This window comes from Zootoca vivipara, chromosome 6 (genome assembly GCF_965207765.1).
Source record: "Zootoca vivipara chromosome 6, rZooViv2.hap1.1, whole genome shotgun sequence".
In the NCBI taxonomy this organism is placed as follows: Eukaryota; Metazoa; Chordata; class Lepidosauria; order Squamata; family Lacertidae; genus Zootoca; species Zootoca vivipara.
Genome location: NC_142589.1, coordinates 86,410,078 through 86,520,882, shown reverse-complemented (window position 1 = coordinate 86,520,882; position 110,805 = coordinate 86,410,078). Strand labels below are relative to the sequence as shown.

General features: G+C 48.6%; 4 protein-coding genes across 4 annotated transcripts; 1 reads left to right on the top strand and 3 right to left on the bottom strand.

Annotated features, from left to right (window-relative positions):
- Positions 1-3,266: 3,266 nt before the first annotated feature.
- Positions 3,267-24,897, bottom strand: USHBP1 (USH1 protein network component harmonin binding protein 1). The gene is made up of 15 exons (XM_035121011.3): positions 24,719-24,897; positions 21,024-21,172; positions 20,532-20,653; positions 19,092-19,210; positions 18,011-18,262; positions 16,439-16,531; positions 15,057-15,205; positions 13,266-13,406; positions 12,278-12,381; positions 10,690-10,798; positions 9,494-9,749; positions 7,275-7,475; positions 5,865-5,992; positions 4,075-4,209; positions 3,267-3,581 (listed from the first exon to the last, which is right to left on the bottom strand). The coding sequence occupies exons 1-15, from the start codon at positions 24,725-24,727 to the stop codon at positions 3,413-3,415; spliced, it is 2,136 nt and encodes a 711-aa protein (XP_034976902.2). The 5' UTR covers positions 24,728-24,897; the 3' UTR covers positions 3,267-3,412.
- A 1,089-nt stretch (positions 24,898-25,986) lies between these two features.
- Positions 25,987-38,694, bottom strand: BABAM1 (BRISC and BRCA1 A complex member 1). The gene is made up of 9 exons (XM_035120958.3): positions 37,836-38,694; positions 35,946-36,277; positions 35,617-35,675; positions 30,384-30,504; positions 29,141-29,219; positions 28,958-28,982; positions 28,472-28,601; positions 27,014-27,100; positions 25,987-26,547 (listed from the first exon to the last, which is right to left on the bottom strand). Exons 2-9 carry the CDS (start codon positions 36,222-36,224, stop codon positions 26,347-26,349), a joined length of 981 nt encoding a protein of 326 aa, XP_034976849.2. The 5' UTR covers positions 36,225-36,277; positions 37,836-38,694; the 3' UTR covers positions 25,987-26,346.
- A 149-nt stretch (positions 38,695-38,843) lies between these two features.
- Positions 38,844-57,853, top strand: ANKLE1 (ankyrin repeat and LEM domain containing 1). The gene is made up of 9 exons (XM_035119368.3): positions 38,844-38,992; positions 40,229-40,381; positions 42,103-42,208; positions 45,570-45,678; positions 47,589-50,396; positions 51,449-51,611; positions 53,245-53,416; positions 54,135-54,264; positions 57,374-57,853. The coding sequence occupies exons 1-9, from the start codon at positions 38,889-38,891 to the stop codon at positions 57,544-57,546; spliced, it is 3,918 nt and encodes a 1,305-aa protein (XP_034975259.3). The 5' UTR covers positions 38,844-38,888; the 3' UTR covers positions 57,547-57,853.
- Positions 57,854-61,137: 3,284 nt separating this feature from the next.
- Positions 61,138-89,340, bottom strand: ABHD8 (abhydrolase domain containing 8). The gene is made up of 5 exons (XM_035119341.3): positions 89,024-89,340; positions 69,060-69,777; positions 67,128-67,298; positions 65,704-65,920; positions 61,138-63,930 (listed from the first exon to the last, which is right to left on the bottom strand). The coding sequence occupies exons 2-5, from the start codon at positions 69,767-69,769 to the stop codon at positions 63,775-63,777; spliced, it is 1,254 nt and encodes a 417-aa protein (XP_034975232.2). The 5' UTR covers positions 69,770-69,777; positions 89,024-89,340; the 3' UTR covers positions 61,138-63,774.
- Between the last annotated feature and the right edge of the window lie 21,465 nt (positions 89,341-110,805).

Here is a 110,805-nt window from a genome sequence, read left to right as displayed (position 1 = left end):
ACTCCCGCCGTCCCCATTATGACTCTCCTGTGAAGCTTATATGGGAATTTTTTCGAGTGTATTTGGCGGAGCTTTGAGGCAGCTTCTGTACATGCCGTAGGGCAGGCACCCCCAAACTTTGGCCCTCCAGATGTTTTGGACTACAATTCCCATCATCCCTGACCACTGGTCCTGTTAGCTAGGGATCATGGGAGTTGTAGGCCAGAACATCTGGAGGGCAGCAGTTTGGGGGTGCCTGCCGTAAAGGGAAGCGAGGGGCAGGTGGGGCTCATCCACCTGGGATGGGAGCCAATCTAGGAGAAGGAAAACTCTGACGCTAAACCTCTGCTGCCTTGCAGGATATTTTCAGGAGAAGGAAAGCCTAAGGCAGGCACAGGCAAACTCGGCCCTCCAGATGTTTTGGGACTACAACTCCCATCATCCCTGACCACTGGTCCTGTTAGCTAGGGATGATGGGAGTTGTAGTCCCGAAACATCTGGAGCAGGCATCCCCAAACTGCGGCCCTCCACATGTTTTGGCCTACAACTCCCAACTGGCCTAAGGAGTAAATCTTACACAAATCCGTAGAGTCCCTAAGGCGGTTGGAGGGTGCCTTGTCTGCCTCCCTCCAGCAACTCCTGCAGCCAAGTTGGTGCCAAACGTCTTGCCCTGCTTTTCTTTGGGCCACATCAGTGAGCCCTAGAGGCAGGTCTTGTCGTCTGGGCAGCCCAGGACCTCCATGCCCACTGGCCAGGCTTGCGCCCAAGGGAGGGCCCTTCGGTGCTGCGAATGCAGCAGTTTGGCTTCACCCCTGAAGACGCACTCCATTGCCTCTAGAGACAGATGCCAACCGGAAAACTTTGTTGGCTTATGCAGTGGTACCTCGGTTCTCAAATGCCTTGGTGCTCAAACGCCTTGGTTTCCAAATGCCAAAAACTCGGAAGTAAGTTTTCGAACGTTTTTCGGAAGCCGAACATCCGATGCGGCTGTCGGCTATTGTTTCCGGGGCACCTGCACCAATCAGAAGCTGCGCCTTGGTTTTCAAACATTTCAGGAGTCAAATGGACTCCCAGAACGGATTAAGTTTGGCGCTTTTGTTTTTGCTGTTTATTTTGCATTTTTGTTTTTGAGGCCGTTTTGGTTCATTCGTTTTTGTGACTGTGTGCAACCCAGTTCAGCTACTGATTGATGGATTGTGTGACTGTGGAAATGGATAAAAGCCCCCCATCCAAACAATGACTATCAATAGTGCAGGTAAGGAAAAAAAAGAATTTTAATTTTTATCATCTACAATACTGCCTTATTTATTTTATAGTACAGTACATTGCTTTAATTTTATGGATCGATGGTCTCGTTAGATAGTAAAATTCATGTTAAATTGCTGTTTTAGGGGTTGTTTTTATAAGCCTGGAACAGATTAATCCTTTTTGCATTACTTTCTATGGGAAAGCACACCTTGGTTTTGGAATGGACTTCTGGAACGGATTCCAAAGGTACCACTGTATCGTCCTGCTTCCATTTGCGTCAGGAAACAAGGGAAGCGTTTGTAGTAAAGTCATACCCTCCAACATTTCACAGATGAAAATAGGGGAATCCTACTCCATAATAATTCAAAAGCATCCATTCTTTGGCGATCAGCCTTCTTTATGGTCCAGCTCTCACTTCCATCCATCACTACTGGGAAAACCATAGCTTTAACTATACTAACCTTTGTCAGCAAGGTGATGTCTCTGCTTTTTAAGATGCTGTCTAGGTTTGTCATTGCTTTTCTCCCAAGAAGCAGGCGTCTTTTAATTTCGTGACTGCTGTCACCATCTGCAGGGATCAAGGAGCCCAAGAAAGTAAAATCTCTCACTGCCTCCATTTCTTCCCCTTCTATTTGCCAGGAGGTGATGGGACCAGTGGCCATGATCTTAGTTTTTTTTTATGTTGAGCTTCAGACCACATTTTGTGCTCTCCTCTTTCACCCTCATTAAAAGGTTCTTTAATTCCTCCTCACTTTCTGCCATCAAGGTTGTGTCATCTGCATATCTGAGGTTGTTGATATTAATTTCTGGCAATCTTAATTCCGGCTTGGGATTCATCTAGTCCAGGCTTTCACATGATGAATTCTGCATGAGAGTCCCATGGGCTGCAAGATCAAACCTATCCATTCTGAAGGAAATCAGCCCCGAGTGCTCACTGGAAGGACAGATCCTGAAGCTGAGGCTCCAATACTTTGGCCACCTCATGAGAAGAGAAGACTTCCTGGAAAAGACCCTGGTGTTGGGAAAGATTGAGGGCACAAGGAGAAGGGGACGACAGAGGACGAGATGGTTGGACAGTGTTCTCGAAGCTACAAACATGAGTTTGACCAAACTGCGGGAGGCAGTAGAAGACAGGAGAGCCTGGCGTGCTATGGTCCATGGGGTCACAAAGAGTAGGACACGACTAAACGACTAAACAACAACAACTCCATAATAATAATAATAATAATAATAATAATAATAATAATAATAATAATGTTATTATTTATACCCTGTCCATCTGGGTTGCCCCAAGCACTCTGGACGGCTTCCAACAGAAATGTAAAAACAAAACAGAACGTTAAACCTTCAAAACTTCCCTATCCAGGGCTGCCTTTAGATGTCTTCTAAAGGTTGTCTAGTGCAGTGGTTCCTAACAGGTGGTCCGGGGACCCCCAGGGGTCCGCGAGCTATGCCAGAGGGGTCCTCAAGATGCTATTAGAATAAAAAATATATTAAATATATTTCGTATGATAACAGATTTTTTGTTTTGGCCGCTTCCTGCATGAGCAGAGTCTAGCACAAAACTAGAATTAGATAGAGGCAGTAGTTCTGCTGTATGCCGTTAGGTGGCGCTTTACAAACACTACTGTTTTGCAAAGAGGCAGCGCGCGCATTCTGCTAATGCTCACCTCCCCAAGATGCTTTGCGCGCGTCGGCTTCATTTGTGCGCTACTGCGCAGGTACCCTGTCTTCTCCATTCCCCTCCCTCCTCCCTGGCGCGAGCTGCCTCTTTGCAAAACAGTAGTGTTTGTAAACAAAGCGTTGTTTTTCGCGGAAGCTACAGTTCACGTAGTTAAAAATGGACCATTGGTTAAAAAGTGGTTCGTTAAAACGACAAAGGCCTACAGATGAAGAGGAAGAACTGTAAAAAAAGTATAAATATAAAATATAAAAAGACTCTTAATTTGGCTCTCACTTTTTAATTTTAGGATTAGGAATTAATGGGGGTCCTTGTCACAATAGCGGCTCGATGAGGGGTCCTTTGAGAAAATTTTGTTGGGAACCCCTGGGCTAGTGACTTATCTCCTTCTCGGGGGGCGCATAACTCCAGACCCTCCAACATTTCTCCAATGAAAACAGGGACATGTTTAGATGCCGTTTCCCCCCCTCCTCTCCTGCCCTTCCTTCCTGGGCAAGGCTTGTGCTAAGTGGAGGCTGGGCTGCCCGCTCTGCCCTCCAACCTGTGGAGGGTTTGCACCAGCGACTGCAACTGCCCAGCCTGCCGTTGACCCATCAGACCGATCTGCGTCTCCAGTTGGTGCAGCTGGGCTTCCTGCTTCTTGCGGCTGTTCTGGTAGGCGAGGACAAGGGCACTGGAGAGGAAGGGGGAAAGGACAAAACAGTGGAGACAGACGGGATGGGGTTTAGCTTAGCATGGTCCGCACTGGCCGGCAGCACCACCTGGGACCTTCTGCAGGCAAAGCAGGTGTCCTGCACCTAAGCTGCGGCCTTTCCCAGGAAAAGAAAGCAAGCCAGTTTCTAGTCCTCTGCATAAGGAGCAAAGGAAGCTGCCTTCTTCTGAGTTGGACCTTTGGGTCTCTATAGCTCAGTTTTGCCAACACTGGCTGGCAGGACGAGCAGGGCGACATCCTTGCCAACGTTTGACCTCCTGCATTCAAAGCAGGTCTTTTCCTTTCAGGCAAAACATGATTCGAGTCCTCAGTGGTTCTGAATAGAGGGCTGGTTACCTTTTGTGAGGATTTCAGAGCAGCCGCTGGCTAGCTTGGACCAGATAAGGGGGTGCCTGGGGTCTCTCGGGGTTCAGAGGCCTTTTGGGGGAGAGGGGACCCCCCACTCCAAACTTACCTGTGTGCTTTGAAAAAGTCCCTCGTGAGCTCCATCTGCTGCGCCTCCTGGGCTCTGCTATCCTGGCTTCTCTCTTCCAGCTCAGCTAGGAGGGAGCTGATCCGATCTTTGAGCTCCTCGATCCTGCCATTTACACTAGAGGAGAACACAGAAGAAGAAGAGTTTGGATTTGATATCCCACTTTATCACTACCCGAAGGAGTCTCAAAGCGGCTAACAATCTTCTTTTCCCCTCCTCCCCCACAACAGACACCCTGTGAGGTGAGTGAGGCTGAGAGACTTCAGAGAAGTGTGACTAGCCCAAAGTCACCCGGCAGCTGCATGTGGAGGAGCGGAGGCGCGAACCCGGTTCCCCAGATTACGAGTCTACCGCTCTTAACCACTACACCACACTGGCTCTCTTGGGAATCTTGTACCTGCTGCTCTCTGCAACCGGAGCAGGCCGACGGGAGACTGATGCCCGTAATAGCAGGAGAATTTGGGGGTGTAAACCCAGTATGCGTGGCTCAGAGTAGACCCATAGATTTCAGTGGGTTGACACTCAGTTGGAGGGGGAGTTATTGGTTTGCTTTGTTCTAATAATAATAATAATAATAATAATAATAATAATAATAATAATTTATTATTTATACCCCGCCCATCTGGCCGGGTTCCCCCAGCCACTCTGGGCGGCTTCCAAAAAAACAGAAATTCTCGTTACGTATTTTCGTTACGTATTTGGTGTTTTTCTCTCTGGTATTGTTACGCTGCAAACTGCCCTGAGATCTACAGATGAAGGGCAGTACGCAAATTTAATTAATATTATTAATAATAATAATACTATTATTATCAATGCTTTAGCTGAGATTCCTGCATTGCAGCAGGTTAGACTCTTGGGGTCCCTTCCAACTCAATGAGTCGATGGTTCTAATAACAACTGGGATAGCTCAGTTAGCAGAGTGTGAGACTCTTAATCTCAGGGTTGTGGGTTCGAGTTCCGCATTGGGGAAATGGTTCTTGCATTGCAGGGGGTTGGACTAGATGACCCTCATGGTCCCTTCCAATTCTACAATTCTATTGATGATTATGATGATGATAGACAGTGAGGCTAGGCAATTTGGGCAGAGGGGCTCCTGCCCCGCCCCCCCCAAATTTCCACCGAGACAGCTGAGGTGCCCTTACAGAGGACTAGGCACCTTTTTGCCTACAATCCATTTATTTTTACAGTATACATTTATCCACACATTATTAATCACAATCCTCCTTGAACACTGTTTCCTCTTGATCTCTCATTCTACTGGTTAGACTCGCTGATTTCCGAGCCTGTCAGATTCGGTCGCCAGTAGTTGCATACAAAAATTTTTTTTTTTAGTGTTTAAGTATTGTTGAGAACACTTATGGTTCTGTTTCTGATTATTTATATTATCAGATGATTATTCTTATGTCTAGACTATTTTATTATTATTTCCTACATATGATTTTGTATATTATTATTTGGTATGTCTGTGTTCTTTTTGAGCATGTCCTGAATGTATTTTAAATTAAATTTAAATTAAGCTTTTTTAAATGTAAATATATATATATTTATAAATATAAATATATATACAAAAATAAATTCTTCTGATTCTTTGGTACATCTGACTCAATGATTCCTACAAGGAATGCTTCTGGTCTTTTGGGGGTCCTTTTAAGCATTTCTTTTCCGCAAAAAGCCTTTACGGGTAGTTGCTTTGCACGTCCATCACATAGGAATAAGGGCTTTGTGGACCCCAAAACCAGAGAAATGCAAACAGTGAGCTGAATCGCACTCACTGCATCAGAGTGTCAAGAAACTTCAACGCCTCCCTCTTCGCTTCCTCGCCGGATTGCTCTACGCCGTCGCCAGCACCCTCAGACGACCGGGGAGCGTCCCTCTTGGAAGTGCAGATGGGGGCAAACTCCTGCACCGCCACAGAGAGGAAACATGAATGAAAAGGAGCGACCACTTGCAGCTTGCCAGTTCCGCAGCCCCCGACCCCCTGCGCCTGGCTTTAGACTGCGGAACTCCCTGCCACTGGAGGCAGAGACGGCCACCGACCGAGATGGCTTTAGAAGAGGGTCAGACCCAATTCAGGGAGAAGAGTCAGACTATATCGGTGACTATACCAGCCAGGATGGCTCTGCTCTGCCTCCGCTGATTGGAGGCAGCAAAGCCTCTGAATACCAGTTGCTGGAAACCACAGAAGGGGAGATGGGCTCTCGCTCTCGGATCTCGCCTGCAAGTTTCCCATAATAGGGGTGCCTGGTTGGTAGCTGTGAGAACAGGATATGGGGCTGTACGATAGCGGCCCCTTTGGCCTGCTCTGGCAACCAGGCTCTTCCTGTGTCCTTATGGAGCCTCCAGCTGCAGAGGCAGTCTACCTAGATTCTTAAGTCCTTAGGGGTATTCAGCCACTGTGAGCACGGGATGCCGGATTAAGGCAGGCACACTTTGGCCTGATCCAGCAGCCAGGCTCTAGAGGTTTCTAGGCAGAGCTTGGAAGGCTGGCCATCCTGGATAGCTTTGGTGGAGATTCCTGCATTGCAGGGGCGTGGACTAGATGACCCCTGGGGTCCCTTCCAAGATTCTACCAGATAATACACCAAGTTCCCTCACTAGGGAAAAATGAGCACAATCTTTTTTTTCTTATTGTTATCATTCACTTCAATACACCAAACAGAAAAAGAAAACAATATCCATCACCACAAAGCAAAAAAAAAAAAGTGATACATCAACTATTAATCTCCAAACCTTGAAATAAAAATGGTATTTTTCTATCAACCAGACTTCCCGTCTACTCCTTACTTCAAATTCTCATTATTTGTTCGCTGCCTTAACATAACAAGTTTTGTTAGAGTTTAATCGTCTTTGATCTATCTTAGATTTTACATCATACTTGAGGCTGCTAGTGAAATTATTCAAACGCTGCAACTGACCTTAAACTACCATCGTTGTTTTTCAAATAGATTTTAAGGACTTCCCATTTTGAAATAAATACCTGTTTTGATTTATTTATTATTTTTTCCTGACATGCTATCTAGTTCCGCATATTCAACCAGTTTTTGAATCCATTCTGATCTTGACGGAACTTTGCCCCTCTTCCTTGCAGCGTATGAAAAGATCTCTCTTACCTGTTTGGGAATCCTTATTTTTGCCAAAGAGGGAAAAATAAGCACAATCTACTGATCCGTTGTGAGCCTTACCTCCGAGGAGTCCTCTCCACTGCTGCTGCTTCCTGTTGACGCAGTTTGCTGCCCGCGAAGCTCATCGCGCTCCCCTTGCAGGATCCGGGCCATCAGCAGGCAGGCAGCTTCCTGAGCCCGGAAAGTGTACATCTGCAACATGAGCCTCTGCTTCTCCTTCTCCGCCAGGTGCAAGCGGGTGTTGAGGTCACCCAAGGCCTCCTGGGATCAGAACTGGGAGGTGTCGTGAACTGGCAGGACGGACGGCGAGGGGTGTGGCCGGACCGGGACCCAATGGGGCAGCAGGGGATGGGGGAAGAGGGGCTCACTAGGTTCTGGAGGGCGGCAAGGGGGTGGGGGTGGGTGCACACAAGCCAGAGCAGCAGGACCCATCACCAGAGGGACCCAAGATTCCCCGAACACGGCAGGCTCTGAAGCTCCTGGAGGCTGAGGCTCGCTAGCTCTGGGAGGAGGGGTGCGATTCCTCAGCTGGAGGAGACTCAGGGCAGGTGAGTGCCATAGAATAACAGAGCTGGGGAATTGGAAGGGAACCCGGGGGCTTGGGACCCTCGTACCTACGGGACCGCCTCTCCTGGTATGCCCCGCGGAGGACCTTAAGGTCCACAAACAACAATATTCTGGAGATCCCGAGCCATAAGGTGGCTAGATTGGCCTCTACTGGGGCCAGGGCCTTTTCAGTATTGGCCCCAACTTGGTGGAACGCTCTTTCACAGGAGACCAGGGCCCTACGGGATTTGTCATCTTTCCGCAGGGCCTGCAAGACAAGAGCTGTTCTGCCTGGCCTTTGGGCTGGACTTAGTCTGGCCCCTGTGTTTTCCTCCCTCATGGCTTGGATTTATGGACTACTGTATATTCCTGCGTATAAGACTACTTTTTGACCCAGGAAAATCTTCTCAAAAGTCGGGGGTCGTCTTATACGCCGGGTCGTATTTCTTATATGGCAAGTATATCCCAAACTCTATATTTTAACTGGAAAAGTTGGGGTCGTCTTATACGCCCAGTCGTCTTATATGCCGGAATATACGGTACTTAAAATCAGGCTGCATTTTAAACTTAAATTTTAACACTGTATTTTAATCAATTGCTTTGCATGTTTTATTGTAATTTTATTGGTGTGAGCCGCCCTGAGCCTGGTTTTGACTGGGGAGGGCGGGGTATAAATAAAAACTTATTATTATTATTATTATTATTATTATTATTATTATTAATATTATTATTATTATTATTTCCCAGTAGTGATGTATGGAAGTGAGAGCTGGACCATAAAGAAGGCTGATCGCCGAAGAATTGATGCTTTTGAATTATGGTGCTGGAGGAGACTCTTGAGAGTCCCATGGACTGCAAGAAGATCAAACCTATCCATTCTTAAGGAAATCAGCCCTGAGTGCTCCCTGGAAGGACAGATCGTGAAGCTGAGGCTCCAATACTTTGGCCACCTCATGAGAAGAGAAGAATCCTTGGAAAAGACCCTGATGTTGGGAAAGATTGAGGGCACTAGGAGAAGGGGACGACAGAGGACAAGATGGTTGGACAGTGTTCTCGAAGCTACGAACATGAGTTTGACCAAACTGCGGGAGGCAGTGCAAGACAGGAGTGCCTGGCGTGCTATGGTCCATGGGGTCACGAAGAGTCGGACACGACTAAACGACTAAACAACAACACAACATTATTATTATCCAGCCCAACCCCCTGCAATGCATCTGTCTCGTCAAGTCCAGACGCTTGAAGTGGCACGCAAAGTACAAAAGCAGGCCTAGGCAAACTCGGCCCCCCCAGATGTTTTGGGACTACAACTCCCATCATCCCTAGCTAACAGGACCAGTGGTGAGGGATGATGGGAATTGTAGTCCCAAAACATCTGGAGGGCCGAGTTTGCCTGTACAAAAGGGAGCAGAGTGGAGGGGCTGTGTCTGCTCAGTTGCCCAACGTTGACGGATCTTGTCCTGAATGCTCCAGGATCTGTATCGCTTTGGACTTTGAACACGTGGCTTGACGCCGGATTGGGGGCTGGACCTACTGACTTGCCACCAGGGAGGCCGGGGGTTCAGGACAGGAGGGGAGAGGTCAGCCCCACCTGCTACAGGGGAAAGGCTGGAAAAATTATCAGGCTCGGGCTGAGAAACGGTGGGTTAATGGGAGAAAAATAATAATCACTAAGGACTGGAAACTTATTGTGGACTACTTTGTGCACAGAAGGGTCAAAAACTCCCATCGCTCACCCTCGCCTCCTGTAACTCCTGCAGCAAACGCGTCTTCTCCATCCTGGGTTGAGCCGCCTCGGAGGGAAGCGTCTCCCGCAAGGCTTTCTGGACCACGGCCACCTTGGTCCCGATCCGGGAGCTGATTCTGGCTGCTGATCCCAATCCGGGAGTTGACTCTGGAAGCTTCAGGGAGGCCTGCTCCTCTCTCAGGCGCTGGATGTGTCCCTGCAACACCTCCCTGTCGCCCTCATCCGAATGGCACAGCTCTGAGAGCCTGAATGGGGAAAGGGGGGGGGGGTTGGAAATCAGGCTCCCATAACCTGGCGCCCTCTAGATGTTTCAAACTATAACTCTCATCAGCTCCAGACAATTACAGATTGAGCCCAGGAATCTCTGTGCCGCAGAAGACAGAATCAGAATTCAAGATGACTTTCACAGATTGCAGAACTGCACGCAAGCTAACAGAATGAATTTCAGCCAGGACCAATGTCAGGTTCTGCACTTAGAATCATAGAATGGTAGAGTTGGATGAGACCCGGAGGGTCATCTAGTCCAACCCCCTACAATGCAGGAATCTCAGCTAAAGCATCTCGGACAGATGACCACCCAACCTCTGCTTAAAGGAAGAAGGAGAATCCACAGCCTTCCAAGGCAAACTCTTCCACTGCCAGGCAGCTCCTACTGTCAGAAAGCTATTCCTGATGTTGAGTCGGAATCTCCTTTCTTGCAACTTGAAGCCATGGGTTCGAGTCTTACTCTCCGGAGCAGGAGAAAACAAGCTTGTTCCTTCAAGGGGTCTTGGTGGAATGCAAGCTTAACATGAGTAAATTGTGTGATGCAGCAGCAGCAAAAAAAACCTAATGCTATTCTAGGCTGCATCCACAGAAGTCGAGTGTGCAGATCAAGGGAAATAATAGTCCCACTCTATTCTGCTTTGGTCAGACCACAGCTGGAACATGATGTCCAGTTCTGGGCGTCACAATTTAAGGATGTTGACAAGCTGGAAGGTGTGCAGAGGAGGGCATCCAAGATGATCAAGGGCCTGGAAATTTATGGGGGAAATTTGTTATCTATTTCCCTTATGTATGGAAAGGAGGGGAACCAAGTTTCATCAAATTTAATAAATGATAATGATTTGCCTCACAGCTCATTCTCTTCCTCACCATCCCACGCAGGTCCTGCGAGGCTACTTATCTGAGCTCCCTTTTCCTCACCTCTGCTCCAAGCAGCTGAGACCAGGCCCCCCGGAGACATCCTCGCCGCAACGTCGCAGAGACCGATAGGCTTCGCCCAACCCTGCTGATTTCACCTCCGACAACCGCCCTGCGGTAGGGAGGGGCGGAAAGAGGGTTAAGCGTTTTACGTTGACAGCTGCCCTCTGAAAATTTGTCAGAGAGCAGGGAAGCAGATGTTTCTGGACACAGGAAGCTGCCTTGGCTTGCACAAGTTTCCAGCCCTCATTGTTCTGCATAGCGGTTTAACCGTCAATCCCTGTTTGCAGGGAGCGCCGGGAACTGTAGCTCTGTGAGGGGAGGGTAAGGGGGGGGTCTCCTAAAAACCCTCTGCACCATTAACTCACTACAGTTCCCAGGATTTGGGGAGGGGGGGAGGCATGACAGCTTACAGTGATATGGTACCGCTTCTGTCAACACATAATGGATGCATGTGCAGGTAAGGTAAGAACATCGAAAACAGGTTGCTATATGCGCAGAAACATACCCGCCAGCATCTCTCTGATGAAAATAGGGATGTCCCATTCCATAATGATAATTTTACTATTTATACCCCACTCATCTGACTGGGTTTTCCCCACCCACTCCGGGCAGCTTCTATTATTATTATTATTATTATTATTATTATTAAATAAAGGTAAAGGGACCCCTGACCATTAGGTCCAGTCGTGACCAACTCTGGGGTTGTGGCGCTCATCTCGCGTTATTGGCCGAGGGAGCTTCAGCTTCCAGGTCATGTGGCCAGCATGACAAAGACGCTTCTGGCGAACCAGAGCAGCACACGGAAACGTCGTTTACCTTCCTGCCTGAGTGGTACCTATTTATCTACTTGCTCTTTGACGTGTTTTCGAACTGCTAGGTTGGCAGGAGCTGGGACCAAGCAACGGGAGCTTACTCCGTTGTGGGGATTCAAACCACTGACCTTCTGATCGGGAAGCCCTAGGCTCTATGGTTTAACCCACAGCACCAGCCGCGTCCTAAAACACTAAAAAAAAATTTAAAACTTCCCTATACAGGATTGCCTTCAGGTGGCTCGGGGGTCGGATAACTCCATACCCTCCAACATTTCTCCAATGAAAACAGGAACATTCTAAGGAAAAGCGGGACATTCCAGGATCAAATCAGAAACTGGGACAGATTCTGTAAATCAGGGATGTCCCTGGAAAATAGGGACCCTTGGAGGGTCTGCAGAAATAGCGATAAGAGGTGCTACCAACAAGAGTGGCCGTTAAAATTGACGAAATATGCCGAATTGGCAAATTTAACCATGAAATTTTGAGGTCCAGAAGATACAGTTTTTAAGAAGGATTGTAACCCTTTTGTAGAATATCTGAAGAGTTTATTGTATACATGTAAAAATGCAAGTAGGATTTGAATGAAAAAAAATATCTGGGAACAAGCCGAAAGGATAGGGCATAACATAATTATAAGATGCGGCAATATTAGAAAATATGGGGAACCATGGAGAGGGGAAGTCAATTGATAAGTGAGTATTAATTGGAAAATAGTATTGTGTATTAAGTTTGTAAACTTTTGAAAGAGGACATCCAAAACTTCCACAGTTACTCACTGACATGGCACAGACCTCCCTCCTCTCCTCCTGCCTCTGTTTCAGGGTGCAGTTTTGTTGCTGTCAAGGATAGCAACACCTCGTAGGCCTCCAAGCAGCGTTCACTAAGAAATCCAGGAAATGCAAAAATGTTAAAGATCCTTGCATTAATTTGCAAAGCACCCAAGCAACTTGGAAAATTCCGACATTTGGTCTTTTCTTGGTTCTACCTTTTCTGTAAACTGCTTTAGGGTTTTTGTGGGTCTTCCTTGACCAGCGAGCAGTACTGTCAGGAGCGCTCCAGCAATAAATTGAAGTTAGCTCTTTATTAGAGGAAACAAGGTCTGCTCAGGAAAGTTTTTCTCGGAAAGCCTTGCCCCATGGATCAGTTGCTGAAAGTCCCCACCTCCCCACAGCCATCTAAGTCCCCTGCTTTCCGGGGGGGTTTCCCAAGCAATCGGAGACTGTGCCTGGGTAAAGCCAACCTCTCCTCCGCCCTTTTCATGTCTCTCCTGGTTCTGGGAGACTAGCGGGGAGGGGAGCTTTTTTGCAGCAGGAGGGGGAGACATCTGTGACTCTTTATCAATCGGACTTCCTCTCTGCCTCCTGACCTTCCTCCTCTTCAACGGCTGCCACCAGCTTGCCATTAAAAGAGGATTGGACAAATTCATGAAGAATAAGGCTTATTAATGGCTTATGGCCACAGCTCCTCCTCCCCTGCTTCAGCTTCTGCCTCCGATTCTGGACTGCTCTCTGCCACCGACTCCCCCCGCCTCTTCAGCTTCTGACACCTCGTCTTCCCAATCTTCTCCCTCTGACCACTCATCATCGACTTGCCACCCCTCCCCGGGCTCTGAGCTTTCTTCCCTTGGGGGTCTCTCACCCGGTGCCTCCCACCATTCCCTTGCCTCTCCAGCCACTCCACAACAGGTGCACAAATTTTTACGCAATAACAATTTCTCAAGCTGTTTTGTAAAGCACATGCTCCGTAGCCGACACCCCTGCTCACCTGTACTGGACAGCCAATCGCAGGGCGGTCTCCTCAGACTCCCGTTGCCCCAGCAGCAAACTAATGCCCTCCATGTCCCCCTTGGTCTCCTGCAGCGTCGCCGAGAGGAGCCGGTTGAGGCCTTGGAGCTTCTCGGTGAATCTGGATGGGGGGGAAGCAGACGCTCGTCGCAATTCCTCCCCGCAGCTCCCGCTAATAGCAAACTCGGGCGTTGAGTGTCGATGGAAATTGAGCCAAATAGGGGCCACTTTGAAAAAGGTGGGGGGAATTTGCATCCTTGGAGGGGTGGATGTCCCAGGGTTTTGCAGAAGTACGAAAAAGCAATCGGAGTCAAAACAAAAGGGGGGCAAGTCCTTCTCGCCCCAAAAGGACTGAGCAGGCTCTGCGGCCAACTCTGTTGAGATTCCTGCATTGCATGGGGATGACTCAGGGTGCTTCAGCCAGTTTGATCTCACCTCTGAGGCCCAGGAGGCTGAACTTTGCTGGTTCACGAGGAAATATGGGGAAAATCAGTTCATTTTACCACATGTGGTAGACATGGTGAAGGACTTTGGCAAGATGATTTATAACAAGATTTTATTTTTTAGAATGATAGAATCCTAGAGTTGGAAGAGACCACAAGGGCCATCCAGTCCAACCCCCTGCCAAGCAGGAAACACCATCAATGCATTCTTGACATATGCCTGTCAAGCCTCTGCTTAAAGACCTCCAAAGAAGGAGACTCCACCACACTCCTTGGCAGCAAATTCCACTGCTGAACAGCTCTTACTGTCAGGAAGTTCTTCCTAATGTTTAGGTGTAATCTTCTTTCTTGTAGTTTGAATCCATTGCTCCGTGTCCGCTTCTCTGGAGCAGCAGAAAACAATCTTTCTCCCTCCTCCATATGACATCCTTTCATATATTGGCTATCATATCACCCATTAACCTTCTCTTCTCCAGGCTAAACATACCCAGCTCCCTAAGTCGTTCCTCATAAGGCATCGTTTCCAGGCCTTTGACCATTTTGGTTGCCCATTTCTGGACACGTTCCAGCTTGTCAGTATCCTTCTTGAACTGTGGTGCCCAGAACTGGATACAGTTCTAATTTTTTAAAAAGGTATTTAAGGTAACTCTCCCCAAAAGACCAGAAGGCCTTTTAGTAGGGACAACAGGTACAGGTGTCCCCAATAAAAACAGGTAGACTGATTTCTTTAATGCAAATATTATGTATGGAAGTGAGAGCTGGACCATAAAGAAGGCTGATCGCCGAAGAATTGATGCTTTTGAATTATGGTGCTGGAGGAGACTCTTGAGAGTCCCATGGACTGCAAGAAGATCACACCTATCCATTCTTAAGGAAATCAGCCCTGAGTGCTCCCTGGAAGGACAGATCGTGAAGCTGAGGCTCCAATACTTTGGCCACCTCATGAGAAGAGAAGAATCCTTGGAAAAGACTCTGATGTTGGGAAAGATGGAGGGCACAAGGAGAAGGGGACGACAGAGGACAAGATGGTTGGACAGTGTTCTCGAAGCTACGAACATGAGTTTGACCAAACTGCGGGAGGAAGTGCAAGACAGGAGTGCCTGGCATGCTCTGGTCCATGGGGTCACGAAGAGTCGGACACGACTAAACGACTAAACAAACAACAACATTATACGCACAAAAATGACGCAAAGGGACGGTAACAAATATTGTGTCAGCTGAAGCTGACCCAAAACGAAGAACTGGCAAATTGGACTCACAATTTTTTAATATATAAATAAAATGATTTAAAAAAAGAAAGCGAGAGAGAATAGTCGGGGCATCCTTACCCATGCAGCTCCTGCCTTTGATCTTCCATGCCTTTCGCGGGGGACTCCTCAGGGGGTGGGCCTTGCACGGGGTGCAGGCAGCAGACAGGGTAGGCACTGGGGGAACCGCGGAAACAGCAGGCAAAGTTTTGGGCTGCCACAAGTGGGTCCTGCAGGGCAAAGCAAGACAGCTTGAGGCAGAGTCCTCTTTGTGATCTATATTCAAAAAGGAATAGTAAACATGTACAGCAGGAAGGGAAGGGAGGCTGTAGAATCTGTTTGCCCTTGACCTCTAAAGTATCATCACACTGCTTTAACCGGTGATGGCTCCCCCCAAAGAGCCCTGGGAACTGTAGTTTGTTCAGGCTGCTGAACGTTCTTACAAGGTAAAGGTAAAGGGACCCCTGACCATTAGGTCCAGTCGTGACCGAATCTGGGGTTGCGGCGCTCATCTCACGTTATTGCCCGAGGGAGCTAGTGTATAGCTTCCGGGTCATGTGGCCAGCATGACTAAGCCGCTTCTGGCGAACCAGAGCAGCGCACGGAAACACTGTTTACCTTCCCGCTGTAGCGGTAACCTATTTATCTACTTGCATTTTGACGTGCTTTCGAACTGCTAGGTTGGCAGGAGCTGGGATCAAGCAACGGGAGCTCACCCCATCGCAGGGAGTCAAACCGCCGGCCTTCTGATCAGCAAGCCCTAGGCTCAGTGGTTTAACCCACAGCGCCACCTGCATCCCTGCTGAACATTCTTAGGAGACCCCTATTGAGCCAAAAGAGCTACAATTCGCAGGTTTCCCCTGGGAAAGAGGGACTGGTAGTTAAACCCCTCTGGGAAGTTCACCCTGCGTGAACTATATTTCCCAGTCCTTTCTTCTGCCCATCCGGAATCTTTTTGGTTATCCACAAGTCCTGGTGTCATGAGAGCAGTGGCGTAAGGCAAAGGTAAAGGACCCCTGGACAGTTAAGTCCAGTCAGAGGCGACTATGAGGGTTGCGGCACTCATCTCGCTTCAGGCCAAGGGAGCCGGCGTTTGTCCGCAGACAGCTTTCCGCATCATGTGGCCAGCATGATTAAACTGCTTCTGGCACAACGGAACACCGTGATGGTAACCAGAGCGCACGGAAATGCCGTTTACCTTCCCGCCGCAGCAGTACCTATTTATATACTCGCACTGGTGTGCTTTCGAACTGCTAGGTTGGCAGGAGCTTGGACAGAGCAACGGGAGCTCACCCTGTCGCAGGGATTTGAACCACCGACCTTCCAATCGGCAAGCTCAGTGGTTTAGACCTCAGCGCCACCCGAGTCCCAGCAGTGGCGCAGAGTCTAGTGAGCAAGGTTCTCTTTTAAGCTGCCCGAGTTGGTGATCATCAGGATATGTTCCTGGATGCCGAGAATCTCACCTGAAATCCCAAGGACTCTTTCTCCCTGACCGGGCTGGTGGCTCCGTAGGGAAGTGCCTCCATCTCGGAGAGGGCGCCCTGGAGATCTTTGACCTGGAGGGAAACGCGAGACAAACACTCACTATGCGCATCGTTGAGTTACCTGAGTCGCCCCAACACCTCGTTTTGCTCTGCGGCATCGCAAGGCATTTGGAGAGGCTAAAGAGACAGGGAGGTGTTTAAATTGATGGTATGCTTTTTGTGAGAACTTTTTAAAAAACAGAACGGGATACAAGGGGTTTTGGGAAAGGATACCATACATAATGAGATGAAGAAAATGGGTCCACTGTATGATCAGTGGAAACAGTTGGTCCTGGCAAGTATTAAAGGTAAAGGTAAAGGGACCCCTGACCATTAGGTCCAGTCCTGACCGACTCTGGAGTTGCGCGCTCATCTCGCATTATTGGCTGAGGGAGCCGGTGTACAGCTTCCAGGTCATGTGGCCAGCATGACAAAGCCGCTTCTGGCAACCCAGAGCAGCACATGGAAACGCCGTTTACCTTCCCGCTGTAGCGGTTCCTATTTATCTACTTGCATTTTGACGTGCTTTCGAACTGCTAGGTTGGCAGGAGCTGGGACCAAGCAACGGGAGTTCACCCCGTCACAGGGATTCGAACCGCCGACCTTCTGATCAGCAAGCCCTAGGCTCAGTGGTGCTCTCAATTCCAACCTGATAATTGCCACCTGCCCAGATTTTAACTTGTCTGAATTAATTTTAAGATGTATTTTAATTAACTGATGTCTGTTTTTATGCATATTGTGTTGTTTTTATGATGTTAGCTGCTCTGAGCCCGGCCTCGGCCAGGGAGGGCAGGATACAAATAAATTATTATTATTATTATTATTATTATTATTATTATTATTTATTCCCCCAAAACCTGGAGCTTTTCTCCGAGGTGTAATAGGGATGGATTTCCCAAAAAACGATGACTAAATTATTTGCCTATGCAGCAACAGCAGCCGGAATCCTCTATGCGCAGAAATGAAAAGGAGGAGGAATCTCAGCCCAGGAAGAGTGGTGCTTAAAATTGACGGACTGAGTGAGAGCAAGAGATCAATGTGATGAACTCTTTATTGAAGGGTGGGCAAGGATAAATATAATTGTAATAGAGAAAAATGTAATAGGCTATATAATGGAGTGGGAAAAGGCTGGGAATGAAAACATAATGGAAGTTGTTGTTGTTGTTGTTGTTGTTGTTGTTGTTTATACCCCACCCATATGGCTGGCTTTCCCCAGCTACTCTGGGCGGCTTACAGCACATATGAAAACATAATGAAACACCAAACATTAAAAACTTCCCTATACGGGGTTGCCTTCAGATGTCTTCTAAAAGTTGTGTAGTTCTTTATCTCCTGGACATCTGAATGGGAGGGGGCTCCACAGATTTTAACAGATTAACTTCAAGGGTGGGAAGTCAAAACGTCAAGGGAAATAGGTGGTGAAGTCAAAATTAACTTGTTAATTAAAAATAAAAACTGAATTCTCAAACGGATGTGGGAATGCGGAGGAACAAACTCAAAGCTGGACTGCACCTTCCTCTGTAGTTTATCCCTCTCTTCCTGGTAAGCGCAGAGGGCAGCTTTTGATCTGCCGAGTTCGCCGTCCCTGCCTTCCAGCTCTTCACGGAGCACGGCATTCCTCTCTTCGTACAACGCGATTTCTCTCTCGTAGATGCTCATCCCATCTGCCAGGAACCCTGCTCCAAAAGCCTGGCATTCCGGGTCTGGCTGGGGCCAGGGATCTTTCTCGCCTCCTTGGAATCTCCTCAGGCTTTCTTCCAGGCCCTGGGAAATTAGAATGCATGGAACTGTAGAGCTAGAAGGGATCCCCAAGGGTCATCCAGTCCAACCCCCTGCAATTCAGGAATCTCAGCTAAAGCATCCCGGACAGATGACCATCCAACCTCTGTTTAAAAACCTCTAAAGAACGAGAATCCACCGCCTCCTTACCATGGTAGAAAAGCTCTTACTGTCAGAAAGTTCTTCCATGTGTTTGGTTGGAATCTCCTTTCTTTGTCACTTGAAGACATGGGTTCGAGTGCTACCCTCCGGAGCAGGAGAAAACTAACTTGCTCCCTCCTCCATTTGGCAGCCCTTGAGATATTTGAAGATGGCTCACATATCTCTTCTGAAGTCTCCTCTTTTCCAGGCTAGACATCCCCAATCCCCTCAACCGTTCCTCATCAGGCTGAGGCAGGAAGAACCAGCTTCACAAATTGCAGCTGGCTTACTAGCAGCTGCACATGTGAAAAGGATCTAGGGGTCTTGGTGGAATGCAAGCTTAACCTGAGTCAACTGTGTGATGCAGCAGCAAAAAAAGCTAATGCTATTCTAGGCTGCATTCACATAAGTCTAGTGTCCAGATCAAGGGAAGTCCTAGTCCCATTCTGTTCTGCCTTGGTCAGACCACACCTGGAACATGATGCCCAGTTCTGGGCACCACAATTTAAGAAGGATGTTGACTTCTAATAACCTTTCAAACCCCTCAGGGACACCAAACAGGTGCTGCCCTTTGCCGATGCCCTCCCGCCCCTTCCCTGAAAGAGAATGTGGACCCCTCAGGCTGGCAAATGGCCCCTGCCCCCAGGAGGAGAAGGAATGTGGCTTTGCCAACCTCCGTGGGCTCCATGCATCCTTCCAGCTTGCCGTTGGCGCTGGGGAGGCGGCTCCGATGGGCAAAGACGGTGTTCTCCAGGGACGTGACGGCCCTGTGGACATCGAGGAAGAGATCGTCTGGAAAAGAGGAAGGAGGAGAGAATGGGTGTTTTGTTTTGTTTTTAAAAAGTATTCTTTTTCCAATTATATTTTACTAATTTTAAACATTTTTAACATATGCAGCCAGAACACCATTTTGTATTTTCTCTTATTTTTATCGAATTCCCACCCTGTTTTCCATGTTGTTGTTGTTTCTTCCTCTTCTCTATCTAATCAAATCGTAACCACAATATTATACTCTAATCGCTTCTGCTGCTCAAAGCTCAAATATGTTTAGCCTGGAGAAGAGAAGGTTAAGGGGTGATATGATAGCCATGTTCAAATATATAAAAGGATGTCATATAGAGGAGGGAGAAAGGTTGTTTTCTGCTGCTCCAGAGAAGCGGACACGGAGCAATGGATTCAAACTACGAGAAAGAAGATTCCACCTAAACATTAGGAAGAACTTCCTGACAGTAAGAGCTGTTCGGCAGTGGAATTTGCTACCAAGGAGTGTGGTGCAGTCTCCTTCTTTGGAGGTCTTTAAGCAGAGGCTTGACAGGCATATGTCAAGAATGCTTTGATGGTGTTTCCTGCTTGGCAGGGGGTTGAACTGGATGGCCCTTGTGGTCTCTTCCAACTCTACGATTCTATGATATCCTGCTCGCGAATTCAGCATGCTATAATATTTCTTTAAGTAGTCCGAAAAAAGGCATCCTTTCTTCCGTAAAGCTCTCATCATTAGATCATCATCATCATCATTATTTTAAGTTATTGCACCTTTAAAATGGAAAGCAGAGAGCAGGCTCCAGCCAAGGAGACCTTCCAAATCTATAGAAAGATGGCAGTTAAGGGAGCATGTCCCCAGAAAGGGTGACCAGGATACATATGATCCAGGAACAGCCTGCAGGTTGCCAGAGTATATTATGTATGGAGAAAAGGTCAGGGCATTCTCAGTGGTGGCTCCTAAGCCCTAGAATGCCAGCCCTGCCAAGGGAGATACCCCTGGCACCAACGCCATCTCCTTTTGGGACCCACATCAAGTTCAGCCCATCCATCCTGGTGAATTGCATGGCAAGAAGAGGAAGCGAAAAAGTTGAAGCATCACTTCCTCCCTCGTGGAATTAAAGGGGTGTGGCCAAGCTGCGTCTAGGAACAGACCTCTCTGGTCTTAACCCCTTCATGCACTAACTAGCACTCGAGCACAGTTACGTTTGACTGCAGTCTCCTACCATCTCTAGGCCAGGGAAAGGCTCCGTGCCCGAGTTCAACTTTTCATTCAAGAACGAAAAGGATAAGAAACCTGCTTTGGTCTTTGGAGGAAAGACCATAGCCCTGCACAGACTCAGCAAAGCCTTACCTCTTTCAGGGTGGGCTGCCGGAGGAGGCAGGGCCGCTGCTGGATTTGGGAACGGCAGAGAGCATCGCGGTAGACTTGCCGTGTACTCAGAGCACAGGTCAGAGCACAGGTCGTCGTCCTCCCTGCAAGGAAGGACGTTTCAGTCCAGATCCAACCCAAAAATAAATCAAATCCCTCTGTTCTTGCTCTTACAATCCCCCTCCTATTCTAGAAATGGTCTGTCATCATTTCATGCACCAGATCGGGGTCCCTTCCAACTCTACAATTCTGTGATTCTAGGCTAGTGGCCATCGCTGCCTCCTGGGGCAGGGAGTTCCACAGATTCCCAACAACTGATATTCAGAAGCATTGCTGCCTCTGAACAGAGCCATTATGGCTAGTAGCCATGGGTAGCCTGGAGCGCAGAATCCTTTTAAGGCAGGGGGCTTTTGTGCCAGATAGAATTATTGCTCCCCCTGTACCCCGATGTGTGTGTGTGGGGGGAGAACTTACCTGGCCTTGCTCCGTTGCAGGCCCTCAATTTGGCCATGGAGGCGGGTGATGGTGACCAACAGCCCTGTGATATGCTCTTCGTAGCGGAGGATTGCTCCTTCGTCGGGTGTGTTGCCCCCAAACCTCTCGCCTGCAGGGTCCTCGTCCCCCTGGCTCCCAGAAGGCAGGGGTGTGAGCAAAACCAGAAAGGACATTGTCAGTACTGTTGTGGGATGGGGCAGCGACAGGCTGCAGTTCAACAGGTGCAGACCACGCATATCCAGAAAGGCCCGTGCATATAATGGGGGAGATCCTTACCTTGCAAGTCTATTATTACAAGAGCTTAAGAAGAGACCTGACAAGGCAGCGCGGTACAGTGGTTAGAATGGCTCTCAAAGGCTGCAGTGTGTGGCAGGAGAGGATGGCAAATTTGGAGGGAAGTTTCAAGGGCAATCAAATAAACATTTAAGCATTTCTGTGTAGTATAGTATAGTACCAAAATAACTTTTTAGGGTTACCAACTAAGGAGGACTGGCTTGTGAAACTGATGGACTAGGCTGAAATGGTGAAATTAACTGTCAAATTAAGAGGATATAAGGACAAAGGACATAATCTTCAAATATCTGTAGGGCTGTCATGTGGAAGAGGGAACAAGTTTCTTTTCTCCTGCTCTGGAGAGTAGGACTCGAACCCATGACTTCAAGCTACAAGGAAGGAGGTTGCGACTAAACATCAGGAAGAACTTTCTGACGCAAGAGCTGTTCGATGGTGGAACAATCTCCCTCAGGTGGTGGTGGACTCTCCTTCCTTGGCAGTTTTTAAGCGAGGTTGGGTGGCCATCTGTTATGGATGCTTTAGCAGAGATTTCTGCATTGCAAGGGGTTGGACTAGATGACCCCCCGGGATCCTTTCCAACCCTACAATTCTATGAAAATGTTTAAGGAAGAAGGGAGACCACTAATGGATTACCTATGAAATTATCACCCATATGGGACGTCGCTGGCGGGATTTGAAATAAAAGATTACTGAAAGATTTATCGGTAGCGGGGTTCAGACAATTAAAAAGATGTGCGTTATAAAACAGCTAATAAAAAGAACAGTAAAAAGCAAACATCAGGAAAGGAATGGGTGGGAAGAAGAAACTTTGTATGTTTAAAAAATGTATATGATGCTAAATGCTTTGAAATATTTTCGGAGAGGAAAAAATATCAAGAATATCAAGGCTTATTTGCGTTGATGAGGAAACGAGACTTTGCCTGTCTGAAATTTAGGCCCTATAAATGAGATTACCTGGGAAAAGCAAGCTCATGTCTCTCACTGAGCTACACATATGTAAGAGGCTCGTTTATAATTATACTTTGGAAAGGATTCCTGTAGCTGCATTGCTTTATACTTTCCTGAATGTCCCACGATGATATAATAATAATAATAATAATAATAATAATAATAATAATAATAATAATAATTTATTAATAATAATAATAATTTATACCCCGCCCATCTTGCCGGGTTCCCCCAGCCACTCTGGGAAGCTTCCAACAAAACACTAAAATACAGAAATCCATCAAACATTAAAAGCTTCCCTAAACAGGGCTGCCTTGAGATGCCTTCTAAAGGTCTGGTAATTGTTGTTCTCTTTGACCTCTGGTGGGAGGGCATTCCACAGGGTGGGTGCCACTACCGAGAAGGCCCTCTGCCTGGTTCCCTGTAACTTGGCTTCTCGTAGCGAGGGAACCGCCAGAAGGCCCTCGGCGCTGGACCTCAGTGTCCGGGCAGAACAATGGGGGTGGAGACGCTCCTTCAGGTATACTGGACCGAGGCCGTTTATAAAGTAGTTATGTTCTGTATTGCAAACCAAGCACTGCTGGGACTTGCTTCTTTTTGCCTTCCAATGTATTTCTTATTAGTAAAAAATTTGGTGTGGTGCAAGCAGATTTATATCCTGAAAAGTTGGCCGAGAGAAAGTTCGAGAAGCACTGATCTAGGATGTGGGAGACCAAGGTTCAAATCCTGCCACTCCACCTTGACTGGGTGGCCAGTCACTGCCTCTTTCAGCCTACCTCGCAGGGTTGTTGGGGGGGGGGGTAAATGGGGAGGGGAAGGAGAACCACAGAGGCCACCTTGAACCCCCTTGGAGGATATAAAAGTGGGATATGAATAGGGATAAATAAATACGCAAGGGGGGTGCAAATGTTATCCTTGATAGCTCAGCTGGTTGTGTGCAGTGCTGAGAATGCCAAGGTTGCAGGTTTGATCCCTGGACAGCTGCATGTTCCTGCATTGCAGGGGGTTGGACTAGATGACCAAACAGGGTCCCTTCCAACTCTACGATCCTACGAGACTTAGGGAAGCTGGTGTCCCCGGATCAAGTCTGTCCACTTTGCCAAATGAATGAAACCACATGGTTTTAACTGGATTTTAAACCCATGTGCAATTCATGGTTACGGTTTTGCATTTTGTCGTGCTGTTACCTTCCTTGGTATGTAGTGCAAACTGATGTTCTGAATAATGCTTTTTATAGGGCAGCGGTGAGTTTGTGATCCAGAACAGGGAGAGGAGCACAATGCAAGCCGGCGTCAGGTCAATTGCAGACCTTAAGTCGGGATCAGCGATCTTTTGTGGTGAGCTAAGGAGCTTTCATGCGCAAGAGAGATTTAGTAGGGACAAGTAAGTCCATTGTTCCTGTGGAAAACAGGAAAGGGAGCCTTGCATCCTGCTGGTCAAGGCATCCTGCCTTGAAACGCTTCCTATTTAAGTGCATTAAAAAGAAGGAAAAGGGGATGGATTGTCGTCAGTTGCCTGAGCAGGTGGGGTCCAGCAAGGCAAGGCCCTCCAACATTTCTCTGATGAAAATAGGGACATCCTATTTAATATTCAATCCTATTCAAAGTGGGTGGTGCTGTGGGTTAAACCAGAGCCTAGGGCTTGCTGATCGGAAGGTTGGCGGTTCGAATCCCCGCGACGAGGTGAGCTCCCATTGCTCGGTCCCAGCTCCTGCCAACCTAGCAGTTCGAAAGCACGTCAAAATGCAAGTAGATAAATAGGTACCGCTCCGGCGGGAAGGTAACCGTGCGCTGCTCTGGTTCGCCAGAAGCGGCTTAGTCATGCTGGCCACAAGACCCGGAAGCTGTACACTGGCTCCCTTGGCCAATACAGCGAGAGGAGCGCCGCAACCCCAGAGGGTCCCTTTACCTTTATTCAATAATAACACCCTGCCCATCTGACTGGGTTTCCCCAGCCATGAAACATTGAAAAACTTCCCTATCCAGGGCTGCCTTCAGATGTCTTCTAAAGGTTGTCTAGTGACTTGTCTCCTTGGCTCAAGGGTTGCATAACTCCAGACCCTCCAACATTTCTCCAATGGAAACAGGGACGTCCTAAGGAAAAGTGGGACATTCCGGGACCAAATCAGAAACCAGGACGGCTTCTGTAAATGCAGGATTGTCCCTGGAAAATAAGGACCCATGGAGGGTCTGACAGACCGTTGCAATGAGCGGACATGGCAAAAAAAACCCAACAACAACACCCCGAGGCCCCTGTTTGTTTTGGCGAGTCTACTCCCAAGTCATTGGGGTTGTTCCTGCATTTTTCCTTGCTTGGACAGGAAGGGAAGCGACCAAGGACGTTCTGGAAAGAGAGTGGCGGTGGCAGGAGGAAAGGGCTGAGAAGACTCAGGACCCCCAGCACCCCAAAAAAACAAAACCTTCTGCACTCACCTTGTCCATTCCAGCTTCTTTTGCCTTCTGGCTAAACTGGAGGGTGCCAAGAGAGAAACAGTCCGCTCTCTTCAGGTCCAGCCAGGATGGCAGGCAGCCGTCCTTTCCTGTTTCAAAACTCCAAACAGCCTGGACATGTTTCCTGTCCTCAGCGAGAGGGAGGAGTTGAGCTGGGAGCAACAGGAGGCAAGCACCTCTTCCTCTGCTTCAGCCTCAAACTGGCAGGTGGCGATTGGAAAAACAACAACAACAACAACCAGGGGTGGCACACAACTCAGTCCTACTCAGAGTAAACGCATGGCAATGAATGGACCTACCTAAGGCTGCTTTCTTGGTTGGCATCGGTATATTTCCCTGTCTCGCTAGATCAGGGGTGAGGAATCTCAGCTTCAAGGGGAAAATGTAACCCTCCAGGCCTCTCGATCTGGAGCCGTGTCACAGGCAGGTTGGAAGCGGGAGGAATTAGCTGGGGGACCCCCGAAGGGAAGAAGGCTCAGAACCAAGGGAGGGGTGGAGGAAGAAGACTGGGAGGAAGGGAGTGTTGGAAGCTGAAAAGGTAATAGGGCTTAATGAGTCTGTGGCAGAGAGCAGTCCAGATTCGGAGGTAGGGGAGGGGGGGGCAAGAGACAGAGATGGGTCAGACGGGTTTCTTCCTCTCCTGCTGTGATCAGCTCCCCTCCCTGCTGATCTCCCAGAACCAGAAGAGGGCTGAAAAGGGCAGAGGAGAGGTTGGCTGCATGCAGGCATGGTCTCCGATTGCTTGGGGGGAAATCCTCCTGTAAATGATCCGCCTCCAGGTTAATAGGAACTTTTAAGCCAGGTGTCAGGGACTGGTTGGACGTACAGGAACGGTGGGAGGAACCAGCTGGGGAACCCTGAAAGGAAGAAGGCTCAGAGCCCAGGGAGGGGGTGGGTGGGATGATGATGATGAGTGGGAAGAAGGAGACAAGGGAGAAGAATGGGAAGAGGAGGTGTCAGAAACGGAAGGGATAACAGGAGTTAAGTGAGCAGGGAGAGTCTGTGGCAGAGGGCAGTCCAGAATCAGAGGCAGATGCTGAAGCAGGAGAGGAGGGAGGCCAGGAGGGAGAGAGGCACAGGTGTCCCCCGTTCCTGAAGCAACAAGCTCTCCTTCCTGCTGGTCTCCCCGGACCAAAAGAGGCATGTATCTCTCTTTATAAAATCTAATAAAATTTATTCAAAAAGAAACGGGGGGGGGGGGAACCCTCTTAAATTCCCAAAACGCAAATAAATCTCAGGAGACGGGCCGCTTTAACCATTGGAAAGGCCTTTTTAATCAGTTGACATTCAACATCCCCTTTTCCCTTCCTCTCTGCCCACTTCACTACAGACCACGAAAAAGGAGGGTAGCCAACTTCTTACACCCCTAAGTCGTTTACCCCAGCCCCCAACAATATCTGGCAACAGCTTTGGTGAGGGGGGGGCGGGGACTGACAGACAGCTTGCATTTACGGAAGAAACACCCAGAGAGTTAAATCGCCAACAACGCTAAGGACACGAGGAATGTTGGCTGCAGAGATACTGGTACATTTGCTGGCCTGGCAGATGCTTTGCAAAGAGAGAGAGTGTCTCTGTGTGTGTCCCCCTCGGGTCCGCATCTCCCCCCCAAGTCACACGACGGCCTCAATCTCCACCGCCTCCTCTTCCTCCAGCATGCTGTAGGAGGCGTGGGTCTGGAAGGGTCTTTGCAGGGGGTGGGCAAGGAGTTTGGCCATGCAGTTGTGCAGCTCTACGGCCGGTCCGGTTAGGGACACTTCGTATTTGTAGTTGGTGCCTTTGCTGTCCAGGTTGCTGAAGAAAGCAAAGGTCTCCTGGAGAGGAGAGAGGAACCGCAAAGGTATAATGATGACAATAATTTTATTATATTGTACCCCGCCCACAAGACTAGGTTGCCCCAGCCACTGGGCGGCTATACATATAACTTAACATAATAGTATTCAGTGTCTGGGCTGAACGATGGAGGTGGAGACGCTCGTTCAGGTCTACAGGGCTGAGGCCATTTAGGGCTTTAAAGCATAAACACTTTGAATGGTGCTCGGAAAAGTACTGGGAGCCAGTGAAGATCCTTTAGGACCAGTGTTATATGTTCTCGGCGGCTGCTCCCAGTCACTAGTCTGGCAGCCACAATCAGCACATCTCTCTCAGCAGTGGAGTAAGTTCTTGCCAGCAATCTGCTCCTGAACTTGGCCAAGCTGGCTGCTGAGGGATGATTGGCAACATCCAGGGGACATCAGTGTGTGTCCCTGCCCACTCCCCTGGCCCAGCAATGCCTTTTACCTTCCAGCTGGTTTCCTCCTCTTTGTCCTCAGAGCCATTGTGGATGTAGAGCACGTCAAAGTAGTAATAAGGGCACTGGAGCATTTTCTGTGCAGAAAAGACAACAGCAGCAGCACGGTCACGAATGGAAGCAGGGTATATAGATTTACTAGTTTACTAGTTTGCATCCATCGGTCTCAAGAGGCAATGGAGTGCACCTCAGAGGGTGAAGCCAAACTGCTGCACTAAGAGTACCAAAGTGGGCGCAAGCCTGGGCAATGTGTCTGGGGGTCCTGGGCTGCCCAGACAACAGGACCCCCCCCCCTTGACCTTGCTGATGGGATCCAAAGGGAAGCAGAGCAATATGTTTGGCACCAGCTCGGCTGCAGGAGTTGCCGGAAGGAGGCATGCAAGGCGCCTTAGGGACTCCACTCTGGATTTGTGAAGGGTTTACTCCTGAGCCTTTTCTTCTCCCGAAGATGTCGCACGAGGCAGCGGAGGTTTAGGGCCAGAGTTTTCCTTCTCCTAGATGGGCTCCCTTCCCAGGTGGATGAGCCCCACCTGCCCCTCGCTTCCCTTTATGGCATGGGCAGAAACTGCCTTCTTGACCATTGGTCTCATGTGCTCCATCCACCAGAGCGGGTCTTCGCATGCAAGAGAAGCCCCTTACTCACTGAGGGTTTGAGACCCATCAGCTCCCCTCACCTGGATCGGTCAGCTAGTCAAAGCCAACTCCTGGGATGTGGCCGTTGTCGCCTGCTGGCAGCTTCTAGGAGCCACAGGTGAGAGCTGAGTGCTGGGGGGGGGGGGACCAAAGGTGGACAAACTGCCCCAGAAGTAGCGGGACTCCTTCTGCTCCAACTCTATGATTCTATGATTCTCTTCCAATTCTATTATTCTGCTCCCCCATACAAGGAATGTTACTACCCATCAAATTGATAGACAGATAGATGCACACAGACATATGGGAGAGATACAGCTCTCCTCTGTCAGCCCACTCTGGGAAAGACATTCAATATGGCAGGAAGTTTTTAAGAGGGGGGATAAAAAAGGGGGGGGATTACCAGCGAAGGCGGAATGGCTTAGGAAACTGATGAGCTATGCTGAAATTGACTGCTAAACTAAGAGGACAACATGTTGAATCGTCTAAGAATGGAGACCATGGATCAAACCATCCTCCGTACATGAAGTCGCAGGCAGGGTTTGAAGTATAAGCAGCGGGTTAGTAAAAGAACCGACGATATTGGGGCTTAGATCATGAAAACGTGCGTGTTTTTAAAACAGCTAACAAAAAGGAGTAATGAAAGCAAACATCAGGAAAGGAGGGGTGGGGAGTCAAGAAGGCGTTATGTATTTGATTAAAAAACAAGCACCTGTATACGATGACAAGCATTTTGGAATATCATTGGAGACTTAATAAAAATTATATATAAAGAGAAAGAAATAAAAGGGTGTGTGTGTGAAAAAAGGAACGGGCACCTTCATCTGTTCCGTGATTGTGACCGGGGGATGGCAAGCCGGGCGGCTATAAACCAGGATGGTCCTGACCACGTACGGCGGTGGGATGCTCTGCACATTCTCCGTCACGGGCAGTTCTGTCTTCTGCTGTCTGCATAGATGGGGGAGAAGGAGGGAAGTTTGGGTCCGGGGACCTGGGCTGATAGCGGGTTTCCTGCAGGCTCTCCAAGCCCAGCGCCCCCCACCCCCCGAGCTAGAGGGAGCAATGGGGAAAGCCCACTTCCCCTGTTCCTAAGGCAACCAGGATCCTTCCTGCTCGACTCAGCATTTAATGGAGGATCATGAGGACTAGCACCTTATTTTTTTAGGGGTGGGTCACAGTGAGGTAGTGCAGAAGGTCACAGGGGTCTAGTCCCCGCTGGCATCTCCAGGGAAAGGGTTTCTTGTCTGAAACATCCCAGGAACAACCCTGTGCCCGTCCCACCGGGATGAAGGAGAGAAACTTACATGAGGCTGAAAAGACCTTCGAGATCTTCAAGGAGGGAGAAAAGTTAAGGTGGACAATTCTCTGCAGTGTGCTGGTATCCAGCCCCTCCCAGTCCAGATCCAAAAATCCCCTGAATCAGGGAACCCCAAGGGTCATCTAGCCCAACCCGCCGCAATCCTGCCGGCACACAGCGAAAAGGATACTGAAGGACTTGCACACCACTGTCTCCAGGTCATACAAACAGCTGCAAACTTCTCTAGGATCAGAGGTGAATCCAGAGAGCTGGTGGGGTGGGGTGGGGGTGGGGGGAGAAAACAACAATGCAGGTGATTATCCGTCTTCATTTCATTTCACTTTTGATTTGTGTTCTGCCTTTCTATGTAACAGCACACAAGGCAGTTTACAAACCTGATCCACTACAAAAAGTCACAATAAAAACATAACTTTAAACTAAACGGCTTATATCAAATAAAGCAATATTCAGCTATCCATTAGAATACACCACTCAACAGTAAAATTAAAAATCAGCGGTTAAGCAGTTTACACTTTACAATTACAATAAAGAATTACTAAACTGTAATCAATAAAAATAATGGCATAATTTATACAATGCATAAAATACCACCAAACGTACACAACCATGTAAAAGGATCAAATTGAGAAACAAGGGCACACAACTTATAAAATTGTTTTGTTTTTTTTAAAGTATCCCTGAACTCCTTGAGCATCGCAAGACAAAGGAAAAGCTACAAAGTAGGAAGGTTATTTACCTCCCTGCAAAAAAAAAAAAGGAGATTGAGAAGCTGGGAAAGGGCATCCAAACTGTTTGAGGGGATGGAGCAGAAAACATGAGATAGCTCAGTCGGTAGAGCATCAGACTCTTAATCTCAGAGTCGTGGGTTCAAGCCCCACGTCAGGCGAAAGATTCCTGCCTTGCAGCGGGTTGCAGTTGATGACCCTCAGGGGTCCCTTCCAGCTCTACAATTATATGATTCTAGTATCTCCTCCAGGGCTAAAGGGCTTGGGCAAAGAAACACAACCGCTGTGTGAAATGTGACGGTGCAGGTCAGAAGCTGTCACAGTTGGGGGGGGGGGCAATAACAACTCCAGAGAAGCGGACACGGAGCAATGGATTCAAACTACAAGAAAGAAGATTCCACCTAAACATTAGGAAGAACTTCCTGACAGTAAGAGCTGTTCGGCAGTGGAATTTGCTGCCAAGGAGTGTGGTGGAGTCTCCTTCTTTGGAGGTCTTTAAGCAGAGCCTTGACAGGCATATGTCAAGAATGCTTTGATGGTGTTTCCTGCTCAGCAGGGGGTTGGACTAGATGGCCCTTGTAGTCTCTTCCAACTCTATGATTCTATGATTCTATGAACCACAATCCCTGAGCAGTCTGCAGTCAGATGGGTGGTCAGAGAAAAGAGACAGAAGAAGCCCAAACGTACCCAGGTGACGTCGTTGTTGACCACCACCAGCGCAAACTCGTGGCTCTTGTCGATTTTGTGCTTGGTCCGGACGAACATCTCTATCATCTTCTGGGAGATGTTCAGAGCGTTGGTTTTGGATCTTACAGAGAGACAGACAGACAGACAGAGAAAGAGAGAGAATATGCCTGTGAGCAAATTTGTGGGGATCAGCACTCTCTCAGAATGGAGCAGAGTGCCGTTGCAGAGCACATCCATGGCACACAGAATGTCCCAGGTTCAATATTCTGGTGTTTTTCTGTTTTAAAAGGACCTCAGTGAGATGGAGCCCAAGGAAAGATCATCTTCTGCTACTGTACCGCCAGATGGAACTAGTGGTTCTGACTCTCTTCAGTTGAAGCAGTCCTATTATTAAAAATTCCCTCCCATCAGATGTCAAGGAAATAAACATCTATCTGACTTTTAGAAGACATCGGAAGGAGTTAACATACAAACTACGGGAGGAGGACAACCGTGACTTCAAGGGAGAATGGGAACTTTTTACAAATCATCTAAAAAGATAATTACTGCATCTAAAAAGATTTGGACTTCTTAGCAGGTTTTGAATAAACACCCACAACTTTATTAGTAAAAGAGATGATAGATAAGGTAAATGATATGTACAAAATTACAACATGCAGAGAACAATATGTATAAACAAACCAGAGAGGGGAGCTGAGGGAAGTCCATGGAGGGTGGGAGGGAATAAAAGGGGGGAGGAATGTGATTGGGTACATTGATTGTTAAATTGTTTTGGTAAATTTGTTTTAATAAAAATATTTAAAAGAAGAAGAAGACGACGACATCGGAAGGCAGCCCTGTTTTTAATGTTTGAGAGGTTTTTTGTGACTTAAAATGTTTGCGAGGAGCTGCCCAGAGTAGCTGAGGCAACCCAGTTAGGTGAGGGGCATATAAATAAATAATTTATTATTATTATTATTATTATTATTATTATTATTATTATTATTATTAATTAGCCAATCCATCAGACTGAGTTCACCCAGCTACTGCGGGCAGCTTCCAGCATATCCAAAAACATAATAAAACAATACACATTAAAAACTTCCCTATACAGGGCTGCATTCAGATGTTTTCTAAAAGTTGTGTAATTCTTTATCTCCCTAGCATCTGATGGGAGGGTGTTTCACAGGGCGGGTGCCACCACCGAGAAGGCCCTCTGCCTGATTCCCTGTAACCTCACTTCTCGCAGTGAGGGAACCCGCAGAAGGCCCTCGGCGCTGGATCTCAGTGTTTGAGCTGAATGACAGAGGTGGAGATGCTCCTTCAGGTATACAGGGCCGAAGGCTGTTTAGGGCTGTCAAGGTCAGAAGGTCAGCACCAACAGTTTGAATTGTGCCCAGAAACACACTAGGAGCCAATGAAGATCCTTTAGGACCAGTGTTATATGGTCCTAGCAGCCACTCCCAGTCACCAGTCTGGCAGTCACATTCTGGATTAGTTGTAATAATAATATTGATAATAATTTATTATTTATACTCCGCCCATCCAGCTGGGTTTCCCCAGCCACTCTGGGCAGCTCCCAACAGATTAAAAACAGAATAAAACATCAAAAAACAGAAACATTGTAGTTTCTGAGTCACCTTCAAGGGTAGCCCCATGTACCTGTAGCGCGCATGGCAGTAGTCCGAGCGGGAGATAACCAGATCATGCACCACTCTGGCGAGACAGGGAGCAGGCAGGCAGGGTCTCAGCCGGCATACCAGATGGAGCTGATAGGCAGCTGCCCTGGATACAGAATTGACCTGCGCCTCCATGGACCGTTGTGAGTCCAAATCAGGGGTCAGCAAAGTTTATCTTGCCTGGGCCAGATCGGTCACACGGAGACCCCTCCACAGGCCGGATTGTGCATGCACCTGCGATTTCCAGTGTCTGCACATGTGCAGATGCGATTTCCCCGCACCGTGCTGCGTCGTTTTAGCGCAGCGCACGAGCGAGCGGCTCGGTTCGGGGGTGGCTCGTGGGCCGGTCAAACAACCTCCACAGGCTGCTTCCGGTCCATGGGCCTTAGGTTGCTGACCCCTGGTCCAAAATGACCCCCAGGCTGCGCACCTGTTCCTTCAGGGGCACAGTTACCCCATTCAGGACGAAGGAGTCCCGCCTACCTGCCTTCTCCCTGTCCCCCACTTCTGTCTTGTCAGGATTCAACCTCAATCCGTTAGCTGCCATCCATCCTCCAACCACCTCCAGACACTCACATTATTATTATTATTATTATTATTATTATTATTATTATTATTATTGGTTACAGGTAGGTAGCCGTGTTGGTCTGGGTCGAAGTAAAATAAAAAAATTCCTTCAGTAGCACCTTAAAGACCAACTAAGTTTTTATTTTGGTATGAGCTTTCGTGTGCATGCACCAGTGGTATCTGAAGAAGTGTGCATGCACACGAAAGCTCATACCAAAATAAAAACTTAGTTGGTCTTTAAGGTGCTACTGAAGGAATTATTATTATTATTATTATAGAAATACTTTCTTGTCAATGTACCACTTGTTTACAGTGAGATTAAATGAGCCCCCCCCCCAATCTCTCAGTCCTTGTTACACTCTGTGTGCTGTCATACGACCATCAACCCCGAACGTCGGCTGCAATGTTGCTGTCTTCCATTCAGAAGCCTCACGGCCCATGGGTAGAGACTGTTCTTTAACCTGTTGGTGCGGCTTATCATGCTTCTATATCTCCTGCCCGAGGGCAGGAGATTAAAAAGGTGCTGGCCAGGGTATGAGTCCTCCCTGAGAATGTTCCTCGCTCTTCTGAGGCAACGGTCTCCCGCGATAACATCTAGCAGACCCACGATATCGTGTGCTGTCTTCACCACCCTCCGTAGGGACTCTCTGTCCATACCACACCATAATGCAGTATGAGAGAACACTTTCTACCGTGGACTGATAGAAGGAAATCATCAGTTGCTGTCCAACCTTGCTCTTTCGCAAGACCCTAAGGAAATGAAGTCTCTGTTGGGCCTTCCTAACCACCTGGGCTGTATTGACCTTCCAAGTTAGGTCCTCACTAAGATGGACTCCCAGGTATTTAAAGGAAGAGACTCTCTCCACACCACACCCCCCAAATATACAATGGGGCTAGCTCCCCTCTCTTCCTCCAAAAGTCCAACACCATGTCCTTTGCTTTGCCAATGTTTAGGTGCAGATTGTTCTCTGAGGACCATGTGGATACCTTTTGAACCTCCCCCCTGAACGCAGATTGGTCACTGCCTGTAATTAAACCCATTATGGTGGTGTCATCAGCAAACTTAATAATTGCAGTAGATGGGTCAGATGAAATGCAATCATATGTACACAACGAATACAGGTATGGACTTAGCACACATCCCTGTGGAGTGCATGTGCTGAGCTTCAGGGAGGTAGATGTAACAGGTCCAATCCTCACTCTTTGTGTCCGATCTCTCAGAAAGTCTTTAATCCAATCACAGATGTTAGCAGAAAGGTCCAGGTCCCTTAACTTTCCGATGAGAATGTTGAAAGCCAAGCTATAATCAATAAACAGCATTCTGACATAATTCCCTGGTCTCTCCAGATGACTCGCTGCAAGGTTGTAGCAATGGCATCATCTGTTGACCTATTTCTCCTATAGGCGAACTGGTGTTTATCAAAGTCCGGTGGAAAACATGTTCTAAGATGGAACAATCTCTCGAAGCAATTCATCACTACAGATGTTAGTGCAATGGGTCTTTAATCATTTAGGCAGTTAATTGCTGTTTTCTTTGGGACTGGGATAACGAGGGCCGCTTTCAAACATGATGGAACACAAGCGGTTTGCAGAGAGATGTTGTTATTATTATTAAGCCACTAGCTGGCCCGGGCACGCATTGCTGTGCCTGACTCAGGGTCCTTGTTTCCCAGGAAAGGGGGAGGATGTGTCCGTTCCCCCCTGGACTTTGTCCCCCCCCCCCGTTGTTGTGTCTCATCCCTGTGATTCCTCCCATCCTGTTGTGATCCATGAGGTATCCCGTCCCCCCTCGCCCCACCCCCCGGGTCATCCCTGTGACTCCCCCCACCCTGGCTCAACCCATAACCTATTCGGTCCCTCCTCCCCCACCCCCCACCCAGGGCTCCACTCGGCCTAGTCTGTAAAGTAGAGCCGAGACCTAGTCTGTAGGCTGTAGAGCCGAGGCCTAGTCTGTAGGCTGTAAAGTAGAGCCGAAGCCTAGTCTGTAGGCCTTGGCTCAACCTAGTATGTAAATGAGAGCTGAGGCCTCCTCCCTGTACAGTCGTACCTCGGGTTACGAACACCTCGGTTTGCGAACAGTGTTTTCGCCGCGCGTGCGTGCGCAGAAGCGTCGCATGCGCGCGCTCTGCGCATGCGCAAAAATCACACTTTGCGCATGCGCAAAATGGCGCTGCGCATCGCGTTCGGGTTACGAACTATTACGAACTAGGTATTACTGTATCTCCATTCCTTGGCCCCCACCCTTGGAAAAGGAACTGTCAGCTTCTGGGTTCTATTTCCCAGCATGCACTTTGGCGTGAGTTGTGTGTTCTGAAACACGGGGTTTTGGGTTTTTTTTACGTGGCCCAGGTGTGACATCTGTGTACAGAAACTGTCTTAGGTTACTCTCTTATTCGCATGTGGCGTTGTGTCCAAATTTCAACGCTATCGGTCAAGCGGTTTCGTTGAACATTAGAGAGGAACGGACATGCCCAGTTTTCATTTATATATATATATAGATGAGGACTGGAATCTTAGTTTTGTCTTAAGTGAAAGGAGAATAGCACCTACTCTGAATGCAGAATGTCCCAGTTTTAATCCCTGATGGCATCTCCAGGTAGCCCTGGCAGAGACCCCCGTCTGAAGCCCTGGAGAGACACTACCGGCCAGTGCTGACAATACTGAACTAGATGGAGCACAGGCCTCACTCCCTATCCATCTCTATTTTCACAGGCAGGTGCTCTTGAGAGGGCCAAATGGTATCACACTCAGATCTGGCATAGGGGCTACAAGCTGCCAACCAGTATATACCAGTCCTCTGCAAATTTGTTGGGGTTTTGTTTTTTAGGGGGTGCAGTGAGGGGAACATGACTGCAGAAAGCCAGGTTTTAGAGGCTCCGCATTTGCCCGTTTCATCAAAACGCCTTGCGCAGTAGACATGTGGGAAACCGCCAAGGCTTATCGCCTTCTTCTGATTTTCTTCTGCAACAGAAAAATGTCAGCCGACCAGAAGGGGAAAGGCCACTCACCCGTTGAACGACTCCAGTTTCGAGTGGGACATTTCCTCCGAGAGGTCAAGGCAGATGATCTGAGAGAGAGAATATCAAGGTCATGTTCCACAGAATTGTAGAGTTGGAAGGGACCCCAAGGGTCATCCAGTCCAACCCCCTGCAATGCAGGAATCTTTCGCCCAACGTGGGGGTTGAACCCATGACCCCCAGATTAACAGTCTCCTGCTCTACCAACTAAGCTATCCCAAACTGTCCAACAAATCTCTAAAAATGCCTCTTCTAGGATGAGTAGATGGGACCAAGGAGGGGCTGGCCCGAAAAAGTCGAGGACAGAATAAGCTACTCACCACTTTTTCCGGGCAGTTGACCCGTGGCGTCCTGACTTGGAACTCGGTGGGTGGGACTGTAGGAGGCCAGCCTTTCCCATTGGTGGCCGTGGCGCTCTGGGGGCTGTCCCCCGTGCTGGCTGCCTCCCCTTCCCCCTCGCTGCGGCTGCCCACGCTCGCCTGGGTGCTCAGGGTGCGGTCTTCGGCGCCCTCGGGGTTCGAGCGGGTCCTGGGGCGCAGCTCGGCCGTCACTTTCTCCTCCTCCTCCTCCGTCGCACTGCTGGGCTCCGACGTATCCATCAGGGCACCACGGTCGAGTGGGGAGTCCAGGTTTGCTGTTCCGGAAGGCCTTCCTGGAAAGGGGAGAAAGCAACACGGTTTTGGGGGGTGACAGATCCATGGTGGGGGCAACAGATCCAGAATGGGGGGAGCCCTGATCAGGAGCATAAGGACATCGAGCCAAAGGGCCTCCTGTCCTCACAGTGGCCAAATACCCCTAAGAAACTAGGAATCCAGATAGACTGCCTCTGGACCTGGAGGTTCATAAAAGCCTGACTGCTGGATCAGTCCAAAGGGGGCTCGTCTAATCCAGCCTCCTGTTCTCACCATGGCCTAATAACAATAACAATATTTCAGGGCAGGTCACAACATAACATTACTATGTAAAAACCACAAAATATATAATAAAAATAAGAACAGAAGAACAGAAACAAACAAATAATTCAACATTCTTGTTTTTATTATGTATTTTGTGTTTTTTATATTTTATATATACCCTGAGACCTGTGGGTATATGGCCGGTATACAGAGGCAATAAATAACAATAAATAGAAATAATAACCATAACAAACAAACAAACAAACAAATCTCCCCTCCCACAATACATTTAAAAGGGCTTCGGATGGCAAGACCTGAGTGCAAAAACTCTCTTGAATTAAGACTCCCAGAAATTGTTACTCAAGCAGTATGTGGCAGCAGTCAATTTAATCTATTTAATGACATGAAAACACCATTTCCCAAATTATCCTTACAATGTATGATTTTTAGACCCTAAATAAGTTCAAGCTTTTCTACAGTGATAACATTTGTGTTGTTCATCCCCATAGATTTTCTTCAGTCAAAATAGTAAGATGTATCCACAATATAAATTCGAGAGAGTTTACATTTTGCTTAGGAATGTAAACAAGGTGATGTTGCTGGGCTGTAACTTTTTGATTCTGTACAAAATGTAAAAAGTAGAAGGAAAAGCAACAGGCAAAAGATTTGTGGTGGATCAGGTAAAGTCCTTCTTGGAGCAATGCAAAATTAACTTACGAAACTTCCTGCTGCAGGACCATTTAAGGCTTTAAAAGCAGATCAGATAAGTTCATGGAGCAAGAGATGGTCTACTCTTATGTATACTGTACAGTTAACTTGCTTTATCTCTGATTCTACCACATATCTTATCCATTTCTACACTCAGTTGGCTGTTGCTCCTGACAAGACCAGCTCTGCAAGAACAGAGCTGCAGCGTTAAAAACAATGTCCCTTGCAAGAGCTAGGCTACCGGTATCATGCTCTGATCCTGGCTTTTATCATTCACCCAGCATGATAGCTTGGTGTAGTTTGCAAAGCTAAGAGAGAAATTTGCAATAATCATGACAACTTGACACACACACACACACAACTGAAATTGGTTGCACAACTCATAGGGTCACCATCTTTCTGATTTTCCTTTGCAACCAGAAGCATAAATTTATATGAATTATCTTTGCAGCAGGGCTTGACAGCTCCTCCCCATCCCCATAATAGGTGAGCTTTCCAGATACAAAAAGGAGGCTTTGTACCAAATATAATCCGTTTAGCATCCTTTATCGTCTCATCCAAAGCAGCCCATATATGACCTCCCCCTTTTCCTGGAAAATCACCTACCTCGACCCCTTTTGTTCCAAACGCAAGCAACCTGTAAAACCAGTGATCGTTCACTGGGAAAATAAGATTTCTTGCAAACCAGACCGGAAGTGTAGGGAAGGGAAGAACCATATGCCTGCCCCCTCTCCTCGCAATGGATGCTGGGATTTGTAGTTCTCACTTCCGAACGCCGTGCAAAGGAGCTGTTTGTTGAAAGACGCAATTCTACAATAGATTGGGGTTTTGTTTTTTTGTTTCCCTTCCAGACAGCTGGAATGCAACTGAATCACCCTGGTTGAAGTAGTTATAAAGAAGGCTGGCATAGAAAAGGATGTCGATGTAATGAAGAAATAAGGTAGAGAGGGTGGATAATAGAAGGAACGCAAAATAAATCATTGGATGGGTAGATGCAAATAAATGGCATAAAAAAATAAATGGATGAATGCAAATACAGTAAATGTCATGAATAAATAAAGTCAGGGTGTAAATCCAAAAAGAAAAGATGGGGTTTAGCCAAGTCTACCAAAATAAGCCGGAAATCTTGTCTGCGGACAAAAGTACCGAGTCCTCTATGTCTTTCTTGGGCTGAATGGGGGACAAATAGAGCCAACTATACCGTCAATCAAGTGATGTAAAAACCAACTCCAGACCAATCAACAGGGCAGGCGGGTAAAGGAAAAAGGGGCAGAGGCCTCATGCCCCTTTCTAACCTATCCACACAGAAGATTCTCTTCCCCCCCCCCCCGCCTACCAGTCCCTCCTCATTCCTCTTCCTACTGGGCAACCAGGCAGTCAGTCATTGCGACGACCAGCCAATGAGAAACCCAGGCAGGGCTTGAGAGGGAAGCCTCAAACTTTAAAAGCAAGATGGCGGCGGGGACAGTGTTGCTGCTGCGACAGCGGCTGTGAGGGAGCCGCGGCGGGCGCGCTGCCCTCGGCCGGGGTTGCGGAAGCGGCTCTTCGACTGCGTCTCGAGGCGACCCCGCCGGGCCGAGATTCCGCCGCCGGCCGCGCGGGCATTGAAGTAGCCGCTACCTCCTGTGGGAGTTCTGTGCATGTGCCGGCGGAGTGAGCATGCGCAGATGCGCCCCTTGGCCGCCCTCTAGTGGCGGGATGGAACCAGGCGCCCTGCCGCTCTCGGTCCGGCTGCTCGAGGCTCTGTCGGGCGGAGAGTGCGAGTAAGCGCGTGTGTGAATGCACCTGTTCACGTGTACAAGTGAATTTCTCTAGCGGCTTCTCCCTCTTTTTTCGTATATTCTATGGGTTGTTCCTTTTTGGCTTTGCAAAAGCTTTCTTATGTAAACAAAAACTACCCCTGAAATAATTATTATTAATAACAGCAACAACAACACCACAAGTGCTTTTATTCTAGAAAAAAGTTGCCAGTAATGCGTACCCTGGAGAACCCCTAGAAAAAAGCACTTATGTACGTATTTGTTTGGTACATTTATGAACATTATATATCTACGACCTTAAAAAGATTTGAGGTTAATGCCCAAGCTTTTACAGTGGTACCTCGGTTTAAGTACACAATTGGTTCCAGAAGTCTGTACTTAACCTGAAGCGTACTTAACCTGAAGCGAACTTTCCCATTGAAAGTAATGGAAAGTGGATTAATCCGTTCCAGACGGGTCCGTGGAGTACTTAAACTGAAAGTACTCGAACCAAAGCGTACTTAAACCGAGGTATGACGGTATTTTAATTAGTATTGCAATTACTGTATTGTAACTGTATCATTGCAATTATTATTGTTGTTACTGTATTGTTGTTGGCAGAGAAGTTCACAATGTTGGAAGCCTGCCAGCGTTGGCTTCCCTGGTTGGCACAGGACTCGCATCAGAGCCAGTCCGATGCCCCTTGGGGAACTCCAGAGGCAAAGCTCTGTGGGGCTTCAGGCAGGGGAGCATCTCCAACCCTTAACTGGAGAGCCTGGAATTGAACCTGGGACTTCATGGGCACAAAGCAGGTGCTGTGCCACCGATCATGAATTGGACTGACCTTCTTTCAAAGCCATTTGAGTCGCTGGCCATTGCTGCCTCTTGCAGAAGGGAGTTCCACAGTTTAACTCTGTGCTGTCCTTCCTTTATACGTGTCCTGACTTTTCCAACATTCTGCTTCATTGGACGCCCAAGATTTCCAGTGTTACGAGAGAGGGAGAAAAACTTTCCTCTGCCCGCTTTCTCCATGCCTTGGACAATTTCTTTCTGAAATAGGGTTTGTTTACACAAATTTACAACCCTGAATCACCATGCATAATTTCACAAACTTCTGTTGTGTTCACTCGCCTTTTCTCTCTAAACTAAAATGTCCCAAATGTTGCTAGCTTTCCTCGCTCGCTCCGTCCCTTTGTCCATTGTGCTTGCTCTCTTTTTCCTGGACTTTCATCTCTTAGTTGCTGTTTACTTGCTTCCCAGGATGGTTGAAGCCCTTCTCCAGCAGGGAGCAGACCCCAACTTGGTTCTGCCTGATGGGATTGCCGGCATCCACCTTGCCGCCGGCATGGAGCAGGAGAGTGGGATCCAGTGCCTTGCCCTCATCCTCCGGTATGGCGGAGACCCCAACCTCAGGTACTATGCAGGGTCCATGGGGAAATGAGCTCTGAACCCACCATCGGGTATCTAGTGTGAGCAAACGTATTTGGCATCAGATTACTTGCATACCCTGCAGCATTTCTCCGATGAAAATAGGGACATTCTATTTAATAATCTATATATATATAAATGTAGAAGGTGCATGTTTGTTCGACCGAACCTTTCTCCACAACCGCTTACCCGATCGCCCTCAAATTGGCCCACAACATCGGGTGTGCATGTGGGAGTGTCTCTATCCACTTACATTGTCCATACACAAACCTAGGATAGGTAGAAACCTGGATTTCTGTACAAAAAAATTGCCCCCTCCAGTGGACATCCAACAAACAACATCCTCGCCGCTCAGGCAGCCCGGGAGGTAGGCCAGGCCTCACCGCTCCTTACCTCCCACCACCCGCAGACGCTGCCTTATGTGAGGGGGAAACGGAGAGGGGTCAGGGAAACAGGTCCCCTGTCCTAGGAAACAGGGACCCCGACTGAGCCACAGCAACACGTGGCCGGGTACAGCTAGTGATGATGATAATAAATAAATTTACTGTTTATTTATACCCCACCCATCTGACTGGGTTGCCCCAGGAATTCTGGGCAGCTTCCAACTTTAAAACTTTAAACATTACCCAAAAAAATCCCTATACATGGCTGACTTTAGGTTATATAGGTACTTTTTTCTTTAGGTTATATAGTTACTTTTTTCTTTGACATCTGATGGGAGGGCATTCCAGAGGGCAGGCGCCATCTCCAGTTCCCTATAACCTCACTTCTCGCAGGGTGGAAACCACCAGAAGACCCTCGGAGCTGGACCTCCGTGTCTGGGCTGGGCGATGGGGGTGGAGACTCTCCTTCCGGTATTCTGGGCCGAGGCCATTTAGGGCTTTAAAGGTCAGCACCAACACTTTGAATGGTGCCCAGAAATGTAATGGGAGCTAGTGGAGGTCCTTTAGGGCTGGTGTTATATGGTCCCGGCGGCCGCTCCCAGTCACCAGTCTGCCTGCCGCATTCTGGATTAGTTGCAGTTTCCGGGTCACCTTCAAAGGAAGCCCCACGTAGAGCGCATGGCAGTAGTCCAAGGGGAGATAACCAGAGCATGCACCACTCTGGCAAGACAATGTGCAGGCAGGGAGGGTCTCAGCCTGCGTACCAGATGGAGCTGGTAGTCAGATTTGACCTGCACATCCAGTGGTCTGACCTCAAGATAATAAAATTTTAACGTCAAGAACAATGCAGATCCAGAGACCTGCTTTACTTTAAAGGGAAAGATTGTAGCTCAGTGATAGAGCATGCACACAGCGGGTCAAAGCGCAAGTAGATAAATAGGTATCGCTCCAGCAGGAAGGTAAACGGTGTATTCGTGTGCTGCTCTGGTTCGCCAGAAGCGGCTTTGTCATGCCGGCCACATGACCTGGAAGCTGTACGCTGGCTCCTTCGGCCAGTAAAGCGAGATGAGCGCCGCAACCCCAGAGCCGTCCGCGACTGGACCTAACAGTCAGGGGTCCCTTTACCTTTACCTTTACCTTGCTTGAATCTCTGGAGTCTCGGGGGGGGGGGGCTGGGAAGGAGAGCTGCTGCCAGTACTAAGCTGGGTGCTTGGCTGCCCCTTGTTTGTGACAAGAGGCCAGTGCAATAAATCTTGACACCCTTCAGGCCTTGGGCACCTAACATTGCGCAAGGTGCAAGCCCAGGTTTTGCTTGTGATTCAGGTCCGTGGATGGCCTCACCCCCTTGCATGTGGCAGCCGCCTGGGGGTGCAACACGTGCTTAAAGCTTTTGCTGATGGAAGGAGGAGACCCCCACCTGAAAGACCAGGTAGGCCAGAGAGTTCCTGCCTCTGTGTGTGTGTGTGTGTGTGTGTGTGTGTGTGTGTGTTTGGGCAGGGTGGGGGAGAGAGGATGGCAGGGACTTTCCTTCCTGCTGCCCTTATACCAGCCACCCCCAACCTTCGGCCCTCCAGATGTTTTGGAGTACAATTCCCATCATCCCTGACCACTGGTCCTGTTAGCTAGGGATCATGGGAGTTGTAGGCCAAAACATCTGGAGGGCCGCAGGTTGGGGATGCCTGCCTTATACCACTCCTATTTTGGGACCGAACTCTGACACGAAAACCTGCCTCATGAAAACCTGGCACGTTCTTTTGCATGGTGACTCGGAAACAGGGTGGATTTGATTTAAATCAAATAGATTTAAATCAAATAGATTTAAATCACAATTTTAATCGCTAGTCCGGAAGACTTTATTTAAATCATATATATTTTTACAGAAAGACTCATTCTTGCTGGTATAATCTCATTCTTGCTGGTATTTACAACCAGATGAAGGTTTCGTTTTTTGAATAATACATTTTCAGAGTACAGTCGTACCTTGGTTTTCATACAGCTTAGTTCTCAAAACGTTTTGGCTCCCAAACGCCGCATATCCAGAAGTGACTGTTCCAGTTTGCGAACTATTTTTGGAAGCCGAAGGTCTGACAGGGCTTCTGCAGCTTCCTGCAGCCAATCAAAAGCTACGCTTTGGGTTTCTGAACATTTTGGAAGTTGAACGGACTTCCGGAACGGATTGCATTCAACTTCCAAGGTAGGACTGTGGTTTTTACAGTTATATCAAAAATTACTGATTTGGTTAATCTATTACCGTGTTTCCCCCTTTTTAAGGCGTAGTCATAAAGTAAGCCATAGCAGGCTTTTAAAGTATTTGTTAAATAGAAGACACCCCCTGAAAATAAGCCATACCTCTGCGCTGCGCGGAGTGAGACCGCTAGCGCCCAGCCAGCCAGTGGGACACAGCACACTGGCCGCAGGAGGAGGAGGACGTCTGCCTCTATTCGGGAGGAGGAGGCAGACGGCCGGAACCGGCTGCTGCAGCTGGGCCCGGCGGAGGCGAGGCCACTGCTCGCCCCTGGGGGCTGCGGAGGCAGCTGGGCAGGGACAGCCGGAGCCCAGCCGGGCAGCAGCAGCAGGAGGTGGAGTACGGTGCTGCTGCTGGCCGCGGCAAGGAAGCAGGCGCCCGAAGGCGGCGGCTACTGCAGCCCCGACAGAGCGCGCAGCAGTGCCACTCCTCCCGAGGCAGCGGGACCCAGCAGCAGTGCCGTCCTCGTCCTTCCGCTGCTGCGTGACTGGGCTCCAGCTGTCCCCGCCCAGCCTCCTCTGCAACCCCCAGGAACGAGGCGAGCAGCGGCTTGCCTCCACCTGGCCCGGCAGCAGCAGCAACAGCAGCGGGAGGATGAGGACGGCGCTGCTGCTGGGATACGCTGCCCCGGGACGAGCGGCGCTGCTGCGCGCTCTGTCGGGGCTGCAGCAGCTGCCGCTTTCGGGCGCCTGCTTCCTCCTGCCGTGGCCAGCAGCAGCACCATACTCGTCCTCCCGCTGCTGCTGCTACCCGGCTGGGGTCCGGCTGTCCCCGCCCAGCCTCCTCTGCGACCCCCAGGAACGGGGTGAGCAGCTGGCCCGGCAGCAGCAGCAACAGCAGCGGAAGGATGAGGACGGCGCTGCTGCTGGGTCCCGCTGCCCCGGGACGAGCGGCGCTGCTGCGCGCTCTGTCGGGGCTGCAGCAGCTGCCGCTTTCGGGCGCCTGCTTCCTCCTGCCGTGGCCAGCAGCAGCACCATACTCGTCCTCCCGCTGCTGCTGCTACCCGGCTGGGGTCCGGCTGTCCCCGCCCAGCCTCCTCTGCGACCCCCAGGAACGGGGTGAGCAGCTGGCCCAGCAGCAGCAGCAACAGCAGCGGAAGGATGAGGACGGCGCTGCTGCTGGGTCCTGCTGCCCCGGGACGAGCGGCGCTGCTGCGCGCTCTGTCGGGGCTGCAGCAGCTGCCGCTTTCGGGCGCCTGCTTCCTCCTGCCGTGGCCAGCAGCAGCACCATACTCGTCCTCCCGCTGCTGCTGCTACCCGGCTGGGGTCCGGCTGTCCCCGCCCAGCCGCCTCCGCAGCCCCCAGGGGCAAGCAGCGGCCTCGCCTCCGCCTGGCCCAGCTGCAGCAGCCGGTTCCGGGCGTCTGCCTCCTCTTCCTGAAAAGAGGCATAGAATCATATGATTCTATGAAAAGAAATGCCCCACGGCATTGGCGGCAATGAGGGGAGGGTCTCTGGGTTGGCTGGGCACGGGAGTTGAGCATGGTGGCCCCAGGAGGAGCGCAGGCAGCGCTGGGCGCGCTCCTGGCTCTGACCACGCTCACCGGTGAAAAAGTATGACGAGCGCCCAGCTCCAAATGTCAAAATGTAGATTGCTTAATTAAAAAAAATAAGACACCCCACCGAAAATAAGCCATAGGCTTATTTTCTTGAGTAAAATAAATATAAGACGGTGTCTTAAAATGTGGGAAACACGGTAGAAATACATAGACAGATAATTATGAAATGATTGTGAGGTTTAATAAGTTAACTGTTTATATTTGGAGAACTTTTCTGCTGTACTTTATTGGAAGGAGAAAAATAATATTTTCCTCAATAACAATTTAACTAAAACAATAGCATTATAGCATATGTATCCACGTTTGTTAACTGATGTGGTTAAACAACTTTTAGCACACATGAAAAACTTAAAACAAAATCTTATTTCCTTTGGACTACAATGTGACTTAAATGGAAAATTCTCTTTAGAAATATTTTTCCTCCAAAAGAATTTTACTTTAAAAATCCAATTCTTAAAATAATTTTTTATAAAAATTTCAAATCAGATTTTTAAAATTTATTTTAAAAAAATCATTGATTTTTATCCACCCTGCTCGGAAGTAAAATCACACCAGGTTCAAGCAGACTTGCTCCCAAGCGAGTGCTTGTGATCAGAGGCAGCCATGCTTCTGAATACCAGTTCCTGGAACTGCAGGAAAGGAGAGTTGCTGTTGAGCTGGGATACTGCTTGCTGGCTTCCCTTTGAGGTATCTGGTTGGGCTCTTTGGCAATTAAGATGCTGGATGGGCCCCCTTTGTCCCGATCCAGCAGCCGTGCTCTTTTTAAGTTCTTAAAGTCATTGCAAAGATAGAGTAGACCCACTGACGTCACAAGAAGAAACCGTTCCGGGGAGAACCGAAGCACTGGCAGTTGACGAGCTGAAGCTGCGAAATTGTTTCTTGATTCCCTGGCCCATGCTGATTGGAATAAGGAGGGGCAGGGAGGGGAACTTGGATCGAGAGAACTAGCAAGGCCAGACTTGGTCCTTTAGCCTCTTCTTTTCTCCCAGGACGGGAACACTGCCATCGACCTGGCTTTGGAGGAAGGGAACGAGATGTGTCTCCGTATCTTGCAAGGGTTCCTGGAGGAGGCTGCAGAGGGGCAGCACTGCTGGATGAGTAAGTGGGGAGAAGCAATCAAGCTCTCCGCCTCCCCGCCCCCCGTGCAATGTTATCTTCGCATCCTATCACCCAATTTAAAACTTTACGTTCTCATAGAATCATAGAGTTGGAAGAGACCACAAGGGCCATCCGGTCCAACCCCCTGCCAAGCAGGAAACACCGTCAAAGCATTCCTGACAGATGGCTGTCAAGCCTCTGCTTAAAGACCTCCAAAGAAGGAGACTCCACCACACTCCTTGGCAGCAAATTCCACTGCCGAACAGCTCTTACTGTCAGGAAGTTCTTCCTAATGTTTAGGTGGAATCTTCTTTCTTGTAGCTTGAATCCATTGCTCCGTGTCCGCTTCTCTGGAGCAGCAGAAAACAACCTTTCTCCCTCCTCTATATGACATCCTTTAATATATTTGAACATGGCTATCATATCACCCCTTAACCTTCTCTTCTCCAGGCTAAACATACCCAGCTCCCTAACCTGTTCCTCATAAGGCATTGTTTCCAGGCCTTTGACCATTTTGGTTGCCCTCCTCTGGACACGTTCCAGCTCATTTGTTTGCTACACCGTAACAGCTGCTGAAACAGAGCTTAGCAAAAAAAAATTCGAAAGTGTGAGCATGAGAAAACATGAACCTGTTTAAAGTATTTAGTACAGGCTTCCTTAAACTCGGCCCTCCAGATGTTTTGAGACCCCATCATCCCTGACCACTGGTCCTGCTAGCTAGGGATCATGGGAGTTGTAGGCCAAAAACATCTGGAGGGCCGAGTTTGAGGAAGCCTGATTTAGTAGTTTTTAAGATAAAAATGAGAGCATCCTCTTACGAGATCTTTGAGCAGAGGAGAGGAAATGGACCGACAACTCTCTTGTTATTAACCTGTTTGTATCGGCCAAAAAATATCCCAGGCGTCCAGTGTGTCTTATCATTGGCACATCTGCTGCTGCGGCCTCACAACTCCAGCCTCATTCACTACCATCCAGACTATCTACAGCGACGCCGGTTTCAAGAAGGTTACCCCACCTCACCGGCCCTTCCGATTATTACCAATTTGAATAGTTTAACTCACACACACACAGCCTGTAATATTCTGCTTATTGATACACTTATTTTATCTTCGATCTATGGAGCGAATATTTTACATTTTGTAGTTTTGGACACTTGCATCAAATAAGATTCCGACTAAACATTAGAAAGGTCTGACCGTAAGAGTTGTCCGACAATGGAACAGACTCCCTTGGGAGGTGGTGGACTTTCCTTTGCTGTTGGTTTTAAAACAGAGATTGGATGCCCATCGGTCAGGGATGCTTCAACTGTAATGCCTGCATTGCAGGGAGTTGGGATAGATGATCCTTGGGGGGCCCTTCCAACTCTACAGTTCTAATATTTTAAAAAATGGAGGCATGCAGGTGGCGCTCAGGTCTAAACCACTGAGCCACTTGGGCTTGCCGATCAGAAGGTTGGCGGTTCAAATCCCCACGGCGGAGTGAGCTCCCGTTGCTCAGTCCCTGCTCCTGCCAACCTAGCAGTTCGAAAGCACACCAGTGCAAGTAGATAAATAGGTACCGCTGCGGTGGGAAGGTAAACGGCGTTTCCATGTGCTCTGGCTTCCATCACGGTGTCCTGTTGTGCCAGAAGCGGTTTAGTCCTGCTGGCCACACGACCCAGAAAGCTGTCTGTGGACCAACGCCAGCTCCCTCGGCCTGAAAGCGAGATAAGAGCCGCAACCCCATAGTCGCCTTTGACTGGACTGAACTGTCCAGGCGTCTTTTACCTTTTAACCTTTTACAGTTCTTTTCTGCGATTTCCAAAAAGCTTGAGCTGTGTAGCAGAATGCCAGCAACTCCTATTTCGTACGACTTCCAGAGGATCAAATTAAATAATCCTAGCCTCGTTTGTCCTTCTCTTTTTTATACAGGCTACCGAAGAGAAGAAAGCTTCCTCTCCACCGTGACTGAAGACACCTTAAACCCTGGGAGGTCGTCAAGGCTTTACGACACTTTCCCCATCCTCTCGGGCGGAAGCTTGCGGCGGCCTCCTCCGGATGAGAGCCTTCAGCATGCGAAGCCACCCACCTTCCTTTCTCATCCTTCAAAGAGCCAAGATAAAACTTGTTCCTTTGAGGACAGGATCGCTTTTTCGTTCCTCACGGAGTGTTCTTTGGCTTCCAGCACTTTGTCCGATCAGGGAGACCTCTGTGCTCAGCCGGCAGCCTCATCCTCCTTGGGCGGCGTGCTTGGGCAGCTAGCACCGAGTCCCTTGGCAACACAGGGTTTTAACATTGGAGGACCCGAGCCCCCCAAAGCAGATCTTGGCACAATCCAAATTCGCTGCGTCCAGAGCACTACAGCTAAGGGGTTCCCTTTGCCTCCAGCCCCAGACAGCGCATTTCCCCCCTCCACTTTAATTGACCGCAAGCTGAGAGCGAGCCTCGAAGTACAAAACACTAACAGATCCCAGGAGATCCCCGGGCCCTCTCCCACCCATGCAGTTGTGTCCGAATGTGAAGCAGATCCCGTTGCCGGCATGCACAATCCCAACGCCACCTTCAACCTCTCCCAGTATGGCAGCTTCCTAGACCCAGACCTTGTGGTGAGGACCACAGGCCACGAAGGGCTGGACGTCACCTCGCCCGATCATGCCTACCTGTTCACCCGGGAGAACGCTGCAGCCATCTCGGACTTGGAAAAGACAGTCGTAGTCCATGGAGAGTTGCTGCCGAGCGCCTGTGGGAATCTGGACGGAGGCTCCAAACGAGACGAATCATTTAGTGAAAGCTCAAGCAGTGGCCAGTATGCCTCATGTGACAGCGAATGTTATGCAAGCACTGAGGAAGCACTTGTCCGCTGCAGCGAGGCTCAGACCCAGGAGGGAAGGGAGGCCAGCTTCAGCTGTTCTACATGCAGCTCCCGCAACACTGAGAGCAACAGTTTAATGTCAGAATTGTCCTTAGGCCCGTCTTCCAGAGGACTGGTAAGCAGCTCCGGAGAGCCAGTTGAGGCATTTAGCGAGAGAAATTCTCCTGCTAGGTCTGACTGCCTGAGACATTTGTGCGACAGAATTGGTTGTAAGGGGGCTTATTCCAACACATGCGCTGGGAGGCAACCTTTGGACCTGTGCCACTTTGGAAAGGACGAACGGCCTAAGAACGGCGGACAGCTGGGTTTCTCCCAAACGTCCCAGGTTCTTGCAAAACGCCCTTTGCAGAAGTGGGGAAACCAAGACATGAACTCTCCGCCATTGAAGGAAACACAGAAGCCAGCGATTTCTGGAGCAGAGAACGAGCATCTTTCAGAAATTTCCTCTCCCGCTGTTGGAAGAGTTGATACCTGGGAACTGCAAGGCAAACTAAAAGGAAGTGGGTCGCCTGAAGCTCAGGAAAGGTTGAGCACAGAGGAAAGGAGAGGATCTCACTCCACGAGCACCAAGGATGTGGAGGAGCACTTGTGGACTCCAGAAACGGTGCTCATACAGAAGGCATCTGAAGAGACGTCTTCACTGGAGAATGAGAGCCCTGTCCCTCCTGGGATGATCTGGGATGCGGCTGAAACAATGGCCATCCCTCATCAAACTCCTCCGAGCACCAGAGAAGAAGAGCCTGCCGGCTTGGAGGCCAAGCTGAGGTCAATGATGCTGGCGACCAGAGTCTGCCATTCACCACTGCTCCTGTCCCACCAAAGCCCCCAGCACGTTACGCCCCGAAGCAAAAGCCGCATGATGGCGTCGGCCACGCACAATGCCAGCTCTTCATCCTCCCTCTTCGACGAGACCCTGGAGATGCCGCAGCATCCCAGGCGGTGGAGAAACCCCGGGGGGCTGGTTCCGGCCTCGGGCGAGAGGCAGGATCAATCCGCTGGCCCGAGGAACAGCAGCCTGCCTGGTGCGGCGGGAGGCGAGAATGGTGAACTCGATGACACCATATTAATTGGGGCTGGTCTCGGCAGCTGTGAGCTAGGCAGCTGCTCAGGCTCCCTCCCTCCGGGCTGCCCTCTCATCAGCCTAGATACACTAGGGAGCTCTGGGAGAGATGTTTGCAGAGGGTATGACCGTTCTGACACCAAATGTGGCAGCAACCGTGTAACAGATTCAGAGGAAGAGGTTCCCTTGAAGGAGCAGAAGCTGCCACCAGGGAATGGAGAGGAGGCTTGTGCTGCCCGAGAAAACCTGGATGCTGTGCTGTCTCGGGGGGAACCTGAGCGGCTAAGTGCCAGGCATGGTAGGCCCAAGAGGCAGGCCAATCGCTCGCGAGTGAGCTTCAGCCGGCTGCCTGCGAGAGGGCCGCCGGTGCCGAGAGCCTCCACCTGCCCGTCGGGGCGGATGAGTCCCATGGCCCAAGATGTCCAGCTGTCGCCCGGTGGCCGGCCAGTGAACCTGAGCGCCACCGAGCCCGTGGAATACCTTTACGAGGATGAAGGGCACACCCTCGTGGAGCGCCACATCCCTTGCACGGACGACTCCGTGGCCAACACCACCAGCTCCGAAGACACCATCATCTACGATTGGCGGGCATACACCGGTCAAGCAGAGCGGCCGGCAGGTGTGGGCCGCCGCTCTCCGCCAGCTGCCTCTGATCTGAGCCACCTCTCAGACGAAGCACTAGTCCGGCAGCTTCGAGACTTCGGTGTCAACCCGGGACCTGTATCGGGACTCACCAGGAAGATTTACCTGCAGCTGCTAGAGAAGCTGATGAGCGACCCGAAGACCAAAGCCCGGAAGGGCTCTGCAGGTGGGTCGCTGCTTTGCCTGGGGGTAGGGGAGGGCCTCAGCCCATGGATGGCGGCCTTGCTTTCCATGCAGAAGGTCCCGGGTTCAACCCTTTCAGGGGCATCTCCAGAAAGGGCATCTCATGTGCTTCGCCTTTAACTGACATGTCTTTAAAGCTGGGGGGGGGAGTGGTTTACATATCTCCTTTGCTGATTCTAAGTTGCAGGCTAAGGGGCTGAGAGCTCCTGTTAAAAATAATAATATTAATACACGAATGCCCACCACCACAAACACTTATACCTGTTCTAACCTAGGGCTGGGCGATACCTGGTTTTCAACATCGCAATATATCACCAGCTAAACATTGCGAAATATTGATATATCACACAGGGGCATAGCGAGGCACCGCGACACCCGGGGAGGCAAATTGCCATGCACCCAGGTGGGCGCGCCGCCGCTATGTAACAACGCATGCGTCGCTACGTAGCGGGGTATCGCCGCTCCGCCCCCCGCGCCTCCAAAGCCGCACGCCTCGCTCCAGCTACCAAAAAAAATGGACCGGCGCGCCTGCAGCTTTCTTTTGTATTTTTTTTTCCTCCGAGGCTGCTGTGCAGAGGCGAGGGGCGGGGCCACAGCCCTGAGTGACACCCCCTCCAGGGCGATGCCCGGGGTGTATCCACCCCCCCCCGCTTGCTCCGCCTCTGATATCACAACGTCTGAAATAAGAATGGAGCTGTGTAGAGGCACTGGCTGGCTTCACGGTTTTCCCCACATTGTGATTTTTGCATAACACACAAACACACACACGATTCGTGATACATTGGCAGGTCCAAAATTATGACACTGTTATCACAATATGGACTTCAAACCAGTTTAGGACGATATATCGATATATCGCTCAGCCCTATTCTGCTCATGCAGAATATAACAAAAGTCTCTCCGCTGTGATCGTATATTGACATAATATTCCATAGTTCTTTTCTTGTTATGTGTTGTGTGCGTCTCTCCACCATGTGTTAACAAACTTATCTGTTTTGGTGGGGGTGGGGTTGTCTGTTCTTGACTTGCCTCCAGGCTACAGCCCGGAATTGTCTTCTGCCCTGGACACTTACCAGATCCCAGATGGCCAGGAGGACGAGATGGCTTTGTCCAGGCAGTTCGACCAGCCGGACAAGAGCTGCAAGTGGAGGGAGGGTCTTCTCAAATCCAGCTTCAACTACCTGCTCCTGGATCCCAGGTGTGGAAGTCCCACCCACCCACCCCGACTCTGCCATGTCAGCTGCCGCTGGGGGAAAAGGAGGCAATTCCTACCTTTTCAGACTCAGCTGAGTTTTGGGCGAAGACTGGCGATATAGTTTGACAGCCCGCAGTCTTTTCCACAGGACAGAACTCTCAGGGTGTTGTCGGGTGTCTCTGGCCATGTGAGGAAAGGGCTTGGAGTCACTCTCTCCTGCCTCTGCTCCAGGGCCTCAAAGCCCCATCTAATCACCAGTTCGAATGGAGAAGAGCTTGTCAGCCGGTAGAGCACAAGTCTCTTCATCTCAGGGTTGTGGGTTCGAGCATTGCAGGGGTTGGACTACCGGTAGATCAGGGTTTCCCAAACTTGGATCCCTAGCTGTTTTTGGACTACAACTCCCGTCATCCCTAGCTAGCAGGACCAGTGGTCAGCGATGATGGGAATTGTAGTCAGAAAACAGCTAGAGGTTTGATTTGAGTATAGGTGGAATAAGAAATTATATATGATGTATAGATGAAACACATATGTATATGATTTATTTATAATTTATTTATGATTTTTTTAATTAAATTTAGGTTTAAATTTTGTTCATTTAAGATTAAGTTTGTATTGAGTTGAAAGTATCATCTTTTTACTTTGTCATTTGATATCTGTTATTTGAGTTTGATATTTGTTATTTGAGTTTGAGTTTTGTTAGTATTGTTTACTTATTTTTTTTAGTTTTTTGTTTGTTGATTATGCTTTGTTTGTTTGTTGTTTACAAGTTTTTTAACCTCAATAAAGTTCATTTTAAATTTTTTTTAAAAAAGAAAAGAAAACAGCTGGGGACCCAAGTTTTGGAAAACGCTGGACTTAGGTGACCCTCAGGGTCCCTTCCAGCTCTGCGGTTCTATGATTCTATGACCCAGGGGTGGGAAAGCTCAAGCCCAGGCGTCCAAGGGGCAAAAGCAGGTGGAGAAATCGATGGAAATTTTACTTCCATCCAGGTAACTTCTCCCCAGGCCGGACAGAACATCCTTGCCAGTCCTGCTTTTCACACACACACACACCAGGTGTTTTGGCGCTGGGATGCATGCTTGGAACTCTGATCATGCCACTTGGTTACCTGGATGGAAGTAAAATTCCCATCGATTTCTCCACCTGCTTTTGCCTCTGTCCCTGCACGTCGCCGGCACAAGCCTCTGGAAGGGAACGCAGCCCTTCGGGGGGGAGGGAAAGTGTTCCTGATCCCCGATCTAGGGGGTTGCATTTTGTGAGTGCGTGTGTCTCACACCCACACAGACCACCTCTGCCTCCTAATATCCCCCTAAGAACACAAGAAGAGCCTGCTGGGCAGCATCCTGTTCCCACAGTGGCCGACCAGATGCCTCCAAGGGAACGTGACAAGCAGGGCATGATTGCAAGGGCCGTCAGCCCTCTTGCCGTTCCCAGGAACTGGTACTCAGAAGCATTGCCACCTTCGACCGTGGAAGCAGAGCTTGGCCATCGTGGCTGGCAGCTGTTGACGGCCTCCCCACTCCTCCACGAATTTGTCCAGTCGCCTCTTAAAGCCCTCCGGGTTGTTGGCCCATCGCTGCCTCCCGCGTTGACGAGTTCCGCCGGTTAACTCTGCCCTTCTGCCTGTGCCCGACAGGGTGACCCAGAACCTGCCCTTCCGCTGCCAGTACATCAGCCGGGCCGAGTGTTTCCGGACGTTCATCAGTGCCATCTTCTACGTGGGCAAGGGGAAGCGCTCCAGGCCGTACTGCCACCTCTACGAAGCCTTGACGCACTACCAGCAGAGCCGGAGAAAGCAAGGCGGACAGGTGCAGGCAGCGCAAAGTCCAGGGGGGGGTGCCCCACTCTCCCCTCCGGCCCTCCCCTGCTTTGAGGCAAACGCCGTGGGGTGGGGGGGTCAGGCCAGAGAGATGCGGCGGCTGAGATGCACCCTCCAGTCAACTTCTGGACACAGTACAGGGATGCCAGCTTGATTAAAATACTGGGGGAGGGGGACGCATTGGCCCGCTCTCTGCCGGAAGGAGGGAGGCTGGAGCCAAGCGAGCCCAGCCCAAGGTGAGCCTCCCCACCCACCCCTCGGTCTGACAACTGCTACCAAGGCCCAGGAGGCAATGGTGCCCAAGCTGAGGCCAGGAGCTGGGGGACAACAGCAGACCCAGCCCGCACACTCTCTCCTCCTCTCTCCGCCAGGCGGTGGCACCCAAGTCCCCTCCATGGCAGGAGGCTTGGGGGGGGGGCGTCTAGGCAGGTGGATGGGTGATTGAGTGCCTTACCTGCCCTCTCATATGGCAGAGGAGGCCGGGGAAGCTCGGCCCAGTCGATTTTACCACCCGCCCCCATTTGGGAGGTGGTAAAGGGGTCCAAGACCCTTTGGCACCTATGAAACCATGGGCTGGGGCTGCTCAAGAGGGTTGCCGTCTTCCTGCCTTGGCAGCTGCCTTTTCAAAAGCCCCTTTTGTCTTGAAACAGATCTGAAAGCAAACACTTTTATTTTCTGCCACTAATCTGCTCCCTCCTTTCCTCCAGGTGTGCTCCAAAGTCCAGCATATCCTGGAAATCTGGGCCAGCAGGCAAGGGGTCATCTCCATGCACTGTTTCCAGAACGTCATTCCGGTGGAAGCCTACACGAGAGAAGCCTGCATGGTGGATGCCATCGGTAAGGCGTGTGCCAGAGGGGGCCAAGGCTGAAGGGCAGGCTCCTTCCTAGGATAGCTCAGTCAGTAGAGCATGAGACTCTTAATTCCAGAGTCATGGGTTTGATCCCCACGTTGGGGGTGTCCCCTTTTGAAATGGGGAAGGGGGGATTATTGTGTTGTTGTTGTTATTTTATTATTGTTTTATTTTGATTATTCATTTTGTATTTTATGTTGTGATTTTGCATCTTGTGAACTGCCCTGAGACCTGTGGGTATTGAGCAGCTTAATTACTACCGTGTTTCTCATATTTTAAGGCATCCCCAAAAAATAAGCCATGACAGGATTTCTAAGGGTTGGTGAAAAATAAGACATACCCCGAAAATAAGCACTATCGCAAAGCCCCGACCGAGCGAGAGGCGAAGGCGCGGGACCCAGCAGGAGCTCCCTGCCTGCTTCCCCGAGCCGTAGCGCATCAGGGGACAGAGCCGAAGATCGGCGGGCGCTCCTTGCTGGGCTTGACAAGCCCGGGAAACAGCGCCCGCCGATCTTCGGACCTGTGCTGTGTGACAGGCAGGGGTGGGGGGAAGCGGAGATCGTTCTCCGCTCTCCCCCCACCCCCGCCTGTCACCAAAGATCGGCGGGCGCTCCTTGCTGGGCTTGACAAGCCCGGCAAACAGCGCCCGCCGATCTTCGGCCCTGTGCTGTATGACGGGCGGGGGTGGGGGGGAAGCGGAGATCATGCTCCGCTCTCCCCCCACCCCCGCCTGTCACCAAAGATCGGCGGATGCTGTTTGCTGGGCTTGACAAGCCCGGCGAACAGCGCCCGCCGATCTTCGGACCTGTCCTGTGTGACAGGCGGGGGTGGGGGGGAAGCGGAGATCGTTCTCCGCTCTCCCCCCACCCCCGCCTGTCACCAAAGATCGGCGGGCGCTCCTTGCTGGGCTTGACAAGCCCGGCAAACAGCGCCCGCCGACCTGTGCTGTGTGACGGGCGGGGGTGGGGGGAAGCGGAGATCGTGCTCCGCTCTCCCCCCACCCCCGCCTGTCACCGAAGATCGGCGGGCGCTGTTTGCTGGGCTTGACAAGCCCGGCAAACAGCGCCCGCCGATCTTCGGACCTGTCCTGTGTGACAGGCGGGGGTGGGGGGGGAAGCGGAGATCGTGCTCCGCTCTCCCCCCACCCCCGCCTGTCACCAAAGATCGGCGGGCGCTGTTTGCCGGGCTTGACAAGCCCGGCAAACAGCGCCCGCCGATCTTCGGCCCTGTCCTGTGTGACAGGCGGGGGTGGGGGGGGAAGCGGAGATCGTTCTCCGCTCTCCCCCCACCCCCGCCTGTCACCAAAGATCGGCGGGCGCTCCTTGCTGGGCTTGACAAGCCCGGCAAACAGCGCCCGCCGACCTGTGCTGTGTGACAGGCGGGGGTGGGGGGGAAGCGGAGATCGTTCTCCGCTCTCCCCCCACCCCCGCCTGTCACCAAAGATCGGCGGGCGCTCCTTGCTGGGCTTGACAAGCCCGGCAAACAGCGCCCGCCGATCTTCGGCCCTGTGCTGTGTGACAGGCGGGGGTGGGGGGGAAGCGGAGAACGTGCTCCGCTCTCCCCCCACCCCCGCCTGTCACCAAAGATCGGCGGGCGCTGTTTGCTGGGCTTGAGAAGCCCGGCAAACAGCGCCCGCCGATCTTTGGACCTGTCCTGTGTGACAGGTGGGGGTGGGGGGGAAGCGGAGATTGTGCTCCACTCTCCCCCCAACCCCGCCTGTCACCGAAGATCGGCGGGCGCTGTTTGCTGGGCTTGACAAGCCCGGCAAACAGCGCCCGCCGATCTTCGGACCTGTCCTGTGTGACAGGCGGGGGTGGGGGGGAAGCGGAGATCGTTCTCCGCTCTCCCCCCACCCCCGCCTGTCACCAAAGATCGGCGGGCGCTCCTTGCTGGGCTTGACAAGCCCGGCAAACAGCGCCCGCCGACCTGTGCTGTGTGACAGGCGGGGGTGGGGGGAAGCGGAGATCGTTCTCCGCTCTCCCCCCACCCCCGCCTGTCACCAAAGATCGGCGGGCGCTCCTTGCTGGGCTTGACAAGCCCGGCAAACAGCGCCCGCCGATCTCCGGCCCTGTGCTGTGTGACAGGCGGGGGTGGGGGGGAAGCGGAGATCGTTCTCCGCTCTCCCCCCACCCCCGCCTGTCACCAAAGATCGGCGGGCGCTCTTTGCTGGGCTTGACAAGCCCGGCAAACAGCGCCCGCCGATCTTCGGCCCTGTGCTGTGTGACAGGCGGGGGTGGGGGAGAAGCGGAGATCGTTCTCCGCTCTCCCCCCATCCCCGCCTGTCACCGAAGATCGGCGGGCGCTCCTAGCTGGGCTTGACAAGCCCGGCAAACAGCGCCCGCCGACCTGTGCTGTGTGACAGGCGGGGGTGGGGGGGAAGCGGAGATCGTTCTCCGCTCTCCGCCCACCCCCGCCTGTCACCAAAGATCGGCGGGCGCTGTTTGCTGGGCTTGACAAGCCCGGCAAACAGCGCCCGCCGATCTTCGGCCCTGTGCTGTGTGACAGGCGGGGGTGGGGGAGAAGCGGAGATCGTTCTCCGCTCTCCCCCCATCCCCGCCTGTCACCGAAGATCGGCGGGCGCTCCTAGCTGGGCTTGACAAGCCCGGCAAACAGCGCCCGCCGACCTGTGCTGTGTGACAGGCGGGGGTGGGGGGGAAGCGGAGATCGTTCTCCGCTCTCCGCCCACCCCCGCCTGTCACCGAAGATCGGCGGGCGCTGTTTGCTGGGCTTGACAAGCCCGGCAAACAGCGCCCGCGTGCACTTTTTAAAAAATAAGACATCCCTCAAAAATAAGCCATGTCGTGTTTTTTTGAGGAAAAAATTAATATAAGACATGACTTATAATATGAGAAACACGGTAAATAAATAAATAAATAAGAGAGAGAGGTGATAGCTCATAGCTCCATAGGATCAAGCAGCACCTCCTGGAAGCGGCCATCCGAATAGGACTGGGACCACCGCATTGCTACCCCATCCCCAGTCCTAATTCAGACATCCGCTCGGGGGGGGGGGGATACTGTGGTCAGTGGTATCGAAAGCCCCTGGAAGATCTAGGGAAATCATCAGACTCACGCTCCCCCTGTTTCTCCCTCCAGGGCTGAAGATGCTGACCAATCAGAAGAAAGGGAATTACTACGGCATTGTGAAGGACTGGCCTATGAAGCGGAAGCGCAGCCTGGGCACCTACCTCCTTCACAGAGCCATGCAGATCTTCCTGGCAGAGGGGGAGCGGCAGCTGCGCCCCGCAGACATCCGCACAGGCCAGTGACGGCTCGCAAGGCTCTCTCGGTGCGGCCAGCACCCAACCCCATGGACCTGACATGATACCCATGGCCTGCTCAAGGCAGTCGTCACATTATGCCCGAGGGCTTGGGGTAGGACAGGCTTCCTCAACCTCAGTCCTCCAGATGTTTTTGGCCTACAACTCCCATGATCCCTAGCTGCAGGACCAGTGGAAATTTGGGAGAATTGTAAGGTAATTTGAGCAATTTATAACACAGAATACCAGAATAATTTTAAATGGCAATATAACTGAAAGTGTGAGATAAATAAAGGAACTTGACAGGGCTGCCCCCTTTCCAGTGTGAGCCAGTGTGATATAGTGGTTAAGAGTGGGTTCGCTTCCCCACTCCTCCACATGCAGCTCCTGGGTGACACTTCTCTGACGTCTCTCAGCCTCACTCACCTCACAGAGTGTTTGTTGTGGGGGAGGAAGGGCATGAAAGCCAGGGAAAGATTTCTGGATGATAGACTTCCGGATTGAGCGCCGGCCATAGCGGTCGGAGGTCTGCGAGCTCTGCGGACCTCGGCGCATCAAAGGTGGGGGGAAACCGGTCCAGCGCAGCGGACCCCCAAAGAAACCCCAGGTCGAGCTTTCTGGGGGCATAGTTGTCCGGTTGTGCGCAAAAGCTACTCCCCTCTCCCCAGCAAGGCTCTGTTTTGAGCCCCCGAGAGCAAGGGGGTCAGAGCGGCAGCACATTCGGACGCAGGATGTTTCCTTTGACAGCGCGAAGCCGCAGGACTGTGAGGATTGAGTGCTCAATTTTTTCCAAAGAAAACTGCTAAAAGGATTGTACTGTGAGTACTGAATTATTGGATCTAATTTGAAGATAATTTGGCCACGGGAAAGGGATTTTAAAAACGGAAGCCGGTCCCGTCCCACTGATTATCATAGAAAGCAAGGACATATACCTTAAGCCAGAAAATAGTGCAAGAAGTTAAACTTCCAAAGGCAGGACTGAAATCCCCCCCCCCCCGAAGCAGGGGGAGGGGGGAGGAAATTTATATGGATTTATATCCCTGTGAAATCTGAGGATTGAGAAAGTGACATCCTTTGTCATAGCTGCATAAGGAAATGTCGACAGCTTAAAAACGAAGGGAACATTCCACTTTCGCTTTTCTATTCAGAGACACTGAATGCACCCCCCACATCCTGTTTTCTCTCTGTTGTAACCTTCAAGTCGGGATGGCAGCCACAATAACAGATGGTCAATATGTGGACATAATAAACTGATGCAAGAAAACAAGCAGGAATTGAAAGCATGTATTTCTGAAGTTTAAAAAATTGGTGACTGTCTTAAAGGCTTCAAAGTGAACTTTGAAGAAAAAATGGATACAGAAGAAAAACAGCAAGAAATGGACAATGGAAGGGAGGACGCAGAGGACAAAAAAGTTGACGACTTTTAAAAACTTCAAAGTGAACTTTGAAGAAAAAATGGTTTAGAAGAAAATCAGCAAAAATTGCAATTGAAAGACTCTGCTTTCAATGGAGAAAGAGGAGCGGGCAAGGAAAATAGAAGGGGAGCTGTGAGGAGTGGGTTAGAAAGAATAGAGGATTGGCAGGGGAGGTGGCAGCAGGGGGAAGAACAGGAATGAGAGGGAGGGGAAGACACTGGAGAATGGGAGCGGGGTGAAATTTGTGAATAATGTGTTAACAGGGAGAAAGTAACCTGTAGTTATGAAGAGGATGGAAAAAATTGGAAATAGTTTTGAAGAGAATTTAATTACAGTGGTACCTCTACTTACGAATGACTCGACTTACGAATGTTTCTACTTACGAATGGAGCTCCATCCGCCATCTTGGATGCGGTTTAGATAGGATTTTTTATACTTACCAATTTTCAGATAGGGTTGCTTCGACTTACGATTTTTTTCTCCCAATACATTCCTATGGGATTCGACTTACAAATTTTTTCGACTTACAAATGTGCATTCGGAACGCATTAAATTCGTAAGTAGAGGTACCACTGTATATATATTAAAATTTAGTGAATATGAAAGAAATTTGGAAGAGATGTATAGGCTAAAGGAAGAAAATATTTTAAGATTGTGTAAATGAAAAGGAAAAATAGGTAATGAATTAGAATACAGTGGTATCTCTACTTACGAATTTAATGCGTTCCGAACGCACATTTGTAAGTCGAAAAAAATTGTAAGTCAAAACCCATAGGAATGTATTGGGAGAAAAAAATCGTAAGTCGAAGCAACCCTATCTAAAAATTCGTAAGTAGAAAAAATTCTATCTAAACCGCATCCAAGATGGCAGATGGAGTTCCATTCGTAAGTAGAAACATTTGTAAGTCGAGTCATTCGTAAGTAGAGGTACCACTGTAGATTAATCATGGTACTACCCTGTTTCTCATATTTTAAGACATACCCATAAAATAAGCCATAGCAGGATTTTTAAGCATTCAAGGAATATAAGCCATACCCCGAAAATAAGACATAGTGATAGGCGCAGCAGCAATGCTGGCTGCGGCAGGAGGAGGAGGAAAAAAATAAGACATCCCTTGAAAATAAGCCATAGTGTGTTTTTTTGAGGAAAAAATAAATATAAGACATGTCTTATAATATGAGAAACACGGTAGGGGATAATGGAGATAAGGATTGGAAAATTATGATAAAGGATATTGCTAAAGAAGGTTATGAATTGAAAATCAGAAAGGGGGGGAAGGGGAAGTCTATAAGATAATGATTTGAAAAATAGATGTTTTAAAGTTTGTTCTTTTTTTCTGTTTTCTATGTCTGTGTTTGTTGGTGTATTTGTTATTGTATGTTTATTTGCTTAATTATGTTTTAAAAATCCATAAAAATTAGTATTAAAAAAAGATTTCTGGATGACAAAGCTAAGACCCCTTCATCGTCTGTTTAACTTGCTGCTTGTTTTCCTTTTCTTCCTGTTTTGTGGGATGAAGGTTTTGTTGGTATAGAATGTAATGAATTTTAATATTTTTAATTATTGTCATGTTGATATTTGTGTAAATGCATGGTCCTCACAATAAAGGGATTTGTTGTTGTTGTATTACAATTTTATTTAATGATTTTTTTTTATTAAAAAAAAAAGTTCAGGAATAACCTTGAGGCATGAGTGGACTCTTCCTTTGTTGATGTCTCCAAGCTGCACAACCATCTGTGGAGGCTGCCCTGGATTTCCTTCCTCCAGTGGCGGGGTGGACTAGTTGACCCTCAGGAGTCCCCTTCCCAACCATGGTTTCCTCATTCTTTCACTTGGAAAGGGGCAAATTTCTAGTCTGCTTTGTGGTAAAGGCTGAAGATGTCAGAAACCCTCAGGCGAACCTCCATTGCAAGGTCGTTATGAGGATGAAACAGCTGACGGGAGAAACCTCAACTCTGGTTCCGTCTCTTAACTGCCTGAAAGGAGACCCAAGTGGGAAAGGAACCAGCCCTACTGCACAAAAGCCAATTTCCTATTTGTTCTACCTGCCGTTGGCCCCCAGAAAGTTTCTCAGAAGGGAATGTGGCCCTCAGTTCTAGGAAGGTTCCACAGCGGTGTCGGAGACTTCTCCTTCCAAGCCTCTACCATCTCGACTCTTTTCTGCAGATCCAAGAAACGACTTCCTTTATCTGTTGAGAATATAATACTTTTATTTGAGAGTCTAGGATGACACTTATCACACAATCCTGTTTCGTCTCCCGGCTGGAAAGAGCCTGGATCTGTGGAACTCACAGCAACAGACTCTCCACACACCCCTTCAAAATAAATAAAAACCAAACAAAACCCCTCCCATGGATCAATTTCCAAGCTGGTTAAAACAGTCTCCGAAGAATACAGATTTCTTAAAATAATTAAAAATGTATTAAGCTGTTGATTATGGTTACGCTGCTACTAAAGAGGCTCAACACTGGTTCGCTTTGTGTGCTCGTAATAAGCAAGGTCTTGCTCCCCTTCTGTGGATGCGCAACAAGGGTTTGGTCGTCGTGGTGGGTATTCACACACACGCTGCCCTGGAATTCCGGAATCCCAAACTGCAATCCCATGCCCTCTTACATGTTGCAGGAAGTGACCTTAAGCTGGATTAGAGTAGGCAGGTAATGGTGTAGAGTGGATGGAGATGGTATTCGAAATGATCAGGGTATGTGTGTGTGTGTGAATTGTTCCAACCAAATAACCGGGGGGGGGGGGGGGGGTTGGAGCCGCTTATAGGAGTCCTGAGTCGCGGCAGGATCGAATAATAATTTTTTTAAAATCTAATTTGGGACAGAAGAGCGTTATCAGGCAGGGCACCCCTGCCATCCTGAACTGATCCGTCTCTGGCCACCCTCCCCGCCGCACTGTGGCTTGTGTGAATGTACCCCAACATTGCGGCTTGGCAGGTTCTGGGTTGGTGAAAAAACAAACCAACCATTAAGAAGAGCACATGTTAAGTTAGGATTGGGAGAGGTGGCAAACGTCATTGCGAGTCAACGATTCAAACCCAGCAAAATGCTGGAATATTATGGTTTTTTTTAATGTCTCTGAACTGGGTGTGTTGTTGAGTAAGGCGAACACTTTAGAGAGCAGGAATCTCTGTGCTGCCATCTTCCCCAAACCATGCCCCCCCCGCTCATCTGCTGGCACCGCTGATGTTAATGAATGAGCGGGGGCACACAGGGTCTAATCCTGCACCGGCTGTGCACCGCGGCCGGGAAGAGAGCCTTACGGCAGAAAAGCAGAAAAGGCTTAATTCCAGCTGACGAGCGGGGCTTAAAGCTGTTTGAAGCCACTCATTTAAGCGAGTGGGGGGAGAAAAAGTCACCTCCCTCTCCCCCATCTGCCAATTTCAAGGTGAGGTGCGGGGCTCACCTGTCTAAGCGTGCTACCATATAGCAATGTCATGCAATTGGGAGGTCAAATTCAGCCTGCGAGGCCCATCCTGATCAGGTTCCAGCCCGTGGAACCAAAAAGGTCCCCCACCCTGGATCCATCTGGGTCTGCGCCCTTTTCCCCTAAAGCCTCGCCAGATTTGGGGGCGGCAACGCCAAGGAGCAGATTTTGAGAAGTCACCTTACTCTGTGCCCTGCCGCTTCCCTCCGATCCAAGTCTTTGTCATTAGACCAAAGCAGCTGTTCCTAAGATGAACAAAATGAAACAAAAGCCCCATTTCCAGCCAGAACTCTTTTGCAATTCCTTTTCATTTCTCCTGGCGAATGGGTAAGGGAGGGGAGCGTTTTGAAGGTTTGATATGGAGGAAACGGGCACTGGCAAAAAAAAAAGGATTTACTCAGTTAACGGGGACTTTGCTCTCCCAACCAAAGTGCCAAAGATTGTGGAGAGCAGAGGGGTGCCTTTACCCTGAAATACCTTTGGGTGCTGCAATTTTTTCACAGTACATTTTACAAGCTGCCGAAGACAGAAGCAAACGGGGGTACCCCCAAACTCCAGAAGGGCTCCAGGACCTTCTGCCCAGAGAATGCAGGGGTTTGCAGGCGATGTGAAGAGAAAGGGATGAGGTGTTTGATGGATGAGTAAATACTGGGGAGCCCTGCCCCGTGAACCTCTTTGCAAGGAGCTTGGGGGTGTCTGCCCCATGCCAGAACCTAGCACAAGGTGCTCGTCCTCAAGCAACGGGCAAGTGTTAGAATCTCGCCACTGCCTTCTCCTTCCTGGCTCAGCCAATGTGGAGAATTTGTTTAACACACCTGGTGGGCCTTTGAGGGGCAGAGGGAATTTGGGGGGGGGGGGAGCAGGGTCGCCGGTTTAATAAATTGTGTGCACAAATCCGGGTCTGTTTAATCGCGCCCAAGTCAGCTTGGCCGGCTCCCAAACGGAGTCGAGGTTGCCATCTTGGGACAGGTCCCGTGGAAAGGGTGCTCCTTGAGCCGCCACAACTCGCCACAACCTCTTTTCTGCAGCCTGCCAGAGGCTGAGCGTGAAAAAACGAAGGAGGACACGACAAGGGGGAAGGGCAAGGGCGAAAGCTCAGGGAGCGGCTGACCCCTCCCCTCCCACCCATCTTGAGGGTCCACCTCACTTGGCCATGACCCTGCATGTGCCCAGCCCACTAAAGTCCAGTCCGCTTCTCTGCGGAAGAGGAGGAGGAGAAGAAAAGAGCCTTTTCCGCCCGTCCCGCATTGCAGGGAGGAGGTGTCCGCCGGCCACAGCCGCACCTTCTACTGTCGCAGGCTCCAAACCAGAAAAAAACGTCCCTCTGGAAGCAGCAACGCGAGCAGGCCGCTAGTTTCACGAAGTAGCTGTTAAGGTGTGTTTTTTTATTTCTTATTTCTTCTCTGCTTCTGTTCCAGCTGCGGCTGGGACAGCCTCCGGCTCCCATAACAGGAACTCGTGCAGAAGGGTGTTCACTGTTTCCGGACACTCCATCATGACCATGTGGCTGCCTTCGTCAATCACCTTCAGGAAAGCGATGAGCAGGATCTGGGGGGGGGGGGAGGAAAGGGCAGGAGAAGGTTTGAAAGGCAGTTCCCTGCTCCGTGGAAGCCTAGAGGGCTCATCTCCCGACCCTCTTAACTGTTGTTGTTATAACAATAATACAGTGGTACCTCGGGTTGCGGACCCAATCCATTCCGGGGTGCCGTCCGCACCCCAAAAAGTCCGCAACCTGAGTGGCGGTAGAGTGCATGTGTGAAAGGGCAACAGAGCACTTGTGTGCATGTGCGAAGTGCGCAGAACCCTTCTGTGCATGCATGCGCGGCGGAACCCGGAAGTCAACACTTCCAGGTCCACCGCGTTCGCAACCCGGAAAAACGCAACCTCAAGTATGACTGTAATTACTACAATAATTACTTTTATTATTTCAATTTATATACAGTGGTACCTCGACTTACGAACGACTCGACAACCGAATTTTTCGACTTACAAGTGGGGCAAATGGCCGCACACTTACAAATTTCTCGACATCCGAACGGAAACCACGGCGGTTTTAGATAGGGTTTTTTCGACTTACGAATTTTTAGATGGGGTTGCTTCGACTTACGAATGTTTCAGTTTCCAATGCATTCCTATGGGAAATCGCGTTTCCAATGGCGCTTTTCGACTTACGAATTTTTCGACCTACGAAGGTGCCTTTGGAACGGATTAAATTCGTACAGTGGTGCCTCTGGTTAAGAACTTAATTCGTTCCAGAGGTCCGTTCTTTACCTGAAACTGGAACCTGAAGCACCACTTTAGCTAATGGGGCCTCCTACTGCCGCCGGGCCGCCAGAGCACGATTTCTGTTCCCATCCTGAAGCAAAGTTCTTAACCTGAGGTACTATTTCTGGGTTAGCGGAGTTTGTAACCTGAAGCATTTGTAACCCGAGGTACCACTGTACTGCCCTTAAACAGAAGATCCCAGGGCGGTGTACAACATTAAAAACACATTACAGAACTTAAATGATAAAAATACTGTATACCGTAATAAAAAAACATAGTGACAGGCAGCCTAATAATAAAATAGTCATAGTAACAGTCCTCTCCCCCACACTTTCACAGGCCGCATGGATTATTTAATAGCCATATGCCTGGGTAAAGAGGAATGTTTTTTGCCTGGCACCTAAAGACATGTATTGATGGCCCCAGGCAAACCTCTCTGGGGAGAGCATCCCACAATCGGGGAGCCACCACCGAAAAGGCTCCGCTCTCTTGTTGCCACCCTCCAAACCTCTCTAGGATGGGGGACATAGAGAAGGGCCTCAGATGACAAGTGCAAGGTCTGGGTCAGTTCATACAGAGAGAGGTGATCCTTTAGGTATCATCGTTATTTACTATTATCATTAAAAGCAGGAAGAGGGCAAGGGCACTCACTCTGTGGTAGATAATTCCAATACCAGGCGCTACTCTGCTCACCAATCTTGTCTAACCATTTGCTCCCAAACCCACCTGCCCTTTTACACCTCACCCACCCCTCACCTGTCCCCTCCACTCTTTCCCCAAGCCCCACCCCAAGCTTTTAAAGGAGGGGATAAACTACAATTTCAGGTTCTTATGACCCTCCAGGAGTTCCCTGTTTCTAGGCATATAACTATAGAATTGAACAGCACTCAAGTGCACTGAGGCACACCAGAAAACATTATCCCGTTTCACTGGCCAGAGGTGAAGCTGCCGTTTCACAGAATTCTACAGTAAGACAGACTCCCGGGCAAAGAGAAAGGCAGGGGTTATTGGGGTAGGATTTCATAGGGATTCAGGGCATGGTTGCCAAACCCTTACCTCAGCCATCCGCTGGTCCTCCTCCACAGGGACAAATTTGTCATGCATTCCGTGAACGAGGAGGACAGGCACCGTCAACTCAGCATGGTAGACCTCATCCCCCTCCGGCCAGTACTGGCCGCTCATCATGGCTCTCAGGACAAAGGACGAGACGTTGAAGGCATTCCCTTCCTTCAGCAGCTGCTTCTCCTTGGCGCCTTGGCGAGCAAAGCCAGCCCTGCAAGGGGAGCCAAACGGGCAGGGTTAATTCAGCACGGATATTTATTCGTTTATTTATTTATTCGTTGAACACTTGGCGGATTTATCGCCATGCTCTTCGGCTTTTTAAGAAAAGGCTCCCGGAGCAGCTGAGAAATCAGTGAAAGAAAGAAAAGGAATGAAGACAATCAACGAAGACACGGCATGAAAGGAATATACTCTGGGAGGGAGAAGGAAATAAGCAAACCCAGGGCTTAGACCAGGCATAGGCAAAATTGGCCCTCCAGATGTTTTGGGACTACAATTCCCATCATCCCTGACCACTGGTCCTGCTAGCTAGGGATCACGGGAGTTGTAGGCCAAAAACATCTGGGGGGCTGAGTTTGGCTATGCCTGGCTTAGACTATAAAAAGACATGACAGCAAAGGAAACTACTTTAAAAATTAAATAATAATAATAATAATAATAATAATAATAATAATAATAATAATAATAATAATAATTTGTTATTTATACCCCGCCCATCTGGCTGGGTTTCCCCAGCCACTCTGGGCGGCTTCCAACCGAATATTAAAAACAGTACAGCATCGAACATTAAAAACTTCCCTAAACAGGGCCGCCTTCAGTTGTCTTCTAAAAGTAAAATAATTGCTTATTGCCTGGACATCTGCTGGGAGGGCGTTCCACCGAGAAGGCCCTCTGTCTGGTTCCCTGTAACCTCACTTCTCACAATGAGGGAACCGCCAGAAGGCCCTCGGTGCTGGATCTCAGTGTCCGGGCTGAATGGTGGGGGTGGAGACGCTCAGGTATACAGGACTGAGGCTGTTTAGGGCTTTAAAGGTCTGCACCAACACTTTGAACTGTGCTCGAAAACGTACTGGGAGCCAGTGTAGATCTTTCAAGACCGGTGTTATGTGGTCCTGGCGGCCACTCCCAGTCACTAGTCTAGCTGCCGCATTTTGGATTAATTGCAGTTTCCTGGTCACCTTCAAAGGTAGACAGCCGCCCTGGACACAGAATTAACCTGTGCCTCCATGGACAGCTGTGAGTCCAAAATGACTCCCAGGCTGCGCACCTGGTCCTTCAGGGGCACAGTTACCCCATTCAGGACACATCAACAGCCCAGTGAGGACAGAACATGCTCAGTCGCCATGGAATGCAGAGTGACAGATCTGTGATGACTGGCATTTTGTCACCCCCCCGAGACCCCTGCAAAGGCTACTCACTTGAGAAAGCTCCAGGCCAGGCATGGGGAGAGGCAACGCAGGACGCACGTGGGCATGTTGAAGATGGAGCAGAGGCTGGGCTCCAAGGCCGTGGGCCCCCCACCATTGATCATTATCACCTTGTGGACCAGATCCGGGTATTCGTGCGCCAGGAAGGTGCAGAATGAGACTCTGTGGAAAGAAGCAAGCGGGCGAGTTGGAAGGTGCAATATCCCCCAACTTGCCCCCCACCCCGATGTTTGTGTGCCTCCTCCATGAGAGGTCCAGAGGGCGGCAACATGAGAACGGGGCCTTTTCTGCAGTGGCTCCATTTGCGGAATGCTCTCTCCCAGGGAGGTTCGCTGGGTGCCTTCATTATATACTTTTAGCCACCAGGCGAAAATGTTCTTCTTTAACCAGGCCTTTGGTTGATTGACATCCGATGCCCTATTAAAATGTGTTAGGGGGTTTATTGGGTTGTTTTCGTTTTTATTATGAACTAGCTGGCCCTGCCACGTGTTGCTGTGGCTAATCCCTGTGTCTGCCCCCACCCTGTGTCGATCCATGACGTATCCCACCCCCTCCTCCCCCCACCCCCCGGGTCATCCGTGTGACTGGTCCCACCGTGTCCTGACCTGACCTATCCTGTCCCCTCCTCCCCCAAACCCCCACCTAGGCAAGTCAGTACCTCCATTCGGCCTTGTCTGTCAAGGCTTCGGCCTAGTATGTGGTGCTGTTGAGAGGAAAGGTTCTATAGGTGCAGTACCAGTGTAGCCACCACTAGAGGGCACTGGTTTGCAACCTGGTTCTTTTCCCAGCATGCACTTTTGGCTGAGTGGTGTGTTCTGGAACAGGAGTTTTGGGGAGTTTGACCTGGCAAAGGTGTGGCATCTGTCTTTGAAAACCTTATAAGAGCCTTCCGACATTCACTTTGGATGTTGTGTTCAAATTTGAACGGAATCGGTGAAGCGGTTTCGGAGAAAAGCGGATAGTAACCCACATGCCCAGTTTACATTTATTTATATATATAGATAGATAGATGTTGTGATTTTATGTTGTGAACCGCCCTGAGACTTGCAGGTATAAGATGGTCTTCTACTACTACTACTAATAATGATGATGATGATGATGTTTGGAGTCCACCCTGGATGATAGGAATTGTAGTCCAGAACACCAGGTTACGAGTAGGCTGGATCATATCTAAAGCCAGGGAGGAGGAAGCTTGCCAACGACTGCTATTCACGTGCGTTGAAAGAGCCTCCATTTTCAAGAGCAGTCTACCTTCACGTTCCTGAGTGGGGGAAATAACAGAAGCTGCCCCTGGGCCTGGCTTCCTGGGAGCACTTGTAGGGAGCATATTATATTAATTCATTATTTATACCCTCCCCATCTGGCTAGGTTTCCCCATCCACTCTGGGCGGCTCCCAATCGAATAGTAAAAACACAATACAGCTTAGATTTGGCTCTTCTGATTGCAGCCTTTTTATCACTGTGCTGCCCAGATATTGTTTCCTAGCTTACATTTCCAAGTCTCTGCCTTCTTTCCCCCCCTTAGGTTTACAATTTTAAAAATGGTTTCAGTGAGGCCTTTTTTCCCTTTCAGTTCATACCGTCCAACTTACAGCTCCCTTCTAAATATACCTAAGCTAAATCCTCCCTCCTCTCGGGCATCGTCTCCAGTTCCGGAATAAGCTGCAGAAATCCCCTACAGTGAAACCGACATTTGATGGAACACGGGGCAGAGTGAAATGGAGTGCACGGAGGAGGGGGGTGCAGCTCATAAATGGCTCTCCCCTCCCTGCTCATTTAATCCCCAGAACAACCTTGCGAAGAAGGTTAGAATAAGCTTTAGAAATCAACACACACACACGGCCCGCTGCAATGAAACCAGCATTCAGTGGAATGGAATGAACGGGGTTGGGGAGTGGAGCAGGATCCTCCCCTCGCCCTTACCCGTAGGAGTGCCCGATGAGGATGTTCCTCTTCCGAGCGTAGCGCTTGAAGACGGCTCGCATGTCTTCAGCCAGGGCGTAAAAAGTGTACGCGGCGGCGATTTGTGGGGCCGAGCTGCACCCGTGGCCGGCCAGGTCCGGGGCCACCACCTCGTAGCCCAGCTTGGCGAAGAAGTCCAGCTGCTCCTTCCAGATGTCCAAAGAGCCCCCCACGCCGTGGATGAAGAAGAGGACCACGTCGCCGTGGGTGCCCTTGCAGCTGGTGATGAACTTGGTGCAGTCGACGTTGATCACCTTCTTTGGCTTGCGCCGGCGGCGCTTGGCGGGGGCAGGGGGGTTGGCCGAGGGAGTGGCTGCGCCAGTGCCGGCAGCGTCCGAGACCTCCAGTTCCATTGTGCCGTTGGGTTCGGAGCCGTTCTGGCAGTGGAGGATGTCTGCGCAGACGGCGTCGCCCAGGTTCTCGATGACCATCTGCCCGTTGCGGTAGACGGTGATGCGGCGCTTGCAGCGCACGACGCCCGCCGTCTGGGGCGCGTCCTCGGCCCCCGGTGGGTGGGTGGGGGCCAGGTGCTTGACCCGCAGGACCCGGCCAGGCTTCACCTCCACGAAGCTAAACCCGTCGCTGGACTCGACGCTCTCCAGGGGACCCACCGCGTTGGGGGTCTTGCCCATCAGGCAACACAGGAGCCCATCGGTGATGCTGGTAAACATCGTGATTCCTGCATCGAGAGGAGTTGGAGGGGGGTGGTGGGAATGACAGAATAGTGCATGAGACTCTGCGAGGTAGGCCAGTGTAGTTATCCCTGGGTCCCAGATTCCTGTGCTACAGAGGAAAAGACATGGAGCACATTCACCCCACACATTTAAAGCACTCCGATACCACAACAGTCATGGCTTCCCCCCAAATAACTGGGGAAACGGTAATTGCTTAGAAGAGGGCTGAGAGTTGCTAGGGGACCCCCTGATTCCCTCCCCACAGTAAATAAAGCTGAAGTAAATCAATTAATATGTAAAAACTACTGAGATTTTTGCAGGGAGGGTGTTTCATTTTGCTTCCAAATTGATGATGGGCGCTGAACCACTGGTGTTTGTCATTAGGACACGACAGCGCACTGCAAATTTTTGCTGCCGTTCAGACTATTTTAAGATGTAGTCATAAAATAAGCCATAGCAGGGTTTTTAAGCATTCAAGGAATATAAGCCATACCCCGAAAATAAGACATAGTGATGGGCGCAGGAGCAATGCCGGCCGTGGCAGGAGGAGGAAGAGGGGAAAAAATAAGACATCCCCTGAAAATAAGCCATAGTGTGTTTTTTTAAAGGAAAAATAAATATAAGACGGTGTCATATTTTCAGAGAAACACGGTATATATATATACACATATACACAGTGTGTGTGTGTGTGTACTGTATATATACACACACTGTGTATACTGTATATACTGTATATGCAACATCGTTCCAATAGCAGCCTCGTTATATCAATACCAATTTTCTAACAGGAGTGTTCTTGGTCCAGGTGCCAGCCAGCCCTGCAGGACTATTCCATTCCATTCCACTTCTCAGTTTTCTTTTCTGACTGAATTGTGCTCAGATCTAGTGTCTGCTGTTGTTTTACTCCCTTGGCTTCTTAAATTATGATTTCCTCCATTTGCACCTCACACCTTTCCTCCAAGTAGCTCACAGTTGCAAGGCACATAGTTCTCTGTGATGTAGGTTAGGCTGAGAGACAGTAACAAACCTCACCCCCACCTGCAAGCTTCAGGGCTGAGTGGGAAGATTTGAACCCTGGTGTCCCCCAGTTCCTGGTCTAGCACTCTAACCACTACACCAGACTGCCTGTACTTCAAAACGTGGACTGTACGTTTCCAAGCACAATTCAAAGTGTTGGTGCTGACCTTTAAAGCCCTAAACGGCCTCAGTCCAGTATACCTGAAGGAGCGTTTCCTCCCCCATCGTTCTGACCAGACACTGAGGTCCAGTACCGAGGGCCTTCTGACGGTTCCCTCGCTACGAGAAGCCAATTTACAGGGAACCAGGCAGAGGGCCTTCTTGGTAGTGGCACCCACCCTGTGGAATGCCCTCCCACCAGAGGTCAAAGAGAACAACAATTACCAGACCTTTAGAAGGCATCTTAAGGCAGCCCTGTTTAGGGAAGCTTTTAATGTTAGATTTCTGTATTTTAATGTTTTGTTGGAAGCCGCCCAGAGTGGCTGGGGGAACCCGGCCAGATGGGCGGGGTATAAATAATAAATTAATAATAAATATATAATATAATAAATAATAAATTATTATTATTATTATTATTATTATTATTATTATTGGACTTAATGCTCACACTTCAAACATTGTGTGCGTGCTGATACGGCCCCATTCCTGTTTCTCACTGGTGCCAATCCTGTCTCCACCCACGACGTGAGTTTGCCGCTAGAGGGGAGCCCAGCGGATTGTTTATTATAAACTGTCAGAACACCAGAGCTTCTTGGGCTCCTAATGATGAAAGATTAAAAAAAAATAAAGAAATAAAGCCAAACCATCAATGAAGAAACCACAAAGAACACAAGCCATCAGTCCAAATGCACTTTAAAAAAAAGGCCTCAGATAAGAACAGATTCATTTGTATACAAGTCATCGGACCATCACAAAAGCTTTATGCAGCGTGGAAGCCACACAAGGTCACGTCAACAGAACTTAACTCAGATCAAAGCAAAAAAGAATTAAAAGTATATACAACACTAAAATACAATTCAGGTGCCAAATCTCCTGCGCAGATGGCAAAATGCCTCTTAAATAAATTACTGTATATTCCTGTGTATAAGACTACTTTTTAACCCAGGAAAATCTTCTCAAAAGTCAGGGGTCGTCTTATACGCCGGGTCGTATTTATTATACGGCGAGTATATCCCAAACTCTATATTTTGACTGGGAAAGTTGGGGGTCGTCTTATACGCCCAGTCGTCTTATACGCTGGAATATACGGTATATAAAAGCACGAAGCAAACTTATAATTCTAAATCTCACACAACACACAGAATGCTCTTAGAAGATTTCTCCGAACTTCTGCAGATAAGAGAAGGGGCATCTCCCCCCCCCCCCCAGCACGAGAGGGGAGCAGGGAACCCCAAATCTTTGGGGTGGGGGAATCCTAAGGCAGTCCAATGAGGGTGGGAAACGGGGGGGGGGGGAGAAGAGGGGGGAATGGAATGGGGTAGCTGCAATTCTAAGCAGAAGCCCTTGACAGAAGAATATGTTGCTTAAATTACCTGTAATCTGCTATTCATTTGGGAAAGTTTATTTACTTATCTTTTTTCGTAAAACTTTTATACTGCTAGATCGTGAAAAGAAAAACGACTTCAAGTGGCCAGCTAAATCAGGCGAGGGGAGCCGATGGGTCTCTAACCCTCCGTGAGCGAGGGGCTTCCCCGTCACGCGAAGACCCGCTCTGGCGGATGGAGCGGATGAGACCAAGAGTGGGCCCAATGGTCCAGAAGGCAGTTTCTGCATATGCCATAGAGGAAAGTGAGGGGCGGAGGGGGGTCTCATCCACCTGGGAAGGGAGCCCATCTAGGAGAAGGAAAACGCTGATCCTAAATCTCCACTGCCTCGTGGGACATCTTTGGGAGAAGAAAAGGCTCGGGAGCAAACCCAAGACAAATCCAGAGCGGGGTCCCTAAGACGGCTGCATGGCGCCTTGTACGCCTCCTGGCAACTCCTGCAGACAAGCTGGTGCCAAACGTCTTGCTCTCCTTTCCTTTGGGCCACATCAACCAGGCCGAGAGGGGGGGTCTTGTCGTCAGCAGCGGAAGAAGCCACACAGGTACCTGGGGTGGCGCGAGCCACCCATAGGGGCGGTGTGATGGCGGTGCGAGCCGCCTATAGGGGTGAGGCGCACCGCGGGGCCTCCGGAGTCTGCCTGCCTCCTCCCACTCAGCCGCCCTACAGCTGGGGGGAGGCAGCGGGCAGACCGTTTGGGCAGCGCGGAGCCTGCGGGCGCCCATGCCCCTACGTGGTTACGGGGGAGAGGCGTGGTTATGGCGTGCTGCACTGCAGGCCCCACGGTGAGTGCCACCTGGCATTTTGTCACCCCCCCCTCAGTGATGACACCTGGGGTAGCCCACCCCCCACCACACCCCCTTCCTCTGCCGCTGCTTGTCGTCTGGGCAGCCCAGGACCTCCAGACACACTGTCCAGGCTTGTGCCCAAGGGAGGTCACTTGACCCCCCCAGAGACGCACTCCATTGTCTCTTGGACAATGGAGTGCGTCTCTGGGGGGTGAAGTCAAACTTGGGCAGACCTCCCTTGGGCAGAAGCCTGGACAGTGTGTTTGCCAGCCAACTGAGCATCTAAGCATTCAACCCCTTCTCTCCCTCCCCCATATAAAACCTCAGTACGTTCCCAGCAAAGTGCCACTACATGGTGTGTCGTCGTCCGTCGTCGTCGTCCCCGTACAAACTGGCTAGTCATCAAGTGGGGATGGGGTCCCTGCCAAACTGTGCCGAGAACGCAGTCCCAGCGGCCCCCATCGAAACGTGGTGGGGAGGCCAGACATCTGGGAGACCTCCTGATTTAATTAACTAATTAGAGTCAACATGATTAGAAGGAAGCCAAGCCGAGCTGAGCAGAGGAGGGAGAAGGCGGAGGTGGAACAGAATGCTCTGGACTTCACCATCTCGCATGCACCAAGATGCACTGGAAAAAGCCAGGCAATAGGCACCAGAGGGGGGGGGACCCACATTGCCAACTTATCACCCCAACAGCGCTCTTCCGCCTTTCTCGTGTACAATCTAGGAACACAAGGATCTGCTGATTTCGGTTCTCTCAGGACACATTCACACGATAGATGACATTTCTTTAAACACTCAGGGCTTCCTCCAATGAATTTTGAGAGCTGTCACTTGTCACGGTTGCGGAGAGTTGTTAGGAGTTCCCCTATTCCACAGAACTACAATTCTCAGGTTTCCCTATGAAGAGGGATTATTATACCACTCTGGGAATTACAGCTCTCGGGGGGGGGAGGGGAATTGGAGTGGGTGGCGTTGTGGTCTAAACCACAGAGCCTAGGGCTTGCCGATCAGAAGGTCGGCGGTTCGAATCCCCGTAACGGGATGAGCTCCTGCCAACCTGCTCCTGCCAACCTAGCAGTTTGAAAGCCACATCATAGTGCAAGTAGATAAATAGGTGCCGCTCCGGCAGGAAAGTAAATGGCATTTCTGCGCGCTGTTCTGGTTCGCCAGAAGCGGCTTAGTCATGCTGGCCACATGACCCGGAAGCTGTATGCCGGCTCCCTCGGCCAATAAAGAGAGACGAGTGCTGCAACCCCAGAGTTGTCCGCAACTGGACCTAACGGTCAGGGGTCCCTTTAACAACTCTCAGCACCCTTCTTAACAAACTGCAGGTCCCATAATTATTTGGGAAACACCGTATCTGTTTAAAGTGGAATGATACAGCTTTAAATGCAAGGTGTGGATGTGGCCTCAGTTTCTCATTGATTCAATCTTCATTCCTCCACATTTTCTCCAGTAATAGGCGAACCTTTGTTTTAAATCCTCGTGAAAATTCAAATCCTCATTTAAGTACGAATTTATTCTAATGAACGCATTTTTGCAAGCAATTTTCCTCAACGTACTGCACGCTTTCGATGTTATTTGCACTGATATGCATTTTATGCACCATTTCCCACAATACAGGCATTTTTGCATAAACTGGCCGCCTGGCTGAACCACATCACAAAAATGAATTACGTGTGAATTTCAAAACATGACTTTCAGTTCTCGTATCATTTCAGAAAGTTCAAATTGGACAGATCCACCTTTCAGTCTGAACTAAATCAAATTTAGCCCTCAACCAACCACTTCCTAACCCTACCCACTGCTGGAATCTGGCCCCCAATGGGTTTCTACCAGGGCAATGTGGCCCTCGGTCCAAAAGCAGCGCTGAAGCCACCAAACAAGGCCTACCGAATACTCCCACGCCAGATTAACCTTTAGTTCAAAATCTGCAAAAGGCTTGAACTGACCCTCCCCCCCCCAATCTCCCACCCTTGCAAACCCACGAGTCACTTAATGAGGGAGGATCTGCGTGTTGAGGAGCTGGGGAAATGGCTGCCAATTACAGCGTGCTGCTATCGACCCTTCTGTGTCAAGGGCTCCTTCTTTCGCGGAGCGGAAAATAAGACTGAAAGACGAAGAAATGCAGGGGACCTTTGTTGAAAAAAAACACATTGCACAGAGAGAGAGAGAGAGAGAGAGAGAGAGAGAGAGAGAGAGAGAGAGATGATGGTCACCATGGCAACCAGGGTGGAGTCGGGTACCATCTGAGCGACTGAAAGAACTAAGCGCTGGTTGCATAACATTGCTTCTGAGTCCAGAAGGAACCGGGTTACATAAGCCAACACTGTCTCCCCTCTTTTCCACCACCCACCCAGTTAAAGATGGGTTTGGGTGAAATATGGAAAAGGCGGACAGCAAAATTGCAGGCTTCGGCCTGCAGGAACCGTTTCTGCTTCCGCTTATCAAGACACACACACACACACAATAATAATAATAATTAAGAATCGAAGCAAAAACAACGGACACCGCCCCCTTGACTGCAGGTTCCAGAGGGTCACCGAGTTCAACATCCTGTTCTCACAATGGCCCAATATCCCAGAATTCCTAGGAGCCAAGATAGACTGCCTCTGGACCTGGAGGTTTGATTAGAAAGCAAGAAGGGACTGGCTTCTGGATCAATCCAATCTAAACCATCATCCTGTTCTCACAGCGGTTAACCAGATGCCTCTATTGCGAAACCCACAGGCAGCACCCGAGCACAAGAGCAACGTTCTCCTGTGTGTTTCTGTCCTGGCTAGTAACCACTGATAGCCTCCTCTTGTGTGAACCCTCTTTTAAAGACATCTAGGTTGGTGGCCATCCCTGATTCCTGTGGGAGGGAGTTCCGCAGCCTAACAATGCACCCCAAGAGAGGTGAAGGTTTTGGGTTTTTTTTTAAGGCTTAGTGTCTATTTCCTGAGGTTCTACATGGCTGACGAAGACTACCTTCTGCACTCGGTTCTCAGCTGCGGATGCAGGATGAGGCCATCGCTGAGGTGCGTTCTGTGGTCTCCTAGGAAACTGGCCATGAATGGCTCTTTTCCCGATGGGGAGGCAAGGACGGACCCGTTTCTCCTGCAGGGGAAGCGTTGGCGGTGGCCAAATTGCAGGCATGGCGCAGAGGAGGGGAAACTATTCCAACGCGAAGAGGCTTTGTCGGAAGCCAAGGAGGCAAACCGCTCCGCTCTCCTTTTCTCTCTCTCTCCCCTCTCTTTCAAATGCGGCTAATTCTGAGGGGTCCCTCTGTCCCAGACAATACCTTGGAACTTGTTCCGAGGTTCCAAGCAGGTTCCGGAACATTCTTATGCAAAGTGGAGTCTGAGTTTGGAGGCAGAAATTGGGGAGTTAGAAACTCACGATATAATCTCATCGCCAATTGGCACCTTAAATCTAGGTTAAGATGTCTAGGCGCCTTTTTTTTAAATGATGCAATTTGTTGTTATCATCGTTATTTTTCATTTCATTTCTAGACCACTTTAAAGAAAAAACCTCAAAGCGGTTTTCAACACATTAAAACATCCAATAAAACATCCCAGAATAAAACAAATTCAGGCTTCCAGGAAAATATTTCTGATCCTTCTGTAGGTGACATTTGACTTTCCCCGTATTTATTTACCTACTTAATTTATTATAGAACTGCCTCCTAGCGGAAGTACTCTAGGGCGCCAGGGTGGTGTAGGGGGGAGATTATCGGACGAGATCAGGGTTCAAATCCCCACTCAGACATGAAGTTCACTGAATGCACCCTTCTTCAAAACAGCTGCCTCCATGTTCTTTTTCCATTTACCCATATATCTAGCTCTTTCTGTACAACGCAGGTATGTTGCCTTACACTGAGTCAGCCCATAGGGCTCCATCTAGCTTGGTACTGTCCACACTGACCGGCAGCAGCTCTCCCAGTCCTACCTAGAGATACCTTTGGGAAGAGGGGATGTGGGACCCTTGGCATGCAAAGCTTTGGCTGAGCTTTGGCCCCGCCCTTTAAAAGCAAAGCAATGGCCCATTTAAATAACCTTAACAGATTAGACAACTGGGCCAAAGCAAACAAGATGAATTTTAACAAGGAGAAATGTAAAGTACTACACTTGGGCAAAAAATAATAATGAAAGGCACAAATACAGGATGGGTGACACCTGGCTTGAGAGCAGTACATGTGAAAAGGATCTAGGAGTCTTGGTAGACCACAAACTTGACATGAGTCAACAGTGTGATGCAGCAGCTAAAAAAGCCAATGCAATTCTGGGTTGCATCAATAGGAGTATAGCATCTAGATCAAGGGAAGTAATAGTACCACTGTATTCTGCTCTGGTCAGACCTCACCTGGAGTACTGTGTCCAGTTCTGGGCACCACAGTTCAAGAAGGATACTGACAAGCTTGAACGTGTCCAGAGGAGGGCAACCAAAAAGGTCAAAGGCCTGGAAACAATGCCTTATGAGGAACGGCATAGGGAGCTGGGTATGTTTAGCCCGGAGAAGAGAAGGTTAAGGGGTGATATGATAGCCATGTTCAAATATATGAAAGTGTCATATGGAGGAGGGAGAAAGATTGTTTTCTGCTGCTCCAGAGAAGCGGACACGGAGCAACTTCAAGAAAGAAGATTCCACCTAAACATTAGGAAGAACTTCCTGACAGTAAGAGCTGTTTGGCAGTGGAATTTGCTACCAAGGAGTGTGGTGGAGTCTCCTTCTTTGGAAGTCTTTAAGCAGAGGCTTGACAGGCATATGTCAAGAATGCTTTGATGGTGTTTCCTGCTTGGCAGGGGGTTGGACTGGATGGCCCTTGTGGTCTCTTCCAACTCTATGATTCTATGATTCTAAATAGGAAGCGGCCTTCTAGGTCAGTGCTGTTCACACTAACTGGCAGCAGCAGTGTTTCAAAACAAGGGTCTTTCTGAGATGCCAGGGGAGACTGAACCTTCTGCATGCAAAGCAGCTGTTCTGCCGCAGAGCCTTTCTCTATCTTAAAAATTCAATTCAATTTTATTTACGGTCACAGACTAGCTCACATACAGAGTCATATCTTAAAAATATAATGTATAGAAACAAAATGAATAATAATAATAATATTCTGCAAACTGAAGATAAATTTTGAGCTTCAGCCGGAACTCTGAATACAACAAACAGTGGATGGAACCTAATGAATTGTCTTAAAAACCTTTTATGTTTCCTGCTTGCAAAACTGCACCTCCAAATTAAAAGAAAAAGATGCAGGATTGACAGCCTTTAGGAAGAGGCCAAGGGAGTAATCCTTCTGGGAAAGGAAGCTCGCCTCTCCCCTTTCAGCCAGCGGCCAGCTCTGCTTCCAAGAGGGATGCATTCAAATTATGGGCAACGACCCACCCAAAAGCTCACATCCCTTCCCCATCATCACTTGAATCTTTAGGAGCAGAACAGAAGTGAGGAGGGGCGTGCACAGTTTCTCTTGACCTAATTCAAGCTGAGCGTGCCTGGATTTTATATAATGGAGGAACTTCGGCTTGGAAAGAAGAGAGAGAGAGAGAGCTGGTGGTTGAGAAGGGAAGGCTGAGAAAGGGCACCCACAAAAGGGGGTTCTGTTTGTTGAGTGAGGAGTGAGACAGCTCTTATCACTGACGCCCAAACTTTTTTTGGGGGGGGGCTGCCACCTTGGTTCTACAAACTCATCCCCAGTGCCCCATGCCCAAGAAAAAATTATTCAGACTAGCATGTTTGACAGACTATTGTATTTTAATATTTTGTTGGAAGCCGCCCAGAGTGGCTGGGAAAACCCAGCCAGGTGGGCGGGGTACAAATAATAAATTGTTGTTGTTGTTGTTGCCGTTTGCACAACCCACCAAGAAAAATAATCATCGGCTTGTAGCACTGGGAGGGACCCCGGGGGTCCTCTAGTCCAACCCTCTGCAACGCAGGAATCTCAACGAAAGCATACATACAGAATCATAGAAACCAGGCACCCCCAGACTTAGGTCCTCCAGATGTTTTGGACTACAATTCCCATCATCCCTGACCACTGGTCCTGTTAGCTAGGGATCATGGGAGTTGTAGGCCAAAACATCTGCAGGGCCGCAGTTTGGGGGTGCCTGTTAGAATCAGTAACAAGTAACAGCCAAAGCAGTGACAATTGCCCACTTACTCAAAATCCAACTGAAAGTTAGTTTAATTAATTCAACACAATTGAAGAAATTGATCCAGTGATGCCAGCTTTTCACAGTTCTTTACACCTCCAACGAACACCCCCTCCCCTGCTGCCACCTTACTTTTTGGCACACACCCCCTAGATAATCACACTGCCCCCCCCCCATGGGGCGTTACCACCCACTTTGGGTATTTCCACCCTGAGAAACTCCCACACCTCCAAACACCCAAATGGCAAGAGCAACCCCCCTCCCCACAAAAAAGGCCCACACCTCAGCTATTGTGGCTCTCTCAACACCACCCATATCGAGAGGAGCAAGGGTGCTTGTAACTAGTGTGCAACACACACAGAGAGGCTGATTCTCTGTGGCCACTTCTGCCTCCGTCCCCCACTTTTTAAGCCCTCATCAGTACACGCAAAGAACTTTGATGGTTCGAACCAAAGGCATCCTGTTTCTACAAAGCTCAAAGGAAGCAAGGCATGGCAACAATAGCCCCTTTCCACACACACACACACCATTCTGCCCTCCAGAAACTGGTATTCTGAACCAAGCACTTTCTGACAGTCAGTATCTCCAGAAAATCCAACCCCCTGCAATGCAGGAATCTTTCACCCAATATGGGACTCGAACCCACGACCCTGAGATTAAGAGTCTCACGCTTGCAGAAGTATCTTCCAGGACCCATAAGCCCCCTTTTAAAATAAACTCATCCTCCAAAACACAGTTTATGAAGGCTGCTTCCTGTCCTTTATTTCCGCCCTTTAGGAATTCAGGGTGGTCTGGGGACCTTTTTTTTTTTATTAGTTTAAAGGCGAGCGAGAGGCAACAGGACAGAAGTGTGCGTGAAATATTCGTGTCACGGAGAAAGTGGGTGGAGGAAAGCTTCTCTCCCTCTCTCGTCCCAGGAGAGAACTGGCGGACGTCCCCGGAAGCTGAATGTTGTAAGATTCGAGGCTCGCAAGAGGAAGCCCTTCACACAGCGCTGTTGAACTGCGGAACTCCCTCCCGCAGTGACAGGCACCAACTTGGACGGCTTTAAAAGAGGACTGGATCATGGAGGAAGAGAAGACCGCTATTGCTCTGCCTCCACAGTCGGACTCGGAGGCAGCAATGCTTCTGAATGCCACTTGCTGGAAAACCGCAGGAGGAAGGGGAGAGCGTTTTCTTTCCTTCTTTGTTTAAAAATCACGCCAGCTATGTGCACCCACCCCCTCACCCACCTCCACCCCGGCCGTTATTTTGTTGGGTGCATCACCCTTGTCCCACCACCTAGCCTTGCCTACTCTCGCATTCCACAGAGAGAGAAAGAAAGAGAGAGGGAAGAAAAAGGAGAGAAAAGGGACAGTAAACAGCTGCGGTGTGCATATGGCAGGGGAAAGATTTTTGGGCAGTCGTCCAGGGCCTCACTCAGCAAAAGAATCGGGAGTACCTCCAACACAACAGAGCTGTCTTGGTACATCGGTTTTGACATATCTTTAATTTTTTAGTAGAAGCATATCCCTCCTTTTAGGAATCTTTCCTTACACGAGAAAACTACACCCACTCACCAATGGTTAGGAGCATTAGGATGCTGAGCCATCTAGCTCAGTAATGCCCACACTGACTGGCAGCAGCAGCCGCCCCGGCGCCTGGCTAATTTCTAGCACTGCAGCCACTGTAAGGAGAGGACGTTGGACTAGACGGGCCTGATCCAGGATGACTCTTCCTCACTTATGCTCTCCTTTCTTGCACCTCAATCCCCAGGGGGCATCTCCAGGCCAGGCAGGGCTGAGAGATATTCCCCCTCCCCCCCCCAAAAAAATCTGAAATCCTGGATCGCTGCTCCCAGTGTAGACAAAAGTGAGCTAGATGGATTAAGGGTCTAAGGCAGCGCCCTCAATTAGATTAGCTGTTTATGCAAAAGCATGAGGACTAGCTGGATCAGGCATCCCCAAACTTTGTCCCTCCAGATGTTTTGGACTACAATTCCCATCACCGCTGACCACTAGTCCTGTTAGCTAGGGAGCATGGGAGTTGTAGGTCAAAACATCTGGAGGGCCGAAGTTTGGGGATGCCTGATCTGGATGATCCTCAGGGACCCTCTCAAATCTACAATTCTATGATTCTATGACTCCCCCCCACACACACACCTTTGGCCTGATCTAGCTGCTGCAGGGCTGTTCTCAAGGCTACGACCAACTTACAACTCGTCTGTGGGATGCCCTCCCCAGGCAGGTTCGGCTGGTGCCTTCATTATACAGTGGTACCTCTGGTTATGAACAAACGCTTCAGGTTACAAACTCCGCTAACCCAGAAATAGTACCTCGGGTCAAGAACTTTGCTTCAGGATGAGAACAGAAATCGTGCTCCGGCGGCGCAGCGGCAGCAGGAGGCCCCATTAGCTAAAGTGGTGCTTCAGGTTAAGAACAGTTTCAGGTTAAGAACGGACCTCCAGAACGAATTAAGTTCGTAACCAGAGGTACCACTGTAGACCTTCAGGCACCAGGTGAAAACATTCCTTTCCAGCCAGGCCTTTGGCTGGTTGGCATCCGATGTCCTTTTGAATGTGTCGTGGGAGGGGACATTATTTAGGGGGGGAGGGGTTGGTTCTTATTTTATTATGCAGTGTTTGTTTGGTTTTTTTTTAATTTTATGTTGTAAAACGCCCTGAGATCTACTGATAAAGGGCAATATATAATAATAATAATAATAATAATAATAATAATTGCAATGGGTCTACCTTGAGTAGAATCATAGAATCACAGAACTGTAGAGTTGGAAGGGACCCCAAGGGTCATAGAATCATAGAGTTGGAAGAGACCACAAGGGCCATCCAGTCCAACCCCCTGCCAAGCAGGAAACACCATCAAAGCATTCTTGACATATGCCTGTCAAGCCTCTACTTAAAGACCTCCAAAGAAGGACACTCCACCACACTCCTTGGTAGCAAATTCCACTGCCGAACAGCTCTTACTGTCAGGAAATTCTTCCTAATGTAGAATCTTCTTTCTTGTAGTTTGAATCCATTGCTCCGTGTCCGCTTCTCTGGAGCAGCAAAAAAACAACCTTTCTCCCTCCTCTATATGACAGCCTTTGCAGCGGTCCAAACCACTGCAATGCAAAAATTATATTTATTTCTCTGTCTGTCTGTCCGTCTGTCTATCTATCTAATAATAATAATAATAATAATTTATACCCCGCCCATCTGGCCGGGTTCCCCCCCCCCTCTGGGCGGCTTCCAACACACATTAAAATACATTAAAATATCACAGACTAAAAACATCCCTAAACAGACAAAACAAGACATTATACATTAAAAACCTCCCTATATAGGGCTGCCTTCAGATCGTCTTCTTTAGTTGTACAGTTACTTTTCCCCTTGACTTCCGATGGGAGGGTGTCCTCATCAGTTTGATGCAGCTGTGATTTCCACAAATGTACCTTGCTATCTTAAAGGCGGTGGGGGGGGGGAGGTAGGGAAGTGTGGAAGGCTATGAAACTCAGAGTCTATCATTATCTAACTGCATCGCTCTGCCTGTTCAGCATAAAACACACACACACATTCCTCCAGTCCACATTCCCAAGAGGGAGAAGCGCAGACAGACACAGCATCTGCTTTGCGTGCACAAGGTCCCATAGTTCAATCCCTGGCTTCTCCAGATGAGGCCAGGAGGAGACGCCCTGCATGGAAACTCTGGAGGGCAGCTGCCGGCCAGTGCAGACAATACTGTGGGCCAATGAAGGGTCTGGCTCGGTGTAAGGCAGCTTCCCATGTCCCTAAAAAAATGGGATCCGAGGGGCAATTGCACCCATTTACCTCTAGCCCAAAGCCTGCAGAGAACGTACAAGGAATTTTATACGCTTGTTCGGAGCTACCACCAACAAGCCTCTGTTGTCACCTTCAGTTGGAAGGTTTCAAAAGCACCGGCGCACTCCTGCCCAATGAGCATGGGCAAAGGGCTCCTATGCTCGAGCCTTCTCCCAGGCCCTGAAAGCGAGGGTGGGAAGCACAAGGCTCAACGACGTGGCTCACAGCACCGCCCACATCGCTGGGATGACTTCTGGATCCGAGGGAGGTGGTGGCAACAATTCCTACCCTGCTCCTGTTGGCAGTGGGAAGGTAAACCGGTTAAACGCCTTGTACCCTAAGCCAATGGAGGCGTATTGACAGGAGCCAGATGGCTCTGCCAACTCACCACGAAGCAACGGGCAGATAGGAAGGGGGCCACAATGCCTCCCCCCCATCAAGATGTCCCAGCTGGTGATTCCCCTCCGCCTCAAGGGGTTGGCTGGATCAGGCCAAAGGGGGCCCATCTAGTCCAGTATCCTGGTCCCACAGTGGCCAAATGCCCTTAAGAAGCTAGGAATCGAGATAGACTGCCTCTAGACCTGGAGGTTCCATAAGAAGAGCCCCGCAGCTGGATGGCCCCATGGTCCAGCGTCCTGCCCCCTCAGTGGCCAAGCAGATGCCCCTAAGGGAAGCCCTCAAACAGGACTTTCAACCAGTGTTCAAAATTAGACAGGCACCAGGCACATATAGCCTGGGGCGCAGGTGGAGCCTGGGACGCAGGTGGCACTGTGGGTTAAACCACAGAGCCTAGGGCTTGCCGATCAGAAGGTCGGCGGTTCGAACCCCTGCGACGGGGTGAGCTCCCGTTGCTCGGTCCCAGCTACTGCCCACCTAGCAGTTCGAAAGCACGCCAAAAAGTGCAAGTAGATAAATAGGTACCGCTCCAGCGGGAAGGTAAACGGTGTTTCCGTGCGCTGCTCTGGTTCGCCAGAAGCGGCTTTGTCATGCTGGCCACATGACCTGGAAGCTGTACGCCGGCTCCCTCGGCCAATAGAGCGAGATGAGCGCCACAACCCCGGAGTCGGTCACGACTGGACCTAATGGTCAGGGGTCCCTTTACCTTTAGGCACCTGACTATGGGCCAAGTGAAGATGCCTGGGCGACACAATGGCACCTGACATCTCCCCCATCTAGGGATCCTTGGACTTGCACTGTTTTCACACACTAATACCGCATCCTGTAGACTTCTATTTGTTATATTTTATCTGCACAATCGGAATGAAGTTCAGCAACCAAAATGCTTTTCCTGTGTAGCTTGAGCAGGACCAGTGAAGAGCGTTGTAGTAATTGCTGTTGCTTGCCTTCGCTTCCCCCCCTGCCCTGCTCAGAGTTGGGAAGGATATTCCTACGTTATGAATGGTTTGAGTCACCCTTAAGAAGAAGAGGTCGGAATAGACCAATAGATATGTGGACTGTCCTGGGATCAAGTGACTGTTCTTCTTTAAGTTCTCAAAGCTCTTAACCTGACTCAAGGTTGTCCTCTGAACTAGCCGGGTGTTTAACTGAGAATCCATCACATTCAGTCCATCATTTGGAAAATAAGATTTTAGAGCCATCTTGCCCCAAAATAGCAACTAGGCATTCCGTTTTGGCTACTGCAACTTTGGTTTTAAAGAGACTTTTGTTTGTTCGTTTGTTTATCTGAGTTTCTAACACTGCTTTCAACCCAAACAAGTTCATATAGAATCATAGAATCATAGAGTTGGAGGAGACCACAAGGGCCATCCAGTCCAACCCCCTGCCGAGCAGGAAACACCATCAAAGCATTCTTGACATATGCCTGTCAAGCCTCTGCTTAAAGACCTCCAAAGGAGGAGACTCCACCACACTCCTTGGTAGCAAATTCCACTGCCGAACAGCTCTTACTGTCAGGAAGTTCTTATAGTTTTATAAGAGTTTTAGCAAACTCTGGCACGTTAAGAGCCTACTGCTGTTACACCTAGTTTGATCTGAAGACGGTAAGTCCTCTGGAAAAGGGAGTGACTGGGGCACAGAGTGGGCACCAAGTTCAGCAACTTTCTCCCATTTTCCATCCCTCACCCATAAACAGGAATCCTGCAAGAGGAGGTGCAAACGCAGAAAATAAACAGAATTTATCAACTCCAAAACTTCGGGATATGGCAGGTCCAAAAATGTAAATGTTCACCCCTTAATACTGACAGGTCTCTCTCATCAGGCTGCCCTGCACTCTGTATTAAAAAAGAAGTGCATCAGATTCCAACCCTACTCACTAAAATCTGAACCCCACAATGTCTCTAAACGATGCCCACTGCAAGTATTTTTTTGGACTCGCCAAATGCACACAACTCATTCCATTTCTGCCAGCCTCCATGAATTATGGTACTGGAGCTCCACCCACTTGTGAGTCCTCTTGTTCCCACCCACCAATGCCAGCACCACGTGGCTTCAAGCGTACTGGCTACCTTGAGGTCTAGAAACCTGGGGTGTTTGGTGTTGTTGTTGTTTGTTTTTTAAAAAAGTGAGGGTGGGTAAGGAAAACTGAGTTAAAATTCTCCAGGGTTTGATTTCTCTTCTCAAGGCCAATTATTGTGGTTTCATAAATGTTGGCACAGAATCCACATCACCCTGGCTGCAATAATTATGTACTGCAATAATTATGTAAGGCACAAATACAGGATGGGAGACACCTGACTTGAGAGCAGTACATGTGAAAAGGATCTAGGAGTCCTGGTAGACCACAAACTTGACATGAGTCAACAGTGTGATGCAGCAGCTAAAAAAGCCAATGCAATTCTGGCCTGCATCAATAGGAGTATAGCGTCTAGATCAAGGGAAGTAATAGTACCACTGTATTCTGCTCTGGTCAGACCTCACCTGGATTCAAACTACAAGAAAGAAGATTCCACCTAAACATTAGGAAGAACTTCCTGACACTAAGAGCTGTTTGGCAGTGGAATTTGCTGCCAAGGAGTGTGGTGGAGTCTCCTTCTTTGGAGGTCTTTAAGCAGAGGCTTGTCAGGCATATGTCAAGAATGCTTTGATGGTGTTTCCTGCTTGGCAGGGGGTTGGACTGGATGGCCCTCGTGGTCTCTTCCAACTCTATGATTCTATGCTTTTAAACATATAAATCTGGGTTTGTCTGGGGTGTTTTGAGAGGAGGGGGCTGCAACATGGCTGCCAAAGACACCATTCCTCTTGCAAGCTGGGGGGTGGGGGGCTGTGACATGCCAAAGCCACACTTCCCCGCGAAGTCTTTGCTGTGCTCCTTTTGCAGAATCACAGAATTGCAAAGCTGGATGGGAGCACGAGGGTCATCTAGCCCAACCGTTGTAATGTGTATGTGGCTCCTCCACAAAAGGTCCAGAGGGAGGCAACACAATCACAGGGCCTTTTCTGCAGTGGCTCCCTGGCTGCGGAATGCTCTCCCCAGGGAGGTTCGCCTGGCACCTTCATTATCTATACCATGGGTAGGCAAACTAAGGCCTGGGGTCTGGATCCGGCCCAATCGCCTTCTAAATCCGGCCCACGGACGGTCCAGGAATCAGCGTGTTTTTACATGAGTAGAATGTGTCCTTTTACTTAAAATGCATCTCTGGGTTATTTGTGGGGCATAGGAATTCGTTCATTTCCCCCCCCCCCAAAAAAAAAGTAGTCCGGCCCCCCACAAGGCCTGAGGGACAGTGGACCGGCCCCCTGCTGGAAAAGTTTGCTGACCTATTATATATACCTTTAGGTGCCTGGCAAGAACATTCCTCTTCAACCAAACCTTTGGCTAACTGACATCCAACGCCCTTTTCAATGTGTTGCAGGAGAGGGGATTATCGGTTTGTTTTTGTTCTTATTCTTATTATGCATTTTGTGTTTTTTGTACTGTGGTTTTATCCTGTGACCCTTCCTGAGACCTGTGAATATAGGGTGCTATAACAACAGCAACAGCAACAACAACAATGGTGGGGTTAAGAATCTCATGCTCTACCAACTGAGCTATCAAAATAACAATACAGATTTAAATCCAGGGGGATGGGGGGGGGGGAACCTGTCCACAAAGAAAAAAGCTAATGGGTTCAAATTCAGGATTCACACAGTGGAGTCCGTTTCTTACCTGCCACTTACGCTACAGGAGATATTTAGAAGGTAAGACCTTCTAAATCAGGCACCCCCAAACTTCTGCCCTCCAGATGTTTTGGACTACAATTCCCATGGGAGAATTGTAGATCATGGGAGTTGTAGGCCAAAACATCTGGAGGGCCGCAGTTTGGGGGTGCCTGCTGTAAATTATTAGCCACTGCTCTAAATTATTAGCCACTGCCAAGCTATGGCCTTGAGCAGGCATCCCCAAACTTCGGCCCTCCAGATGTTTTGGCCTACAACTCCCATGATCCCTAGCTAACAGGACCAGTGGTCGGGGAAGACACGGAGCAATGGATTCAAACTTCAAGAAAGAAGATTCCACCTAAACATTAGGAAGAACTTCCTGACAGTCAGAGCTGTTCGGCAGTGGAATTTGCTACCAAGGAGTGTGGTGGAGTCTCCTCCTTTGGAGGTCTTTAAGCAGAGGCTTTACAGCCATATGTCAAGAATGCTTTGATGGTGTTCCCTGCTTGGCAGGGGGTTGGACTGGATGGCCCTTGTGGTCTCTTACAACTCTATGATTCTATGAAGATAGGAATTGTAGTCCAAAACATCTGGAGGGCCGAAGTTTGGGGATGCCTGGCCTTGAGTTACCACCATAACCTGGGAAGTTCTGGCGTCAGGGGAAGGGGACCCTCGTGTTTTTAAAATTGAAGGGCTGTTGGCAGATGTTGATAAACACATCGGTTATAGGGTGTCATCAATAAAGGTAAGGACAACCTTTCTGGATAGCACAAGTGCCAAACCCCAGGGGGGTGCAGACCAGAAGGAATGCTTTTTAAAAAAAATTCTGGACATTGTAGATTTGTCCTGGTCTGGTGCATATAATATAGTTCATATTGTAGTTGCATTATTCAGGGTCTCAGGTTAAACCTCTGGCAGCATATCCAGGTAGGGCCAGAGACCCCAGCAGGACACTGCCGGTCAATGTGGAGAGTGATGAACTAGATGGAACATCAGAAGGCAGCTTTCTGTTTAATTCAGTCCATGAGGACTAGAATCTTGCTCTGTTTTTAAGGGAAGGGGCAGAGTTCTGGGGTAGGGCATCTGCTTTGCATGAAGCGGGCCTCAGGTTCAATCCCCTGGCATCTCGGGGGTGGGGGGTGGGGACCCCCATCTGAAATCCTAGAGAGCCACTGCTGCCAGCCAGTGTAGGCAGTACTGAAATAGATGGATCAATCCGTTTGTATATGGCAGCTGGGAAGATCCTTTGCCTGAAGCCCCGGAGGAGGGTGGCTGCCAGTCAGTGCAGCAATACTGAGCCAAGATGCACAAGAGCCTGACTCCACAAAAACACACACAGATAAGAGACCAGCGTCCATCCCAGGCCCTCCTGCAAGCATCCTGACCTTGCTTGGATAATTGCCCTTTCAAATGCATGCGTTGGAAGCTGGGGGGGGGAGTAATTCCCTTCTCTCCCCCCCCCCCACCCTTAATGGCTCCCTGGGCGGTTGCAGCAACCTCCTGCAGAAATGGCAACGCACCTAATTATTATTATTTTTAGCAAGAACAGCACACAAGCCACAGAAGAGGACAACCCTCCCCCGGTGCCCCGACTGCCACCGAACCGACATGCAAACAAACCGTTGCCGTTGCTATGCTTGCTTGCAAGAACCCTTGGCTCGCATGCAAATCTCTTTTAAAGCTTTGCAAATCCTGGCTGATCTGTTCGGCGACGTTGCTGCTTCTTTTTCCCAGGCTCCTTGGCCATTTCCACCACCCGCTTCCCTTCCTCTTTGCACATTACCTCCCCCCGCCTTCATTTCTCTTCCCTGAAAAACGCATTCCTCAAAGGACTGGTGCAAAAAATATAAACGCATACGAAACCAGAGCATCTCACCTCATTTATCCGCAAGGACCAGTCGGGCTCCGCGAGATGGCAAAAGATTGTTAAGAGAAGGAAGGAAGGAAGAAGCAGGCTCGATATCTGTCTGGGAACCCCATGCAATGTTCCCCGCACCCCACCCCAAACCAACCCACTTTCTGCTGCTGCTGCTGTGATTCTATCCAGCTGACACTCCCCCCCCCCGGATGAGAGCTATAGGGTTTTCAGCCAAAGGTTTCCTTCCTGCCTTCAGAAATTCACCTCTGCAAACGGGCAGGAGGAGGAAAGAGGAGAGATAGCCTTGCCTTCACATCAAATCCCTCCTTGTGGGAGGAGGGTCTGTGGCACATGACGGACAGGTGGAGGAGGAGAAAAAGCAGCGGGGGGGGGGCGGGGAGAAAGAGGAGGATCTTTATAGGACAACCCCCCAGCAGGTGTGCTGGCGGTCGTCAGGCTGAGCAGAGGTGTCAAAATCATGTTTCCTCCAGTTTAAAGCTGGTTGTTTTTTTTAAAGGCCTGCATGAAAATTCTCATCAACATTGCATGTGGAATTGTAATTTAATGCACACGTTTTTAATACAGAACAGTTCCCTCCCCCACTTAAACAAGATGCAATTTCTCACATCCACACCTAATCCCACCCCCATCCACCCTCCCACCCCCTATCTACCTCGCTTTCCCTCTTTCTTCTTAGTGTCTTAACAAATGGAACTGATTTGCAAAAATGATACATGTAAAAATATGAGAGACACTGCACACACCTTTGTAATTCAAGAAATCTTTAAGAAAAAATGCTTTTAAAAAGGATGCAATTTCTCCATATCATTTTCACTATTCTTATTATTGCAAACATTTCCCCAACAACAACCCACACTATATGAAATTGCCTTTTGTACGGTTACTTGGGCTACAGAGCCGCATTTGCAAAATCTGGAAATGATAAAATTAGGGGAATAAGAGTGGGCAGACAAAACTATTAACCAGGCATCCCCAAACTGCGGCCCTCCAGATGTTTTGGCCTACAACTCCCATGATCCCTAGCTAACAGGACCAGTGGTTGGGGAAGATGGGAACTGTAGTCCAAAACATCTGGAGGGCCGAAGTTTGGGGATGCCTGCTATAAACTAAAGCCTTCACAAACAATACAGTCTTAACTTTGAAACAACCCTTAGAAAGCGTATGAGAGTTCATAAAGGAGATAAATGAATTCAGAAAATTGGCAGGCTTTAAAATAAACAAAGGTAAAAACTAAAATGTTAGTTAAGAACATGGATGAGCACCTTAAAAGGAAATTAGAAATTATCGGCTGGAAAATAGAGGAAAAAGTGAAGTATTTAGGAGTGTGGTTAATGGCAATCATAATATCTACAAGGATAATTATATTAAGACTTGAAACAAAATTTTAAAAGACCTAGATATATGGGGCAGAATGCATATATAAAGGATAGAAGAGGTTTCACACTCCCAGACTTAGAATTGTACTTTGAAGCAGCCTGCCTATGTTGGATGAAAGACCGGAGACTGCTGGAAAAGACGCAGCTGTTAGACTTAGAGGGGCATCACGTCAAACATGGCTGGCACGCATGCATTTGGTATGGCAAAGCTGGAATACATAAATGTTTCTCTCCAACCATGTTATTAGGAAAAAAATTAATTAGAGTATGGGGAAAATATAAAGACTTATTGGAAAACAAAACACCAAGGTGGTTATCACTGATGGAAGCAGAGACAAGGGACAGTGAGTTGTTAGATTTCTCAGAAGGAGAACCAAAAATGAAAAAAAATAGAAGAGATTAAAGATTATGTGTCGGACTGGTTAAATTATTATCAAATTAACTCTAAATTTAAGGCAGACAAAAAACGGGGGTTCACAGAACAACCATCACAATTTGAAAAAGAAATATTATCTAAGGTAAAAAAGAATCAAAAGAACTAGTGAAATCACCCATGATCAGTTGGGCACAAGATGTGGGTCACAATATTGACTTAAATCTATGGGAGCAATTTTTAAAATTTACTGCCTGTTAGGCGCTTAAAGAGAACTATTTAAAAATGATCCATGGGTGGTATCTGACACCAGTCAGATTAGCTAAAATGTTTAAATCTAAAAGTGACAAATGCAAAGAAACAGTACATTCTATCATTTATGGTGGTTGTGTAGGATAAGAAAATACTTTTGGGACATGGTTTATAATGAACTTAAGAAAATGTTTAAAAGAACATTCAAAAAAAAAAATCCAGAATCTTTTCTTCTGGGAATAGTAACAACAGAAATCCCCCGGAAAACCAAATTACGTTATGGATGTATGTGACAACGGCTGTTCAAATTCTACTTGCACCAAAATGGAGAACAGATACAAGTACCGTCAAGAGAAGAATAGCATCTCAAAATATTAGATTACATAGAACTAGCCAGCATGACAGATAGATTAAGAAATAAAGATGATAAGAGGCTGAAAGAGGATTGGATATTATATACAGATTATATGGGGGGAAATATTTATAACAACAAAATGATCATGTTATAAGAATTTTGAGGTTATATATATATATATATATATATATATATATATATATATATATAATTGTTCATAAAACATGTACATGAATGTACAGAAACATGTCTGAAGCAGCACAGGAAGACAGGCCTGACTGACACCATTTTGACTCTCTCTCTCTGACCAGGTGTTCCTCTGCAAGGAAGAAGGGGGGTGGGGGGAACCTTCTCATTGTCTCAGGAATTAAAGTGATAATCCCTGGTATCCTGATACCTGAGTGCCAGACAAAAAGCGTGTGATTAACTTGGCTGGGAAACAGGGAAATGTAAATATCTCTCTTTTTTGTTGATTAGGTTTTGGGGGCAGGGGGCAGGGTCCAGGATGCTCAGATTACTGCCACCAGACCTCCCCTTTCATGATGTACCTATGATGAATCTAGGGAGGGCGGTCCTGGGCTACACCCCTTCTGTGATGTATGGGTGATGCTTCTGGGGGGTGGGCTGAAACCAATTTCAAATTTCTTTTTAAGGGCAGGACACCTTTGTTTGGGGTTCCTTCCTTGTTCTCCTGCGTGAGAGGAAGGACCCTGTTGCAACAGCGAAAATAAAGGCTTTGCTTCTCAAACTTCTCTGGTTGGCCTCTGTTATATTCTCCAACCGATGGAGAACCCAATAAGGGAATAAGGGCAGATTTTTGCCTATATCAATCATAACAGGTTGAAAAAACACTCAGCAGTTGATGTTATAACGTGAGGTTATATAAGGTAATGAAAATAATTTAGTAAAGTAAGAAAACGCAGCTAAAACATAATAGATAGGAAACCATGAAAGAGTGAAGGGAAGCGTAATTTAAGATATAGACGATTTAAATAATATAGAAATAATATAGATACGTTATTATTACTATCATATGTTTATGTTTTGTACCTATGCCATCTTTTCTCTATTGTTTTATGTATGACTGTAACATAGTATGTGTCGACGATGATATATTACATATCCTAATTGTTTAAACCAAGTCATAAGCCAAGATCTTATACATTGACCACGGATAATGAAACATAGGTTGTAGGTATTACTCCACATTTTTTGTGACACACAAATGACATGAGAAAACTTGGTATGCTTATTTGTATAACATTATTCTTGTTTATAAAACCCAAAAAACCCACCCAACGGGGGTCTATCTAGTCTAGCATTCTGTTTTTACAGTGGCCAACTGGATGACTGTGGAAAGCCCAAAAGCAGGCCCTGAGCTCAGTGGCATTCTCCCCTCCTCTGGTTTCCAGTGGAACAGGACTTCCTCAGGAGGCGGTGGACTCTCCGTCCTTGGAGGATTTTAAGCAGAGTTTGGATGGCCATCTGCCAAGGATGCTTTAGCTGAGATTCCTGCATTTCCTGCTTGGCAGGGGGTTGGACTGGATGGTCCTTGTGGTCTCTTCCATCTCTATGATTCTATTATATCTAATCTTCTTTATTGGCATATAAAGAGTGTGTCATATACATCAGGGGTGGCCAGCTCCTAAGAGACTGCAATCTACTCACAGAGTTAAAAACTGGCACTGATCTACCCCCTTTTGGGGCTTTTTGGAGCTTTTTTTAGGGAAGAGGAAGGCCCATTTTTTAGGGGTTTAGGTCAAAAGTTGTTGAACTTCTTTTAGAGAGGGGGGAAAGCCACATTTTTTAGGGGTGCATGGCAGAAATGATGAGGTTTTTTTAAGGGGAGCCAAACTTGTTGAGCTTCTTTGGGGGAAGCCAGTGGACTACCAGTGATCTACCACTGATGCCCAGTGATCTACCGGTAGGTCATGATCTACCTGTTGGACATGCCTGCTGTATGGAATCTGACCTTTGAAGAATTTGTAAGTAAACCATTCTTAGCTTAGGCTACCAAACATGCGGTCTTTTCCTATGCTGGGGGAAGAGGGAAGCTTTGGCATTCACAAGGGTGTATTTTAAAGGTCTAACAGTCTATTTTTCCGCATACATATTTTGTGTACACACACACACACACACACACACACACACACACACAGGTTGTTCCCCATATATGAGAAGGCAAAATCTAACAGTCCCTTCAATCTGTCTCTGGTGATGTGGATTCATTACAAGTCAGAAATTAGAAGTGAAGTGAAGTATGTCCAGCTGGAGAAAAGCCAAGAGAAGCCAAGGTGAGTAGAATTACCTGGTGATTGGGAAAGCTTTAGAAATCTATCCATTTCAGTTTTTCTCAGTTTCTCATTCTTTCATTTTCAGTGCTCCACATTTCCACCTCAGTTTGTGATTTTGAAGTAGAGGGGAGGAATTCCTCATGAAAACCCACCAGCGTTTTTTGTGTGAATGAGTCCTTTCTTCTCTGAATCTACAGTGGAACCTCGGTTTATGAACACCTCGGTTTACGAATTTTCCGTTTACGAACGCCGCAGACCCATCTGGAACGGATTAATTCACTTTCCATTACTTTCAATGGGAAAGTTCGCTTCAGTTTATGAACGCTTCAGTTTAAGTACTCCGCGGACCCGTCTGGAACGGATTAATCCACTTTCCATTACTTTCAATGGGAAAGTTCGCTTCAGTTTATGAACGCTTCAGTTTAAGTACTCCACGGACCCGTCTGGAACGGATTAATCCACTTTCCATTACTTTCAATGGGAAAGTTCGCTTCAGTTTATGAACGCTTCAGTTTAAGTACTCCGCGGACCCATCTGGAACGGATTAATTCACTTTCCATTACTTTCAATGGGAAAGTTCGCTTCAGTTTATGAACGCTTCAGTTTAAGTACTCCGCGGACCCGTCTGGAACGGATTAATCCACTTTCCATTACTTTCAATGGGAAAGATCACTTCAGTTTATGAACGCTCCGGTTTATGAACAGACTACCGGAACCAATTGTGTTCATAAATCGAGGTACCACTGTACTGCCGATCTCACTGGGGCAGATCCTTAGTTTTAGTGCTTTTTGAAAAGGCAGAAAAATCTCTACCCACTCCATTTCACTCTTCTTCCACCAGAGGGCTGTTGAAGGACATTCTATTTTCTCTGTGATTCAGTATAAACACCCAGCAGTCAGTAGCAGCTTTTATGCTAAGTGGCCTGGGGGGACGAAAAAGGAAAGTAAGATAAATGATCCTGCAATTCTGGATTGTTTCTCTCTTGTTCCTTTCCCCCTTTCTTTCCACCTTCAGCCCAAAAGCCCAGATCACAGCAGCAGAGGGATGAAACAGCTGGAACCACAATTGAACTATAAAATGGTGGTTTTCTTGAAATGAGAGTACCCCCAAACATTTTTTAAGAAAAAAGAGCACTGTCTGTGTGTGTGTGTGTGTGTGTGTGTTTCACAATTTAGAGTATTCATTTATACAATACTCTCATCAGATGTCAAAGAGAAAAACAACTACCAGACTTTTAGAAGACATCTGAAGGCAGCCCTGTTTAGGGAGGCTTTTAATGTTTAATAGATTACTGTGTTTTATTTTTCTGTTGGAAGCCACCCAGAGTGGCTGGGGAAACCCAGCCAGATGGGCGGGGTATAAATAATAATAATAATAATAATAATAATATATTATTATTATTATTATTATTAACCTTAAAATATCAGTGACTTCCCTTCTCTTTCCATAGTTCATTTTACATAGCAGAAATCCCTGCATATTTTATATAAACTAAAGAAAATTCGGTATTCCATTATTATTACTTCCATCAAAACTTATTTACACTGCTGGATTTATTTTAATGCTGCCAACGTTTTCAAGTGTACACAATTCCCCCCCTATATTCCATAAACATTTTCCAATCTTCTTTAAACGAATGTTCTTCTTGTTCTCTTATCCTATACGTTAGATCTGCCAGCTGCGCATATTCCATCAGTTTACGTTGTCATTCTTCTTTAGTTGGGACCTTGTTCATTTTCCATTTTTTGGGCTAACGAAACATGGGCTGCTGTAGTGCTCTTTCTGACACCTGGGAATTTCCATCTGAATTATCCCCAACAAAAAGGACTCTGTTTTTTTTGGGGGGGCGGTGCTTTTAAACATTTTTTTCAGTTCATTATGGATTATTTCCCAATTCTCTTTTACCCTTTTACATGTCCGCCACATATGAAAGAACGTTCCCCCCGCCTCATTGCATGATTTCCAGCACTTATCTGATTCAGTCTTACACATCTTAGCAAGTCTACTTGGATTTAAACACCACCTGTAAATCCTTTTCAAGTAGTTCTCCTTCAAGGAATAACATGCTGTAAACTTCAGATCGATCTGGACTCCATCTCTCATCAGCCGCAGCCGGGTGACCAGTGCTCAGAGCAGGATTGATGCAACAGAATCTGGAGGGAGCCACACCAGATACCCTTGGCATAAATGCCCATGCAGAAAAGTCCACTCTTGTCACATGCAGCTTGATGCTACAACGATTCCATCAACAGTGTCTCTGAAAAATTTCACACATCACTTGGGAAGGCAGGCGAACTAATATCAGTGTATAAAACTAATATCAATTAAAAGACGCCTGCTTCTTGGGAGAAAAGCAATGACAAACCTAGACAGCATCTTAAAAAGCAGAGACATCACCTTGCCGACAAAGGTCCGTATAGTTAAAGCTATGGTTTTCCCAGTAGTGATGTAGGGAAGTGAGAGCTGGACCATAAAGAAGGCTGATCGCCAAAGAATTGATGCTTTTGAATTATGGTGCTGGAGGAGACTCTTGAGAGTCCCATGGACTGCAAGAAGATCAAACCTATTCATTCTTAAGGAAATCAGCCCTGAGTGCTCACTGGAAGGACAGATCGTGAAGCTGAGGCTCCAATGCTTTGACTACCTCATGAGAAGAGAAGAATCCTTGGAAAAGACCCTGATGCTGGGAAAGATTGAGGGCACTAGGAGAAGGGGACGACAGAGGACGAGATGGTTGGACAGTGTCCTCGAAGCTACGAACATGAGTTTGACCAAACTGCGGGAGGCAGTGCAAGACAGGAGTGCCTGGTGTGCTATGGTCCGTGGGGTCACGGAAGAGTCGGACACGACTAAACGACTAAACAACAATATCAGTGTACTGGAAGAAGCAAAGATCACCAGTGTTGAAGCAATGATTCTTCAACATCAACTTCCCTGGACTGGTCATGTTGTGCGGATGCCTGATGATCGTCTTCCAAAGCAACTACAGTACTCTATTCCGAACTTAAAAATGGAAAGCGTAATGCTGGTGGTCAACAAAAGAGGTTTAAAGACTGTCTCAAGGCAAATCTTTAAAAATGTAGTATAAACACCGACAACTGGGAAACACTGGCCTGAGAGCGCTCCAGTTGGAGAACAGCCTTTACCAAAGGTGCCATGGGCTTTGAAGACATTCGAACTCAGGACGCAAGGGAGAAACGTGCTAAGAGGAAGGCACGCTTGGCAAATCCACACCGTGATCAACTCCCGCCTGGAAACCAATGCCCCCACTGTGGAAGGACATGGGGATCCAGAAGTGGCCTCCACAGTCACTTATGGACCCATTGTTAAAACCGTGTTTATGGAAGACAATCTTACTCGGATACGAGTGATCGCCAAAGAAGAAGAAGAGGATACTACAACAAATTCATTGGTCTTTAAGGTATTGCAAGAGATTTTATTTTTCCTGCAGCAGACAACCATGGCCAGGAGATTCCGGCTAAACACCAGGAAGAACTTCTGGACAGTAAGAGGTGTTGGATAGTGGAATGGTCTCCCTGGGAGGTGGCGGACTCTCCTTCCTTGGAAGTTCTTAAGCAGAACTTGGATGGCCATCTGTCAGGGATGCTTTAGTTGAGATTCCTGCCTTGCAGAGGGTTGGACGAGGACCCTCGAGGTCACTTCCAACTCTATGACTCTATATGCTGTTCAATGGGTTCATACACATTCCTCACTCCTCTCACCCTAAATACATATTGCAATTCCAATCAACACTGGGCAAGCAGGCAAAGGGATTTTCCGAGACACGGGAGTTTAAACCCAGGAAAGGTGTCGAGTAGAAAGGGCATTGTGAGACACATGTTATTCATGCTTACCGGCATGCTCCGTTTTGGGGAAATGGTTGCGCTTCTTGGCCCAGATCTTGCCCCAGCCTTTCACAAAGTGGTGTCATCCAGATGTTTTGGGCTTCAACTGTAGTCTTTCCCAGCCCCTTCATGGAGATGCAAAGGATTGAAGCTTGTAGCGCCTTAGGCTCTTATCACGGGACTATCCCTTAAAAATTAAATTAAGACTTTATTTATTTTTAATAGTTTATTTATATGCTGATAAACAAACATAAAGCAACACATAGACATACAATATATTGCAAACAAAATACAAATAATATATAAACGTGAAAATGAAAATCGAAAAAGGAAAAAAGGAACATATCTCAAAAATAAAGATATGTATTAACCTAAATGTGACTCCATTTTCTTTGTTGACTTCCTTCGTCCTCTATGCGGGACTAATATCAACCATAGTAATCTGCTTTCTTTAATCTTCTTTTTAATTTAATTTCTGTTTTGATTGTCTTTATTCTAACCCTACATCAGTTTACAGAAGTTAATTAAAACAAGTCCAAGAAGTAATATGCAGGCATTGCTTCTTCAGATAATCACTATATTTTCCCAACTTCTGAAGTTTTCGTTTGCTGTGGCCCCTGATCATGTCTGTCAGTCTGGCTAGTTCAATGTAACTGAATAATTTATCTTGCCATTCACATTTGGATGGAATTGTTTCTTTTTTCCATTTTTTATATATTTTTTAATTTTTTTATTATTTTTGCTATCAGCATTCTAGCTGCCACACAGCATAAAAGAATAGATTCTTGTCTTCTCTGAGTATATCTGTATCAATTATTCCCAGCAAGAAGGCTTCTGTTTCCCCCCCAAAATTATATCTAAAGATTTTCTTCATTTCTTCAAAAACCAAGTCCCAGAAGCCCTTAACTTTTTCAGATTGCCACCACATGTGTGTAAGTGTGCCCTCTGATCAGTTGCACCTGCAGCATAAATTGGATTTAGTTTTATACATTTTACAGATTTTGTAACATTAGGAACATTAGGAAAAACTTCCTGACAGTAAGAGCTGTTTGACAGTGGAATTTGCTGCCACGGAGTGTGGTAGAGTCTCCTTCTTTGGAGGTCTTTAAGTGGAGGCTTGACTGCCATATGTCAAGAATGCTTTGATGGTGTTTCCTGCTTGGCAGGGGGTTGGACTGGATGGCCCTTGTGGTCTCTTCCAACTCTATGATTCTATGTGTTCTCACACTGAGCTGTGACCCTTCCCTTAAAATTAAATGTGGAGTGGAACAGCCCCCTCTCCACCAGGACCTCAGTGCTGCTTTGACACTCTGTAGAGTGCCTCTATAGAGGCTACATGTCAAGGGAGGGGGGGGACCCAGCCTAAACACCCATGTCTTGGTGAGTGGAAGAAGACAGGAAGGCGATGCAGAGAAGACACAGAGAATACAGGAGCCTGGCAGCAAAGCCAGCCGGATTCTCCCCTATAATAACTTGAGCAAATGAATTGCGTCAATTCCGTAGAAAGGGACTAGTGTCGCAGAAGCAAAAGGGCAGCAGTTAACTCAGTAGGCAAGGAGGAACGGAAAGGTAAGCTGGACCACCTCTGTCAACCGCAGGCGGCCGAAGCAGCTATATACAAAGAGACGCCTTGTATAAGACTCCTCCTTGAGCAACAGAAGAGTTTGGCCAGAGAGAGAGAGAGAGAGACCTTTGCAGAGTCTGGGGAATCTGTACAATCCACCCATCTGTACAGAATTAACAATGTTCAGCTTATGTGGACGGAAGCGAAGCATCGCTCAGGGCCCAAGGCTAAACTTGGGAAACCTTCACAGCCCGCCATATGGCTGAAGGAGCAAATGAACAAACGAATGGGCAGTGCTTGTGGAAAGAAGATCAAGCAGTCGGCATCCTGAGACACACCTCACTGGGATGAAACCCTATTGGAACCTGATTTGGGGGAAGTGGAGATTAGAATAATGATTTATTTTGGTGCCAGCTGTAAAGCTTGCCCTTCTGCCAAGCACTCTGAGGTTGTGTTGAGTGTTTTTTTGGAGACGATGGCTGGTATTGCCGAAGAAACAAACAGAGTGAACTTTTCACTGAAGCAGATTGTTTCATTTTAAGTGATGGGGTTCTTTTTTATTATTATTTATGCATTGCATGTTTTGGATGGTAGCCAACAAAGTGTTATTCTTATTCTTACTTATTAAATTTCCATATCGCCCTTCATCCGAAGATCACATAGCAGTTTACAGTATAAAAACACAAAAATACGTAACATTTTTTTAATTAAAAAAACTCCTCCCACAAACATGTTTAAAAGGCCACAGATTGTTTAATCCAGGCTTCCTCAACCTCGGCCCTCCAGCTGTTTTGAGACTACAATTCCCATCATCCCTGACCACTGGTCCTGCTAGCTAGGGATCATGGGAGTTGTAGGCCAAAAACATCTGGAGGGCCAAGGTTGAGGAAGCCTGGTTTTAATCAGACAAAGCCTGGTTCTAGAGAAGTGGCTGAGGTTGAGGAAGCCTGGCGCCTAAATATATGTAAATGAAGGGACCAGGTGAGTCTCCCTGGGGAGAGCATCCCACAAGTGGGGAGCCACCACGGAAAAGGCCCGTTCTCATGTTGCCGCCCGCACAAAGACTTTTGGCTCCACAACAGAACCTGTGTACAGAAGATGAGCCAGCTGGATCAGGCCATCTAGTTTAGTATCTTGTTCTCGCAGTTGTTAGGTTTTTCCTTTAAGACTGATGTGGTCAATGGTGCTACACAGGGATGTGTGTTTGCAATCTTGTTCTGAATGATAGCACACCTGTGAGCTTTTGCTAATTTGAATAATTGAAGGTAGAGTTTGCTTACTGTCATGTGATTGGGTAATTGACTATTTTGAATTCTGTATTTAAGCTACCCAAATAGTTCATGGGTGTGGTGGTGGTGATGTATTGTGAAATGAGAGGAATGGAGTAGAGGAGTGTGGTGTATATAATTGTAAATAAAAGCAAGCAAAGATACTGAAGACGACTTTGTTATTTCGTCGACCCTGCCGCTGTTGCCACTCGGTTGGTGCGTATTTTGCCCAACAGCAGTGGCCAACCAGATGCCCCCGTGAGAAGCCCCCAAGCAGAATCTCAACCCAAGAGCACTCTCCCCTCGTGCAGTAACTGGTATTCAGAAACATCACTTGCCTCCAGCCTTGGAGGCACCTGGAGCCACAGCAGAGCCCTTGTAGCCACTAGCCATCAATAGACAACCTTCTCTTCCATGAATTTGTCGAGTGCCCTTTCAAAGCCATCCAAGTTGGTGGACATTGGCTATATGTTGTGTGAAGGAAGTCCTGGCTTGTAGTCTTGTCTTGAATCTTCCAAACAAGCCAGCAATCTGGACAAGGGCTGTTAAAACAACCACCGCAACCACAACCTTCTTATCCGATTCACCCATCTGGCTGGGCCGCTTTGTTGCTGGTCTTCCGGTGGGCTTCATTTACTTTGGCCACAGAGGATGCCGATTCCTGTGTGTTTGTCCGTTCTTTTCCTCTTTCCTCCCTTCACTCTCCAAATGGTTCATTGTGATGAGGTTTGCAGACGGCCCTGCCGGGGCTTGCCAGAGCTTGCTTCTCCTACCGCCACCCAACGCAGAGCATGGCGTAATCGCTCGCCCAGAGGAGCTGTTAAAAGGGCCTGGCAGGAAACATCAGACATTTTTTCCTTTGCTACTCATGTCATTTTCAATTAAAAGACAATCACTTTCTCCTCCCCTCCTCTTCTTAGAACCCTGGGCTGAGTTCCTAGGCGGTAGCTGAGCTACTGCTTGAAAGAGGAACCGATGGAAAGGAAACACTCCGTGGGATGAGGAGGAGGAGGTGGAAGGAACACAGGTCAGGTGGGGATGAAATCATGAAATGGACCAGTGCTGGACAATAGGAGCAAGAAGAGATGGCAAAAACCAGCAATTCCTGCGGCTGATGCTTGATATTCCCCCAACACACACAACACACACACACAACCACGGGACTTCTGACCCAATTGTGGGAGGTCACAAAAACACACACTTTGGCATCACGTTTTCTGTTTTGGATCCCGACATTTTACCAGAAATCAGCCTTATGGTAATAATACTGTTTTCATTTCCTGGCTCGCTTTATCCCCTTGACTCAATTCTTCCTTCCTTGCCCTCCATCCTGAATCTGTCTATCTGTCTGTCTAATCTATCTATCTAATGATCAGGGGTCCCCAAACTAAGGCCCGGGGGCCGGATGTGGCCCAATCACCTTCTAAATCCGGCACGCGAAAGGTCCGGGAATCAGCATGTTTTTACATGAGTAGAATGTGTCCTTTTATTTAAAATGCATCTCTGGGTTATTTGTGGGGCCTGCCTGGTGTTTTTACATGAGTAGAATGTGTGTTTTTATTTAAAATGCATCTCTGGGTTATTTGTGGGGCATAGGAATTCGTTCATATTTTTTTCCAACATATAGTCCGGGCCCTCACAAGGTCTGAGGAACAGTGGACCGGCCCCCTGCTGAAAAAGTTTGCTGACCCCTGATCTAATCTATCTATCTATCTATCTATCTATCTATCTATCTATCTATCTATCTATCTATCAACACACACACACTCTCAGATTGGCATTTTGATTGAGCAAACAGCTTCTTCTTTTTAAGGAAGAAGAGAATTAGAATAGAGGTGGACATCACCAGAGACCAACCAAAAGCTGGGGAAGGGGAATCTCGTTATACAGAAAGTATCCCCCAGAAAATGGGTTCGATGCCCAACTATTGGAAGGAAAACTAGCCAGCGGCAATACTTACAAGCTTTTTGATAGGGAGCTAGTCGCGCTGCAGAGCAGAGGTCTAAGAACACTGGCCATTCTCCATGACTGCCAGGTAAAGGACCAGATACTGTGGGCAGAGAGCAGAGGGTGGTTAGCTGTGTTTCAGGAGACCCTCCTCCCTAAGTGAACTTACCCAGCGCACACACACACTGCAGCAGAGGTTTGTCGTGTTCTGGTCCAATGCCAGAGCCGCTGGGGGAAAGCGGCAAGGCTGGACAAAGGTTGCTGAACCACGGACAGCTCCAAGCAAGCCCCCTGACAGAGGTTGGGAGTAGACCAAGGCCTTTTGTACCTCTGTCGGAACTGCCGCCTCCAGGCTAAACTCACCTGTGGAGACCTTCAGAGCTTTAAAGGACCAACCTTCTGGCCTGAAGATGAGCACTCCTCCCCCATTCCACAGCCTCCCTCCTGAAGAGCTCCTGAACTGGTGATGTGCTGGGAAAGGAAAGGTGCTCACCAGGGTCCAGTCTCCAGCCTTATAGGTCTTGGTGGCCTGGAAAGTTCCTCTGGGGAGTCCTGCCCAACCACCTCAGGTGTGATGGTCTCCCTACCTTCTGCAATCAGCTCTGAGCCCTGGCCCAGACCTAGCTCCCACCTGCTGCTCCTACAGCCTCTGACTATGTGTGCAGATCACTGCTGGAGACAGGGGTCATATAACCTTGTTAGGGTGGGCAAGAGATAGCTATTACAACTGCAGGGTCTTCCGGTGACCTGCTGAAGGCATCTGGCTGGCTGCAGTTAGAAAGAGAATGATGGGCTATAGACTGTAAGAAAATGCAGCTAAAACATAATAGATAGGAAACCATGGAAAGAGTGAAGGGAAGCATATTTTAAGATATAAAGGTAAAGGTAAAGGGACCCCTGACCATTAGGTCCAGTCGTGACCAACTCTGGGGTTGCGCGCTCATCTCACATTATTGACCGAGGGAGCCGGCGTATAGCTTCCAGGTCATGTGGCCAGCATGACAAAGCCGCTTCTGGCAAACCAGAGCAGCACATGGAAACGCCGTTTACCTTCCCGCTATAGCGGTTCCTATTTATCTACTTGCATTTTGATGTGCTTTCGAACTGCTTTGTTGGCAGGAGCTGGGACCAAGCAACGGGAGCTCACCCCGTCACAGGGATTCGAACCGCCGACCTTCTGATCAGCAAGCCCTAGGCTCAGTGGTTTAGCCCACAGCGCCACCTGGGTCCCTTTGGCAAGCATTAGGCAGTGGCTTTTACCTTCTTGCCCTCACTGTGGCATTTCCAGAGGCATCTCATTAGCCATGGTGGGAGGCAGGATGTTCAGTTAGGTGGGCTAATAATAATAATAATAATAATAATAATTTATTATTTATACCCTGCCCATCTGGCTGGGTTTCCCCAGCCACTCTGGGCGGCTTCCAACAGAAGTATCAAAATGCAATAATTTATTAAACATTAAAAGCTTCCCTAAACAGGGCTGCCTTCAGGTGTCCTCTAAAAGTCTGGTACTGTAGTTGTTTTTCTCTTTGACATCTGAAGAAGAGTTTGGATTTGATATCCCGCTTTATCACTACCCGAAGGAGTCTCAAAGCGGCTAACAATCTCCTTTCCCTTCCTCTCCCACAACACACACTCTGTGAGGTGGGTGGGGCTGAGAGACTTCAGAGAAGTGTGACTAGCCCAAGGTCACCCAGCAGCTGCATGCGGAGGAGCGGAGACGCGAACCCGGTTCCCCAGATTACGAGTCTACCACTCTTAACCACTACACCACACTGGCTCCCCAGTGGTGGGAGGACCTGGTTCCCTGTAACTTGGCTTCTCGCAGCGAGGGAACCCCCAGAAGGCCCTCAGCACTGGACCTCAGTGTCCAGGCAGAACAATGGAGGAGGAAACGCTCCTTCAGGTATACTGGACCAAGGCCATTTAGGGCTTTAAAGGTCAGCACCAACACTTTGAATTGTGCTTGGAAACGTACTGGGAGCCAATGCAGGTCTTTCAAGACCGGTGTTATGTGGTCTCGGCGGCCGCTCCCAGTCACCAGTCTAGCTGCCGCATTCTGGATTAATTGTAGTTTCCGGGTCACCTTCAAAGGTAGCCCCACATAGACCACAATGCAGAAATGAGGCCTCCACACACAGAGTCAGTCTAGCCCTGGATTACCTCCGTCACCTTGCTCGCCTTCCTGGAAGCATTCCACTGCATGAATCAGGATAAGAATAAGAACGCAAGGAGTTGCCTTATACAGAATCAGGCAGCTGGTCTATGTGGCTTCGTTTGGGCTGCACACACTGACTGGCAGCAGCTGCTGTGGAGTTTCAGACAGACCACATTCCTTAGAGATGCTCAGGAACTGAACACAGAGCAGGCACGGCTTTGGTCCAAACCGACACATTTCTTTCCACGTCCTTTGCCAGGGCCTAAGCAGAACTTCCATGTCCCAGGGCAATCTACCTGTGAGATAGGGCCAGGGAGCGATGATGAGAGAGAGCTGTTCCCTCCCTGTTTGTGGGCTTCCCTGAGCCACCTGGTTGGCCTCTGTGGGGAACAGGATTGTGTTGGGAGTAGACCCACCTTTTGAGTGACCCAGTAGGGCAGCTCTGCAGCATCCTTCAGTTTCCCAGCTCCTTTTCCTTCCTCTTGCTCCTCTTCATTAAGTCAGAGAGGAGCCACCTGGCCCGCTGGGGTGTGTTTGTCCTCAGCTTCTGCGGGTAAAGGCTTTGTTTGGGGGGGAGAGCAAGCTTTGGAGAGAGCCGCAAGTTCCCCGAACCATCAGAGGAATGGCTCAGGGAGTGTGTTTTTCCAAGGAAAATAAAGGAAAGGAGTGATCTCACCCTGTTGGGACGCCGTGTGCTCAGCAAAAGCATCCCTGAAGGCCATCCGCTGGCTACCGGGTCTCGCATGCATGCTTCTGCCACGCACAAAAAAAGAGAAACGACACACACATAGAGAAAAATAACTTCCAGACCCCGTCCAGGAGGCAGGAGAACATCACCTCCTCTTACCGAAAAAGCAGAGTCTTGGAATTCTCTTTCCTGGCTAAACTAATTTGTACTGCGACCAACTGGCAGCTTTAAGAGGGGGCCAGTGATGCAGTTCAGTAATTTTAGACTTTGGCCTTACTGGAGAGGGGAGGCTTTTTATTGATTCGCTGACCTAAAATATGGCAAGCCATCCTTACTCCCCCCTGGCACAGAGCTACAACTTGGGCCCCGTAGATAAGAGCACCGCTCTGCCTGCAGAAGGGTCCAAGGATTCACTCCCCAACAGCATCTCCCAGGTGGGGCCGGTATGTCCCCCTACCTGAAATCCTGGACAGCTGTTGCCAATTGGATAAAGGGGGCTCATCAACCTGGGAAGGTAGCAAATCTGGAAGAAGGAAAACTCTGGTCCTGAACCTCCGCCTCCTTGAGGCAGAATTGTAGCGTTGGAAGGGACCCCCGAGGGTCATCCAGTCCAACCCCCTGCAATGCAGGAATTTCAGCTAAAGCATCCATGACAGGTGGCCTTCCGACCTCTGCTTAAAAATATCCAAGGAAGGAGAGTCCCCCTTGTCCAAAGTCCGTTTCGGGGGCCTAATCCAGCAGCCCGCCGTCGGTTTAATCCTCAAAAAAGCTCAACAACTTCAATCCTAAAAACCATTTGGTCGGCCCTCACGGCCCTTCACTTCATCAAATCTGGCCCTCTTTGGAAAAAATTTGGACACCACTGCTGATGTGGAGTGGACTCCCAAGACAATTCAACAGTACCTTCTACACCTCCTTCTGGCAACTCCGGCAGCCAAGGTGGTGCCAGACGTCTTGCTCTGCTTTCCTTTGGATCACCTCAGCGAAGCCAAGAGGGGAGTCTTGTGGTCAGGGCAGCCCAGGACCCCCAGACACAGGCCTTTGCCCCAGGGAGATCACTTTGGTGCTGCGAACACAGCAAAAACAACACAGGAGGCAGCAGCTGCGAGTTCCCGGTCTCTGCAGCCACAGCAGGCACTGTGATTCTCCAGCAATTTGACTTCGCCAGGAATGCTGCTGATCAATGCAGACAGTGCTATTTATTTATTAAATTAGAGGCTTTGTTACCCTGCTTTTCAGCCAGAAAAACGGCCAGAGCAGCTTACATACAGTGAAAACAAGACAGTCCCGAACCGCAGACGTACAATATTAAAACAACTCACCACACAGCACACAAGGGGAAAGGGAGCAGGAGGGAAGAGGAAAATTGAAACTCAAGCATCGGTTTCTAAACGACTGCTCCTAATATTGACCAGCTGGCAATGGGCAGGAGGTGCCTGATGGAAGTGGGCCTCCAGCAAAGCTGATGGAATGAGCCTTCTGCTTCCGATCTCTCCCACTGAGGCAGCCTGATGGAATGGGTCACAGCAGAGCCGATGGACCAATGCTAGATGGACCAATGGTTCTGTCCCAGCCCACAAAAATAAAAAATAATCAGGAGCAGCAGGGTCCAAATTAGAAGCAGCCAAACAGAGGTTCTGCACAATGTTCCCGTTTTTATTTTCGTTTTTGAGGGGTGGTGGTCCTGAAACATCACCATGTGAATATTCAATCCTGTTCATGGTTATTGTTCCTGGCAGTTTCTGCTTCTTCTGCCTAGATCAGGACAAATCAGGACTCATGGAACAAACTCAAGCAGATCATCAGATCGGGGCCGGATGTAGGTTTCATAGAATCATAGAGCTGGAAGAGACCACAAGGGCCATCCAGTCCAACCCCCTGCCAAGCAGGAAACACCATCAAAGCATTCTTGACATATGCCTGTCAAGCCTCTGCTTAAAGACCTCCAAAGAAGGACACTCCACCACACTCCTTGGCAGCAAATTCCACTGCCGAACAGCTCTTACTGTCAGGAAGTTCTTCCTAATGTTTAGGTGGAAGCTTCTTTCTTGTAGCTTGAATCCATTGCTCTGTGTCCGCTTCTCTGGAGTAGCAGAAAACAACCTTTCTCCCTCCTCTATATGACATCCTTTTATATATTTGAACATGGCTACTATATCACCCCTTAACCTTCTCTTCTCCAGGCTGTTCCAGCATGTCAGTTTCCTTCTTGAACTGTGGTGCCCAGAACTGGACACAGTACTCCAGGTGAGATCTGACCAGAGCGGAATACAGTGGTACTATTACTTCCCTTGATCTAGATGCTATACTCCTATTGATGCAGCCCAGAATTGCATTGGCTTTTTTAGCTGCTGCATCACACTGATGACTCATGTCAAGTTTGTGGTCTACCAAGACTCCTAGTTCCTTTTCACATGTACTGCTCTCAAGCCAGGTGTCTCCCATGAATGACACCCACGAAGGCAAGTGAGGGCAGCTGAGGGCAATGACAACAGGCAAACTGCAATTTTAGCAAAAAAAGCCATTCACCACCAAGAGTGCCCTTCAAATGCCCCCTTTAGGGACCTTTTTGGTACTCTCCCCCTCTCCCTCCCCTCGCTCAAATTTATTTGTTTAAATAGCTTTCACTGGCCATCACTTTCCATTACTCTCAGTTTAAAAAGAAGGTATTTGGGGCGACTGGAAAGGGGTAAGTGCTACAACCTTTTGAAAATTCAAGTTTTAGATACCAAGCCCATCTACTTGCCATCCTGAAACCTCTGTGAAATGTTGAAACTTAAAATCTCATCAGTAAACCTAGCTCGGCTGCTGCCCTGTATAAGAAATTACAGAAAGATGGGGCCACCACTGTGGAGGCCCCGTTTCCCAGTCTTGCCTCCAAAGACTGGGGGGCTTTTTGTAGACCACCGAGACTATTCTCTTGTCAGGACAGCTTAAGAACATGTTGATCTAGGCAACTCCTTGGAGAAAGGGTTGCCAACTTTCCCCCACAGCACCTGTTCCTGTGGCTCTATTATTGGCACAACTCACATTGACACAGCAGCTGAACCCTGACTCTCTCTGTACACCGTGGGGAAGAACTTTTTTCTGCTACGTTGGAAGAGCTGCTGTTATAAAGGCGCAGGAGCAGTTCTGGTAAAGAGAAGTTGACAACAGAAAGGGCACAGTCTCCTGTCTTTACAATGGGGGGGGGGAGTGTTGAACAAAGCGTAGCCACAAGGTGACCTTTGATCTGTTTTCGCAAGGCCTCCAAGATTTGGGGGAGGGGCTCCCCCACTCCAAAAAAACAATCCATTAACACCTCGCTTGGATGAAGAAAATCACTCTTTCCATATGGCCTCATTTTTATTGGTGTTGGATCGGACATTTCTAGGCACAGGGGTTTTTATTTTTTAAAAAATAATAATGTTGGACTTTGAGGCTGGCCTGCCCATATGGAGTGCTATTGCTCCATATTCTAAGTTCAGCCCTCTTAATGGGAATTCCTGTCGGGATGGTCTAACAAGAGACGCTTGTCTGCTCCTGCAGCTTCAACCCATGTTCCGCAAATTCCCTTCCCCAACATCGACAGCAACCCACTTTAAAGAAGACGAAACTTACATACATAAGACTTCTTTTGACGTGACGCTCCTGTTGGAAAAAAACAGCTTGCCAGCTGGGTTGGGAAGTCATCCGTCAAGCTATCCTGTTTGCCTGTAACTTTGCCTTCAGAAAATTCCCAGTTGAATCGCGGGCACTTCCAGTTGGAGCTGCGAAGGCCCCCCGTTTGAAGTGGAGAGCCACTGCTGCCAGTCAGTGTTGACAATACTGAGCTGGATAGAGTGGTGCAGTATAAAGGCGCAATGTAAATTTGCCCTTTATTCACAACCATGAGGACCGGAGTCTTGATTTGTTTTTAGGGGAAGGGCTGCAGTTCCATGGTAGAGTGCCTGCTTTGTTCGCAGAAGGCCGCTAGTTCGATCTCCAGCATTGAAACCCTGGAGAGATGCTGCCAAACAGTATCAGCGATATAAAGCTGGATGGACCACAGGCCTCACTCAGAATAAGGAAGCACCCAAATTTCCTATTTAAATTACAGTCGTACCTTGGAAGTCGAATAGAATCCATTCTGGAAGTCCGTTCGACTTCCAGAACATTCGTGAACCAAAGCACAGCTTCTGATTGGCTGCAGGAAGCTCCTACAGCCAATCAGAAGCAGCGGAATGTTCCAAAAGAACGTTCGAAAACCCGAACAGTCACTTCCGGGTTTCGATCGTTTGGGAACTGATTTGTTCGGGAGCCAAGGTGTTTGAGATCCAAGGTACGACTGTACTCCATTGTTCAGAACAGTGAGGACTAGAATCTTACTTCATCTTTAACCAAAAATTGGTAGAGGACTGAATTGGATGGACCGTTGCTCTGATGTGGAGAAAAGCTTTCCTCCCTCTCTCATGCTACAATTGTCAGGTGCCCAAAGAAGCTGGATGCTGGAAGATTCGGGACAGATAAGAGTCCTCCTTCACACAGCACAGAGTTGAACTGTGGAACTCCCTCCTGCAAGAGGCAGTGGCGGCCACATACTTGGATGGCTTTAAAAAAAGGACTGGGCAAATTCATGGGGGAAAGGTCTGTGGATGGCTACTAGCCAATCTGGTTGGCCACTAGGATAAATAAATAAATAATAGGAAGACAGGGTGCTGAACAGTGCTGGATTTACATACTGTATAAGCTAAACAAGCTATAGCTTAGGGCCCCACTCTCTTGGGGGCCCCCATAAAATTTAAAGGGGAAAAACTGGATGCACATTTCCAAAATATAAGATAAAACACAAATAAAATAAAACCTACATGCAGCAACAGCGTTTTCTGTTGTGTAGGCTCCTATTTGTTATGTGCAAATGGATTTAGATACCTATTAGGTGCATAAGTTACCATATAGCAAATTACCATATACAACCATATACGCTGGTTTTTTGTGTTGAATATATATTCAGACCTCACCTGGCGTACTGTGTCCAGTTCTGGGCACCACAGTTCAAGAAGGATACTGACAAGCTGGAACGTGTCCAGAGGAGGGAGGGCAACCAAAATGGTCAAAGGCCTGGAAACGATGCCTTATGAGGAACGGCTTAGGGAGCTGGGTATGTTTAGCCTGGAGAAGAGAAGGTTAAGGGGTGATATGGTAGCCATGTTCAAATATATCAAAGGATGTCATATAAAGGAGGGAGAAAGGTTGTTTTCTGCTGCTCCATAGAAGCGGACACGGAGCAATGGATTCAAGCTACAAGAAAGAAGATTCCACCTAAACATTAGGAAGAACTTCCTGACAGTAAGAGCTGTTCGGCAGTGGAACTTGCTGCCAAGGAGTGTGGTGGAGTCTCCTTCTTTGGAGGTCTTTAAGCAGAGGCTTGACAGGCATCTGTCAGGAATGCTTTGATGGTGTTTCCTGCTTGGCAGGGGGTTGGACTGGATGGCCCTCGTGGTCTCGTCCAACTCTATGATTCTATTCAACACAAAAACACAGCAACCATTTGTTGTTGACAATGGACAGCTGGACCTATAAAGGGCCCCATTACCTTCAGTAGCTGAGGGCCTCATCAAACCTAAATCTGGTGCTGAACTTTGATGGGGCCCCGTCTGGCTGTTGTTCTGTTCTTAAAAAGGAGAAAGAAAGCCCACA

Coding starts and splice junctions, on each gene's coding strand:
- BABAM1 (XM_035120958.3), bottom strand. CDS start 36,224: ATGGATACGTCGGAGCCCAGCAGTGCGACGGAGGAGGAGGAGGAGAAA. Junction 28,983..29,140: donor AGTGGTGTGCAAGTCCTTCA/GTATCCTTTTCG, acceptor CCCTCCTTGAAG/ATCTCGAAGGTCTTTTCAGC. Junction 28,602..28,957: donor GAAGGTCTTTTCAGCCTCAT/GTAAGTTTCTCT, acceptor CCATCTATGCAG/ACAGCAGAAGACAGAACTGC.
- ABHD8 (XM_035119341.3), bottom strand. CDS start 69,769: ATGTTTACCAGCATCACCGATGGGCTCCTGTGTTGCCTGATGGGCAAG. Junction 67,299..69,059: donor CTCATCGGGCACTCCTACGG/GTAAGGGCGAGG, acceptor TTCTTTCCACAG/AGTCTCATTCTGCACCTTCC. Junction 65,921..67,127: donor CTGGCCTGGAGCTTTCTCAA/GTGAGTAGCCTT, acceptor CTCCCCTTGCAG/GGCTGGCTTTGCTCGCCAAG.
- USHBP1 (XM_035121011.3), bottom strand. Junction 20,654..21,023: donor CTGCAACGGAGCAAGGCCAG/GTAAGTTCTCCC, acceptor CCTTCCTTGCAG/GGAGGACGACGACCTGTGCT. Junction 9,750..10,689: donor CTCAGCTGCTTGGAGCAGAG/GTGAGGAAAAGG, acceptor TTCCCCATTCAG/GCTCTCAGAGCTGTGCCATT.
- ANKLE1 (XM_035119368.3), top strand. CDS start 38,889: ATGCGCAGATGCGCCCCTTGGCCGCCCTCTAGTGGCGGGATGGAACCA. Junction 38,993..40,228: donor CTGTCGGGCGGAGAGTGCGA/GTAAGCGCGTGT, acceptor CTTGCTTCCCAG/GATGGTTGAAGCCCTTCTCC. Junction 53,417..54,134: donor GGAGAAAGCAAGGCGGACAG/GTGCAGGCAGCG, acceptor CCTTTCCTCCAG/GTGTGCTCCAAAGTCCAGCA.